The sequence below is a fragment of the Salmo trutta genome, chromosome 6 (assembly GCF_901001165.1).
Source record: "Salmo trutta chromosome 6, fSalTru1.1, whole genome shotgun sequence".
NCBI lineage: Eukaryota > Metazoa > Chordata > Actinopteri > Salmoniformes > Salmonidae > Salmo > Salmo trutta.
The window spans coordinates 50,948,614-51,051,716 of NC_042962.1; the positions used below are offsets into that span (position 1 = coordinate 50,948,614).

Here is a 103,103-nt window from a genome sequence, read left to right on the forward strand (position 1 = left end):
CTTAGTGGACTAACCAGATATGATGGCTGGTTACACAATGAAAAGACCTTAGTGGACTAACCCGATATGATGGCTGGTTACACAATGAAAAGTCATTAGTGGACTAACCTGATATGATGGCTGGTTACACAATGAAAAGTCTTTAGTGGACTAACCTGATATGATGGCTGGTTACACAATGAAAAGTCCTTAGTGGACTAACCCGATATGATGGCTGGTTACACAATGAAAAGTCCTTAGTGGACTAACCCGATATGATGGCTGGTTACACAATGAAAAGTCCTTAGTGTACTAACCCGATATGATGGCTGGTTACACAATGAAAAGTCCTTAGTGGACTAACCCGATATGATGGCTGGTTACACAATGAAAAGTCCTTAGTGGAATAATCCGATATGATGGCTGGTTACACAATGAAAAGTCCTTAGTGGACTAACCCAATATGATGGCTGGTTACACAATGAAAAGTCCTTTGTGGACTAACCCGATATGATGGCTGGTCACACAATGAAAAGTCCTTAATGGACTAACCTGATATGATGGCTGGTTACACAATGGAAAGTCCTTAGTGGACTAACCTGATATGATGGCTGGTCACACAATGAAAAGTCCTTAGTGGACTAACCCGATATGATGGCTGGTCACACAATGAAAAGTCCTTAGTGGACTAACCCGATATGATGGCTGGTTACACAATGAAAAGTCCTTAGTGGACTAACCCGATATGATGGCTGGTTACACAATGAAAAGTCCTTAGTGGACTAACCCGATATGATGGCTGGTTACACAATGAAAAGTCCTTAGTGGACTAACCCGATATGATGGCTGGTTACACAATGAAAAGTCCTTAGTGGACTAACCCGATATGATGGCTGGTTACACAATGAAAAGACCTTAGTGGACTAACCCGATATGATGGCTGGTTACACAATGAAAAGTCCTTAGTGGACTAACCCGATATGATGGCTGGTTACACAATGAAAAGTCCTAAGTGGACTAACCCGATATGATGGCTGGTTACACAATGAAAAGTCCTTAGTGGACTAACCCGATATGATGGCTGGTTACACAATGAAAAGTCCTTAGTGGACTAACCCGATATGATGGCTGGTTACACAATGAAAAGTCCTTAGTGGACTAACCCGATATGATGGCTGGTTACACAATGAAAAGACCTTAGTGGACTAACCTGATATGATGGCTGGTTACACAATGAAAAGTCATTAGTGGACTAACCCGATATGATGGCTGGTTACACAATGAAAAGTCCTTAGTGGACTAACCAGATATGATGGCTGGTTACACAATGAAAAGACCTTAGTGGACTAACCCGATATAATGGCTGGTTACACAATGAAAAGTCATTAGTGGACTAACCCGATATGATGGCTGGTTACACAATGAAAAGTCTTTAGTGGACTAACCTGATATGATGGCTGGTTACACAATGAAAAGTCCTTAGTGGACTAACCCGATATGATGGCTGGTTACACAATGAAAAGTCCTTAGTGGACTAACCCGATATGATGGCTGGTTACACAATGAAAAGTCCTTAGTGTACTAACCCGATATGATGGCTGGTTACACAATGAAAAGTCCTTAGTGGACTAACCCGATATGATGGCTGGTTACACAATGAAAAGTCCTTAGTGGACTAACCCGATATGATGGCTGGTTACACAATGAAAAGTCCTTAGTGGACTAACCCGATATGATGGCTGGTTACACAATGAAAAGTCCTTAGTGGACTAACCCGATATGATGGCTGGTTACACAATGAAACGTCCTTAGTGGACTAACCCGATATGATGGCTGGTTACACAATGAAAAGTCCTTAGTGGACTAACCCGATATGATGGCTGGTTACACAATGAAAAGTCCTTAGTGGACTAACCCGATATGATGGCTGGTTACACAATGAAAAGACCTTAGTGGACTAACCCGATATGATGGCTGGTTACACAATGAAAAGTCATTAGTGGACTAACCCGATATGATGGCTGGTTACACAATGAAAAGTCCTTAGTGGACTAACCCGATATGATGGCTGGTTACACAATGAAAAGTCCTTAGTGGACTAACCGGATATGATGGCTGGTTACACAATGAAAAGTCCTTAGTGGACTAACCCGATATGATGGCTGGTTACACAATGAAAAGTCCTTAGTGGACTAACCCGATATGATGGCTGGTTACACAATGAAAAGTCCTTAGTGGACTAACCCGATATGATGGCTGGTTACACAATGAGATGTCCTTAGTGGACTAACCCGATATGATGGCTGGTTACACAATGAAAAGTCCTTAGTGGACTAACCCGATATGATGGCTGGTTACACAATGAAAAGTCCTTAGTGGACTAACCCGATATGATGGCTGGTTACACAATGAAAAGTCCTTAGTGGACTAACCCGATATGATGGCTGGTTACACAATGAAAAGTCCTTAGTGGACTAACCCGATATGATGGCTGGTTACACAATGAAAAGTCCTTAGTGGACTAACCTGATATGATGGCTGGTTACACAAAGAAAAGTCCTTAGTGGACTAACCCGATATGATGGCTGGTTACACAATGAAAAGTCCTTAGTGGACTAACCTGATATGATGGCTGGTTACACAATGAAAAGTCCTTAGTGGACTAACCTGATATGATGGCTGGTTACACAATGAAAGGGGGTGGGGAACGAAAGAGCGGGAGAAGGAGAGACAAAGGAATTCAACTATCGTACATACAGTTGAATTATACGCTAATCGTAAATATGGATATTTAGCACCCTAACAACCGCTCATTCGGATTAGAAATGCAATGTGCATATTTAGGCTTGTATGTCTTTGTCGTCTCTCTCTGTTGAAATCACCCGGTCCATTTTCTGGGGAGCCAGTCAACAGAAAGTCTCTGGTTGTGTAACAGAGGTCACCATGTCCTTTGTAGTCGTAGCTTCTTGGTCTCGGAGTGTCTGTTAGAACGTATCTTCCAGAGCTGTACTACGCCGTGTTCAGCGGGCCTTGTCATCTATATTGGTGAGAGGAAATTGTTCTTTGTCTCTCGTCTTCAGTTGCGTTTCCTAGGCTAACAATGCATAAAGAGCTGCAGACTGAATGTTCCTGTGTAGTCTTCTTCGAGAGAGAGAGTTTCAAAGGGTCTTACCATTTTCTGTTATAGAAGTCTTTAAACCATTTAATAGCGTATTCAGCTTACGCTGCACATACAGTTGAAATCGGAAGTTTACATACACAATACCTTTAAACTCAGTTTTTCACAATTCCTGACATTTAGTCATAGTAAAAATTCCCTGTCTTAGGTCAGTTAGGATCACCACTTTATTTTAAGAATGTGAAATGTCAGAATAATAGTAGAGAGAATGATTTATTTCAGCTTTTATTTCTTTCATCACATTCCCAGCGGGTCAGAAGTTTACATACACTCAATTAGTATTCGGTGGCATTGCCTTTAAATTGTTTAACTTGGGTCAAACGTTTCGGGTAGCCTTCTACCTTGACTTTGTTGTCCTTAAGCCATTTTGCCACAACTTTGGAAGTATGCTCCATTTAAATAGAGACCAGACTCCGTGGAGCGGTGGCTACATGGCTGCGAAATGGTTTAAAACTAAAGACCAGTATGCAGTTGAAGCCGGAAGTTTACAAACACTTAGGTTGGAGTCATTAAAACTCGTTTTTCAACCACTCCATAAATTTCTTGTTCACAAACTATAGTTTTGGCAAGTCGGTTAGGACATCTACAACAATTGTTTACAGACAGATTATTTCACTTATAATTCACTGTATCACAATTCCAGTGGGTCAGAAGTTAACATACACTAAGTTGACTGTGCCTTTAAACAGCTTGGAAAATTCCCGAAAATTATGTCTAGGCTTTAGAAGCATCTGATAGGCTAACTGACATCATTTGAGTCAATTGGAGGTGTACCTGTGGATGTATTTGAAGGCCTACCTTCAAACTCAGTGCCTCTTTGCTTGACATCATGGGAAAATTTAAATAATTTAGCCAAGACCTCAGAAAAAAATTGTAGACCTCCACAAGTCTGGTTCATCCTTGGGAGCAATTTCCAAACACATGAAGGTACCACGTTCATCTGAACGAACAATAGTACGCAAGTATAAACACCATGGGACCACACAGCCGTCATACCGCTCAGGAAGGAGACATGTTGTCTCCTAGAGACGAACGTACTTTGGTGCGAAAAGTGCAAATCAATCCCAGAACAACAGCAAAGGACCTTGTGAAGATGCTGGAGGAAACAGGTACAAAAGTATCTATATCCACAGTAAAACGAGTCCTGTATCGACATAACCTGAAAGGCCGCTAAGCAAGGAAGAAGTCACTGCTCCAAAACCTCCATAAAAATGCCAGGCTACAGTTTGCAACTGCACATGGGGACAAAGATCGTACTTTTTGGAGAAATGTCCTCTGGTCTGATGAAACAAAAATCGAACTGTTTGGCCATAATGACCATTGTTATATTTGGAGGAAAAAGGGGGAGGCTTGCAAGTCGAAGAACACCATCCTAAACGTGAAGCACGGGAGTGGCAGCATCATGTTGTGGGGGTGCTTTGCTGCAGGAGGGACTGGTGCACTTCACAAAATAGATGGCATCATGAGGGTGGAAAATTAAGTGTATATATTCAAGCAACATCTCAAGACATCAGTCAGGAAGTTAAAGCTTGGTCGCAAATGTGTCTTCCAAATGGACAATGACCCCAAGCATACTTCCACAGTTGTGGCAAAATGGCTTAAAGACAACAAAGTCAAGGTATTGCAGTGTCCATCACAAAGCCCTGACTTCAATACCATAGAAAATTTGTGGGCAGAACTGAAAAAGCGTTTGCGAGCAAGGAGGCCTACAAACCTGACTCAGTTACACCAGCTCTGTCAGGAGGAATGGGCCAAAATTCACCCAACTTATTGTGGGAAGTTTGTGGAAGGCTACCTGAAATGTTTGAGCCAAGTTAAACAATTTAATGGCAATGCTACCAAATACTAATTGAGTGATGTAAACTTCTGACCCACTGGGAATGTGATGAAAGAAATAAAAGCTGAAATAAATCATTCTCTCTACTATTATTCTGACATTTCACATTCTTAAAATAAAGTGGTGATCCTAACTGACCTAAGACAGGGCATTTTTACTAGGATTAAATGTCAGGAATTGTGAAAGATTGCGACCCCCCACACCTTTGCCTCACAATGGTTTGATCCACTGCCAGTTCTTTAGTTGGCAAGGTAACAGAGGGGTCGTGTCTACTCTCTGAAAGGCACTCAATGAACGTAACTGACGTGAGGTTAATCCAGTCAATCATGCACACACACTAGCTGAATATGCAGAGCTAGCCCGCAAATATTAATTATTAAGCTAGCTAGTACCTATTCCATTTATGTGGCGTCGTCAAAGATGGAATCTTTGCTATCGTCAATTTATTCCAAGATCAGCATGCAGATGATGTAAGTTAGTGCTTCAAAGTCCCTGTGATAAGGTTAGCGATTGTCACGGTTGTCGTCGGTGAAGGTGGACCAAAACGCAGCAGGTACGTGTATGCTCATCTTGACGTTTATTTAATAACTTTCAAAAATGAACGTACAAAATAACAATAACAAAAACAAAAGAACGAACAAACAACTACAAACAGTCTGGCTAAGCATAAGGCTTACACACAGAACAATCACCCACAAAATCCAAACACAAACACACCCTACTATATGGGACTCTCAATCAAAGGCAGATAGACAACACCTGCCTTCAACTGAGAGTCCCAACCCCAATTAACCTAACATAGACATACACTCACTAGACTCCACATAGAAATACTTAAACATAAACCAAAACCCGGAATTACTAAATCAACCACCCTTTTAACAAAACACACCACCCTGAACCACATAAAACAAATACCCTCTGCCACGCCCTGACCAAACAACAAAACAATTAACCTTATACTGGCCAGGACGTGACAGCGATAAACTGAAGTCCAAACTGAACAGAACTACACTCTTCTACCATTGTCTTAAATATATTTAATGGTCTCGTTGCAAAAGCTAAATTGTCGCAAGGGAACTTTTATTTATTGATTTTATTTCACCTTTATTTAACCCGGGTAGCAAAGATTATAGCAAACACCACTGAAACGGAATTGGTGCTCGCTAGCTTTGCAAATGCAGCTATTGTTGGAAGCCAGCCAATATGAAACAAACTATTAAAATTACAAAAGGTTGCAGCATATGTTGTGTAAATGGTGAACTCATACAGCTGTCAAGTCTTGTCATTTCAATCCGTTTCACATTTGCTAGCTACCTTTTAAATCGAAGCCCAAATAGAATGATAGAAGATAAGATGATAGAAGCCCATCTCCTACTGTAAATAACCTACACACACATGTAGCCAGGCAGCCAGCCAGGTAGAAAAATGGCAGAAAAATAAAAGACGGACATCAGAGTATTTTTCAGTACACCAAAACGCAAAGTAAGAACCCTAGTAGCCTAATATCTCAAAGACTACTTGATAAAATGTTCATAAGAAAGAAATTAAATTCTAATGGAAATGTTTCACAATGATGTCATTAGGCAGAGCAGGCAACAGATGGCACACAGACAGCAGAGTTGGGGACAGATATGCAGGGACAGACTGGCAGAGACAGGGAGTTTCAGGGAAGTTTGTTGAGTCTTTGTTTGGCAACATTATGAAAGGTTCTCAATTTTTTTGACTTGTAAAATAGGAACATAATTGGAAAATGCCATGGATACCCCCACTCTCAACTTAAACTGGTGACTGAACTAAGATTTGTTAAAGGCAATGGTATTGCTGTTGTGATTAGTTGTGTTGTTTTGCGTACCGGTAGTTAGGAGTATGGCAAACACCTTATTTCTTTGGTTCCTCAATATACATTTACCATATACAATGTAGGCTATGTGTTACAGCACTACTTTTGGTGTCCCCCTCAGGAATTGCTCTTGAGAAAATTTCATGTAATTGTCCCCTCCAAAGTTGATATCAGATTTTTGCCCCTGGAATCAGCGATATGACGTAGAGGCACAAAGTAAACAGCATAGCGATTCAATGTCTGCAACAACTAAGAGCGTTCAAGTGTGGGGCTAAACTTCTCTGCAGGTTTGGTTCAGCATGAAGCAAATCCATTCACATGCGCAGTAGTCCTGCCTTCTCCAATGCTTTATCTATATTAGGCACCAGTTGTTTCTCGTAGTCCCAGATCCTCTTGTCTTCATGCAGCTCCTCCTTGGTCAGTCCTCCTCGTAGGGGAACTCTGACATGGATGATATGACACACGTTAGGAGGAACCTTCACTGTCTGCCCGAAGTTACGCAGCACAGAGTGGACCGACGTCTGCTCCACTGCCCTGGGGTCAGAGACACAGGAGGGTTGTTAGACAGAGTGGACCGATGTCTGCTCCATTGCCCTGGGGTCAGAGACACAGAAGGGTTGTTAGACAGAGTGGACTGATGTCTGCTCCATTGCCCTGGGGTCAGACACACAGAAGGGTTGTTAGAGTGGACTGATGTCTGCTCCACTGCCCTGGGGTTGTTAGACAGAGGTTGTATTCTATTCTAACCTGGCTTGTACATTCATCTTGTAGGGTTGGTAGATTCTAACCAGAGCCCTATACTACAAACTCTGAGCTCAACTCGAGATATTACTCACAAATGTGGCTCACCTTTTATCCAGGTACACTTCTATGGCAAAGTATCCTTAGGAACTAACCTGCTCCGAGGCAGGCTAACTCAGGGCTAACTCTACTTATCCTGAATGAAATGTCTGAGCCGGGTGTTCAGGACCAATGAGATCAGGTTCCCATCATCCCTTTGATTTGAAGAGGACCACTGATTAAATATTGTATTAACCAAATGCTTTTTTGTGTAAAAAAAAAAAAAATGGTAGTATTAAATAGCTATCACATTACACATTTAGTAATGACAGGATGCATTTGAAACATCACTCACAGTATGACTTTTGTATGACTTTATAAAATTATTTTATTTGTTGTAGGGGAAAAAAGGTGCTTGTGCATTGATAAACACACCAAAGACGGCATGAACGATACGTAATAAAAGAAAGTGTAACGGTCGTCGCAGTAAGTGGACCAAAGCGCAGCGGGTTGAGTGCTCATTATATATTTATTTTTGAACACTTAACTATGAAAACAAACCGTACAAACGAACAGGATTACAGGCTAAACACAGCTATGCAATCACAACTTCCCACAAAATCCAAACAAAACACACCCCTCTATATAGGACCTTCAATCAGAGGCAACGAGGAACAGCTGCCTCCAATTGAAGGCCAAATCAATAAACTAAACATAGAACTAAAAAGACTAGACTAGATCATAGAAATATACTAACATAGAACATAGCCCAAAAAACACTAACCAAACACCCCTCTACATAAACACACACCCCAAACCACATAAAACAAATACCCCCCTGCCACGTCCTGACCAAACTACAATAACAAACAACCCCTTTACTGGTCAGAACGTGACAGAAAGACGGCACTTCTAATAACCTTTTTCACTCCATAACCTGCAGAATTTGCAAGATAGCTTTAATTTCATGTTGATTTTGGAAAGAATTTAAATGTGGCACTGACTTGCCCATGGATTTATGTTTCAGCTTTGTCTCTGAAGAGTTCGGAGTTCGACTAGCCACGTGCGACATGCATGAGCAGTTATAAGTCTGCTAGAGTTAGCGGCAGGAGGACAAGCAATATCCACTGAAAATCCTGAGTATATCTAGTTAGCTTCTTAGTATACTACTCTGGGCCATAGTATCATCTTGGAGGGGTATTAGGTTCTAACCTGGGCTGTACTATCATCTTGGAGGGGTTGTAGATTCTAACCTGGGCCGTACTATCATCTTGGAGGGGTGGTACATTTTAACCTGGGCTGTACTATCATCTTGGAGGGGTGGTAGATTCTAACCTGGGCCGTACTATCATCTTGGAGGGGTGGTAGATGCGATAGTCTGGCTCCTCTCTGTAGATGTGCTCCATGATGTTGATCCCTGGAACATCCCGCCAGCGGGGTCGTTCAAACCTTCCACTGGGCTCAAACTGGGACTTAGGGAAGATGTGGTTCTCTATGAGGAACACTTCGGCCTGGGGAGATGGAGGGTGGAGTGAGAGAAGGCGAAAGAGAGAGAGAATTAATTCAGATTATTTTCCTTCATATGTGATCTATTTTTCTCACTGTCCACACTATTGTATTTTGACTCATATCAGACTTGCACAATCACACTGAAAAATGCTGTTTACAAATTGGGGAAAATATCACATTTCTTTCAGATGTGCCAAATAATTGAGGAAAAAAATCAGCATTGGGATGCCTGTGTAAACACAGCCTAACATATGCATACTACACACGTAATGATCTACACACATACACCGTACTTCCCTGAGTCCTCCCCCTACCTTTGGGTTTTGCCTCTGAAGTACATCCATCATCTGGGGCAGGGTTTGATGCTGGTATGGAGCTATAATCTCATCGATGTCGTTCAGCAGTACATAGCGTGACTGATACATATGTCTGTAGACACAGTCATTTAGAGTGGTCAACTGGCCGTAGTAGTGGATGTCCCCTCCATGTTCACTGGGCTGCCACCCACGGGACGGGTTCATGTGTTGGTCGATAGGCCAGGGCACCACCTGCATTCAATCAATCAGTTAATGAATCCTATCTATCCATCCATCCAATCAATTCATTCCTACCTCCACAAAGCCCTCCTGTGTGTAACTCTGTAGCAGTCTCTCCAGGTCTGGTCCACAGCTGGTGTTATACACCACAACATGCTGCACTCCCAACAACCTGCAACATAGCAATCAATCAATTAACCAATCAACCAATCAATTAACCAATCAAGCAATCCATCAATCAAGCAATCCATCAATCAATGAACCAATCACTCAATCAATACTCACTTGTACATCTCCAGAGTCTGGGTGACCTGAAGCACGTTGTTATAATCACCAAATAAATTGGACCAACAGACAGTGAAGTTGAACTGAAACTCCTCTTCCTCCCTTTTCACAAGGTTCTGGATGCGGAGGAAGGTTTGGTTCTGAGCGAGCTTGGCGTCAGCTTGTGTGGCGAGGGTCACGTGTGACGGGTTGCAGTCGGGAAGATTCGGACAAAGGACGTCGGTCGTCACGAAGCGGAAACCTTTATCCCAATATAGAACAGGGACATATAATTACTGTCTAGTGTAAACTAAATCAACAAACTAATCAGCGAAACACCAAGCCCCTTATTTCATTGATTGAGTTATTAATTCAAGTGTGTCAGTGCAGGGCTAAAACCAAATAGTAAATAGCAGGTACCAAAGTGATCAGAGTGCATCTGGACTTCAGCCTTCATTCCATTAGCCCAGTGACTCCCACAGTAGAACACACAGTACAGAGGCTGGACAGAGTCTCGTCTGAAGATACTGATGATGCGTACGAAGCTTCCCTCCAAACGATGTTCCTTGTAGGCCCCCACCATGAAGTGTTTGGTGTCGTTGACAGGCGTGATGGACTGGTCAGAGATGTGGTGCGGATAGAGGTGCTGGTGGTTGCCTGGCTGTGACCTGAGGAATCATGGACACATGTTGTATTTCTACAGCAGAAATGTGTATCCCAGACAATGTTTTGGCACTTTTATTACTGATCACACTTTTATTTATTGATTGTACGGCAGAGGCTTCACGGTACCTGGACAATGTGAAGATGAAGTAGACCATAACTGCCAGAGCAGAAACTATCAGTAAAGGGAACATACGCGTCTTCACCGTCATAAGCCAGATCTAGGAAGGTAGTTTATAGAAGGTGAAGATTGAGGTGACCTTTGAAGAGAAGTGAAAGTTAATAATGTAGTCGCACTTGCTCCCTGGCTGCGTTTACACAGGCAGCCCAATTCTGTTCTTTCTCATAAATTGGTCTTTTGACCAATCAGATCAGCTCTTTTGCACATAATTGGGCAAAAGATCAGAATTGGGCTGCCTGTTTAAACGCAGCCTCTGATCCTTAGAGTGAAATTAAGACATTCATGACATGCAAAATACTGTATCTAATGACACTCAATGGGCCTCAAGTTCAAGTTTCAACTTTCAGCATTATTTGTCCCAGAGAGGGCAATAGTGGCTTTGCAGCAGGGGAGCACGTATGACATGAAAAACATATCAAATCCACATGGACCAGAATGGAAACAACAGCAAGGGACACAATGGAAATAAGTTATTGACTTTGTTGTATTAGCTCTGTCTAGATTTGTACTATGTGTATGTATTTGTTAAACTGTCAAATAAAATAAATCAACCACTGCTATGAGGGATAAATATTTTTTTAAAGTCCGTTCTGGTCTGCTTAACGGGGTGGCTCTCGCATCGGCACCAATGCATTAGCAGCTGGGTCTGGTCTGCTTAGTTGACTGAATACGAACCAGAAAAAAATTAGGGAGTGGGATGTCTCGCTTCCTCTTCTGTCTCTGTGCTTACCACACACACACACACACACACAGTCGACACACAGCTAAATGCCATCATGCGCATCACCCACAATCTGCAGTTAGAATGACTGCCAAGGTAGGAAAGATTGATAAATGAGACTAAACTGTCTAAACTGCATAACCATGTCATTAACAGGTGAAATGAATCCAACCACTTACAGATTGGATTAGTTAAGATTCGTTTTATTTAGGATCTGGCACACTATGATCCACCAGCTTCCCTGGCTCCCTGTCCTGGCAAACATCCCCCCCACACCAAATATAAGCCTCCCATCAAGAAAGACGATTTGGAAAGACCCACCCAACACAAATATCACCTAGATGGTAACTGTAATCAGGTATGTTATTAGCAAAAATATTGTAATCAGATTACAGATACTTTTGAAAATCTAGATGATTACTTCTTGGATTACTTTTAAATTCAGAAAGGATGTTTGCGAACAAATACATGATGACACCTTTCAGTTTCTCATCAGGATCTTGGCAGTGCTGTTCTGGATGTAGTGGTGATGACAGTAGTTCTGACTGACAACTTTACCTGGAGGTGGACTTGCCGATGTCAAACTCTTTCCATGAACCTATTATATGCTCAATGACACGTTGTTTGCTTAGCTAGCTAGGTAGCTCATGCCAAATGAATAGGTTACTATCACATATGTATGAAAATACTTGATCAATTGATGTTTACTGATCATGAAAAGCATGCAGTTACTTGCTGTAAAACTCTGATGATAGAGCTAAATGTGGAATAATCAGAAATGTCTGCTTAGAAGCTGTACTGTAATTGGAAAAATACATTTCCACAATGGTGTGGGGAACATCTCATACGCGTGTTTCCTGCTCAATGTCACATCGCAAACGGGTGTATTTTGCAAAGAGGAAAGGCCTGTGTCACAGCGCACCCTTGCTGGTAGAACCAGTTTGGAGAGTTTGGGACTATAATAAAAAACAAACAGTTATACAATGTATTTAACAATGTCTTGGAAACGGCAAGTAGCCTAGTTATTCATGTTTTTTTAAGCGAATATCGTATATATTTCCGGCACCGACATCAATCAATTTCAAGAAAGATCTGAACATACCTGTGTGTAAGTCCAGGAAAAGGAGTGAATTATATCCACAAAAAGGTAGTGATGCGTAGATAAATTCACATCCAAGCACTGATATTTTTTCAAAGTTCAAATTGTTTAGTCGAATCCACCAAACGCAGCCAAACCATGGAAATGGTGTAGATATCACTGTCTACTATTTTATGCGGCAGTAGCCTCTCTCTCTCTGTCTCTGTCGCTCGCCCTCTTTTTTTCTCTGTCTCTCACTCGCCTGTGGGTCACACAATGTTGAGAAATACGTTTCATTTCCATAGGTAAACCTAGGTCATGACATCTCACATGGGTGTATGCCTGCATACTGGCGGGAAATCCGGTTTGTATGGTTTGGGATGATAAGGTTCTATCTGCATTTTGGTGAAAATGTAGCTATTGACATAGCCTTGTTCTGTTCAATGTTCTCTAACTATTTTAATACCACAATTAATTTTAAGTTCAAAATATACAAATTGCTGACACCATTCAAACCAATGACGGTTCGGAAACTTTAAAGCCAATTATCTCAGAATAATATTTTTGCAGATAGAACTTCCTATTCCCAAGCTCTTGTAATTGTCTGTCTTGTAGTGGCCTAGGCTAATGCTGTCTGTCTGCCTGTCAATTTGTCAGGTGAACTTTAGAGAGTAATGCCAGTTTCAATGCTCCCCACTGATAGACAGCACACTCGTGCGCACACACACACACACACACACACACACACACACACACACACACACACACACACACACACACACACACACACACACACACAAATATTCTCTACAGTTTGTTTTAATAGCTTTGGTACTATTTTCACAAGTATGTGGTACACATTCTCACAACTCTTAAGGGGGAGGACAATAGCTGCACTTGCAATGTCATCGTAAGGTAAGACTGATTCATCAGTGTGTGTGATAGCAGTAATAACTATTAAAACCTGAAATGTTAAATTGTAGATATGTTGCATGATGTATCTGATCAATTACATTTGTATCTAATAATATTTCCCTCTATGAAGAAACTCCTGAGCCAAGTAGAGGAGGTTCGTCTAGAAGAGTTGCATTGAGCAGAGGCACATGGAGAGGAGGCTCGGAAGAGTAAAGATGTACTGCCAATTGTCTCATTCATCCCCCCTCTTCTTTCCTGTAACTATTCCCCAGGTCGTTGCTGTGAATGAGAAAGTGTTCTCAGTCAACTTACATGGTAAAATAAGGGTAAATATACATGTTTTTTACAGTATGTGAAGCTGAGTATGTTAAGTGCAATATCACCAATCTGAAATGGTGGCAGCATCTCACGATGATGGGCAGAGTTAGGTTCCTCTCCCAGCCAGTGGGCAAAGGTTGAGGGTTGAGTGTTCTGATGTGTAGCTGCTGTGTCATGGCTATTAATCGAGTAATTACATACCACGTTCAATTATTACACAATTAAATTAAATGAATCATATAACAATGAATTAAGTAGTAATCTGGGGTACCACGGGAAAAGTTTATTTAACGAGTTACCGTTTCCCAACTTAACTCAAGAATATCAGAATATCTCGATATACTAGCCGTCGTCCATCAATCATTTGCTCCTATTTCAGTCTCATTCTGAACGTCGTAATATCCTATAAATCTACATGAACCCTAGTCTCCATGATGAATCAGCGATACACAAATTGGCCTAATTATTTATTTACAAACTAACTAAATAATCACACAGAATTACATAAACACACACACAGGATAGATTATAAACTGATTATTAACATGATGCAATGAAAAGTCCTTAGTGGACTAACCCGATATGATGGCTGGTTACACAATGAAAAGTCCTTAGTGGACTAACCCGATATGATGGCTGGTTACACAATGAAAAGTCCTAAGTGGACTAACCCCATATGATGGCTGGTTACACAATGAAAAGTCCTTAGTGGACTAACCTGATATGATGGCTGGTTACACAATGAAAAGTCATTAGTGGACTAACCCGATATGATGGCTGGTTACACAATGAAAAGTCCTTAGTGGACTAACCAGATATGATGGCTGGTTACACAATGAAAAGACCTTAGTGGACTAACCCGATATGATGGCTGGTTACACAATGAAAAGTCATTAGTGGACTAACCTGATATGATGGCTGGTTACACAATGAAAAGTCTTTAGTGGACTAACCTGATATGATGGCTGGTTACACAATGAAAAGTCCTTAGTGGACTAACCCGATATGATGGCTGGTTACACAATGAAAAGTCCTTAGTGGACTAACCCGATATGATGGCTGGTTACACAATGAAAAGTCCTTAGTGGACTAACCCGATATGATGGCTGGTTACACAATGAAAAGTCCTTAGTGGACTAACCCGATATGATGGCTGGTTACACAATGAAAAGTCCTTAGTGGACTAACCCGATATGATGGCTGGTTACACAATGAAAAGTCCTTAGTGGACTAACCCGATATGATGGCTGGTTACACAATGAAAAGTCCTTAGTGGACTAACCCGATATGATGGCTGGTTACACAATGAAAAGTCCTTAGTGGACTAACCCGATATGATGGCTGGTTACACAATGAAAAGTCCTTAGTGGACTAACCCGATATGATGGCTGGTTACACAATGAAAAGTCCTTAGTGGACTAACCTGATATGATGGCTGGTTACACAATGAAAAGTCCTTAGTGGACTAACCCGATATGATGGCTGGTTACACAATGAAAAGTCATTAGTGGACTAACCTGATATGATGGCTGGTTACACAATGAAAAGTCCTTAGTGGAATAATCCGATATGATGGCTGGTTACACAATGAAAAGTCCTTAGTGGACTAACCCAATATGATGGCTGGTTACACAATGAAAAGTCCTTTGTGGACTAACCCGATATGATGGCTGGTCACACAATGAAAAGTCTTTAATGGACTAACCTGATATGATGGCTGGTTACACAATGGAAAGTCCTTAGTGGACTAACCTGATATGATGGCTGGTCACACAATGAAAAGTCCTTAGTGGACTAACCCGATATGATGGCTGGTCACACAATGAAAAGTCCTTAGTGGACTAACCCGATATGATGGCTGGTTACACAATGAAAAGTCCTTAGTGGACTAACCCGATATGATGGCTGGTTACACAATGAAAAGTCCTTAGTGGTCTAACCTGATATGATGGCTGGTTACACAATGAAAAGACCTTAGTGGACTAACCCGATATGATGGCTGGTTACACAATGAAAAGTCCTTAGTGGACTAACCCGATATGATGGCTGGTTACACAATGAAAAGTCCTTAGTGGACTAACCCGATATGATGGCTGGTTACACAATGAAAAGTCCTTAGTGGACTAACCTGATATGATGGCTGGTTACACAATGAAAAGTCCTAAGTGGACTAACCCGATATGATGGCTGGTTACACAATGAAAAGTCCTTAGTGGACTAACCCGATATGATGGCTGGTTACACAATGAAAAGTCCTTAGTGGACTAACCCGATATGATGGCTGGTTACACAATGAAAAGTCCTTAGTGGACTAACCCGATATGATGGCTGGTTACACAATGAAAAGACCTTAGTGGACTAACCTGATATGATGGCTGGTTACACAATGAAAAGTCATTAGTGGACTAACCCGATATGATGGCTGGTTACACAATGAAAAGTCCTTAGTGGACTAACCAGATATGATGGCTGGTTACACAATGAAAAGACCTTAGTGGACTAACCCGATATGATGGCTGGTTACACAATGAAAAGTCATTAGTGGACTAACCTGATATGATGGCTGGTTACACAATGAAAAGTCTTTAGTGGACTAACCTGATATGATGGCTGGTTACACAATGAAAAGTCCTTAGTGGACTAACCCGATATGATGGCTGGTTACACAATGAAAAGTCCTTAGTGGACTAACCCGATATGATGGCTGGTTACACAATGAAAAGTCCTTAGTGTACTAACCCGATATGATGGCTGGTTACACAATGAAAAGTCCTTAGTGGACTAACCCGATATGATGGCTGGTTACACAATGAAAAGTCCTTAGTGGACTAACCCGATATGATGGCTGGTTACACAATGAAAAGTCCTTAGTGGACTAACCCGATATGATGGCTGGTTACACAATGAAAAGTCCTTAGTGGACTAACCCGATATGATGGCTGGTTACACAATGAAAAGTCCTTAGTGGACTAACCCGATATGATGGCTGGTTACACAATGAAAAGTCCTTAGTGGACTAACCCGATATGATGGCTGGTTACACAATGAAAGTCCTTAGTGGACTAACCCGATATGATGGCTGGTTACACAATGAAAAGACCTTAGTGGACTAACCCGATATGATGGCTGGTTACACAATGAAAAGTCATTAGTGGACTAACCCGATATGATGGCTGGAGACACAATGAAAAGTCCTTAGTGGACTAACCCGATATGATGGCTGGTTACACAATGAAAAGTCCTTAGTGGACTAACCCGATATGATGGCTGGTTACACAATGAAAAGTCCTTAGTGGACTAACCCGATATGATGGCTGGTTACACAATGAAAAGTCCTTAGTGGACTAACCCGATATGATGGCTGGTTACACAATGAAAAGTCCTTAGTGGACTAACCCGATATGATGGCTGGTTACACAATGAAAAGTCCTTAGTGGACTAACCCGATATGATGGCTGGTTACACAATGAAAAGTCCTTAGTGGACTAACCCGATATGATGGCTGGTTACACAATGAAAAGTCCTTAGTGGACTAACCCGATATGATGGCTGGTTACACAATGAAAAGTCCTTAGTGGACTAACCCGATATGATGGCTGGTTACACAATGAAAAGTCCTTAGTGGACTAACCCGATATGATGGCTGGTTACACAATGAAAAGTCCTTAGTGGACTAACCCGATATGATGGCTGGTTACACAATGAAAAGTCCTTAGTGGACTAACCTGATATGATGGCTGGTTACACAATGAAAAGTCCTTAGTGGACTAACCTGATATGATGGCTGGTTACACAATGAAAGGGGGTGGGGAATGAAAGAGCGGGAGAAGGAGAGACAAAGGAATTCAACTATCGTACATACAGTTGAATTATACGCTAATCGTAAATATGGATATTTAGCACCCTAACAACCGCTCATTCGGATTAGAAATGCAATGTGCATATTTAGGCTTGTATGTCTTTGTCGTCTCTCTCTGTTGAAATCACCCGGTCCATTTTCTGGGGAGCCAGTCAACAGAAAGTCTCTGGTTGTGTAACAGAGGTCACCATGTCCTTTGTAGTCGTAGCTTCTTGGTCTCGGAGTGTCTGTTAGAACGTATCTTCCAGAGCTGTACTACGCCGTGTTCAGCGGGCCTTGTCATCTATATTGGTGAGAGGAAATTGTTCTTTGTCTCTCGTCTTCAGTTGCGTTTCCTAGGCTAACAATGCATAAAGAGCTGCAGACTGAATGTTCCTGTGTAGTCTTCTTCGAGAGAGAGAGTTTCAAAGGGTCTTACCATTTTCTGTTATAGAAGTCTTTAAACCATTTAATAGCGTATTCAGCTCACGCTGCACATACAGTTGAAATCGGAAGTTTACATACACAATACCTTTAAACTTAGTTTTTCACAATTCCTGACATTTAGTCATAGTAAAAATTCCCTGTCTTAGGTCAGTTAGGATCACCACTTTATTTTAAGAATGTGAAATGTCAGAATAATAGTAGAGAGAATGATTTATTTCAGCTTTTATTTCTTTCATCACATTCCCAGCGGGTCAGAAGTTTACATACACTCAATTAGTATTCGGTGGCATTGCCTTTAAATTGTTTAACTTGGGTCAAACGTTTCGGGTAGCCTTCTACCTTGACTTTGTTGTCCTTAAGCCATTTTGCCACAACTTTGGAAGTATGCTCCATTTAAATAGAGACCAGACTCCGTGGAGCGGTGGCTACATGGCTGCGAAATGGTTTAAAACTAAAGACCAGTATGCAGTTGAAGCCGGAAGTTTACAAACACTTAGGTTGGAGTCATTAAAACTCGTTTTTCAACCACTCCATAAATTTCTTGTTCACAAACTATAGTTTTGGCAAGTCGGTTAGGACATCTACAACAATTGTTTACAGACAGATTATTTCACTTATAATTCACTGTATCACAATTCCAGTGGGTCAGAAGTTTACATACACTAAGTTGACTGTGCCTTTAAACAGCTTGGAAAATTCCCGAAAATTATGTCTAGGCTTTAGAAGCTTCTGATAGGCTAACTGACATCATTGGAGTCAATTGGAGGTGTACCTGTGGATGTATTTGAAGGCCTACCTTCAAACTCAGTGCCTCTTTGCTTGACATCATGGGAAAATTTAAATAATTTAGCCAAGACCTCAGAAAAAAATTGTAGACCTCCACAAGTCTGGTTCATCCTTGGGAGAAATTTCCAAACACATGAAGGTACCACGTTCATCTGAACGAACAATAGTACGCAAGTATAAACACCATGGGACCACACAGCCGTCATACCGCTCAGGAAGGAGACATGTTGTCTCCTAGAGACGAACGTACTTTGGTGCGAAAAGTGCAAATCAATCCCAGAACAACAGCAAAGGACCTTGTGAAGATGCTGGAGGAAACAGGTACAAAAGTATCTATATCCACAGTAAAACGAGTCCTGTATCGACATAACCTGAAAGGCCGCTAAGCAAGGAAGAAGTCACTGCTCCAAAACCTCCATAAAAATGCCAGGCTACAGTTTGCAACTGCACATGGGGACAAAGATCGTACTTTTTGGAGAAATGTCCTCTGGTCTGATGAAACAAAAATCGAACTGTTTGGCCATAATGACCATTGTTATATTTGGAGGAAAAAGGGGGAGGCTTGCAAGTCGAAGAACACCATCCTAAACGTGAAGCACGGGAGTGGCAGCATCATGTTGTGGGGGTGCTTTGCTGCAGGAGGGACTGGTGCACTTCACAAAATAGATGGCATCATGAGGGTGGAAAATTAAGTGTATATATTCAAGCAACATCTCAAGACATCAGTCAGGAAGTTAAAGCTTGGTCGCAAATGTGTCTTCCAAATGGACAATGACCCCAAGCATACTTCCACAGTTGTGGCAAAATGGCTTAAAGACAACAAAGTCAAGGTATTGCAGTGTCCATCACAAAGCCCTGACTTCAATACCATAGAAAATTTGTGGGCAGAACTGAAAAAGCGTTTGCGAGCAAGGAGGCCTACAAACCTGACTCAGTTACACCAGCTCTGTCAGGAGGAATGGGCCAAAATTCACCCAACTTATTGTGGGAAGTTTGTGGAAGGCTACCTGAAATGTTTGACCCAAGTTAAACAATTTAATGGCAATGCTACCAAATACTAATTGAGTGATGTAAACTTCTGACCCACTGGGAATGTGATGAAAGAAATAAAAGCTGAAATAAATCATTCTCTCTACTATTATTCTGACATTTCACATTCTTAAAATAAAGTGGTGATCCTAACTGACCTAAGACAGGGCATTTTTACTAGGATTAAATGTCAGGAATTGTGAAAGATTGCGACCCCCCACACCTTTGCCTCACAATGGTTTGATCCACTGCCAGTTCTTTAGTTGGCAAGGTAACAGAGGGGTCGTGTCTACTCTCTGAAAGGCACTCAATGAAGGTAACTGACGTGAGGTTAATCCAGTCAATCACGCACACACACTAGCTGAATATGCAGAGCTAGCCCGCAAATATTAATTATTAAGCTAGCTAGTACCTATTCCATTTATGTGGCGTCGTCAAAGATGGAATCTTTGCTATCGTCAATTTATTCCAAGATCAGCATGCAGATGATGTAAGTTAGTGCTTCAAAGTCCCTGTGATAAGGTTAGCGATTGTCACGGTTGTCGTCGGTGAAGGTGGACCAAAACGCAGCAGGTACGTGTATGCTCATCTTGACGTTTATTTAATAACTTTCAAAAATGAACGTACAAAATAACAATAACAAAAACAAAAGAACGAACAAACAACTACAAACAGTCTGGCTAAGCATAAGGCTTACACACAGAACAATCACCCACAAAATCCAAACACAAACACACCCTACTATATGGGACTCTCAATCAAAGGCAGATAGACAACACCTGCCTTCAACTGAGAGTCCCAACCCCAATTAACCTAACATAGACATACACTCACTAGACTCCACATAGAAATACTTAAACATAAACCAAAACCCGGAATTACTAAATCAACCACCCTTTTAACAAAACACACCACCCTGAACCACATAAAACAAATACCCTCTGCCACGCCCTGACCAAACAACAAAACAATTAACCTTATACTGGCCAGGACGTGACAGCGATAAACTGAAGTCCAAACTGAACAGAACTACACTCTTCTACCATTGTCTTAAATATATTTAATGGTCTCGTTGCAAAAGCTAAATTGTCGCAAGGGAACTTTTATTTATTGATTTTATTTCACCTTTATTTAACCCGGGTAGCAAAGATTATAGCAAACACCACTGAAACGGAATTGGTGCTCGCTAGCTTTGCAAATGCAGCTATTGTTGGAAGCCAGCCAATATGAAACAAACTATTAAAATTACAAAAGGTTGCAGCATATGTTGTGTAAATGGTGAAATCATACAGCTGTCAAGTCTTGTCATTTCAATCCGTTTCACATTTGCTAGCTACCTTTTAAATCGAAGCCCAAATAGAATGATAGAAGATAAGATGATAGAAGCCCATCTCCTACTGTAAATAACCTACACACACATGTAGCCAGGCAGCCAGCCAGGTAGAAAAATGGCAGAAAAATAAAAGACGGACATCAGAGTATTTTTCAGTACACCAAAACGCAAAGTAAGAACCCTAGTAGCCTAATATCTCAAAGACTACTTGATAAAATGTTCATAAGAAAGAAATTAAATTCTAATGGAAATGTTTCACAATGATGTCATTAGGCAGAGCAGGCAACAGATGGCACACAGACAGCAGAGTTGGGGACAGATATGCAGGGACAGACTGGCAGAGACAGGGAGTTTCAGGGAAGTTTGTTGAGTCTTTGTTTGGCAACATTATGAAAGGTTCTCAATTTTTTTGACTTGTAAAATAGGAACATAATTGGAAAATGCCATGGATACCCCCACTCTCAACTTAAACTGGTGACTGAACTAAGATTTGTTAAAGGCAATGGTATTGCTGTTGTGATTAGTTGTGTTGTTTTGCGTACCGGTAGTTAGGAGTATGGCAAACACCTTATTTCTTTGGTTCCTCAATATACATTTACCATATACAATGTAGGCTATGTGTTACAGCACTACTTTTGGTGTCCCCCTCAGGAATTGCTCTTGAGAAAATTTCATGTAATTGTCCCCTCCAAAGTTGATATCAGATTTTTGCCCCTGGAATCAGCGATATGACGTAGAGGCACAAAGTAAACAGCATAGCGATTCAATGTCTGCAACAACTAAGAGCGTTCAAGTGTGGGGCTAAACTTCTCTGCAGGTTTGGTTCAGCATGAAGCAAATCCATTCACATGCGCAGTAGTCCTGCCTTCTCCAATGCTTTATCTATATTAGGCACCAGTTGTTTCTCGTAGTCCCAGATCCTCTTGTCTTCATGCAGCTCCTCCTTGGTCAGTCCTCCTCGTAGGGGAACTCTGACATGGATGATATGACACACGTTAGGAGGAACCTTCACTGTCTGCCCGAAGTTACGCAGCACAGAGTGGACCGACGTCTGCTCCACTGCCCTGGGGTCAGAGACACAGGAGGGTTGTTAGACAGAGTGGACCGATGTCTGCTCCATTGCCCTGGGGTCAGAGACACAGAAGGGTTGTTAGACAGAGTGGACTGATGTCTGCTCCATTGCCCTGGGGTCAGACACACAGAAGGGTTGTTAGAGTGGACTGATGTCTGCTCCACTGCCCTGGGGTTGTTAGACAGAGGTTGTATTCTATTCTAACCTGGCTTGTACATTCATCTTGTAGGGTTGGTAGATTCTAACCAGAGCCCTATACTACAAACTCTGAGCTCAACTCGAGATATTACTCACAAATGTGGCTCACCTTTTATCCAGGTACACTTCTATGGCAAAGTATCCTTAGGAACTAACCTGCTCCGAGGCAGGCTAACTCAGGGCTAACTCTACTTATCCTGAATGAAATGTCTGAGCCGGGTGTTCAGGACCAATGAGATCAGGTTCCCATCATCCCTTTGATTTGAAGAGGACCACTGATTAAATATTGTATTAACCAAATGCTTTTTTGTGTAAAAAAAAAAAAAATGGTAGTATTAAATAGCTATCACATTACACATTTAGTAATGACAGGATGCATTTGAAACATCACTCACAGTATGACTTTTGTATGACTTTATAAAATTATTTTATTTGTTGTAGGGGAAAAAAGGTGCTTGTGCATTGATAAACACACCAAAGACGGCATGAACGATACGTAATTAAAGAAAGTGTAACGGTCGTCGCAGTAAGTGGACCAAAGCGCAGCGGGTTGAGTGCTCATTATATATTTATTTTTGAACACTTAACTATGAAAACAAACCGTACAAACGAACAGGATTACAGGCTAAACACAGCTATGCAATCACAACTTCCCACAAAATCCAAACAAAACACACCCCTCTATATAGGACCTTCAATCAGAGGCAACGAGGAACAGCTGCCTCCAATTGAAGGCCAAATCAATAAACTAAACATAGAACTAAAAAGACTAGACTAGATCATAGAAATATACTAACATAGAACATAGCCCAAAAAACACTAACCAAACACCCCTCTACATAAACACACACCCCAAACCACATAAAACAAATACCCCCCTGCCACGTCCTGACCAAACTACAATAACAAACAACCCCTTTACTGGTCAGAACGTGACAGAAAGACGGCACTTCTAATAACCTTTTTCACTCCATAACCTGCAGAATTTGCAAGATAGCTTTAATTTCATGTTGATTTTGGAAAGAATTTAAATGTGGCACTGACTTGCCCATGGATTTATGTTTCAGCTTTGTCTCTGAAGAGTTCGGAGTTCGACTAGCCACGTGCGACATGCATGAGCAGTTATAAGTCTGCTAGAGTTAGCGGCAGGAGGACAAGCAATATCCACTGAAAATCCTGAGTATATCTAGTTAGCTTCTTAGTATACTACTCTGGGCCATAGTATCATCTTGGAGGGGTATTAGGTTCTAACCTGGGCTGTACTATCATCTTGGAGGGGTTGTAGATTCTAACCTGGGCCGTACTATCATCTTGGAGGGGTGGTACATTTTAACCTGGGCTGTACTATCATCTTGGAGGGGTGGTAGATTCTAACCTGGGCCGTACTATCATCTTGGAGGGGTGGTAGATGCGATAGTCTGGCTCCTCTCTGTAGATGTGCTCCATGATGTTGATCCCTGGAACATCCCGCCAGCGGGGTCGTTCAAACCTTCCACTGGGCTCAAACTGGGACTTAGGGAAGATGTGGTTCTCTATGAGGAACACTTCGGCCTGGGGAGATGGAGGGTGGAGTGAGAGAAGGCGAAAGAGAGAGAGAATTAATTCAGATTATTTTCCTTCATATGTGATCTATTTTTCTCACTGTCCACACTATTGTATTTTGACTCATATCAGACTTGCACAATCACACTGAAAAATGCTGTTTACAAATTGGGGAAAATATCACATTTCTTTCAGATGTGCCAAATAATTGAGGAAAAAAATCAGCATTGGGATGCCTGTGTAAACACAGCCTAACATATGCATACTACACACGTAATGATCTACACACATACACCGTACTTCCCTGAGTCCTCCCCCTACCTTTGGGTTTTGCCTCTGAAGTACATCCATCATCTGGGGCAGGGTTTGATGCTGGTATGGAGCTATAATCTCATCGATGTCGTTCAGCAGTACATAGCGTGACTGATACATATGTCTGTAGACACAGTCATTTAGAGTGGTCAACTGGCCGTAGTAGTGGATGTCCCCTCCATGTTCACTGGGCTGCCACCCACGGGACGGGTTCATGTGTTGGTCGATAGGCCAGGGCACCACCTGCATTCAATCAATCAGTTAATGAATCCTATCTATCCATCCATCCAATCAATTCATTCCTACCTCCACAAAGCCCTCCTGTGTATAACTCTGTAGCAGTCTCTCCAGGTCTGGTCCACAGCTGGTGTTATACACCACAACATGCTGCACTCCCAACAACCTGCAACATAGCAATCAATCAATTAACCAATCAACCAATCAATTAACCAATCAAGCAATCCATCAATCAAGCAATCCATCAATCAATGAACCAATCACTCAATCAATACTCACTTGTACATCTCCAGAGTCTGGGTGACCTGAAGCACGTTGTTATAATCACCAAATAAATTGGACCAACAGACAGTGAAGTTGAACTGAAACTCCTCTTCCTCCCTTTTCACAAGGTTCTGGATGCGGAGGAAGGTTTGGTTCTGAGCGAGCTTGGCGTCAGCATGTGTGGCGAGGGTCACGTGTGACGGGTTGCAGTCGGGAAGATTCGGACATAGGACGTCGGTCGTCACGAAGCGGAAACCTTTATCCCAATATAGAACAGGGACATATAATTACTGTCTAGTGTAAACTAAATCAACAAACTAATCAGCGAAACACCAAGCCCCTTATTTCATTGATTGAGTTATTAATTCAGGTGTGTCAGTGCAGGGCTAAAACCAAATAGTAAATAGCAGGTACCAAAGTGATCAGAGTGCATCTGGACTTCAGCCTTCATTCCATTAGCCCAGTGACTCCCACAGTAGAACACACAGTACAGAGGCTGGACAGAGTCTCGTCTGAAGATACTGATGATGCGTACGAAGCTTCCCTCCAAACGATGTTCCTTGTAGGCCCCCACCATGAAGTGTTTGGTGTCGTTGACAGGCGTGATGGACTGGTCAGAGATGTGGTGCGGATAGAGGTGCTGGTGGTTGCCTGGCTGTGACCTGAGGAATCATGGACACATGTTGTATTTCTACAGCAGAAATGTGTGTCCCAGACAATGTTTTGGCACTTTTATTACTGATCACACTTTTATTTATTGATTGTACGGCAGAGGCTTCACGGTACCTGGACAATGTGAAGATGAAGTAGACCATAACTGCCAGAGCAGAAACTATCAGTAAAGGGAACATACGCGTCTTCACCGTCATAAGCCAGATCTAGGAAGGTAGTTTATAGAAGGTGAAGATTGAGGTGACCTTTGAAGAGAAGTGAAAGTTAATAATGTAGTCGCACTTGCTCCCTGGCTGCGTTTACACAGGCAGCCCAATTCTGTTCTTTCTCATAAATTGGTCTTTTGACCAATCAGATCAGCTCTTTTGCACATAATTGGGCAAAAGATCAGAATTGGGCTGCCTGTTTAAACGCAGCCTCTGATCCTTAGAGTGAAATTAAGACATTCATGACATGCAAAATACTGTATCTAATGACACTCAATGGGCCTCAAGTTCAAGTTTCAACTTTCAGCATTATTTGTCCCAGAGAGGGCAATAGTGGCTTTGCAGCAGGGGAGCACGTATGACATGAAAAACATATAAAATCCACATGGACCAGAATGGAAACAACAGCAAGGGACACAATGGAAATAAGTTATTGACTTTGTTGTATTAGCTCTGTCTAGATTTGTACTATGTGTATGTATTTGTTAAACTGTCAAATAAAATAAATCAACCACTGCTATGTGGGATAAATATTTTTTTAAAGTCCGTTCTGGTCTGCTTAACGGGGTGGCTCTCGCATCGGCACCAATGCATTAGCAGCTGGGTCTGGTCTGCTTAGTTGACTGAATACGAACCAGAAAAAAATTAGGGAGTGGGATGTCTCGCTTCCTCTTCTGTCTCTGTGCTTACCACACACACACACACACACAGTCGACACACAGCTAAATGCCATCATGCGCATCACCCACAATCTGCAGTTAGAATGACTGCCAAGGTAGGAAAGATTGATAAATGAGACTAAACTGTCTAAACTGCATAACCATGTCATTAACAGGTGAAATGAATCCAACCACTTACAGATTGGATTAGTTAAGATTCGTTTTATTTAGGATCTGGCACACTATGATCCACCCGCTTCCCTGGCTCCCTGTCCTGGCAAACATCCCCCCCACACCAAATATAAGCCTCCCATCAAGAAAGACGATTTGGAAAGACCCACCCAACACAAATATCACCTAGATGGTAACTGTAATCAGGTATGTTATTAGCAAAAATATTGTAATCAGATTACAGATACTTTTGAAAATCTAGATGATTACTTCTTGGATTACTTTTAAATTCAGAAAGGATGTTTGCGAACAAATACATGATGACACCTTTCAGTTTCTCATCAGGATCTTGGCAGCGCTGTTCTGGATGTAGTGGTGATGACAGTAGTTCTGACTGACAACTTTACCTGGAGGAGGACTTGCCGATGTCAAACTCTTTCCATGAACCTATTATATGCTAAATGACACGTTGTTTGCTTAGCTAGCTAGGTAGCTCATGCCAAATGAATAGGTTACTATCACATATGTATGAAAATACTTGATCAATTGATGTTTACTGATCATGAAAAGCATGCAGTTACTTGCTGTATAACTCTGATGATAGAGCTAAATGTGGAATAATCAGAAATGTCTGCTTAGAAGCTGTACTGTAATTGGAAAAATACATTTCCACAATGGTGTGGGGAACATCTCATACGCGTGTTTCCTGCTCAATGTCACATCGCAAACGGGTGTATTTTGCAAAGAGGAAAGGCCTGTGTCACAGCGCACCCTTGCTGGTAGAACCAGTTTGGAGAGTTTGGGACTATAATAAAAAACAAACAGTTATACAATGTATTTAACAATGTCTTGGAAACGGCAAGTAGCCTAGTTATTCATGTTTTTTAAAGCGAATATCGTATATATTTCCGGCACCGACATCAATCAATTTCAAGAAAGATCTGAATATACCTGTGTGTAAGTCCAGGAAAAGGAGTGAATTATATCCACAAAAAGGTAGTGATGCGTAGATAAATTCACATCCAAGCACTGATATTTTTTCAAAGTTCAAATTGTTTAGTCGAATCCACCAAACGCAGCCAAACCATGGAAATGGTGTGGATATCACTGTCTACTATTTTATGCGGCAGTAGCCTCTCTCTCTCTGTCTCTCTCGCTCGCCCTCTTTTTTTCTCTGTCTCTCACTCGCCTGTGGGTCACACAATGTTGAGAAATACGTTTCATTTCCATAGGTAAACCTAGGTCATGACATCTCACATGGGCGTATGCCTGCATACTGGCGGGAAATCCGGTTTGTATGGTTTGGGATGATAAGGTTCTATCTGCATTTTGGTGAAAATGTAGCTATTGACATAGCCTTGTTCTGTTCAATGTTCTCTAACTATTTTAATACCACAATTAATTTTAAGTTCAAAATATACAAATTGCTGACACCATTCAAACCAATGACGGTTCGGAAACTTTAAAGCCAATTATCTCAGAATAATATTTTTGCAGATAGAAATTCCTATTCCCAAGCTCTTGTAATTGTCTGTCTTGTAGTGGCCTAGGCTAATGCTGTCTGTCTGCCTGTCAATTTGTCAGGTGAACTTTAGAGTGTAATGCCAGTTTCAATGCTCTCCACTGATAGACAGCACACTCGTGCGCACACACACACACACAAACACACACACACACACACACAAATATTCTCTACAGTTTGTTTTAATAGCTTTGGTACTATTTTCACAAGTATGTGGTACACATTCTCACAACTCTTAAGGGGGAGGACAATAGCTGCGCTTGCAATGTCATCGTAAGGTAAGACTGATTCATCAGTGTGTGTGATAGCAGTAATAACTATTAAAACCTGAAATGTTAAATTGTAGATATGTTGCATGATGTATCTGATCAATTACATTTGTATCTAATAATATTTCCCTCTATGAAGAAACTCCTGAGCCAAGTAGAGGAGGTTCGTCTAGAAGAGTTGCATTGAGCAGAGGCACATGGAGAGGAGGCTCGGAAGAGTAAAGATGTACTGCCAATTGTCTCATTCATCCCCCCTCTTCTTTCCTGTAACTATTCCCCAGGTCGTTGCTGTGAATGAGAAAGTGTTCTGTCAACTTACATGGTAAAATAAGGGTAAATATACATGTTTTTTACAGTATGTGAAGCTGAGTATGTTAAGTGCAATATCACCAATCTGAAATGGTGGCAGCATCTCACGATGATGGGCAGAGTTAGGTTCCTCTCCCAGTCAGTGGGCAAAGGTTGAGGGTTGAGTGTTCTGATGTGTAGCTGCTGTGTCATGGCTATTAATCGAGTAATTACATACCACGTTCAATTATTACACAATTAAATTAAATGAATCATATAACAATGAATTAAGTAGTAATCTGGGGTACCACGGGAAAAGTTTATTTAACGAGTTACTGTTTCCCAACTTAACTCAAGAATATCAGAATATCTCGATATACTAGCCGTCATCCATCAATCATTTGCTCCTATTTCAGTCTCATTCTGAACGTCGTAATATCCTATAAATCTACATGAACCCTAGTCTCCATGATGAATCAGCGATACACAAATTGGCCTAATTATTTATTTACAAACTAACTAAATAATCACACAGAATTACATAAACACACACACAGGATAGATTATACACTGATTATTAACATGATGCAATGAAAAGTCCTTAGTGGACTAACCCGATATGATGGCTGGTTACACAATGAAAAGTCCTTAGTGGACTAACCCGATATGATGGCTGGTTACACAATGAAAAGTCCTTAGTGGACTAACTCGATATGATGGCTGGTTACACAATGAAAAGTCCTTAGTGGACTAACCCGATATGATGGCTGGTTGCACAATGAAAAGTCCTTAGTGGACTAACCCGATATGATGGCTGGTTACACAATGAAAAGTCCTTAGTGGACTAACCCGATATGATGGCTGGTTACACAATGAAAAGTCCTTAGTGGACTAACCCGATATGATGGCTGGTTACACAATGAAAAGTCATTAGTGGACTAACCTGATATGATGGCTGGTTACACAATGAAAAGTCCTTAGTGGACTAATCCGATATGATGGCTGGTTACACAATGAAAAGTCCTTAGTGGACTAACCCAATATGATGGCTGGTTACACAATGAAAAGTCCTTAGTGGACTAACCCGATATGATGGCTGGTCACACAATGAAAAGTCCTTAGTGGACTAACCTGATATGATGGCTGGTTACACAATGGAAAGTCCTTAGTGGACTAACCCGATATGATGGCTGGTCACACAATGAAAAGTCCTTAGTGGACTAACCCGATATGATGGCTGGTTACACAATGAAAAGTCCTTAGTGGACTAACCCGATGTGATGGCTGGTTACACAATGAAAAGTCCTTAGTGGACTAACCCGATATGATGGCTGGTTACACAATGAAAAGTCCTTAGTGGACTAACCCGATATGATGGCTGGTTACACAATGAAAAGTCCTTAGTGGACTAACCCGATATGATGGCTGGTTACACAATGAAAAGTCCTTAGTGGACTAACCCGATATGATGGCTGGTTACACAATGAAAAGTCATTAGTGGACTAACCCGATATGATGGCTGGTTACACAATGAAAAGTCCTTAGTGGACTAACCCGATATGATGGCTGGTTACACAATGAAAAGTCCTTAGTGGACTAACCCGATATGATGGCTGGTTACACAATGAAAAGTCCTTAGTGGACTAACCTTATATGATGGCTGGTTACACAATGAAAAGTCCTTAGTGGACTAACCCGATATGATGGCTGGTTACACAATGAAAAGTCCTTAGTGGACTAACCCGATATGATGGCTGGTTACACAATGAAAAGTCCTTAGTGGACTAACCCGATATGATGGCTGGTTACACAATGAAAAGTCCTTAGTGGACTAACCCGATATGATGGCTGGTTACACAATGAAAAGACCTTAGTGGACTAACCAGATATGATGGCTGGTTACACAATGAAAAGTCCTTAGTGGACTAACCCGATATGATGGCTGGTTACACAATGAAAAGTCCTTAGTGGACTAACCTGATTTGATGGCTGGTTACACAATGAAAAGTCCTTAGTGGACTAACCTGATATGATGGCTGGTTACACAATGAAAAGTCCTAAGTGGACTAACCCGATATGATGGCTGGTTACACAATGAAAAGTCCTTAGTGGACTAACCCGATATGATGGCTGGTTACACAATGAAAAGTCCTTAGTGGACTAACCCGATATGATGGCTGGTTACACAATGAAAAGTCCTTAGTGGACTAACCCGATATGATGGCTGGTTACACAATGAATAGTCCTTAGTGGACTAACCTGATATGATGGCTGGTTACACAATGAAAAGTCATTAGTGGACTAACCCGATATGATGGCTGGTTACACAATGAAAAGTCCTTAGTGGACTAACCTGATATGATGGCTGGTTACACAATGAAAAGACCTTAGTGGACTAACCCGATATGATGGCTGGTTACACAATGAAAAGTCATTAGTGGACTAACCTGATATGATGGCTGGTTACGCAATGAAAAGTCTTTAGTGGACTAACCTGATATGATGGCTGGTTACACAATGAAAAGTCCTTAGTGGACTAACCCGATATGATGGCTGGTTACACAATGAAAAGTCCTTAGTGGACTAACCTGATATGATGGCTGGTTACACAATGAAAAGTCCTTAGTGGACTAACCCGATATGATGGCTGGTTACACAATGAAAAGTCCTTAGTGGACTAACCTGATATGATGGCTGGTTACACAATGAAAAGTCCTTAGTGGACTAACCCGATATGATGGCTGGTTACACAATGAAAAGTCCTTAGTGGACTAACCCGATATGATGGCTGGTTACACAATGAAAAGTCCTTAGTGGACTAACCCGATATGATGGCTGGTTACACAATGAAAAGTCCTTAGTGGACTAACCTGATATGATGGCTGGTTACACAATGAAAAGACCTTAGTGGACTAACCCGATATGATGGCTGGTTACACAATGAAAAGTCATTAGTGGACTAACCTGATATGATGGCTGGTTACGCAATGAAAAGTCTTTAGTGGACTAACCTGATATGATGGCTGGTTACACAATGAAAAGTCCTTAGTGGACTAACCCGATATGATGGCTGGTTACACAATGAAAAGTCCTTAGTGGACTAACCCGATATGATGGCTGGTTACACAATGAAAAGTCCTTAGTGGACTAACCCGATATGATGGCTGGTTACACAATGAAAAGTCCTTAGTGGACTAACCCGATATGATGGCTGGTTACACAATGAAAAGTCCTTAGTGGACTAACCCGATATGATGGCTGGTTACACAATGAAAAGTCCTTAGTGGACTAACCCGATATGATGGCTGGTTACACAATGAAAAGTCCTTCGTGGACTAACCCGATATGATGGCTGGTTACACAATGAAAAGACCTTAGTGGACTAACCCGATATGATGGCTGGTTACACAATGAAAAGTCATTAGTGGACTAACCCGATATGATGGCTGGTTACACAATGAAAAGTCCTTAGTGGACTAACCCGATATGATGGCTGGTTACACAATGAAAAGTCCTTAGTGGACTAACCCGATATGATGGCTGGTTACACAATGAAAATTCCTTAGTGGACTATCCCGATATGATGGCTGGTTACACAATGAAAAGTCCTTAGTGGACTAACCCGATATGATGGCTGGTTACACAATGAAAAGTCCTTAGTGGACTAACCCGATATGATGGCTGGTTACACAATGAAAAGTCCTTAGTGGACTAACCCGATATGATGGCTGGTTACACAATGAAAAGTCCTTAGTGGACTAACCTGATATGATGGCTGGTTACACAATGAAAAGTCCTTAGTGGACTAACCCGATATGATGGCTGGTTACACAATGAAAAGTCCTTAGTGGACTTACCCGATATGATGGCTGGTTACACAATGAAAAGTCCTTAGTGGACTAACCCGATATGATGGCTGGTTACACAATGAAAAGTCCTTAGTGGACTAACCTGATATGATGGCTGGTTACACAATGAAAAGACCTTAGTGGACTAACCCGATATGATGGCTGGTTACACAATGAAAAGTCATTAGTGGACTAACCTGATATGATGGCTGGTTACGCAATGAAAAGTCTTTAGTGGACTAACCTGATATGATGGCTGGTTACACAATGAAAAGTCCTTAGTGGACTAACCCGATATGATGGCTGGTTACACAATGAAAAGTCCTTAGTGGACTAACCTGATATGATGGCTGGTTACACAATGAAAAGTCCTTAGTGGACTAACCCGATATGATGGCTGGTTACACAATGAAAAGTCCTTAGTGGACTAACCCGATATGATGGCTGGTTACACAATGAAAAGTCCTTAGTGGACTAACCCGATATGATGGCTGGTTACACAATGAAAAGTCCTTAGTGGACTAACCCGATATGATGGCTGGTTACACAATGAAAAGTCCTTCGTGGACTAACCCGATATGATGGCTGGTTACACAATGAAAAGACCTTAGTGGACTAACCCGATATGATGGCTGGTTACACAATGAAAAGTCATTAGTGGACTAACCCGATATGATGGCTGGTTACACAATGAAAAGTCCTTAGTGGACTAACCCGATATGATGGCTGGTTACACAATGAAAAGTCCTTAGTGGACTAACCCGATATGATGGCTGGTTACACAATGAAAATTCCTTAGTGGACTATCCCGATATGATGGCTGGTTACACAATGAAAAGTCCTTAGTGGACTAACCCGATATGATGGCTGGTTACACAATGAAAAGTCCTTAGTGGACTAACCCGATATGATGGCTGGTTACACAATGAAAAGTCCTTAGTGGACTAACCCGATATGATGGCTGGTTACACAATGAAAAGTCCTTAGTGGACTAACCCGATATGATGGCTGGTTACACAATGAAAAGTCCTTAGTGGACTAACCCGATATGATGGCTGGTTACACAATGAAAAGTCCTTAGTGGACTAACCCGATATGATGGCTGGTTACACAATGAAAAGTCCTTAGTGGACTAACCTGATATGATGGCTGGTTACACAATGAAAAGTCCTTAGTGGACTAACCTGATATGATGGCCGGTTACACAATGAAAAGTCCTTAGTGGACTAACCCGATATGATGGCCGGTTACACAATGAAAAGTCCTTAGTGGACTAACCTGATATGATGGCCGGTTACACAATGAAAAGTCCTTAGTGGACTAACCTGATATGATGGCTGGTTACACAATGAAAAGTCCTTAGTGGACTAACCTGATATGATGGCTGGTTACACAATGAAAGAGTGTGGGGAACGAAAGAGCGGGAGAAGGAGAGACAAAGGAATTCAACTATCGTACATACAGTTGAATTATACGCTAATCGTAAATATGGATATTTAGCACCCTAACAACCGCTCATTCGGATTAGAAATGCAATGTGCATATTTAGGCTTGTATGTCTTTGTCGTCTCTCTCTGTTGAAATCACCCGGTCCATTTTCTGGGGAGCCAGTCAACAGAAAGTCTCTGGTTGTGTAACAGAGGTCACCATGTCCTTTGTAGTCGTAGCTTCTTGGTCTCGGAGTGTCTGTTAGAACGTATCTTCCAGAGCTGTACTACGCCGTGTTCAGCGGGCCTTGTCATCTATATTGGTGAGTGGAAATTGTTCTTTGTCTCTCGTCTTCAGTTGCGTTTCCTAGGCTAACAATGCATAAAGAGCTGCAGACTGAATGTTCCTGTGTAGTCTTCTTCTTCGAGAGAGAGTTTCAAAGGGTCTTACCATTTTCTGTTATAGAAGTCTTTAAACCATTTAATAGCGTATTCAGCTCATGCTGCACATACAGTTGAAATCGGAAGTTTACATGCACAATACCTTTAAACTTAGTTTTTCACAATTCCTGACATTTAGTCATAGTAAAAATTCCCTGTCTTAGGTCAGTTAGGATCACCACTTTATTTTAAGAATGTGAAATGTCAGAATAATAGTAGAGAGAATGATTTATTTCAGCTTTTATTTCTTTCATCACATTCCCAGCGGGTCAGAAGTTTACATACACTCAATTAGTATTCGGTGGCATTGCCTTTAAATTGTTTAACTTGGGTCAAACGTTTCGGGTAGCCTTCTACCTTGACTTTGTTGTCCTTAAGCCATTTTGCCACAACTTTGGAAGTATGCTCCATTTAAATAGAGACCAGACTCCGTGGAGCGGTGGCTACATGGCTGCGAAATGGTTTAAAACTAAAGACCAGTATGCAGTTGAAGCCGGAAGTTTACAAACACTTAGGTTGGAGTCATTAAAACTCGTTTTTCAACCACTCCATAAATTTCTTGTTCACAAACTATAGTTTTGGCAAGTCGGTTAGGACATCTACAACAATTGTTTACAGACAGATTATTTCACTTATAATTCACTGTATCACAATTCCAGTGGGTCAGAAGTTTACATACACTAAGTTGACTGTGCCTTTAAACAGCTGAATGTATTTGGATGTATTTGAAGGCCTACCTTCAAACTCAGTGCCTCTTTGCTTGACATCATGGGAAAATGTAAATAATTTAGCCAAGACCTCAGAAAAAAATTGTAGACCTCCACAAGTCTGGTTCATCCTTGGGAGAAATTTCCAAACACATGAAGGTACCACGTTCATCTGAACGAACAATTGTACGCAAGTATAAACACCATGGGACCACACAGCCGTCATACCGCTCAGGAAGGAGACATGTTGTCTCCTAGAGATGAACGTACTTTGGTGCGAAAAGTGCAAATCAATCCCAGAACAACAGCAAAGGACCTTGTGAAGATGCTGGAGGAAACAGGTACAAAAGTATCTATATCCACAGTAAAACGAGTCCTGTATCGACATAACCTGAAAGGCCGCTCAGCAAGGAAGAAGTCACTGCTCCAAAACTTCCATAAAAATGCCAGGCTACAGTTTGCAACTGCACATCGGGACAAAGATCGTACTTTTTGGAGAAATGTCCTCTGGTCTGATGAAACAAAAATAGAACTGTTTGGCCATAATGACCATTGTTATATTTGGAGGAAAAAGGGGGAGGCTTGCAAGTCGAAGAACACCATCCTAAACGTGAAGCACGGAGTGGCAGCATCATGTTGTGGGGGTGCTTTGCTGCAGGAGGGACTGGTGCACTTCACAAAATAGATGGCATCATGAGGGTGGAAAATTAAGTGTATATATTCAAGCAACATCTCAAGACATCAGTCAGGAAGTTAAAGCTTGGTCGCAAATGTGTCTTCCAAATGGACAATGACCCCAAGCATACTTCCACAGTTGTGGCAAAATGGCTTAAAGACAACAAAGTCAAGGTATTGCAGTGTCCATCACAAAGCCCTGACTTCAATACCATAGAAAATTTGTGGGCAGAACTGAAAAAGCGTTTGCGAGCAAGGAGGCCTACAAACCTGACTCAGTTACACCAGCTCTGTCAGGAGGAATGGGCCCAAATTCACCCAACTTATTGTGGGAAGTTTGTGGAAGGCTACCTGAAATGTTTGACCCAAGTTAAACAATTTAATGGCAATGCTACCAAATACTAATTGAGTGATGTAAACTTCTGACCCACTGGGAATGTGATGAAAGAAATAAAAGCTGAAATAAATCATTCTCTCTACTATTATTCTGACATTTCACATTCTTAAAATAAAGTGGTGATCCTAACTGACCTAAGACAGGGCATTTGTACTAGGATTAAACGTCAGGAATTGTGAAAAACTGAGTTTAAATGTATTTAGCTAAGGTGTATGTAAACTTCCAACTTCAACTGTATGTATTCTAAGAATACTGAAGGACAACATTATAAGCTATGAATTTAAAGTACACTTTAAAAAGTACACAAAGCACAGTCAATCCTACTCATTGTAAAGGGGCTTTATTATAATTACTTTAAGTACAGATAAAATCAAATACATTTAAAAAATACTATTCATACTTTCATTACATTTGTAATACACTTAAAGATAGAATCAGCCAGAGGCGGAAATCCCGGGGGGGGGGGGGGGGGGACACGACCCCCCCATCCTGGGAATAATATGATTTGTCCCCCCCAATATATCACTGAAACATAACTATGTAATTTAAATAATATTAATAATACGCAATGAAAGCAATTGTGCTGATTATAGACACTTAATAGCGCGTTTTTAAGTTTCAAAAGATTGCGACCCCCCACACCTTTGCCTCACAATGGTTTGATCCACTGCCAGTTCTTTAGTTGGCAAGGTAACAGAGGGGTCGTGTCTACTGTCTGAAAGGCACTCAATGAACGTAACTGACGTGAGGTTAATCCAGTCAATCACGCACACACACTAGCTGAATATGCAGAGCTAGCCCGCAAATATTAATTATTAAGCTAGCTAGTACCTATTCCATTTATGTGGCGTCGTCAAAGATGGAATCTTTGCTATCGTCAATTTATTCCAAGATCAGCATGCAGATGATGTAAGTTAGTGCTTCAAAGTCCCTGTGATAAGGTTAGCGATTGTCACGGTTGTCGTCGGTGAAGGTGGGCCAAAACGCAGCAGGTACTTGTATGCTCATCTTGACGTTTATTTAATAACTTTCAAAAATGAACGTACAAAATAACAATAACAAAAACAAAAGAACGAACGAACAACTACAAACAGTCTGGCTAAGCATAAGGCTTACACACAGAACAATCACCCACAAAATCCAAACACAAACACACCCTACTATATGGGACTCTCAATCAAAGGCAGATAGACAACACCTGCCTTCAACTGAGAGTCCCAACCCCAATTAACCTAACATAGACATACACTCACTAGACTCCACATAGAAATACTTAAACATAAACCAAAACCCGGAATTACTAAATCAACCACCCTTTTAACAAAACACACCACCCTGAACCACATAAAACAAATACCCTCTGCCACGCCCTGACCAAACTACAAAAACAATTAACCTTATACTGGCCAGGACGTGACAGCGATAAACTGAATTCCAAACTGAACAGAACTACACTCTTCTACCATTGTCTTAAATATATTTAATGGTCTCGTTGCAAAAGCTAAATTGTCGCAAGGGAACTTTTATTTATTGATTTTATTTCACCTTTATTTAACCCGGGTAGCAAAGATTATAGCAAACACCACTGAAACGGAATTGGTGCTCGCTAGCTTTGCAAATGCAGCTATTGTTGGAAGCCAGCCAATATGAAACAAACTATTAAAATTACAAAAGGTTGCAGCATATGTTGTGTAAATGGTGAACTCATACAGCTGTCAAGTCTTGTCATTTCAATCCGTTTCACATTTGCTAGCTACCTTTTAAATCGAAGCCCAAATAGAATGATAGAAGATAAGATGATAGAAGCCCATCTCCTACTGTAAATAACCTACACACACATGTAGCCAGGCAGCCAGCCAGGTAGAAAAATGGCAGAAAAATAAAAGACGGACATCAGAGTATTTTTCAGTACACCAAAACGCAAAGTAAGAACCCTAGTAGCCTAATATCTCAAAGACTACTTGATAAAATGTTCATAAGAAAGAAATTAAATTCTAATGGAAATGTTTCACAATGATGTCATTAGGCAGAGCAGGCAACAGATGGCACACAGACAGCAGAGTTGGGGACAGATATGCAGGGACAGACTGGCAGAGACAGGGAGTTTCAGGGAAGTTTGTTGAGTCTTTGTTTGGCAACATTATGAAAGGTTCTCAATTTTTTTGACTTGTAAAATAGGAACATAATTGGAAAATGCCATGGATACCCCCACTCTCAACTTAAACTGGTGACTGAACTAAGATTTGTTAAAGGCAATGGTATTGCTGTTGTGATTAGTTGTGTTGTTTTGCGTACCGGTAGTTAGGAGTACGGCAAACACCTTATTTCTTTGGTTCCTCAATATACATTTACCATATTTCAATGTAGGCTATGTGTTACAGCACTACTTTTGGTGTCCCCCTCAGGAATTGCTCTTGAGAAAATTTCATGTAATTGTCCCCTCCAAAGTTGATATCAGATTTTTGCCCCTGGAATCAGCGATATGACGTAGAGGCACAAAGTACACAGCATAGCGATTCAATGTCTGCAACAACTAAGAGCGTTCAAGTGTGGGGCTAAACTTCTCTGCAGGTTTGGTTCAGCATGAAGCAAATCCATTCACATGCGCAGTAGTCCTGCCTTCTCCAATGCTTTATCTACATTAGGCACCAGTTGTTTCTCGTAGTCCCAGATCCTCTTGTCTTCATGCAGCTCCTCCTTGGTCAGTCCTCCTCGTAGGGGAACTCTGACATGGATGATATGACACACGTTAGGAGGAACCTTCACTGTCTGCCCGAAGTTACGCAGCACAGAGTGGACCGACGTCTGCTCCACTGCCCTGGGGTCAGAGACACAGGAGGGTTGTTAGACAGAGTGGACTGATGTCTGCTCCACTGCCCTGGGGTCAGAGACACAGAAGGGTTGTTAGACAGAGTGGACTGATGTCTAATCCACTGCCCTGGGGTCAGAGACACAGGAGGGTTGTTAGACAGAGTGGACTCATGTCTAATCCACTGCCCTGGGGTCAGAGACACAGAAGGGTTGTTAGACAGAGTGGACCGACGTCTGCTCCACTGCCCTGGGGTCAGAGACACAGAAGGGTTGTTAGACAGAGTGGACCGACGTCTGCTCCACTGCCCTGGGGTCAGAGACACAGAAGGGTTGTTAGACAGAGTGGACCGATGTCTGCTCCATTGCCCTGGGGTTGTTAGACAGAGGTTGTATTCTATTCTAACCTGGCTCGTACATTCATCTTGTTGGTTTGGTAGATTCTAACCAGAGCCCTATACTACAAACTCTGAGCTCAACTCGAGATATTACTCACAAATGTGGCTCACCTTTTATCCAGGTACACTTCTATGGCAAAGTATCCTTAGGAACTAACCTGCTTAACCAAATGCTTTTTTGTGTAAAAAAATGGTAGTATTAAAATAGCTATCACATTACACATTTAGTAATGACAGTATGCATTTGAAACATCACTCACAGTATGACTTTTGTATGACTTTATAAAATTATTTTATTTGTTGTAGGGGAAAAAAGGTGCTTGTGCATTGATAAACACACCAAAGACGGCATGAACGATACGTAATTAAAGAAAGTGTAACGGTCGTCGTAGTAAGTGGACCAAAGCGCAGCGGGTTGAGTGCTCATTATATATTTCTTTTTGAACACTTAACTATGAAAACAAACCGTACAAACGAACAGGATTACAGGCTAAACACAGCTATGCAATCACAACTTCCCACAAAATCCAAACAAAACACACCCCTCTATATAGGACCTTCAATCAGAGGCAACGAGGAACAGCTGCATCCAAATCAATAAACTAAACATAGAACTAAAAAGACTAGACGAAATCATAGAAATATACTAACACCCCTCTACATAAACACACACCCCAAACCACATAAAACAAATACCCCCCTGCCACGTCCTGACCAAACTACAATAACAAATAACCCCTTTACTGGTCAGAACGTGACAGAAAGACGGCACTTCTAATAACCTTTTTCACTCCATAACCTGCAGAATTTGCAAGATAGCTTTAATTTCATGTTGATTTTGGAAAGAATTTAAATGTGGCACTGACTTGCCCATGGATTTATGTTTCAGCTTTGTCTCTGAAGAGTTCGGAGTTCGACTAGCCACGTGCGACATGCATGAGCAGTTATAAGTCTGCAAGAGTGAGCGGCAGGAGGACAAGCAATATCCACTGAAAATTCTGAGTATATCTAGTTAGCTTCTTAGTATACTACTCTGGGCCATAGTATCATCTTGGAGGGGTATTAGGTTCTAACCTGGGCTGTACTATCATCTTGGAGGGGTGGTAAATTTTAACCTGGGCTGTACTATCATCTTGGAGGGGTGGTAGATTCTAACCTGGGCTGTACTATCATCTTGGAGGGGTGGTAGATTCTAACCTGGGCCGTACTATCATCTTGTAGTGGTGGTAAATTTTAACCTGCGCCGTACTATCATCTTGGAGGGATTGTAGATTCTAACCTGGGCTGTACTATCATCTTGGAGGGGTGGTAAATTTTAACCCGGGCTGTACTATCATCTTGGAGGGATTGTAGATTCTAACCTGGGCTGTACTATCATCTTGGAGGGGTGGTAAATTCTAACCTGGGCTGTACTATCATCTTGTAGGGATTGTAGATTTTAACCTGGGCGTACTATCATCTTGGAGGGGTGGTAGATTCTAACCTGGGCTGTACTATCATCTTGGAGGGGTGGTAGATTCTAACCTGGGCCGTACTATCATCTTGTAGGGATTGTAGGTTCTAACCTGGGCTGTATTATCATCTTGTAGGGTTGGTAAATTTTAACCTGCGCCGCACTATCATCTTGGAGGGATTTTAGATTCTAACCTGGGCTGTACTATCATCTTGGAGGGGTGGTAAATTTTAACCTGGGCCGTACTATCATCTTGGAGGGATTGTAGATTCTAACCTGGGCTGTACTATCATCTTGTAGGGGTGGTAAATTCTAACCTGGGCTGTATTATCATCTTGTAGGGGTTGTAGATTCTAACCTGGGCTGTACTATCATCTTGTAGGGATTGTAGATTCTAACCTGGGCTGTACTATCATCTTGTAGGGGTTGTAGATTCTAACCTGGGCTGTACTATCATCTTGGAGGGGTTGTAGATTCTAACCTTGGCTGTACTATCATCTTGGAGGGGTTGTAGATTCTAACCTGGGCCGTACTATCATCTTGGAGGGGTGGTAGATTCTAACCTGGGCTGTACTATCAACTTGGAGGGGTGGTAGATTCTAACCTGGGCCTTACTATCATCTTGGAGGGGTTGTAGATTCTAACCTGAGCTGTACTATCATCTTGGAAGGATTGTAGATTCTAACCTGGGCCGTACTATCATCTTGGAGGGGTGGTAGATTCTAACCTGGGCTGTACTATCATCTTGGAGGGGTTGTAGATTCTAACCTGGGCTGTACTATCATCTTGGAGGGGTGGTAGATTCTAACCTGGGCTGTACTATCATCTTGGAGGGGTGGTAGATTCTAACCTGGGCTGTACTATCATCTTGGAGGGGTGGTAGATTCTAACCTGGGCTGTACTATCATCTTGGAGGGGTGGTAAATTCTAACCTGGGCTGTACTATTCTTGGAGGGGTGGTAGATTCTAACCTGGGCTGTACTATCATCTTGTAGGGATTGTAGATTCTAACCTGGGCTGTACTATCATCTTGGAGGGGTGGTAGATTCTAACCTGGGCTGTACTATCATCTTGTAGGGATTGTAGATTCTAACCTGGGCTGTACTATCATCTTGTAGGGATTGTAGATTCTAACCTGGGCTGTACTATCATCTTGGAGGGGTGGTAAATTCTAACCTGGGCTGTACTATCATCTTGTAGGGATTGTAGATTTTAACCTGGGCTGTACTATCATCTTGTAGGGATTGTAGATTCTAACCTGGGCTGTACTATCATCTTGGAGGGGTGGTAAATTCTAACCTGGGCTGTACTATCATCTTGTAGGGATTGTAGATTTTAACTTGGGCTGTACTATCATCTTGGAGGGGTGGTAGATTCTAACCTGGGCAGTACTATCATCTTGTAGGGATTGTAGGTTCTAACCTGGGCTGTACTATCATCTTGTAGGGGTGGTAAATTTTAACCTGCGCCGCACTATCATCTTGGAGGGATTGTAGATTCTAACCTGGGCTGTACTATCATCTTGGAGGGGTGGTAAATTTTAACCTGGGCCGTACTATCATCTTGGAGGGATTGTAGATTCTAACCTGGGCTGTACTATCATCTTGTAGGGGTGGTAAATTCTAACCTGGGCTGTACTATCATCTTGTAGGGGTTGTAGATTCTAACCTGGGCTGTACTATCATCTTGTAGGGGTTGTAGATTCTAACCTGGGCTGTACTATCATCTTGGTGGGGTAGTAGATTCTAACCTTGGCTGTACAATCATCTTGGAGGGGTTGTAGATGCTAACCTGGGCCGTACTATCATCTTGGAGGGGTGGTAGATTCTAACCTGGGCTGTACTATCAACTTGGAGGGGTGGTAGATTCTAACCTGGGCCTTACTATCATCTTGGAGGGGTTGTAGATTCTAACCTGGGCTGTACTATCATCTTGGAGGGGTGGTAGATTCTAACCTGGGCTGTACTATCATCTTGTAGGGATTGTAGATTCTAACCTGGGTTGTACTATCATCTTGTAGGGATTGTAGATTCTAACCTGGGCTGTACTATCATCTTGGAGGGGTGGTAAATTCTAACCTGGGCTGTACTATCATCTTGTAGGGATTGTAGATTTTAACCTGGGCTGTACTATCATCTTGTAGGGATTGTAGAATCTAACCTGGGCTGTACTATCATCTTGGAGGGTTGGTAAATTCTAACCTGGGCTGTACTATCATCTTGTAGGGATTGTAGATTTTAACCTGGGCTGTACTATCATCTTGGAGGGGTGGTAGATTCTAACCTGGGCTGTACTATCATATTGGAGGGGTGGTAGATTCTAACCCGGGCCGTACTATCATCTTGTAGGGATTGTAGGTTCTAACCTGGGCTGTACTATCATCTTGTAGGGGTGGTAAATTTTAACCTGCGCCGCACTATCATCTTGGAGGGATTGTAGATTCTAACCTGGGCTGTACTATCATCTTGGAGGGGTGGTAAATTTTAACCTGGGCCGTACTATCATCTTGGAGGGATTGTAGATTCTAACCTGGGCTGTACTATCATCTTGTAGGGGTGGTAAATTCTAACCTGGGCTGTACTATCATCTTGTAGGGGTTGTAGATTCTAACCTGGGCTGTACTATCATCTTGTAGGGATTGTAGATTCTAACCTGGACTGTACTATCATCTTGTAGGGGTTGTAGATTCTAACCTGGGCTGTACTATCATCTTGGAGGGGTGGTAGATTCTAACCTGGGCTGTACTATCAACTTGGAGGGGTGGTAGATTCTAACCTGGGCCTTACTATCATCTTGGAGGGGTTGTAGATTCTAACCTGGGCTGTACTATCATCTTGGAGGGGTGGTAGATTCTAACCTGGGCTGTACTATCATCTTGTAGGGATTGTAGATTCTAACCTGGGCTGTACTATCATCTTGTAGGGATTGTAGATTCTAACCTGGGCTGTACTATCATCTTGGAGGGGTGGTAAATTCTAACCTGGGCTGTACTATCATCTTGTAGGGATTGTAGATTTTAACCTGGGCTGTACTATCATCTTGTAGGGATTGTAGATTCTAACCTGGGCTGTACTATCATCTTGGAGGGGTGGTAAATTCTAACCTGGGCTGTACTATCATCTTGTAGGGATTGTAGATTTTAACCTGGGCTGTACAATCATCTTGGAGGGGTAGTAGATTCTAACCTGGGCTGTACTATCATATTGGAGGGGTGGTAGATTCTAACCCGGGCCGTACTATCATCTTGTAAGGATTGTAGGTTCTAACCTGGGCTGTACTATCATCTTGTAGGGGTGGTAAATTTTAACCTGCGCCTCACTATCATCTTGGAGGGATTGTAGATTCTAACCTGGGCTGTACTATCATCTTGGAGGGGTGGTAAATTTTAACCTGGGCCGTACTATCATCTTGGAGGGATTGTAGATTCTAACCTGGGCTGTACTATCATCTTGTAGGGGTGGTAAATTCTAACCTGGGCTGTACTATCATCTTGTAGGGGTTGTAGATTCTAACCTGGGCTGTACTATCATCTTGTAGGGATTGTAGATTCTAACCTGGACTGTACTATCATCTTGTAGGGGTTGTAGATTCTAACCTGGGCTGTACTATCATCTTGGAGGGGTTGTAGATTCTAACCTTGGCTGTACTATCATCTTGGAGGGGTTGTAGATTCTAACCTGGGCTGTACTATCATCTTGGAGGGGTGGTAAATTCTAACCTGGGCTGTACTATCATCTTGTAGGGATTGTAGATTTTAACCTGGGCTGTACTATCATCTTGGAGGGGTTGTAGATTCTAACCTGGGCTGTAATATCATCTTGGAGGGGTGGTAGATTCTAACCTGGGCCGTACTATCATCTTGGAGGGGTTGTAGATTCTAACCTGGGCTGTACTATCATCTTGGAGGGGTGGTAGATTCTAACCTGGGCCGTACTATCATCTTGGAGGTGTTGTAGATTCTAACCTGGGCTGTACTATCATCTTGGAGGGATTGTAGATTCTAACCTGGGCTGTACTATCATCTTGTAGGGACTGTAGATTCTAACCTGGGCTGTACTATCATCTTGTAGGGGTTGTAGATTCTAACCTGGGCTGTACTATCATCTTGGAGGGATTGTAGATTCTAACCTGGGCTGTACTACCATCTTGTAGGGTTTGTAGATTCTAACCTGGGCCGTACTATCATCTTGGAGGGGTGGTAAATTCTAACCTGGGCTGTACTATCATCTTGTAGGGATTGTAGATTCTAACCTGGGCCGTACTATCATCTTGTAGGGGTGGTAGATTCTAACCTGGGCTGTACTATCATCTTGTAGGGATTGTAGATTCTAACCTGGGCTGTACTATCATCTTGGAGGGGTTGTAGATTCTAACCTGGGCTGTACTATCATCTTGGAGGGGTGGTAAATTCTAACCTGGGCTGTACTATCATCTTGTAGGGATTGTAGACTTTAACCTGGGCTGTACTATCATCTTGGAGGGGTGGTAGATTCTAAGCTGGGCTGTACTATCATCATGGAGGGGTGGTAAATTCTAACCTGGGCCGTACTATTATCTTGGAGGGGTGGTAAATTCTAACCTGGGCTGTACTATCATCTTGGAGGGGTGGTAGATTTTAACCTGGGCTGTACTATCATCTTGGAGGGGTTGTAGATTCTAACCTGGGCTGTACTATCATCTTGGAGGGGTGGTAGATTCTAACCTGGGCTGTACTATCATCTTGGAGGGGTGGTAGATTCTAACCTGGGCTGTACTATCATCTTGGAGGGGTGGTAAATTCTAACCTGGGCTGTACTATCATCTTGGAGGGGTGGTAGATTCTAACCTGGGCTGTACTATCATCTTGTAGGGATTGTAGATTCTAACCTGGGCTGTACTATCATCTTGGAGGGGTGGTAGATTCTAACCTGGGCTGTACTATCATCTTGTAGGGATTGTAGATTCTAACCTGGGCTGTACTATCATCTTGTAGGGATTGTAGATTCTAACCTGGGCTGTACTATCATCTTGGAGGGGTGGTAAATTCTAACCTGGGCTGTACTATCATCTTGTAGGGATTGTAGATTTTAACCTGGGCTGTACTATCATCTTGTAGGGATTGTAGATTCTAACCTGGGCTGTACTATCATCTTGGAGGGGTGGTAAATTCTAACCTGGGCTGTACTATCATCTTGTAGGGATTGTAGATTTTAACCTGGGCTGTACTATCATCTTGGAGGGGTGGTAGATTCTAACCTGGGCAGTACTATCATCTTGTAGGGATTGTAGGTTCTAACCTGGGCTGTACTATCATCTTGTAGGGGTGGTAAATTTTAACCTGCGCCGCACTATCATCTTGGAGGGATTGTAGATTCTAACCTGGGCTGTACTATCATCTTGTAGGGGTGGTAAATTCTAACCTGGGCTGTACTATCATCTTGTAGGGGTTGTAGATTCTAACCTGGGCTGTACTATCATCTTGTAGGGATTGTATATTCTAACCTGGGCTGTACTATCATCTTGTAGGGGTTGTAGATTCTAACCTGGGCTGTACTATCATCTTGGAGGGGTTGTAGATTCTAACCTTGGCTGTACTATCATCTTGGAGGGGTTGTAGATGCTAACCTGGGCCGTACTATCATCTTGGAGGGGTGGTAGATTCTAACCTGGGCTGTACTATCAACTTGGAGGGGTGGTAGATTCTAACCTGGGCCTTACTATCATCTTGGAGGGGTTGTAGATTCTAACCTGGGCTGTACTATCATCTTGGAGGGGTGGTAGATTCTAACCTGGGCTGTACTATCATCTTGTAGGGATTGTAGATTCTAACCTGGGCTGTACTATCATCTTGTAGGGATTGTAGATTCTAACCTGGGCTGTACTATCATCTTGGAGGGGTGGTAAATTCTAACCTGGGCTGTACTATCATCTTGTAGGGATTGTAGATTTTAACCTGGGCTGTACTATCATCTTGTAGGGATTGTAGATTCTAACCTGGGCTGTACTATCATCTTGGAGGGTTGGTAAATTCTAACCTGGGCTGTACTATCATCTTGTAGGGATTGTAGATTTTAACCTGGGCTGTACTATCATCTTGGAGGGGTGGTAGATTCTAACCTGGGCTGTACTATCATATTGGAGGGGTGGTAGATTCTAACCCGGGCCGTACTATCATCTTGTAGGGATTGTAGGTTCTAACCTGGGCTGTACTATCATCTTGTAGGGGTGGTAAATTTTAACCTGCGCCGCACTATCATCTTGGAGGGATTGTAGATTCTAACCTGGGCTGTACTATCATCTTGTAGTGGTGGTAAATTCTAACCTGGGCTGTACTATCATCTTGTAGGGGTTGTAGATTCTAACCTGGGCTGTACTATCATCTTGTAGGGATTGTAAATTCTAACCTGGACTGTACTATCATCTTGTAGGGGTTGTAGATTCTAACCTGGGCTGTACTATCATCTTGGAGGGGTGGTAGATTCTAACCTGGGCTGTACTATCAACTTGGAGGGGTGGTAGATTCTAACCTGGGCCTTACTATCATCTTGGAGGGGTTGTAGATTCTAACCTGGGCTGTACTATCATCTTGGAGGGGTGGTAGATTCTAACCTGGGCTGTACTATCATCTTGTAGGGATTGTAGATTCTAACCTGGGCTGTACTATCATCTTGTAGGGATTGTAGATTCTAACCTGGGCTGTACTATCATCTTGGAGGGGTGGTAAATTCTAACCTGGGCTGTACTATCATCTTGTAGGGATTGTAGATTTTAACCTGGGCTGTACTATCATCTTGTAGGAATTGTAGATTCTAACCTGGGCTGTACTATCATCTTGGAGGGGTGGTAAATTCTAACCTGGGCTGTACTATCATCTTGTAGGGATTGTAGATTTTAACCTGGGCTGTACAATCATCTTGGAGGGGTGGTAGATTCTAACCTGGGCTGTACTATCATATTGGAGGGGTGGTAGATTCTAACCCGGGCCGTACTATCATGTTGTAAGGATTGTAGGTTCTAACCTGGGCTGTACTATCATCTTGTAGGGGTGGTAAATTTTAACCTGCGCCTCACTATCATCTTGGAGGGATTGTAGATTCTAACCTGGGCTGTACTATCATCTTGGAGGGGTGGTAGATTCTAACCTGGGCTGTACTATCATCTTGGAGGGGTGGTAAATTCTAACCTGGGCTGTACTATCATCTTGGAGGGGTGGTAGATTCTAACCTGGGCTGTACTATCATCTTGTAGGGATTGTAGATTCTAACCTGGGCTGTACTATCATCTTGGAGGGGTGGTAGATTCTAACCTGGGCTGTACTATCATCTTGTAGGGATTGTAGATTCTAACCTGGGCTGTACTATCATCTTGTAGGGATTGTAGATTCTAACCTGGGCTGTACTATCATCTTGGACGGGTGGTAAATTCTAACCTGGGCTGTACTATCATCTTGTAGGGATTGTAGATTTTAACCTGGGCTGTACTATCATCTTGGAGGGGTTGTAGATTCTAACCTGGGCTGTACTATCATCTTGGAGGGGTGGTAGATTCTAACCTGGGCCGTACTATCATCTTGGAGGGGTTGTAGATTCTAACCTGGGCTGTACTATCATCTTGGAGGGGTGGTAGATTCTAACCTGGGCCGTACTATCATCTTGGAGGGGTTGTAGATTCTAACCTGGGCTGTACTATCATCTTGGAGGGATTGTAGATTCTAACCTGGGCTGTACTATCATCTTGTAGGGACTGTAGATTCTAACCTGGGCTGTACTATCATCTTGTAGGGGTTGTAGATTCTAACCTGGGCTGTACTATCATCTTGGAGGGATTGTAGATTCTAACCTGGGCTGTACTACCATCTTGTAGGGTTTGTAGATTCTAACCTGGGCCGTACTATCATCTTGGAGGGGTGGTAAATTCTAACCTGGACTGTACTATCATCTTGTAGGGATTGTAGATTCTAACCTGGGCCGTACTATCATCTTGTAGGGGTGGTAGATTCTAACCTGGGCTGTACTATCATCTTGTAGGGATTGTAGATTCTAACCTGGGCTGTACTATCATCTTGGAGGGGTGGTAGATTCTAACCTGGGCTGTACTATCATCTTGTAGGGATTGTAGATTCTAACCTGGGCTGTACTATCATCTTGGAGGGGTGGTAGATTCTAACCTGGGCTGTACTATCATCTTGTAGGGATTGTAGATTCTAACCTGGGCTGTACTATCATTTTGGAGGGGTGGTAGATTCTAACCTGGGCTGTACTATCATCTTGGAGGGGTTGTAGATTCTAACCTGGGCTGTACTATCATCTTGGAGGGGTGGTAAATTCTAACCTGGGCTGTACTATCATTTTGGAGGGTGGTAGATTTTAACCTGGGCTGTACTATCATCTTGGAGGGGTGGTAGATTCTAACCTGGGCTGTACTATCATCATGGAGGGGTGGTAAATTCTAACCTGGGCCGTACTATTATCTTGGAGGGGTGGTAAATTCTAACCTGGGCCGTACTATCATCTTGGAGGGGTGGTAAATTCTAACCTGGGCTTTACTATCATCTTGTAGGGATTGTAGATTCTAACCTGGGCTGTACTATCATCTTGGAGGGGTTGTAGATTCTAACCTGGGCTGTACTATCATCTTGTAGGGATTGTAGATTCTAACCTGGGCCGTACTATCATCTTGTAGGGATTGTAGATTCTAACCTGGGCCGTACTATCATCTTGGAGGGGTGGTAGATTCTAACCTGGGCTGTACTATCATCTTGGAGGGGTGGTAGATTTTAACCTGGGCTGTACTATCATCTTGGAGGGGTTGTAGATTCTAACCTGGGCTGTACTATCATCTTGGAGGGGTTGTAGATTCTAATCTGGGCTGTACTATCATCTTGTAGGGATTGTAGATTCTAACCTGGGCCGTACTATCATCTTGGAGGGGTTGTAGATTCTAACCTGGGCTGTACTATCATCTTGTAGGGATTGTAGATTCTAACCTGGGCCGTACTATCATCTTGTAGGGATTGTAGATTCTAACCTGGGCTGTACTATCATCTTGGAGGGGTGGTAGATTCTAACCTGGGCTGTACTATCATCTTGGAGGGGTTGTAGATTCTAACCTGGGCTGTACTATCATCTTGGAGGGGTGGTAGATTCTAACCTGGGCCGTACTATCATCTTGGAGGGGTGGTAGATGCGATAGTCTGGCTCCTCTCTGTAGATGTGCTCCATGATGTTGATCCCTGGAACATCCCGCCAGCGGGGTCGTTCAAACCTTCCACTGGGCTCAAACTGGGACTTAGGGAAGATGTGGTTTTCTATGAGGAACACTTCGGCCTTGGGAGATGGAGGGTGGAGTGAGAGGTGAAAGAGAGAGAGAATTAATTCAGATTATTTTCCTTCATATGTGATCTATTTTTCTCACTGTCCACACTATTGTATTTTGACTCATATCAGACTTGCACATTCACACTGAAAAATGCTGTTTACAAATTGGGGAAAATATCACATTTCTTTCAGATGTGCCAAATAATTGAGGAAAAAAAATCTGCATTTGGATGCCTGTGTAAACACAGCCTAACATATGCATACTACACATGTAATGATCTACACACATACACCGTACTTCCCTGAGTCCTCCCCCTACCTTTGGGTTTTGCCTCTGAAGTACATCCATCATCTGGGGCAGGGTTTGATGCTGGTATGGAGCTATAATCTCATCGATGTCGTTCAGCAGTACATAGCGTGACTGATACATATGTCTGTAGACACAGTCATTTAGAGTGGTCAACTGGCCGTAGTAGTGGATGTCCCCTCCATGTTCACTGGGCTGCCACCCACGGGATGGGTTCATGTGTTGGTCGATAGGCCAGGGCACCACCTGCATTCAATCAATCAGTTAATGAATCCTATCTATCCATCCATCCAATCAATTCATTCCTACCTCCACAAAGCCCTCCTGTGTGTAACTCTGTAGCAGTCTCTCCAGGTCTGGTCCACAGCTGGTGTTATACACCACAACATGCTGCACTCCCAACAACCTGCAACATAGCAATCAATCAATCAATTAACCAATCAATTAACCAATCAAGCAATCCATCAATCAAACAATCAAGCAATCCATCAATCAATGAACCAATCACTCAATCAATACTCACTTGTACATCTCCAGAGTCTGGGTGACCTGAAGCACGTTGTTATAATCACCAAATAAATTGGACCAACAGACAGTGAAGTTGAACTGAAACTCCTCTTCCTCCCTTTTCACAAGGTTCTGGATGCGGAGGAAGGTTTGGTTCTGAGCGAGCTTGGCGTCAGCTTGTGTGGCGAGGGTCACGTGTGACGGGTTGCAGTCGGGAAGATTCGGACAAAGGACGTCGGTCGTCACGAAGCGGAAACCTTTATCCCAATATAGAACAGGGACATATAATTACTGTATAGTGTAAACTAAATCAACAAACTAATCAGCGAAACACTAAGCCCCTTATTTCATTGATTCATTTGTTAATTCAGGTGTGTCAGTGCAGGGCTAAAACCAAATAGTAAATAGCAGGTACCAAAGTGATCAGAGTGCATCTGGACTTCAGCCTTCGTTCCATTAGCCCAGTGACTCCCACAGTAGAACACACAGTACAGAGGCTGGACAGAGTCTCGTCTGAAGATACTGATGATGCGTACGAAGCTTCCCTCCAAACGATGTTCCTTGTAGGCCCCCACCATGAAGTGTTTGGTGTCGTTGACAGGCGTGATGGACTGGTCAGAGATGTGGTGCGGATAGAGGTGCTGGTGGTTGCCTGGCTGTGACCTGAGGAATCATGGACAGATGTATTTCTACAGCAGAAATGTGTGTCCCAGACAATGCTTTGGCACTTTTATTACTGATCACACTTTTATTTCTTGATCGTACGGCAGAGGCTTCACGGTACCTGGACAATGTGAAAATGAAGTAGACCATGACTGCCAGAGCAGAAACTATCAGTAAAGGGAACATACGCGTCTTCACCGTCATAAGCCAGATCTAGGAAGGTAGTTTATAGAAGGTGAAGATTGAGGTGACCTTTGAAGAGAAGTGAAAGTTAATAATGTAGTAGCACTTGCTCCCTGGCTGCGTTTACACAAGCAGCCCAATTCTGTTCTTTCTCATAAATTGGTCTTTTGACCAATCAGATCAGCTCTTTTGCACATAATTGGGCAAAAGATCAGAATTGGGCTGCCTGTTTAAACGCAGCCTCTGATCCTTAGAGTGAAATTAAGACATTCATGACATGCAAAATACTGTATCTAATGACACTCAATGGGCCTCAAGTTCAACTTTCAACTTTCAGCATTATTTGTCCCAGAGAGGGCAATAGTGGCTTTGCAGCAGGGGAGCACGTATGACATGAAAAACATATCAAATCCACATGGACCAGAATGGAAACAACAGCAAGGGACACAATGGAAATAAGTAATTGACTTTGTTGTATTAGCTCTGTCTAGATTTGTACTATGTGTATGTATTTGTTTAACTGTCAAATAAAATAAATCAACCACTGCTATGAGGAAGTCCATTTTGGTCTGCTTCCTCTTCTGTCTCTGTGCTTACCACAAACACACACACACACACACACACACACACACACACACACACACACACACACACACACACACACACAGAGTCGACACACAGCTAAATGCCATCATGCGCCTCACCCACAATCTGCAGTTAGAATGACTGCCAAGGTAGGAAAGATTGATAAATGAGACTAAACTGTCTAAACTGCATAACCATGTCATTAACAGGTGAAATGAATCTAACCACTTACAGATTGGATCAGTTAAGATTAGTTTTATTTAGGATCTGGCACACTATGATCCATCCGCTTCCCTGGCTCCCTGTCCTGGCAAACATCACCCCCACACCAAATATAAGCCTCCCATCAAGAAAGACGATTTGGAAAGACCCACCCAACACAAATATCACCTAGATGGTAACTGTAATCAGTTATGTTATTAGCAAAAATATTGTAATCAGATTACAGATACTTTTGAAAATCTAGATGGTTACTTCTTGGATTACTTTTAAATTCAGAAAGGATGTTTGCGAACAAATACATGATGACACCTTTCAGTTTCTCATCAGGATCTTGGCAGCGCTGTTCTGGATGTAGTGGTGATGACAGTTGTTCTGACTGACAACTTTACCAGGAGGAGGACTTGCCGATGTCAAACTCTTTCCATGAACCTATTATATGCTAAATGACACGTTGTTTGCTTAGCTAGCTAGGTAGCTCATGCCAAATGAATAGGTTACTATCACATATGTATGAAAATACTTGATCAATTGATGTTTACTGATCATGAAAAGCATGCAGTTACTTGCTGTATAACTCTGATGATAGAGCTAAATGTGGAATAATCAGAAATGTCTGCTTAGAAGCTGTACTGTAATTGGAAAAATACATTTCCACAATGGTGTGGGGAACATCTCATACGCGTGTTTCCTGCTCAATGTCACATCGCAAACGGGTGTATTTTGTAAAGAGGAAAAGCCTGTGTCAAAGCGCGCCCTTGCTGGTAGAACCGGTTGGTAGTGTTTGGGACTATAATAAAAAACAAACAGTTATACAATGTATTTAACAATGTCTTGGAAACGGCAAGTAGCCTAGTTATTCATGTTTTTTAAAGCGAATATCGTATATATTTCAGGCACCGACATCAATCAATTTCAAGAAAGATCTGAATATACCTGTGTGTAAGTCCAGGAAAAGGAGTGAATTATATCCACAAAAAGGTAGTGATGCGTAGATAAATTCACATCCAAGCACTGATATTTTTTCAAAGTTCAAATTGTTTAGTCGAATCCACCAAACGTAGCCAAACCATGGAAATGGTGTGGATATCACTGTCTACTATTTTATGCGGCAGTAGCCTCTCTCTCTCTCTGTCTCTGTCGCTCGCCCTCTTTTTTTCTCTCTCTCACTCGCCTGTGGGTCACACAATGCCGAGAAATACGTTTCATTTCCATAGGTAAACCTAGGTCATGACATCTCACATGGGCGTATGCCTGCATCCTGGCTGGGAAATCCTGTTTGTATGGTTTGGGATGATAAGGTTCTATCTGCATTTTGGTGAAAATGTAGCTATTGACATAGCCTTGTTCTGTTCAATGTTCTCTAACTATTTTAATACCACAATTCATTTTAAGTTGAAAAGATACAAATTACTGACACCATTCAAACCAATGTTGGTTCGGAAACTTTAAAGCCAATTATCTCAGAATAATATTTTTGCAGATAGAACTTCCTATTCCCAAGCTCTTGTAATTGTCTGTCTTGTAGTGGCCTAGGCTAATGCTGTCTGTCTGCCTGTCAATTTGTCAGGTGAACTTTAGAGAGTAATGCCAGTTTCAATGCTCCCCACTGATAGACAGCACACTCGTGCGCACACGCACACACACACACACAAATATTCTCTACAGTTTGTTTTAATAGCTTTGGTACTATTTTCACAAGTATGTGGTACACATTCTCACAACTCTTAACCTCTACGGGCTTGGGGGCAGCATTGAGAATTTTGGAAAAAATATGTGCCCGTTTTTAACTGCCTCCTACACCAACTCAGAAGCTAGAATATGCATATTATTGTTCAGGTTTGGATAGAAAACACCCTAAAGTTTCTAAAACTGTTTGAATGGTGTCTCTGAGTATAACAGAACTCCTATGGCAGGCAAAAACCTGAGAAGGTTTCATGCAGGAAGTACCCTGTCTGACAAGGTGTTGTTGTTCTTGCTTCTGTTTATTGAAGAGTCAGGATCTTAGCTGTAACGTGACAATTCCTAGGGCTCCAATAGGCTCTCAGAACCCGGGAAAAACCTGAACGATGACGAGGCAGCCTCAAGCTGAAACACATTATCTCCTTTTCCAAGTGTCCCATCAGTGGACAATAGAATTAGGCGCGTGCGCGATTCGCCCCCGTGGAGTATTTTCATTCGGCTGTTTAGCTAATTGCAGATTCCCGGTCGGAATATTAGCGCTTTTCTACGAGATAAATTGCATAAAAATTGATTTTAAACAGCGGTTGACATGCTTCGAAGTACGGTAATGGAATATTTAGAAATTTTATGTCACGTTCTGCGGAATGCGGACGACCGTGATTTAGCATTCTGATAGTGTCTAGAACGCACGAACAAAACGCCGCTGTTTGGATATAACGATGGATTATTTGGGACCAAACCTACATTTGTTATTGAAGTAGAAGTCCTGGGAGTGCCTTCTGACGAAGAACAGGAAAGGTAAGACCATTTTTCTTATAGGAAATATGATTTTGATGAAGGCTAAACTTGCCGGGTGTCTAAATAGCTAGCCCGTGATGGCTGGGCTATGTACTTAGAATATTGCAAAATGTGCTTCATCCGAAAAGCTATTTTAAAATCGGACATATCGAGTGCATAGAGGAGTAATGTATCTATAATTCTTAAAATAATTGTTATGCTTTTTGTGAACGTTTATCGTGAGTAATTTAGCAAATTGTTAGTAAATTCCCTGGAAGTTTGCGGGGGTATGCTTTTTCTGAACGTCACATGCTAATGTAAAAAGCTGGTTTTTGATATAAATATGAACTTGATTGAACAGACATGCATGTATTGTATAACATAATGTCCTAGGTGTGTCATCTGATGAAGATCATAAAAGGTTAGTGCTGCATTTAGCTGTGGTTTAGGTTTTTGTGACATTATATGCTAGCTTGAAAAATGGGTGTCTGATTATTTCTGGCTGGGTACTCTGCTGACATAATCTAATGTTTTGCTTTCGTTGTAAAGCCTTTTTGAAATCGGACAATGTGGTTAGATTAACGAGAGTCTTGTCTTTAAATAGCTGTAAAATAGTCATATGTTTGAGAAATTGAAGTAATAGCATTTCAAACGTTTTAAAAATCGCGCCACAGGATTACACTAGCTGTTACGTAGGTGGGACGAATTCGTCCCGCCGGTCCCATAGAGGTTAATCACCACATCCTCATCGGCAGACTCAGTAGCCTTGGTTTCTCAAACGATTGCGTCGCCTGGTTCACCAACTACTTCTCTGATAGAGTTCAGTGTGTCAAATCGGAGGGCCTGCTGTCCGGACCTCTGGCAGTCTCTATGGGGGTACCACAGGGTTCAATTCTTGGGCCAACTCTTTTCTCTGTATACATCAATGATGTCGCTCTTGCTGCTGGTGAATGTCTGATCCACCTCTACGCAGACGACACCATTCTGTATACTTCTGGCCCTTCTTTGGACACTGTGTTAACAACCGTCCAGACGAGCTTCAATGCCATACAACTCTCCTTCCATGGTCTCCAACTGCTCCTAAATACAAGTAAAACTAAATGTATGCTCTTCAACCGATCGCTGCCTGCACCTGCCCGCCTGTCCAGCATCACTTCTCTGGACGGTTCTGACTTAGAATTTGTGGACAACTACAAATACCTAGGTGTCTGGTTAGACTGTAAACTCTCCTTCCAGACTCACATCAATCATCTCCAATCCAAAGTTAAATCTAGAATTGGCTTCCTATTTCGCAACAAAGCATCCTTCACTCATGCTGCCAAACTTGCCCTCGTAAAACTGACCATCCTACCAATCCTCGACTTCGGCGATGTCATTTACAAAATAGCCTCCAAAACCTTACTCAACAAGCTGGATGCAGTCTATCACAGTGCCATCCGTTTTGTCACCAAAGCCCATATACTACCCACCACTGCGACCTGTACGCTCTCGTTGGCTGGCCTTCGCTTCATAATTGTTGCCAAATACATTGGCTCCAGGTCAGCCTTCCCTGTAGCTCACTTGGTAGAGCATGGTGTTTGCAACGCCAGGGTTGTGGGTTCGTTTCCCACGGGGGGCCAGGCCAGAAAAAAAATGTATGAAATGTAAGTCGCTCTGGATAAGAGCGTCTGCTAAATGACTAAAATGTAAATGTAATCTACAAGACACTGCTAGGTAAAGTCCCCCCTTATCTCTGCTCACTGGTCACCATAGCAGCACCCACCTGTAGCACGCACTCCAGCAGGTATATCTCTCTGGTCACCCCTAAAGCCAACTCCTCCTTTGGTCATCTCTCCTTCCAGTTCTCTGCTGCCAATGACTGGAACGAACTACAAAAATCTCTGAAACTGGAAACACTTATCTCCCTCACTAGCTTTAAGCACCAGCTATCAGAGCAGCTCCCAGACCACTGCACCTGTACATAGCCCATCTATAATTTAGCCCAAACTACTACCTCTTCCCCTACTTTATTTATTTATTTTATTTATTTTGCTCCTTTGCACCATATTATTTATATTTTAACTTTGAACTTTCTTCAAATAACAAATCTACCATTCCAGTGTTTTACTTGCTATACTTTATTTACTCTGCCACCATGGCCTTTTTTGCCTTTACCTCCCTTATCTCACATCATTTGCTCACATTGTATATAGTCTTATTTTTTTCTACTGTATCATTGATTGTATGTTGTTTTACTCCATGTGTAACTCTGTGTTCTTCTATGTTGTCGAACTGCTTTGCTTTATCTTGGCCAGGTCGCAATTGTAAATGAGAACTTGTTCTCAACTTGCCTACCTGGTTAAATAAAGGTGAAATAAATTAAAAAAAATTTAAAAATATCACTGTCTGTCTATATCACTCTGTCATCTCTATATCACTGTCTGTCTATATCACTGTCTGTCTGTCACATCCTGACCAGCAGAGGGAGCAATTGGATTAGTTTTGGTCAGGATGTGACAGGGTTTTTGTGTGTGTGTGAATGGTTGTTGGTGATTAGGACTCCCAATTGAAGGCAGGTGTGTTGAGTTGCCTTTGATTGGGAGTCCTATATAGGAGTGTGTGTTTTTCTTTGGGGTTGTGGGTAATTGTTTCTGTTCAGTGTGATATGCTGTCAGTACTGTTTAGCTGTCGGTATTTTCTTGTTTTTGTAGTGTTCCAGTGATCTTTTTTTGAATTAAATGATGCTGAACATTAACTCTGCTGCATTTTGGTCCCTTTCTGAAGACAGCTGTGACAGAATTACCCACCAAACCAGGACCAAGCAGCAGAGGAACGAGGAGGAAGGATGGCCGTGGGCAGAGCTAAGGAGGAGCGTTTCCAGGGCGATGGAAGAGTTTAGGAAACTCGAGAGGCAGCCCCAATATTTTTTTTGGGGGGGGCACAAGGGCAGTTTTGCGGGGCAAGAATGGAGCCCCAGGCCAGCTCCCCGCACTAGCATGGAGGTGCGTGTCTCCAGGCTGGCACGTCCAGTACCAGCCCCACGCATCAGGCGTCTAGTGTGTCAGCCCAGCCTCGCCAGTCAGGAGTCGCCAGAGCTGCCTGCCAGTCAGGAGTCGCCAGAGCTGCCTGCCAGTCAGGAGTCGCCAGAGCTGCCTGCCAGTCAGGAGTCGCCAGAGCTGCCTGCCAGTCAGGAGTCGCCAGAGCTGCCTGCCAGTCAGGAGTCGCCAGAGCTGCCTGCCAGTCAGGAGTCGCCAGAGCTGCCTGCCAGTCAGGAGTCGCCAGAGCTGCCTGCCAGTCAGGAGTCGCCAGAGCTGCCTGCCAGTCAGGAGTCGCCAGAGCTGCCTGCCAGTCAGGAGTCGCCAGAGCTGCCTGCCAGTCAGGAGTCGCCAGAGCTGCCTGCCAGTCAGGAGTCGCCAGAGCTGCCTGCCTGCCAGTCAGGAGTCGCCAGAGCTGCCTGCCTGCCAGTCAGGAGTCGCCAGAGCTGCCTGCCTGCCAGTCAGGAGTCGCCAGAGCTGCCTGCCTGCCAGCAGGAGTCGCCAGAGCTGCCTGCCTGCCAGCAGGAGTCGCCAGAGCTGCCTGCCTGCCAGCAGGAGTCGCCAGAGCTGCCTGCCTGCCAGCAGGAGTCGCCAGAGCTGCCTGCCTGCCAGCAGGAGTCGCCAGAGCTGCCTGCCTGCCAGCAGGAGTCGCCAGAGCTGCCTGCCTGCCAGCAGGAGTCGCCAGAGCTGCCTGCCTGCCAGCAGGAGTCGCCAGAGCTGCCTGCCTGCCAGCAGGAGTCGCCAGAGCTGCCTGCCTGCCAGCAGGAGTCGCCAGAGCTGCCTGCCTGCCAGCAGGAGTCGCCAGAGCTGCCTGCCTGCCAGCAGGAGTCGCCAGAGCTGCCTGCCTGCCAGCAGGAGTCGCCAGAGCTGCCTGCCTGCCAGCAGGAGTCGCCAGAGCTGCCTGCCAGCCCGGAGATGCCAGAGCGGCCCGACTGCCCGGAGATGCCAGAGCGGCCCGACTGCCCGGAGATGCCAGAGCGGCCCGACTGCCCGGAGATGCCAGAGCGGCCCGACTGCCCGGAGATGCCAGAGCGGCCCGACTGCCCGGAGATGCCAGAGCGGCCCGACTGCCCGGAGATGCCAGAGCGGCCCGACTGCCCGGAGATGCCAGAGCGGCCCGACTGCCCCGGGTCTGCCAGAGCGGCCCGACTGCCCTCCGGGTCTGCCAGAGCGGCCCGACTGCCCTCCGGGTCTGCCAGAGCGGCCCGACTGCCCTCCGGGTCTGCCAGAGCGGCCCGACTGCCCTCCGGGGCTGCCAGAGCGGCCCGACTGCCCCCCGGGTCCGCCAGAGCGGCCCGACTGCCCTCCGGGTCTGCCAGAGCGGCCCGACTGCCCTCCGGGTCTGCCAGAGTGGCCCGGGTCTGCCAGAGTGGCCCGACTGCCCTCCGGGTCTGCCAGAGTGGCCCGACTGCCCTCCGGGTCTGCCAGAGTGGCCCGACTGCCCTCCGGGTCTGCCAGAGTGGCCCGACTGCCCTCCGGGTCTGCCAGAGTGGCCCGCCTGTCCTCCGGCCCAGCCCGAGTGGCCCGCCTGTCCTCCGGCCCAGCCCGAGTGGTCCGTCTGCCAGGGTCAGCTCGAGTGGCCCATCTGCCCGGCGCAGCTATCGGCGCCACCAAAGTGGACGATGCCGAAGGTGGAGCAAGGTTTATGTCCCGCACCTGAGCCACCTCCAGGATAGGTGGGTTGGGGAGGGAGGGTGTAGCACAGTGCCTTCGTTGACGGCAGCCACCCTCCCTTCCCTCCCTTATTGTTTAGGGGTTATTGTTTATTGGTTTTGTTGGGGTATTGGGGATTTTTTGTTTTCTTTTTGTAAGGTGCATTACGGGGTCTGCACCTTGAGAGGGGGGGGTACTGTCACATCCTGACCAGCAGAGGGAGCAATTGGATTAGTTTTGGTCAGGATGTGACAGGGTTTTTGTGTGTGTGTGAATGGTTGTTGGTGATTAGGACTCCCAATTGAAGGCAGGTGTGTTGAGTTGCCATTGATTGGGAGTCCTATATAGGAGTGTGTGTTTTTCTTTGGGGTTGTGGGTAATTGTTTCTGTTCAGTGTGATATGCTGTCAGTACTGTTTAGCTGTCGGTATTTTCTTGTTTTTGTAGTGTTCCAGTGATCTTTTTTTGAATTAAATGATACTGAACATTAACTCTGCTGCATTTTGGTCCCTTTCTGAAGACAGCTGTGACACTGTCTATATCACTGTCTGTCTGTCTATATCACTCTGTCCATCTCTATATCACTGTCTGTCTATCACTCTGTCTGTCTCTATATCACTGGCTGTCTATATCACTGTCTGTCTGTCTATATCACTCTGTCCATCTCTCTATATCACTCTGTCACTCTCTATATCAATATGCCCATCTACATATCACTCTGTCTATCACTCTGTCCATCTCTATATCAGTCTATCTGTCGATATCCTGACCAAACTACAATAACAAATAACCCCTTTACTGGTCAGAACGTGACAGAAAGACGGCACTTCTAATAACCTTTTTCACTCCATAACCTGCAGAATTTGCAAGATTTAATGTTGATTTTGGAAAGAATTTAAATGTGGCACTGACTTGCCCATGGATTTATGTTTCAGCTTTGTCTCTGAAGAGTTCGGAGTTCGACTAGCCACGTGCGACATGCATGAGCAGTTATAAGTCTGCTAGAGTGAGCGGCAGGAGGACAAGCAATATCCACTGAAAATTCTGAGTATATCTAGTTAGCTTCTTAGTATACTACTCTGGGCCATAGTATCATCTTGGAGGGGTATTAGGTTCTAACCTGGGCTGTACTATCATCTTGGAGGGGTGGTAAATTTTAACCTGGGCTGTACTATCATCTTGGAGGGGTGGTAGATTCTAACCTGGGCTGTACTATCATCTTGGAGGGGTGGTAGATTCTAACCTGGGCCGTACTATCATCTTGTAGGGATTGTAGGTTCTAACCTGGGCTGTACTATCATCTTGGAGGGATTGTAGATTCTAACCTGGACTGTACTATCATCTTGGAGGGGTGGTAAATTTTAACCTGGGCTGTACTATCATCTTGGAGGGGTGGTCAATTCTAACCTGGGCTGTACTATCATCTTGGAGGGGTTGTAGATTCTAACCTGGGCTGTACTATCATCTTGGAGGGGTTGTAGATTCTAACCTGGGCTTTACTATCATCTTGTAGGGGTTGTAGATTCTAACCTGGGCTGTACTATCATCTTGTAGGGGTTGTAGATTCTAACCTGGGCTGTACTATCATCTTGTAGGGGATTGTAGATTCTAACCTGGGCTGTACTATCATCTTGGAGGGGTGGTAAATTCTAACCTGGGCTGTACAATCATCTTGGAGGGGTTGTAGATTTTAACCTGGGCTGTACTATCATCTTGGAGGGGTGATAGATTCTAACCTGGGCTGTACTATCATCTTGGAGGGGTTGTAGATTCTAACCTGGGCCGTACTATCATCTTGGAGGGGTGGTAGATTCTAACCTGGGCTGTACTATCATCTTGGAGGGGTGGTAGATTCTAACCTGGGCCGTACTATCATCTTGGAGGGGTGGTAGATTCTAACCTGGGCTGTACTATCATCTTGGAGGGGTGGTAGATTCTAACCTGGGCCGTACTATCATCTTGGAGGGGTGGTAGATTCTAACCTGGGCTGTACTATCATCTTGGAGGGGTGGTAGATTCTAACCTGGGCCGTACTATCATCTTGGAGGGGTGGTAGATGCGATAGTCTGGCTCCTCTCTGTAGATGTGCTCCATGATGTTGATCCCTGGAACATCCCGCCAGCGGGGTCGTTCAAACCTTCCACTGGGCTCAAACTGGGACTTAGGGAAGATGTGGTTCTCTATGAGGAACACTTCGGCCTGGGGAGATGGAGGGTGGAGTGAGAGAAGGCGAAAGAGAGAGAGAATTAATTCAGATTATTTTCCTTCATATGTGATCTATTTTTCTCACTGTCCACACTATTGTATTTTGACTCATATCAGACTTGCACATTCACACTGAAAAATGCTGTTTACAAATTGGGGAAAATATCACATTTCTTTCAGATGTGCCAAATAATTGAGGAAAAAAATCTGCATTGGGATGCCTGTGTAAACACAGCCTAACATATGCATACTACACACGTAATGATCTACACACATACACCGTACTTCCCTGAGTCCTCCCCCTACCTTTGAGTTTTGCCTCTGAAGTACATCCATCATCTGGGGCAGGGTTTGATGCTGGTATGGAGCTATAATCTCATCGATGTCGTTCAGCAGTACATAGCGTGACTGATACATATGTCTGTAGACACAGTCATTTAGAGTGGTCAACTGGCCGTAGTAGTGGATGTCCCCTCCATGTTCACTGGGCTGCCACCCACGGGACGGGTTCATGTGTTGGTCGATAGGCCAGGGCACCACCTGCATTCAATCAATCAGTTAATGAATCCTATCTATCCATCCATTCAATCAATTCATTCCTACCTCCACAAAGCCCTCCTGTGTGTAACTCTGTAGCAGTCTCTCCAGGTCTGGTCCACAGCTGGTGTTATACACCACAACATGCTGCACTCCCAACAACCTGCAACATAGCAATCAATCAATCAATTAACCAATCAATTAACCAATCAAGCAATCCATCAATCAAACAATCAAGCAATCCATCAATCAATGAACCAATCACTCAATCAATACTCACTTGTACATCTCCAGAGTCTGGGTGACCTGAAGCACGTTGTTATAATCACCAAATAAATTGGACCAACAGACAGTGAAGTTGAACTGAAACTCCTCTTCCTCCCTTTTCACAAGGTTCTGGATGCGGAGGAAGGTTTGGTTCTGAGCGAGCTTGGCGTCAGCTTGTGTGGCGAGGGTCACGTGTGACGGGTTGCAGTCGGGAAGATTCAGACAAAGGACGTCGGTCGTCACGAAGCGGAAACCTTTATCCCAATATAGAACAGGGACATATAATTACTGTATAGTGTAAACTAAATCAACAAACTAATCAGCGAAACACCAAGCCCCTTATTTCATTGATTCAGTTGTTAATTCAGGTGTGTCAGTGCAGGGCTAAAACCAAATAGTAAATAGCAGGTACCAAAGTGATCAGAGTGCATCTGGACTTCAGCCTTCATTCCATTAGCCCAGTGACTCCCACAGTAGAACACACAGTACAGAGGCTTGACAGAGTCTCGTCTGAAGATACTGATGATGCGTACGAAGCTTCCCTCCAAACGATGTTCCTTGTAGGCCCCCACCATGAAGTGTTTGGTGTCGTTGACAGGCGTGATGGACTGGTCAGAGATGTGGTGCGGCTAGAGGTGCTGGTGGTTGCCTGGCTGTGACCTGAGGAATCATGGACACATGTTGTATTTCTACAGCAGAAATGTGTGTCCCAGACAATGTTTTGGCACTTTTATTACTGATCACACTTTTATTTATTGATTGTACGGCAGAGGCTTCACGGTACCTGGACAATGTGAAGATGAAGTAGACCATAACTGCCAGAGCAGAAACTATCAGTAAAGGGAACATACGCGTCTTCACCATCATGAGCCAGATCTAGGAAGGTAGTTTATAGAAGGTGAAGATTGAGGTGACCTTTGAAGAGAAGTGAAAGTTAATAATGTAGTCGCACTTGCTCCCTGGCTGCGTTTACACAGGCAGCCCAATTCTGTTCTTTCTCATAAATTGGTCTTTTGACCAATCAGATCAGCTCTTTTGCACATAATTGGGCAAAAGATCAGAATTGGGCTGCCTGTTTAAACGCAGCCTCTGATCCTTAGAGTGAAATTAAGACATTCATGACATGCAAAATACTGTATCTAATGACACTCAATGGGCCTCAAGTTCAACTTTCAACTTTCAGCATTATTTGTCCCAGAGAGGGCAATAGTGGCTTTGCAGCAGGGGAGCACGTATGACATGAAAAACATATCAAATCCACATGGACCAGAATGAAAACAACAGCAAGGGACACAATGGAAATAAGTAATTGACTTTGTTGTATTAGCTCTGTCTAGATTTGTACTATGTGTATGTATTTGTTAAACTGTCAAATAAAATAAATCAACCACTGCTATGAGGAAGTCCATTTTGGTCTGCTTCCTCTTCTGTCTCTGTGCTTACCACAAACACACACACACACACACACACACACACACACACACACACACACACAGAGTCGACACACAGCTAAATGCCATCATGCGCCTCACCCACAATCTGCAGTTAGAATGACTGCCAAGGTAGGAAAGATTGATAAATGAGACTAAACTGTCTAAACTGCATAACCATGTCATTAACAGGTGAAATGAATCTAACCACTTACAGATTGGATCAGTTAAGATTAGTTTTATTTAGGATCTGGCACACTATGATCCATCCGCTTCCCTGGCTCCCTGTCCTGGCAAACATCACCCCCACACCAAATATAAGCCTCCCATCAAGAAAGACGATTTGGAAAGACCCACCCAACACAAATATCACCTAGATGGTAACTGTAATCAGTTATGTTATTAGCAAAAATATTGTAATCAGATTACAGATACTTTTGAAAATCTAGATGGTTACTTCTTGGATTACTTTTAAATTCAGAAAGGATGTTTGCGAACAAATACATGATGACACCTTTCAGTTTCTCATCAGGATCCTGGCAGCGCTGTTCTGGATGTAGTGGTGATGACAGTAGTTCTGACTGACAACTTTACCAGGAGGAGGACTTGCCGATGTCAAACTCTTTCCATGAACCTATTATATGCTAAATGACACGTTGTTTGCTTAGCTAGCTAGGTAGCTCATGCCAAATGAATAGGTTACTATCACATATGTATGAAAATACTTGATCAATTGATGTTTACTGATCATGAAAAGCATGCAGTTACTTGCTGTATAACTCTGATGATAGAGCTAAATGTGGAATAATCAGAAATGTCTGCTTAGAAGCTGTACTGTAATTGGAAAAATACATTTCCACAATGGTGTGGGGAACATCTCATACGCGTGTTTCCTGCTCAATGTCACATCGCAAACGGGTGTATTTTGCAAAGAGGAAAGGCCTGTGTCACAGCGCACCCTTGCTGGTAGAACCGGTTTGTAGTGTTTGGGACTATAATAAAAAACAAACAGTTATACAATGTATTTAACAATGTCTTGGAAACGGCAAGTAGCCTAGTTATTCATGTTTTTTTAAGCGAATATCGTATATATTTCCGGCACCGACATCAATCAATTTCAAGAAAGATCTGAATATACCTGTGTGTAAGTCCAGGAAAAGGAGTGAATTATATCCACAAAAAGGTAGTGATGCGTAGATAAATTCACATCCAAGCACTGATATTTTTTCAAAGTTCAAATTGTTTAGTCGAATCCACCAAACGCAGCCAAACCATGGAAATGGTGTGGATATCACTGTCTACTATTTTATGCGGCAGTAGCCTCTCTCTGTCTCTGTCGCTCGCCCTCTTTTTTTCTCTGTCTCTCACTCGCCTGTGGGTCACACAATGCCGAGAAATACGTTTCATTTCCATAGGTAAACCTAGGTCATGACATGCCCAGAAACTAGAATATGCATATCATTATTTTATTTGGATAGAAAACACCCTAAAGTTTCTAAAACTGTTTGAATGGTGTCTGTGAGTATAACAGAACTCATATGGCAGGCCAAAACCTGAGAAGGTTCCATACAGGAAGGGCCCTCTCTGACCATTTCTTGGCCTTCTATAGCCTCTTTATGGAAAATAGAGGATCTCTGCTGTAACGTGACATTTTCTAAGGCTCCCATAGGCTCTCAGAAGGTGCCAGAACGGGGAATGATGACTCTGCAGTCCCTGGGCGGAAAACAGTAGGGGATTTGGAAAGTGGTCGATCTGAGAACAATGACACGGGTTTTAAACAGCGTTTGACATGCTTCGAAGTACGGTAATGGAATATTTTGAATTTTTTTGTCACGATATGCGCCGGCGCGTCACCCTTCGGATAGTGTCTTGAACGCAAGAACAAACGCAGCTATTTGGATATAACTATGGATTATTTTGAACCAAAACAACATTGGGTGTTGAAGTAGAAGTCCTGGGAGTGCATTCTGATGAAGAACAGCAAAGGTAATCCAATTTTTCTTATAGTAAATCTGAGTTTGGTGAGTGCCAAACTTGATGGGTGTCAAAATAGCTAGCCTGTGATGGCCGGGCTATCTACTCAGAATATTGCAAAATGTGCTTTCACCGAAAAGCTATTTTAAAATCGGACACCGCGATTGCATAAAGGAGTTCTGTATCTATAATTCTTAAAATAATTATGTTTTTTGTGAACGTTTATCGTGAGTAATTTAGTAAATTCACAGGAAGTTTTCGGTGGGTATGCTAGTTCTGAACTTCACATGCTAATGTAAAAATCTGGTTTTTGATATAAATATGAACTTGATTGAACAAAACATGCATGTATTGTATAGCATAATGTCCTAGGAGTGTCATCTGATGAAGATCATCAAAGGTTAGTGCTGCATTTAGCTGTGGTTTTGGTTTTTGTGACATTATATGCTAGCTTGAAAAATGGGTGTGAGATTATTTCTGGCTGGGTACTCTCCTGACATAATCTAATGTTTTGCTTTCAATGTAAAGCCTTTTTGAAATCGGACAATGTGGTTAGATAAAGGAGAGTCTTGTCTTTAAAATGGTGTAAAATAGTCATATGTTTGAAAAATGGAAGTTTTTGGATTTTTGAGGAGTTTGTAATTCGCGCCACGCTCTATCATTGGATATTGGCGAGGCGTTCCGCTAGCGGAACATCTAGATGTAAGAGGTTTTAATGGCACAGGCAGGGAGTCCCGCCAACAGCGAGTTGTAGTAATCCAGACGGGAGATGACAAGTGCCTGGATTAGGACCTGCGCCGCTTCCTGTGTGAGGCAGGGTCGTACTCTGCGAATGTTGTAGAGCATGTACCTACAGGATTGGGTCACCGCCTTGATGTTAGCGGAGAACGACAGGGTGTTGTCCAGGGTCACGCCAAGGCTCTTAGCACTCTGGGAGGAGGACACAATGGAGATGTCAACCGTGATGGCGAGATCATGGAACGGGCAGTCCTTCCCCGGGAGGAAGAGCAGCTCCGTCTTGCCGAGGTTTAGCTTGAGGTGGTGATCCCTCATCCACACTGATATGTCTGCCAGACATGCAGAGATGCGATTTGCCACATGGTTATCAGAAGGGGGAAAGGAGAAGATTAATTGTGTGTCATCTGCGTAGCAATGATAGGAGAGACCATGTGAGGATATGACAGAGCCAAGTGACTTGATGTATAGCGAGAATAGGAGAGGGCCTAGAACTGAGCCCTGGGGGACACCAGTGGTGAGAGCACGTGGTGCGGAGACGGATTCTCGCCACGCCACCTGGTAGGAGCGACCTGTCAGCTAGGACGCAATCCAAGAGTGAGCCGCGCCGGAGATGCCCAACTCGGAGAGGGTGGAGAGGAGGATCTGACAATTCACAGTATCAAAGGCAGCAGATAGGTCTAGAAGGATGAGAGCAGAGGAGAGAGAGTTAGCTTTAGCAGTGCGGAGAGCCTCCGTGACACACAGAAGAGCAGTCTCAGTTGAATGACCAGTCTTGAAACCTGACTGATTTGGATCAAGAAGGTCATTCTGAGAGAGATAGCAAGAGAGCTGGCCAAGGACGGCACGCTCAATAGTTTTGGAGAGAAAAGAAAGAAGGGATACTGGTCTGTAGTTGTTGACATCGGAGGGATCGAGTGTAGGTTTTTTGAGAAGGGGTGCAACTCTCGCTCTCTTGAAGACGGAAGGGACATAGCCAGCGGTCAAGGATGAGTTGATGAGCGAGGTGAGGTAAGGGAGAAGGTCTCCGGAAATGGTCTGGAGAAGAGAGGAGGGGATAGGGTCAAGCGGGCAGGTTTTTGGTCGGCCGGCCGTCACAAGTCGCAAGATTTAATCTGGAGAGAGAGGGGAAAAAGAGGTCAAAGCATAGGGTAGGGCAATGTGAGCAGGACCAGCGGTGCCGTTTGACTTAACGAACGAGGATCGGATGTCGTCAACCTTCTTTTCAAAATGGTTGACAAAGTCATCCGCAGAGAGGGAGGAGGGGGGAGGGGGAGGAGGATTCAGGAGGGGGGAGAAGGTGGCAAAGAGCTTCCTAGGGTTAGAGGCAGATGCTTGGAATTTAGAGTGGTAGAAAGTGGCTTTAGCAGCAGAAACAGAGGAAGAAAATGTGGAGAGGAGGGAGTGAAAAGATGCCAGGTCCGCAGGGAGGCTAGTTTTCCTCCATTTCCGCTCGGCTGCCCGGAGCCCTGTTCTGTGAGCTCGCAATGAGTCGTCAAGCCACAAAGCAGGAGGGGAGGACCGAGCCGGCCGGGAGGATAGGGGACATAGAGAGTCAAAGGATGCAGAAAGGGAGGAGAGGAGGGTTGAGGAGGCAGAATCAGGAGATTGGTTGGAGAAGGATTGAGCAGAGGGAAGAGATGATAGGATGGAAGAGGAGAGAGTAGCAGGAGAGAGAGAGCGAAGGTTGCGACGGCGCAATACCATCTGAGTAGGGGCAGAGTGAGTAGTGTTGGAGGAGAGCGAGAGGGAAAAGGATACAAGGTAGTGGTCGGAGACTTGGAGGGGAGTTGCAGTGAGATTAGTAGAAGAACAGCATCTAGTAAAGATGAGGTAAAGCGTATTGCCTGCCTTGTGAGTAGGGGGGACGGTGAGACGGTGAGGTCAAAAGAGGAGAGGAGTGGAAAGATGGAGGCAGAGAGAAATTAGTCAAAGGTAGACTAGGTAGGGAGGTTAAAGTCACCCAGAATTGTGAGGGGTGAGCCATCCTCAGGAAAGGAACTTATCAAGGCGTCAAGCTCATTGATGAACTCTCCAAGGGAACTTGGAGGGCGATAAATGATAAGGATGTTAAGCTTGAATGGGCTAGTGACTGTGACAGCATGGAATTCAAAGGAGGAGATAGACAGATGGGTCAGGGGAGAAAGAGAGAATGTCCACTTGGGAGAGATGAGGATTCCAGTGCCACCACCCCGCTGACCAGATGCTCTCGGGGTACGCGAGAACACGTGGTCAGACGAGGAGAAAGCGGTTGGAGTAGCAGTATTTTCTGTGGTAATCCATGTTTCCGTCAGCGCCAAGAAGTCGAGGGACTGGTGGGTAGCATAGGCAATATATCACTCCGTCTGTCTCTCTATATCAATCTGTCTGTCTATATCACTCTGTCCATCTCTCTATATCACTCTGTCCATCTCTCTATATCACTCCGTCTGTCTCTATATCAATCTGTCTGTCTATATCAATCTGTCCATCTCTCTATATCACTCTGTCTGTCTCTCGACATCAATGTCTGTCTACATAACTCTGTCTGTCTCTCTAGATCACTCTGTTTGTCTCTCTATATCAATCTGTCTGTGTCTCTATATCAATCTGTCTGTCTATATCACTCTGTCCATCTCTCTATATCACTGTCTGTCTACATCATTCTGTCTGTCTCTCTAGATCAATCTGTCTGTCTATATAACTCTGTCTGTCTCTCTATATCACTGTCTGTCTACATCAATCTGTCTGTCTCTCTATATCAATCTGTCTGTCTATATCAATCTGTCCATCTCTCTATATCACTGTCTGTCTCTCGACATCAATGTCTGTCTACATAACTCTGTCTGTCTCTCTAGATCACTCTGTCTGTCTCTCTATATCAATCTGTCTGTCTCTATACCAATCTGTCTGTCTATATCACTCTGTCCATCTCTCTACATCACTGTCTGTCTACAACATTCTGTCTGTCTCTCTAGATCAATTTGTCTGTCTATATAACTCTGTCTGTCTCTCTATATCCCTGTCTGTCTACATCACTCTGTCTGTCTCTCTATATCACTGTCTTTCTATGTCACTCTGTCTGTCTCTCTATATCACTGTCTGTCTATATCACTCTGTCCATCTCTCCATATCACTGTCTGTTTATATCACTCTGTCTGTCTCTCTATATCAATCTGTCTGTCTCTCTATATCAATCTCTCTGTATGACTCTGTCTGTATCACTCTGTCTGTCTATCACTCTGTCCATCTCTCTATATCACTCTGACTGTCTCTATATCAATCTGTCTGTCTATATCACTCTGTCTGTCTACATCACTCTGTCTGTCTCTATATCACTGTCTGTCTATATCACTCTGTCTGTCTATATCACCGTCTGTCTACATCACTCTGTCTGTCTCTATATCACTGTCTGACTATATCACTCTGTCCATCTGTATATCACCGTCTGTCTATATCACTCTGTCTGTCTATATCACCGTCTGTCTACATCACTCTGTCTGTCTCTATATCACCGTCTGTCTATATCACTCTGTCTGTCTATATATCACTGTCTGTCTATATCAATCTGTCAGTCTATCACTCTGTCCATCTCTCTATATCACTGTCCATCTCTCTATTTCACTGTCTGTCTCTCTATATCACTCTGTCTGTCTCTCCATAACAATCTGTCTGTCTCTCTATATCAATCTGTCCATCTCTCTATATCACTCTGTCTGTCTATATCACTCTGTCCATCTCTCTATATCACTGTCTGTCTATCTATGTCAATCTGTCTGTCTCTCTATATCACTCTGTCCATCTCTCTATATCACTCTGTCCATTTCTCTATATCACTCTGTCCGTCTCTCTATATCACTGTCTGTCTATATCACTCTGTCTGTCTATATCACTCTGTCCATCTCTCTATATCACTGTCTGTCTATCTATGTCAATCTGTCTGTCTCTCTATATCACTCTGTCCATCTCTCTATATCACTCTGTCCATTTCTCTATATCACTCTGTCCGTCTCTCTATATCACTGTCTCTCTATATCAATCTGTCTGTCTCTATCACTCTGTCCATCTCTCTATATCAATCTGTCTATCTCTCTATATCACTCTGTCTGTCTCTCTATATCAATCTGTCTGTCTATATCAATCTGTCTGTCTCTCTATATCAATCTGTCAGTCTATATCAATATGTCTGTCTCTCTATATCAATCTGTCTGTCTGTCTATATCAATCTGTCTGTCTCTCTATATCAATCTGACTTTCTCTCTATATCAATCTGTCTGTCTCTCTATATCAATCTGTCTCTCTATATAAATCTGTCTGTCTCTCTATATCAATCTGTCTGTCTATATCAATCTGTCTATCTCTCTATATCACTCTGTCTGTCTCTCTATATCACTGTCTGTCTATATCACTCTGTCCATGTCTCTATATCACTGTCTGTCTCTCTATATCACTGTCTGTCTCTCTATATCACTGTCTGTCTCTCTATATCACTCTGTCTGTCTCTATCAGTCTGTCTGTCTATATCACTCTGTCCATCTCTCTATATCACTCTGTCTGTCTCTCTATATCACTCTGTCTGTCTCTCTATATCAATCTGTCTGTCTACATCATTCTGTCTGTCTCTCTAGATCAATCTGTCTGTCTATATAACTCTGTCTGTCTCTCCATTTCACTGTCTGTCTATATCACTCTGTCTGTCTATATAACTCTGTCTGTCCCTCTATTTCACTGTCTGTCTATATAACTCTGTCTGTCTCTCTATTTCACTGTCTGTCTATATCACTGTCTGTCTCTATATCACTGTCTGTCTATATCACTGTCTGTCTGTCTATATCACTCTGTCTGTCTCTATATCACTGTCTGTCTATATCACTGTCTGTCTATATCACTGTCTGTCTCTATATCACTGTCTTTCTATAACACTCTGTCTCTCTCTATATCAATCTGTCTGTCTTTCACTCTATCTGTCTCTATATCACTGTCTCTCTATATCACTCTGTCCCTCTCTCTATATCACTGTCTGTCTCTCTATATCACTGTCTGTCTATCTATATCAATCTGTCTGTCTCTCTATATAACTGTCTGTCTCTCTATATCAATATGTCTGTCTCTTTATATCACTCTGTCTGTCTCTCTATATCAATCTGTCTGTCTCTATCACTCTGTCCATCTCTCTATATCACTGTCTATCTATATCAATCTGTCTGTCTCTCTATATAACTGTCTGTCTCTCTCTATCAATCTGTCTGTCTCTTTATATCACTCTGTCTGTCTCTCTATATCAATCTGTCTGTCTCTATCACTCTGTCCATCTCTCTATATCACTGTCTATCTATATCAATCTGTCTGTCTCTCTATATAACTGTCTGTCTCTCTATATCAATCTGTCTGTCTCTCTATATAAATCTGTCTGTCTATATCAATATGTCTGTCTCTCTATATCACTGTCTGTCTATCTATATCAATCTGTCTGTCTCTCTATATAACTGTCTGTCTCTCTATATCAATCTGTCTGTCTCTCTATATAACTGTCTGTCTCTCTATATCAATCTGTCTGTCTCTCTATATCACTGTCTGTCTATCTATATCAATCTGTCTGTCTCTCTATATAACTGTCTGTCTCTCTATATCAATCTGTCTGTCTCTCTTTTTCACTCTGTCCATTTCTCTATTTCACTGTCTGTCTATATCAATCTGTCTGTCTATATCACTGTCTGTCCATCTCTCTATATCACTTTCTGTCTATATCACTCTGTCTGTCTCTCTATATCACTGTCTGTCTCTCTATATCACTGTCTGTCTATATCACTCTGCCCATCTCTCTATATCACTGTCTATCTTTCTATATCACTCTTTCTGTCTCTCTATATCAATCTGTCTGTCTCTCTATATCACTGTCTGTCTATATCACTCTGTCATCTCTCTATATCACTGTATCTCTCTATATCACTCTGTCTGTCTCTCTATATCAATCTGTCTGTCTACATCATTATTTCTGTCTCTCTAGATCAATCTGTCTGTCTCTCTATATCACTCTGTCTGTCTCTCTATATCAATCTGTCTGTCTCTATGTCAATTTGTCTGTCTATATCATTCTGTCTGTCTCTCCATATCACTGTCTGTCTACATCACTCTGTCTGTCTCTCTATATCACTGCCTTTCTATGTCACTCTGTCTGTCTCTCTATATCACTGTCTGTCTATATCACTCTGTCCATCTCTCCATATCACTGTCTCGGATTGGATTTGCAAAAAGTCATCAACGCAAAGGCATTTTGTCTTTTTTTCACCCAACTTTTCACCTAAATCCAATGATATGGGGACATGTTTTGTTGATTTCACATGATGTAAATCAAAAGTAGACGTTGAACTGACGCCTGTGGCCGGTGGGTTGTTTGTATGTGTGTGCAGAGAGAATGAAGGAGAGGAAGACAGGCTCATAGGCTGAAATGGACTCAATGGAAAGGTATGAACCCATCCTTCGATATCTCCTCCCACCAACCACCTTAGACTTGCGTGGATGTGCGTTTGTGTTGCGATACCTCTAACTGTGGCTCTAACAGCAGATTGTTGGTCTCCCTCCTGTGGCAGCCAGACGAACAGCAGGCAGCAGAGACCTCAAAGACCAAATGAATTCACCACATGGCACCTCCCTACACTCACTGCCCCTAGGCTCCCCAGTCGAAGATGTTCTCCTCACAAATAGATTGTATTGATTTCCTACCATTAATACGGTAGATTTCACGCTATTAGAGACTATCTATATCCTTCAATGTTTCACGTCCTAAGGCCTCTCTCTTTCTAGTCTCTGTTCCGCTTTTTTATTCTCTCGCTCTATCTCCCTTTTTGTTTGTAAGGGTTTAACACTGCTTATAGACTTCATACCTCAAAATACTGCCTTCATGCATCATTAGAGGACAGCGGAGCATGTGTGTGTATTTGTGTGTGAGTGTGTGAGTGTGTGTGTGACATACCACATCAAACAGCAATGAAAGAGCCTGCTCGAAATGTACTACTCTGGGCCTGTGTGTGTGTGTGTGTGTGTGTGTGTGTGTGTGTGTGTGTGCGCGTGCGTGCGTGCGTGTGTGTGTGTGTGTGTGAGGTACAGTGTAATTCAGGCCATGGTTTTAGAGTAGCACCCTTTATTGTATATATTATGTGGTCAGTGTAGAGAGGGCTAAACCAGATGCAGAATTGTCCTGGCCAAACTTCCTCCCGCAGAGATACCCTCTCAACAAGCTGCGTAACATGAGTGTTTATGTTGGGCTGGAGCAAAAGCCTGCACCTACAGTAGGGCTATTACTAGCTTCCACAGCCACAGCCACTAGCTTCCACAAGTCATAATTATGGTTAAACTCTGCCTTTTTCAACAATGTCTCTTCTTAAAATTTGATTTTAAACCTAACAATAATCTTAATCCTAACAAGAACCACACTGTTAACCTTATGCCTTACCCTAACCAAAAAGCCAACAAAAAATCCCATATATTTTTTATATGCGGCCAATCTTGACTTTGTGGCTGTGGTAACCAGTGGAAACCACCCTGTATCTCTCCAGGAGGAGGACTGGCCATCTCTGCTATACACTGATATAATATGATCCCATACAGTAGCAAAGCTCCAACACACAAGAAACTAAGAATAAATATATTCACAATTTCCTCTAATATTTGTAGGAGATAAAAGCATAAAAGGTACCTCCTTTAAAAGATAATAATCGATATTTAATAGAAGTGTCTTTCCCATGTCGAAACGCTTTGTCCTGGTTTTCTGTTCTTTTCCCTACTTTAAATCCAATGAAGTGACTTGACTGCCGTTGTCCGATGAAAGTAATTAAGTCAGGATCCCCTTTAGGAGTTTATAGCTGTGTCTCATGGTTCTCTCGCATCCCAAAGGTCCTTATATTCCACCTGAGAACCTATTCAGGAAATGTCCTATTCAGGAAATGCAAATATACAAACACAAATAAACTCTTACGAATGCAAATATACTCCTCTGTCTCTTCACATGAGGAAGGCTACTTTTGACTATAATCCGGGAAATACTGTTTCTGCTTTTGATTGAATAGGGCCCTCAATTTCCCAGAGCAGCTCTGAGTCCCAGCCATTAGTGTTCAAACCTCTGTTTAGATAAATAGATCTGTGTTCATAGAAAAATAAGACTTGACCACTTGACCACCGGTCAAATACGTGTGTCAAATACATTCAAATACTGTACTTGAGCTGCCCTTGAGTTAGTTTGCCCAGTACAACTGTGGCACCAACGGAATAGCCCCATAAGTGTGTAAGCTAAATCCAAACTCATCTCAAGCACTTTTTTGAACGTATCGGACATGTGTATTAGACCCAGGTCTGGCTGCTAGTTACTAAGGCACTTGACTGTGTCATATCTCTCTCTCCCTCTTTCCACACCACAGGAGGCTGGTGAGAGGAGGACGGCTCATAATAATGGCTGGGACGGCGTGAATGGAATGGTACCCAACACGTTTGATACCATTCCATTATTCTGTTCCAGCCATTACAATGAGCCCGTCCTCCTCAATGAAGGTACCGCCAGCCGCCTGGGATCCACAGTAACACTCAGACACAGCGACACTAATACCAGGGATGTAGTGTCCAGGGTAAACACACTTCATCACCTCTTCCACATTATTTTCATATGGAAAGTGTTCCTGCTACATTAGACGACTACCAGACTGGGACTCTGCGTTTACACCCCTCCTCTCTTTACCACTTCATTCCTGACTCCTCCCTGTGTCTCAGTCTCTCTTTCACTCTCACTGTGTTTCATGGTGTAATTGGAGATGCAGAGCAACTGAGTGTCTCATCAGCAGGTCTTTAGAGAGCGAACATAAACACACACACACCCACTATATTGTCTAACATGAACACACACACACACACACACACACACACACACACACACACACACACACACACACACACACACACACACACACACACACACACACACACACACACACACACTATATTGTCTAACATGAACACACATACACCCACCCACCACATTGTTTAACATGAACACACACACACACACACACACACACACACACACACATTATATTGTCTAACATGAACACACATACACCCACCCACCACATTGTTTAACATGAACACACACACACACACACACACACACCACATTGTCTTGCTTTGTGATGCTGGGAATAAAAAAAGCCTGATACTTAGTATTTAGTCAACGGTAGAAAAAAGAATTGCTAGTCTGAGGCACTGATCTAGGATCAGCTTATCCTTTCCAAAGCCTCATCTAAGGGTAACTTCCTCCTAGTCCTAACAGCTCTCGCCACACACAGGTTTACCTCTGCATATCAACATGTTCAAGACATGACATATTACAGGAGTCATTTATTGTCATCGCCAGCGGTTCCATAGTAACATTAGAACATCTGTTAGAACTGATAAGATCTGTCCAGGACTTCCATGTAATCCGGCTTGGTACTGAGTCTCATTCTCAACTCTCGCGGAAACTCTGAGTTCTGGCTCTGATTACTACTACTTGGCCCCGCGCACGCTGTCATTGTAGTAACCACGAGTGATTGGCTGGCTCTAGTTTCCTCTTTGGGTTCGGGGGGCTGAGGGGGTTGTGGAGGGTGGGGATACCGGGGTGGTGGGGGACGTGTATGCCTGTCCGGCAGGTCTCGGAACTGTGGGACGGCGGCGGACATTCCAGAGATCCCAAACAGGCAGTCAACCAATCCCACCTTGGGGGTGGGGCCCTGGCTGTCTATGACCGTTGGGCAGAGGGTCCCGTTTCCGCGGAGATCTGAAAGAGGGGGTCCCACTGCCCCGGGAATGGTACTGATGGGGGGGGAGGACACCTCCATGTTCCACTCTCTCTCTCTCTCTGCCACCAAACGATAGTGTCCTTCGCTCTCTCTCTCCCCCGCCGAGTGGTATCTTCCCACGTTCCCTTTCTCTTTAGAAGCAGAGAACTGCTGCTGTTGTTGCCATTGCTGCTTCACCACTGAATCATCCTCATTCTTATAGACTAGGCTACTGCACATGTGTGTTGAGGGACTGAGGTTAGGGTTAGGGCCAGGGTCGGCAGGGAGGATGCTATCGTAGACGAGGCTATGCTGCAAGGCAGACAGAGGAGGAGGAGGGGTATTCAGTACTGGTAACCTGTGGTGCTGCTGCTCGGTGAATATCCCACATTCCATCTGGATCCCGGCCAGATCCACCTCTCCCTGCCGCCGGAACGGCAGCTTGTCCCGCCTCCTCAGGGCATAGGCGATCAGCGCCGCTGCCGCAAAGAACGCCGACACGAACAGCACCAGCAGGCTGAGCACCAACACCGACAGAGGGATGGAAGTCTTAGGGAGGGGACCCAGGGGGCCATGGCCTGGCACGGGGTAGCCCAGAGAGAAATCCCCGTCTGGGGCTGTGGAGCTGTTCCACTCCCCCTGGTTCTCCACCGTGGCCTGGTGGGTGTCCAGGTCTGGACAGAGGAGGTCCAGGGAAAGAGAGCGAAGGTCTGTACCTACAACAAAGATACACAATGAAAAGAAAGGCCCTTTCTGTAAGTCACTGAAGTACAACAAACCAAACAAATATAGGAACAACAGTGGAAGAGCCCCATGCATTCACCTACACTGCACACCTGTGTAGAGGAGCGGCAACTTCACACATCCATGCCAGACAGATACGCAAAGACCTCCCTTCACGGGCCACGTTCACAGCAAATTCCCATATATATATATATATGTATATATATATATATATATATATATATATATATATATAAGTATTTTAGAATATCTAATGATGGAAAATACATTTGAATTGATTAAAAGTTCATTTTGTGCATTTGTATAGCTGAAAATGTCCCTGTCCCACTATTCAAACACCATTCAAGGAAAGTGGGACAGTACTATAAATCTGATTTCATAAAATATAATAACGGTTTACATGAGTAGTTATATTTTAAAACACCACCAATAACTATTCATTTTAACACCAAAAGGTAGATTGTTGAACAATAAAAACACATTCAGCAACAACCCAAAAGCATTAGTTGTGATTGGGTTGCAAAATGACCATAGTACAGTACCGTCCAACACACATGTACCACTACACCTGATGTCCCACTAATGTGGACATCTCCCTAAGCCGGTCTAGAAACTAGATTTGACTTAGTCATGCATTTTGATTTAGACACTTATTTATATAATAATTATAGGAGCCACCTCCCATATCTTATAGTCCCAGGATTCTGTAGTTCCATGGTGTGGTTATGTTTGTTATAGCTAGAGGACTTGTAAATACTGTAGCTATTGAAAAATCTGTTACATGATATCAAATCAAATGTGTCATGTGCCTAATACAACCTTACCGTGAAAAGCCCTTAACCAAAAATGGAGTTTTAAGAAAGTAGTAATACATTTGGTCATAGTAACACAATAAAATAACGAGGCTCTATACAGGGGGTACCGAGTCAATGTGCGGGGGTACAGGTTAGTTGAGGTAATTTGTACATGTAGGTAGGGGTAAAGTGACTATGCATAGATACTAAACAGTGAGTAGCAGCAGTGTAAAAAGGGGGGGGGGGGGGTTAATGCAAATAGTCCGGGTGGCTATTTGATTAGTTGTTCAGCAATCGTATGACTTGGGGGTAGAAGCTGTTATGGAGCCTTTTGGACCTGGACTTGGTGCTCTGGTATCGCTTGCCATGCAGTAGCAGAGAGAACAGTCTATGACTTGGGTGACTGGAGTCTTTGACAATTGTTTGGGCCTTCCTCTGACACCGCCTAGTATATAGGTCCTGGATGGCAGGAAGCTTGGCCCCAGTGATGTACTGGGCCGTACGCACTACCCTCTGTAGCGCTTTATGGTCAGATGACGAGCAGTTGCCATACCAGGCGGTGATGCAACCAGTAAGGATGCTCTCGATGGTGCAGATGTAGAACCTTTTGAGGATTTGGGGACCCATGCCAAATCTTTTCAGTCTTCTAAGGGGGAAAAGGAGTTGTCGCACCCTCTTCAAGACTGCCTTATACAGCTCGTTGAGTGTGGTCTTCGGGTCAGCATTGGTTTGTGGTGGTAAATAGATGGCTACGAAAAATATAGATGAAAACTCTCTTGGTAGATACTGTGGTCTACAGCTTATCATGAGGTACTCTACCTCAGGCAAGCAATACCTCGAGACTTCTGTAATATTAGACATCGCGCACCAGCTGTTTTTGACAAATAGACACACACCACCACCCCTCGTCTTACCAGACGTAGCTGATCTGTCCTGCCGATGCGCAGAAAAACCAGCCAACTGTGTCATTTCCGTGTCGTCGTTCAGCCACGACCCTGTGAGACATAAGGTATTACAGTTTTTAACGTCCCGTTGGTAGGATAGTCTCAAACGGAGCTCATCCAGTTTATTCTCCAGTGATTGCACGTTGGCCAATAGAACGGATGGTAGAGGCGGGTTACCCACCTGCCGATGAATTCTCACAAGGCACCCGGATCTGTGCCCCCTGTATCTCCGTCTTTTCTTCATGCGAATGATGGGGATTTGGACCTGGTCCAGGAGCAAGAGTATATCCTTCGCATCAGACTCAATAAAGAAAAAATCTTTGTCCAGTTCGAGGTGAGTAATCGCTGTTCTGATATCCAGAAGCTTTTTTCGCTCAGTAACTTTCAACGTGGCACTGTCATAGGATGCCACCTTTCCAACAAGTCAGCCCCGCTAGAGCTGCCCCGGTCAACTGTAAGTGCTGTTATTGTGAAGTGGTTACGTCTAGGAGCAACAATGGCTCAGCCGCAAAGTGCTAGGCCACACAAGCTCAGAGAACGGGACTGCTGAGTGCACGTAAAAATCATCTGTCCTCGTTTGCAACACTCACTCCCGAGTTCAACTGCCTCTGGAAGCAAAGTCAGCACAATAACTGTTAGTCGGGAGGGTCATGAAATGGGTTTTCATGGCCAAGTAGCCACACACAAGCCTAAGATCATCATGTGCAATGCCAAGCTTCAGATGGAGTGATGTAAAGCTTGCCTCCATTGGACTCTGGAGCAGTGGAAACGCATTCTCTGGAGTGATGAATCACGCTTCATCATCTGGACGAATCTGGTATTGGCGGAAGCCAGGAGAACGCTACCAGCCCGAATACATAGTGCCAACTGTTAAGTTTGGTGGAGGAGGAATAATGGTCTGGGGCTATTTTTCATTGTTTGGTGGAAGAGGAATAATGGTCTGGGGCTGTTTTTCATTGTTTGGTGGAAGAGGAATAATGGTCTGGGGCTGTTTTTCATTGTTTGGTGGAGGAGGAATAATGGTCTGGGGCTGTTTTTCATTGTTTGGGCTAGGCCCCTTATTTCTAGTGAAGGGATATCTTAACGCTACAGCATACAATGACATTCTAGACAATTCTGTGCTTCTAACTATGTGGCAACAGTTTGGGCCCTGTGCACGAAGCGAGGTCCATGCAGAAATGGTTTGTCGAGATCGGTGTAGAAGAACTTGACTGACCTACACAGAGCCTTGAACTCAACCCCATCCAACACTTTTGGGATGAATTGGAACGCCAACTGTGAGCCAGGCCTAAACGCCCAACATCAGTGCCCGACCTTACTAATGCTCTTGTTGCTGAATGGAAGCAGCAGCAATGTCCACCCTAGTGGAAAGCCTTCCCAGATGAGTGGAGGCTGTTATAGCAGCAAAGGGGGGACAGACTCCATATTAATGCCCATGATTTTGGAATTTGACATTCGACGAGCAGGTGTCCACATACTTTTGGCCATATTGTGTATGTGACTGAAAATGTTGCTGTATTGTGTTGTATGGTGCAAGAAACCACAATGCAATGCATTATTATTCCCACACCATTATCACTACAGAGAGTCAGACAAGCCTATTGGCTTCTTAGCTTACGTTTAGCTTATTCAAGCCGGTCTCAAAATGCAACACTGCCCCTTTAAGATATAAAAAAGCTCTTTACTTGACTCGCTTTTCAACGTTGGCTAGATATGTACATGTTTTGTAGTCTTGTAGGAAGCAATCACTCCCCCATTGCTGACAAGAAATTAGCTAATAGCTCAGAAACGTGCATAGAATATGAACAAATGTGCACACGCGGCTACATGCATTGATCTCAAAACGAACACATCTTCTCGTGAACGCTCGTGTCTGTCAATGCAATAGAATCCTCCTACGGTGCGCTCTATTTAAAACAAAATCACAATCACCAGCTCGATCTCATCTTCCCAGATTTGAATGTGAGCATGCAATCTGCGTTTGTTACTTTTGTGTCTGTTATTATTGGCTGTCTTTCCCCTGAAAATTCCAGTCTCTATTCATATAGTATTTTTTTTCCATTTAATCAAATACTATGGAAATACCCCACACCTTTTCCCTTCCTTTCATTTAGCATTATGCCAAAATCTTTATTATTCATTCATCCTTTACATTCAGCACATTATCCTGGTTATTTCCTAATAAATCTGTTGTTTATAAAGTATCTACTCTTCTCCATGAATGCATTGCCTTGTCATTTAACAGTACTCAATTGCCTTCAGATAGAATTATGTGATAAGTTGTATTTATCCCTTGTTGCTAAATGATAGTTTCTTGCTGACTCAGAACACACAAGTGGTGCCCGATTAATGAATTCACATAGACACTCCTTTACACCTAGGAAGTGTGTGAAGCGTCAAGGGGAGAGGCATGGTGAATGGTATGGTAATGTTAACTGTGCTAGAAAAATAAATAAAGAGTCGCACACTCTATATATACAGTATATAAACTCCCAGTCATTTATTGGGTAAAACACCAATGTTTCGGCAGACGTTCGGTAGCCTTCAGATGTTGCTGTTTTACCCAATAAATGACTGTGAGTTTCTATGTATATAGAGAGTGTGCCCCTCTCTTTATTTATTTTCATAGCTTACAGTTTATTCGCCGTTAGTCAGCACCTCTACACAAAACTGTGCTGCCATGAGCCTTAGCCCCCGGTACCTGTGGTCTCTTCTGGTGAGTGACAGACCACCTCCCCCACCACCACCACCGCACTCAGGCCCTCCAGCCAGCGCTTCAGAGGGGCCACATCACACCTGCACTCCCATGGGTTCTGCTGCAGGTCCACCTGGGAGGAGATGATGAGAAAAGCTTTATTTCCGTCTGTTTCCATAGAAATGTGATTGGTGCCGTACAAAATGAGGAACATCTGGACTAGTCCAGTTAGATGCTCTAGATTCCCCTTCACAGACAGACTGACAGACACACCTGTGCCCATACAGGTTACACACACCTATACCAATACTACACACACTCTGTCTGCACACACACCTAACCCACTACAAACACCCCTCCCTTCCTCCTCATACCTGCACCAGTCCAGTGAGGTGCTCTAACACCCCCTCTACAGGCAGGCTGAGGAAGTGGTTGTTGCGGAGGTTGAGGCGAGAGAGGGAGATGCCCTGGAACACTCCGACAGGAAGTGACCTCAGCAGGTTGGCGTTGAGGAAGAGCAGCTGGAGAGACGGCATGGGGCTGAACGCTCCCGCATCCACCACACCGATCTCATTGAACTCGAAATACAGGTACCTACAAGGAGACATGATCATACAGGACCCAGGAATGTGTGTGAGTGAGTGTGTGTGGCAGTCAGTCCTACCTGAGGTTAAGTAGACCCAGGAACATGTGTGGGCTAAGCCTCTGCAGGTTGTTGCCGTTCAGGTAGAGACTCCTCAGGGTCGGCAGGCTGGAGAACGCTCCCTCCTGGGGAACCAGACAGAGAGAGAGGGGAGAGAGAGAGACAGAGAAAGAGAGATAGACAGACAGAAAGAGAGAGACAGAAAGAGAGATAGACAAGGACAGAGAAATAGAAAGAGAGCGAGAGAGAAAGAGAAGGTAAATACAGGAGCTTCGTGTCCATATAGGCCTAATGTTTTGGTTTTTACGAATAATTAAATCATAGATATCAAACTTGGCCATCAGTGCTCCCCGTGTATGACACCTCAGGCTAAAGACAATCTGAACCCTAGGAGATCCTCCGCCTAAACCCAAATAAAGGAGATCCTCTCTGGCTAACGACAACCTAAATAAAGGAGATCCTCTGGCTAATGACAACCTGAATAAAGGAGATCCCCTCTGGCTAATGACAACCTGAATAAAGGAGATCCTCTGGCTAATGACAACCTGAATAAAGGAGATCCTCTGGCTAATGACAACCTGAATAAAGGAGATCCTCTGGCTAACGACAACCTAAATAAAGGAGATCCTCTGGCTAATGACAACCTGAATAAAGGAGATCCTCTGGCTAACGCCAACCTGAATAAAGGAGATCCCCTCTGGCTAATGACAACCTGAATAAAGGAGATCCTCTGGCTAATGACAACCTGAATAAAGGAGATCCTCTGGCTAATGACAACCTAAATAAAGGAGATCCTCTGGCTAACGACAACCTGAATAAAGGAGATCCTCTGGCTAATGACTACCTGAATAAAGGAGATCCTCTGGCTAACGACAACCTAAATAAAGGAGATCCCCTCTGGCTAATGACAACCTGAATAAAGGAGATCCTCTGGCTAATGACAACCTGAATAAAGGAGATCCTCTGGCTAACGACAACCTGAATAAAGGAGATCCTCTGGCTAACGACAACCTGAATAAAGGAGATCCTCTGGCTAATGACAACCTGAATAAAGGAGATCCTCTGGCTAATGACAACCTGAATAAAGGAGATCCTCTGGCTAATGACAACCTGAATAAAGGAGATCCTCTCTGGCTAACGCCAACCTGAATAAAGGAGATCCTCTCTGGCTAACGACAACCTGAATAAAGGAGATCCTCTGGCTAACGACAACCTGAATAAAGGAGATCCTCTCTGGCTAACGACAACCTGAATAAAGGAGACCCTCTGGCTAACGACAACCTGAATAAAGGAGATCCTCTCTGGCTAACGACAACCTGAATAAAGGAGATCCTCTCTGGCTAACGACAACCTGAATAAAGGAGATCCTCTCTGGCTAACGCCAACCTGAATAAAGGAGATCCTCTCTGGCTAACGACAACCTGAATAAAGGAGACCCTCTGGCTAACGACAACCTGAATAAAGGAGATCCTCTGGCTAACGACAACCTGAATAAAGGAGACCCTCTGGCTAACGACAACCTGAATAATGGAGATCCTCTCTGGCTAACGACAACCTGAATAAAGGAGATCCTCTGGCTAACGACAACCTGAATAAAGGAGACGCTCTGGCTAACGCCAACCTGAATAAAGAAGATCCTCTGGCTAACGACAACCTGAATAAAGGAGACCCTCTGGCTAACGACAACCTGAATAAAGGAGACCCTCTGGCTAACGACAACCTGAATAAAGGAGATCCTCTCTGGCTAACGACAACCTGAAAAAAGGAGACCCTCTGGCTAACGACAACCTGAATAAAGGAGACCCTCTGGCTAACGACAACCTGAATAAAGAAGATCCTCTGGCTAACGACAACCTGAATAAAGGAGACCCTCTGGCTAACGACAACCTGAATAAAGGAGATCCTCTCTGGCTAACGACAACCTGAATAAAGGAGACCCTCTGGCTAACGACAACCTGAATAAAGGAGACCCTCTAACTAGTGAAAACCTGAATAAAGGAGATCCGGTTGTTTCCCAGGTGAAGTAGATCCAGACTGGAAAAATTCCAGAAATCTGACTTATAGATCCGCTGGATGAGGTTGCCGCTGAGGTACAGCTTCCGGCCGTTGAGGGGGCGTGGCGTGAGCTGGGACACGTTGTGGAAGCCGCTCTCCTTACAGTTGACTGTCAACCCTAGGTCTGGAACAATTATACTGAATCAACTTTATTTGTACAGCTCTTTTCATACATTTCAGCCCAAAGTGTTTTACATTGAGCACATATGCAAAGCTAGTCTCAGCAGTATGACATCATCAGACAATGGGGCGACTTCCTGTTTACAGACAACAACATAATTCAGATTTGTCACTGGTGCATAGTGCAATGATTGTCCCTGTTAGTTTGTGTCCCTTGTGTCTTGCCCACATTGTGAAGAGCACAATAGTAGAAGTCTTGGCAAATTCAAATATTGTTGTTGTTTATATCTGTTAGCAGGAAGTGCCCCTGCTGTGTGTGATGATGTCATACTGCTGAGCCAAAGAAGTCCCATCCAAACTGTACCTGAGATGTGGAGGTTACAGGTGCACCCCAGAGGACATATGATGGGGATGGGGGGGCGAGTCTGGTACCCTGCGATGGGAGGGGGCTGGTTGGGGAGGAGGCTACGCTGGGTGGGGGGCGTCCTGGAGGGCCGGGGACGCTTAGTGGGCCGAGGGGACCTCTCTTTCCCCCTCCGCTCCACCGATGATGAAGTCGATGAAGATAAGGTATGTGTGTTCTGATGGTGAACCATGGAGGACGGCTTGGTGGGTCTGGGCCTCCTAGGGTTGGGGTTTGCTTTTGGGTTAGAGGGCGGATGCTGAGGAGGCTGTACCCCTCCATGCTTCTCCCTCTCCCCCTCCTTCTCCCCTTCTCCCTCCACCTCTCCGGCACACAGTTCTTTGCGTGGTATCTCCCTCAGGTCTTTCCCGTGCAGGTGGAAGGGGTATTCGCAGGTGATGTCCCCCACCACTGCGGTGTAGGGGATGTGTCCCAGCCAGGTCTGCAGCTGGACAGCCTCACAGCCACAGATCCAGGGGTTCTCCTCCAGCTGGAGCTCCATCAGGCTGCGGCCCACGTACTCCAGGGTCCCGGCGTAGGCCAGGCTCTTCAGACGGTTCCCCCGCAGGTCCAGGTGGGTCAGAGACACAGATCTGGGGGTGGAAGGGATCATTACGGCTGGGGTCAATTCCATTTCAATTCAGGAATGAAACTGAAATTCCAATTTCCACATTGCGAAAAATTGGAATTGGAATTGGTGATCATGTTGTTGAAGAATAAGGAACATGATTGACACATGTTATAAATGTGATTCAAAGCAACTTTTTCAGACGGTTACCTTGGTCAGAGTGAGAAACAGACCCCTGATGTGGACATAGTGCAGGGTTATTAAGCAGCTAGATACCTGAAGAGGTGAGGAGGCAGAGTAGGGATCAGGTTGTCGTTGAGGATGAGCACTCGTAATTTATGCAGGTAGCGTAGCGCCCCGCTGTCGATGCGTTTGATGACATTGTAGTCGGCCTGTAGGTAGAGGGGATAGAGGTAAAGTCAAAGTGTTAAAATGTGCCATTTTAACACAAACAGGAACTCATCAGGCTCAGGAGATCACGCATAGCTTATTGATTATCGCTGTCACAGTAAGTATGGATGAGGACTAATCCCAGTGATTATTGATGAGGATAGACCACAGTGTTTATTGATGGTTCTGATGGGTAGTAATGATGTCAGGCCTACCTGCAGGTACTCCAGTGCCTCCAGGCCAGAGAAGGTGTCGTTGCGGAACACCTCCAGCTTGTTCTCGTGGAGGTAGAGGCGTCTCAGTGTCCCCAGACCATGAAACGCCCCGGGACGGATGTCCTGCAGCGCGTTGTTGCCTAGGTTTATCGCCACGGCATTGCTATGGTGCAGGAAGCCGTTGCTATAGAGACGCCTCAAGGAGTTCCTCTGCAGGTTGAGCTTGAAGGGGCGAAGCCAGGACTGGGACACCTGATTGGTTGATTGATTGATTGGTTGGTTGACTTTATTTAATCATATACAAATACACATATGCCAAAACAGAAACAGTACATTTAGTGCAGTAATGCAGTACAGTGCAAAACAGGGCTGTTTATTAATATACTACTGCAGTATGTATATTATAATATGAAGTACATTAGATGAAGGTAATGCAGTGCAGTCACCTGGCTGGCGTTAGTGAAGCCCCGCCCATCACAGTGCACGTGCAACACGCCCTCTTTGACCTCGCACGTGCACGGCTCGAAGCACGGTTCGTCCACCTCCTCCTCCGAGCTGTCCACCATAGGGGTGTGTGTGGAGGTGGGCGTCGGGGTGCGTGTGTGAGTGTGTGTCTGGGTCGGGGTCACACAACCCAGGGCCACCACAGACAGCAGGGAGAGCCACAGCATCCTGCCTCCTCTGCCTTCAGCCCAGCCCAGGGCAGCGGCACACACCCACCCCTCACCGCACTGCATCCAGAAACACACACATGGCTACTGTTAAATGGGATCCTCTCAGACCCAGCAGGGTGATGCTTATGCATGTTAACGTTACTGTTCCTGGTAGTACTCTGGTTTCACATCCTGGAACCAACACTTGGACTGGTACCAGAATAAACATGGTTTTCACATGAGTGAAAATATCATTTTATATCGTTTTATCATATAGATATATGAGTTATAGTGCTATATTTAAGCACTAAGGCGCGAGGGGGTGTGGTATATGGCCAATATAACACGGCTAAGGACTGTTCTTAGGCACAACGCAACGCCGAGTAAATATTGTTATAAACTGGGTGGTTCGAGCCCTGAATGCTGATTGGCTGACAGCCGTGGTATATCAGACCATATACCAAAGGTATGACAAAACATTTATTTTTACTGCTCTAATTACGTTGGTAACCAGTTTATAATAGCAATAAAGCACCTCAGGGATTTGTGATATATGGCCAATATACCACGACTAAAGGCTGTATCTAGGCACCCCGCGTTGCGTCATGCTTAAGAACAGCCCTTAGCTGGTATATTGGCATATACCACACCCCCTCTGACCTTATTGCTTAATTATAATATAATTCAAGTTTATAGTATATATTTATATAGGAGTTATAGCACGGTTCAGGATACATAACACTTTAGGTTCCATACCAGACAGTGATGTGGAAAACACCCATTACATTCATCAACAAGGAACTGACAACAGCAATCCAAGGCCATTATAATACATTAGGTTGATTACCATGATAATACAGCAGATAGCATGAGAGAGGATCTGAAGACCTCTTCGGGACATAAGAGGCTGCTTTAAAATCATAATGACAGTCAGAGTGATGCTGATGATGACAATAAAATAATATATTATAAACACAGGGCCGGATGGATGAGAGGAGAAGACTGCACTAGAAAACAAGAGATGCAATATGCTGTCTTTAACCAGGAAAATGACATCAGGAGAAGGAGAAATCAGGAGTCTCTCTCTTGCCTGATTCATGTAACTTGGAGGCCACCATGCAGAAGGTAATGGGCTACTAATCAAAAAACAATAACAATCAAAAGCTACTAGCTAGTTCAATTGCTCCTGCATTTAGACAGACAGAGAGTCGTCCTCAGGCTCAATTGCTCCTGCATATAGATAGACAGAGAGCCGGCTGGCTGCTGGACGAGATTAGTTTAGAAGCAGCTAGCACACACTGAAGAAGGCCATGATAATGAAGGTAAAAAAAAAAAAAAGATAATGCAATGATAACAATAACAGCAATTACAACAATGATAATGCAACAATAAGGATAATGTAATAAATGCAACGACAATGTTACAATAAGGATAATGCAAGAAAGTGAAGTGGTAATGTAACAACAATGACCACGCAATAAAATGTAACGATAATGTAACAATAAGGATAATGTAATAAAAGGTCATGATAAGGTAATGATTTGAATCAGTGGCTGGGAAAATACTGCAGTACGATAAACAGACAACCTGAGATGAGATGTCAGGGAGAGGTGATTATGGAATGAGAGGAAGAGGACAAGGGGAGAGGGAAAGAAAGGGGAGAGGGGAGGATGATAGATATGAAAAGAAGAGTGGAGAGCAGGGAAGATAAGACGAGAGAAGGGGGAAGAGAAGAAAATAGAAGATTGGAGTGAGGGGGAAATGAGCAGAGGAAGAGAGGGAGCAGAAGAGAGAGAAAATAAGAGGAGAAAGGAAAAGAGAGGACTGAGGGTCTTATGAAAAGAGGAGAGGAGGAGCAGAATGTTGTGCTGAAGAGAGAGGATTGATTGCGTAACCATGAGAAACCGTGAGTCAGTCAGTCAAGGCTATATCGTGTCTCTCTTTCTCTCTCGCTCTCTCTCACACACAGACACGCACACACAGACACACACAGGAGAGCTCCAAGTGAAACAGCTCAAATCTATTGATATTGATTGTATCAAAAGCCTTCCTTTTCCCTGCACACAGTGTTCCCTGGCTGGAGAGAAATAGAAGGAGAGAGAGAGAGAGTATGTATGTGTGTGTCTGTGTGTGTGAGAGAGAGAGAGGTTTGTAGATTCAGTGGATAAATACATGCAGGTTTGTATTCAGTGGATAAATACATGCAGGTTTGTATTGAGTGGATAAATACATGCAGGTTTGTATTCAGTGGATACATATATGCAGGTTTGTATTCAGTGGATAAATACATGCAGGTTTGTATTCAGTGGATAAATACATGCAGGTTTGTATTCAGTGGATAAATACATGCAGGTTTGTATTGAGTGGATAAATACATGCAGGTTTGTATTCAGTGGATAAATACATGCAGGTTTGTATTGAGTGGATACATACATGCAGGTTTGTATTCAGTGGATAAATACATGCAGGTTTGTATTCAGTGGATACATATATGCAGGTTTGTATTCAGTGGATAAATACATGCAGGTTTGTATTCAGTGGATAAATACATGCAGGTTTGTATTGAGTGGATAAATACATGCAGGTTTGTATTCAGTGGATAAATACATGCAGGTTTGTATTGAGTGGATAAATACATGCAGGTTTGTATTCTGTGGATAAATACATGCAGGTTTGTATTGAGTGGATAAATACATGCAGGTTTGTATTGAGTGGATAAATACATGCAGGTTTGTATTGAGTGGATAAATACATGCAGGTTTGTATTGAGTGGATAAATACATGCAGGTTGTATGCAGGTTGTATTCTGTGGATAAATACATGCAGGTTTGTATTGAGTGGATAAATACATGCAGGTTTGTATTGAGTGGATAAATACATGCAGGTTTGTATTGAGTGGATAAATACATGCAGGTTTGTATTGAGTGGATAAATACATGCAGGTTTGTATTGAGTGGATAAATACATGCAGGTTTGTATTGAGTGGATAAATACATGCAGGTTTGTATTGAGTGGATAAATACATGCAGGTTTGTATTGAGTGGATAAATACATGCAGGTTTGTATTGAGTGGATAAATACATGCAGGTTTGTATTGAGTGGATAAATACATGCAGGTTTGTATTCAGTGGATAAATACTTGCAGGTTTGTATTCAGTGGATAAATACATGCAGGTTTGTATTCAGTGGATAAATACATGCAGGTTTGTATTGAGTGGATAAATACATGCAGGTTTGTATTCAGTGGATAAATACATGCAGGTTTGTATTCAGTGGATAAATACATGCAGGTTTGTATTGAGTGGATAAATACATGCAGGTTTGTATTGAGTGGATAAATACATGCAGGTTTGTATTGAGTGGATAAATACATGCAGGTTTGTATTGAGTGGATAAATACATGCAGGTTTGTATTGAGTGGATAAATACATGCAGGTTTGTATTCAGTGGATAAATACATGCAAGTTTGTATTGAGTGGATAAATACATGCAGGTTTGTATTCAGTGGATAAATACATGCAGGTTTGTATTCAGTGGATAAATACATGCAGGTTTGTATTCAGTGGATAAATACATGCAGGTTTGTATTCAGTGGATAAATACATGCAGGTTTGTATTCAGTGGACTCTAGTATCCTTTTCACACTATAATTATGACGTTAAACATATTGTGCTGGATCAATATTTAAATAGACACTACTGAAGTATTGCAATTTGGTCCTTATTGGATAATGACTGTCTGACCTACAAGACAACACTGTTTACTTGCTCTAGCCACTTGATTGGCTAATAACTCAGGCCCCTCTCTCTCTCCTGTCACCCTCTCTCATTTTTCATCTCTCTCTCACAGAAATCTATCCATCCATCCATCCACTCATCTATCCATTCATCTATGCATCCAGAACAGGTGTGGTTAGACCTACTTTGCTTTTCTTTCGTGACTCTTCCTTCCTTGTTTCCTTCCTTCCTACCTTCCTCCTCCTGTTCTCCATCCCCTGCACCCCCGGGCGCAAACCAACGAGCAATGACCGCGGCAGCTGCTTATTACAACACATATTCATGTCACATAATCCCAGCGTCTACCTTTCCTCACGAACCCACTGTCCAACCAGGGCCGATACAGAGCTTTCCCTGCCCGCGCAACCCGGCCACTCTTCCCTAGAAACACAACGCACCATCCAAAACCAAGACTATGGAAATAGCTATATCCACACAGGAATGTCAATTAGTAACATTACTGGGCACAATTGAAATTATAGAATTAGTGCGTGTCCAAATAGTCATTAATATAACCTATTAAGGCACTAAATCCTTGGCACTAACGCAAACCATTTATATTCGCCTTTGTCTGCCACCCCCTTCCCCTCCCACTAGCGCTAAGAACCATACAGCGGCAGTGGATCTGCAGAGACGAGGTCTTTACTCACTCTGGTCCCGCGAAGAAATCCACGAACAGCCGATGGGAGACTTTATGCGTTGGCTGTCGACATGTCTGTTTGCTTTTCAGCTGCACTCTTCCTTCCCTCTCTCCTTTCCTCTCCTGGAGCGGTTGAGGCGGATGGGGGGAGCAGAGGGAACGTGACAGGACTGCAATGTGGATGAGAGAGAGAGTGTGAGAGAGAGAGAGAGAGAGCGAGAGAGAGAGAGAGAGAGAGAGAGAGAGAGAGAGAGAGAACCGTAGAAAAAGCGCACCGCTTTAGAATGCAGGTCTGTTCCGCTCTCCAGCGCTCAACAGTGCTGCCCGCGGGAACTCAGCTGCGGCGCGGGACTGCCACCGAACACGCGCATGATGCTGTGCGGATTGTATTAAGGATGACTTGTCTCTCCATCTTTGATAACCGGGTAGACTAATTCAAGTAAAGAAAATGAAGTAGCCAAAAGGACAATAAAAGAAAGGTGGAATGAGTGGAGTGAAGTGGGAAACTGGGGAAGTATTCGAAGAAGAAGCTAGTTTGGATTTAGTGCCATGCTTAATTCTATTTGACCGGGCGCGCGCATTTGGCGCTCTAATCAAGTCAACTGATTTGCCATATCTGTTTGTTATTACACAGGCCTAAAGGAAACCAGAGTAGGCCTGTAGGGCTACAGGGTAGGTTCCTTCGCTAAGAAACAGTTTAGTACTAGAGCGGTGGATCCTGCATTCAATGTAAATGTAATCGATGTCCATTGGGCTATTTGTAAATAAGGGTTTATACGTAAAAACGGGTAGGTCTGTAAAAGTGACCAAATATTCTTCGTTTTGAATTATTCCTCAATCGAGGGCTATTGACAGATGACACCACGCAGATGTTAGGTTACCTAACCTGTAGGCCTAGTGGGCTATCAACTGTATCTTCACATGCACAGATGTAAAGTACCCTACCCTGGCCTTCCGCTTTACCGACAATAATTCATCATCTCATTACTTTATTCATCTCTGCTCATGCCCTTAAGCACCGACAACGGATTTCTAGAGAACCGGTGTTTTAGTTACCATGGCGACCCGCGCCAGCCGGCATCCTTGCAGCATCCTTGCACACCTCGGTAGACTGACTTATCTTCTGCTGTTCTACTGTACTGTATACACAAAATCTACTGTATAGACCGGTTATACACACACACACACACACACACAGACACACACACACACACACACTAGTTCATAATAAAAAGTGGAATTGGGCTCGAACAATAATGTGCAGGAATACATGGAGAAAGATTGGCCATAATAGCCAACATAGATCAATGCTACCCCATGGTAGGCTGAGGCCTGAATGCGCTCTTTTCCGGAGCGATCCCCTGGAGGAGAGCCACCACCCTGCGCTTAAAGGGGTTGCCATGATTTTCACAGTAACTTCAAAGCAGCTCATTGGCAAGTAAGTTACTGTTTTTCATATAGCAGTACACCTACTGTAATCTAAATACAGAATCAAAGCAAGAACTGTTGAATGACACAGTACAATACCGTAGAATTGACTGTATTATACAGTAACAAAGTAAATGCTACTGTAACCGTAATGAATGAGTGAATTAATTAAATTCATTGAGGGGAGATGGGGTTTCTAATTCACAGTATTTTATTGTAATTACATGTAATTGGCGCAAGCAGGTTACAGCATGTCAATGAATATATGGTGATTTTTATTACTTACACTTCTAGAGGCCTTATTAACAAAGGCTTCCAACTAAAAGTCTAAACAGACCAACATGACATGGCAGAATGCTCAACCATGAGTGGTTTAAGACTTGCTGCCACTCCAATCTGTCCCCAATACATTTTAAATTGATAGGGCACTACTACCGCATACCAATTCAATTGGTACAGCACTCTCACTAACAGGTGCAACAAACATAGCCTCTGACAAGGCACGCCTCAAAATATGTTATTGAGCCAGAACAAAAATACCATGCACCCACTAGTGTTCCCAAAAAAATGTGCGCTCCAAAAATATGGAAATACAGCAATTCTTTCCCTGGCCACAACATTTTCCCACTATGAACCATCATTTAGAGTTTGCTGCAGATTAATGTTTCACAGTATTGTACTGTTGATAATGCCCAAAATGACCATATAAATGACTGTTTTATTTTACAGTGTGGGTCTAACAGCACATCACAACATATACATGCAGGCCTGGCCTACATACCATTATAACCATTTACAGTTCAATTTCACATTGATCTCTGCTTACATTAATGTGAATTACCTACGGGTAATGGAGTAGTACTTACATCTATCTATCTCTCTCGCTCTCTCTCTCTATATATATATATCTATATATATATCTATATATCTATATATGTCTCTCTCAATCTCTCTCTCTCACTCTCTCACTATGTCTCTCTCTCTCAATCTCTCTCTCCTGACAGAGATAAAAAAGGGGAATCTTTTCTCGTAGATGTTTATCAGAGAGAGAGAGGGAGAGACTGAGGCACTTCCAGTAATGTCAATGTGTGTGTTTGTTTGTGTGTGTGTGTGTTTGTTTGTGTGTGTGTGTTAGATGATGGCTATAGATTTCAGAGCTCTCAGGTGCATTAGTGTATGATAACAGTTTTCCCACAAAGCTATAATGCACAAACAATGGAAACACACACACGTACATTCACGCACACACACACACACACACACACGTGTACGCATACACATGGTATAGGACCAGATACAGTGCATTCGGAAAATATTCAGACCCCTTGACTTTTTCCACATGTTGTTACATTACAGCCTTTTTCTGAAATTGATGAAATACTTTTTTCCCCTTGTCAATCTACACACAATACCCCATAATAACAAAGCAAAAACAGGTTTTTAGAAATATGTTATTTGCACAAGTGTTCAGACCCTTTGCTATGAGACTCGAAATTGAGCTCAGGTGCATCCTGTTTCCATTGATCGTCCTTGAGGTGTTTCTACAACTTGATTGGAGTCCACCTTTGGCAAATTCAATTGATTGGGCGTGATTTGGAAAGGCACACACCTGTCTGTATAAGGTCCCATGGTTGACATTGCATGTCAGAGCAAAAATCAAGCCATGAGGTTAAAATAATTGTCCGTAGAGCTCCAAGACAGGATTGTGTTGAGGCAGAGATCTGGGGAAGGGTACCAAAACATTTCTACAGCATTGAAGGTCCCCAACAACACAGTGGCCTCCATCATTCTTAAATGGAAAAAGTTTGGAACCACCAAGACTCTTCCTAGAGCTGGCTGCCCGGCCAAACTGAGCAATCGGGGGAGAAGGGCCTTGGTCAGGGAGGTGACCAAGTACCTGATGTTCACTCTGACAGAGCTCCAGAGTGTAGATGGGAGAACCTTCCAGGAGGACAACCATCTCTGCAGCACTCCACCAATCAGGCCTTTATGGTAGAGTGGCCAGACGGAAGCCAATCCTCAGTAAAAGGCACATGACAGCCCATTTGGAGTTTGCCAAAAGGCACCTAAAGGAGGATCAGACCATGAGAAACAAGATTTTCTGGTCTGATGAAACCTAGATTGAACTCTTTGGCCTGAATGCCAAGCGTCACATCTGGAAGAAACCTGGCACCATCCCTACGGTGAAGCATGGTGGTGGCAGCATCATGCTGTGGGGATGTTTTTCAGTGGCAGGGGCTGGGAGACTGGTCAGGGTTGAGGGAAATATGAACGGACCAAAGTACAGAGAGATCCTTGATGAAAACCTGCACCTTCCAACAGGTGAACCTAATTACACAGCCAAGACAACACAGGAGGGGCTTCGGGACAGGTCTCTGAATGTCCTTGAGTGGCCCAGCCAGAGCTCGGACTTGAACCCGATCGAACATCTCAGGAGAGACCAGAAAATAGCTGTGCAGCGACACTCCCCATCCAACCTGATAGAGCTTGAGAGGATCTGCAGAGAAGAATGGGAGAAACTCCCCAAATGCAGCTGTGCCAAGCTCGTAGCGTCATACCCAAGAAGACTCGAGGCTGTAATTGCTGCCAAAGGTGCGTCAACAAAGTACTGAGTAAAGGGTCTGAATACTTATGTAAATGTTATCTTTCATATTTTTTTTATACATTTGCAAAAATTTCACAAAAACTGTTTTTTAATCATCATTATTGGCTATTGTGTGTAGAAGATTGATTAGGAAAAAACACAATATAATACATTTTAGAATAAGGCTGTGACGTATAAACATTTTGGGGAAAGTCAAGAGGTCTGAATACTTTCCGAATGCACTGTATGTATTTATCCCCCTGGTGGTTAAGATTACGATTGGAGTACACAGTAATCAGGTCCTAAAATCTGTGGTTAGGGGCACATTGTAAGACAGAATCCATTAAAAAAACACTCAGTGTCCTAAAAACTGTAATCCACGGAGGACCCCCAAATTAAGAACAAAGTGCCCTTTACTGGTTTTAACAGCCGATCAGTCACCCTGCTGCCGGCTCTTAGCAAACTTTTGGGAAAAAATGTGTTTGACCAGATACAATGCTATTTCTCTGTGAGCAATTTAACAACAGACTTTCAGCATGCTTATTTTTATTTGTATTTATTATTGATCCCCATTAGCTGATACCAAGGCAGCAGCTACTCTTCCTGGGGTCCAGAAAAAATTAAGGCAGTAGTATACATTTGTAAGGAACAGATGCTGGGAGACGAGAAGCAGGTACAGGGAGTGAACATTTAATAAATCATGGACATGAAACAAACCAGGACAGCGTCTGGACAGGGGAAAACAAAACGACAATACGACAATAATGCTGACAAAAGGAACAAACTAAGGAACAGACAGATGTAGAGGGGGCAATCAACAAAGTGAAGCAGTCCAGGTGAGTCCAATGAGCGCTGATGCACGTAATGATGTGCAGCCTGGTGCCCTCAAGTGCCAGGGCAGGCGTGACAACATTATAATAACATTTTTAAATATTAAAATACATTTTACAATGGATTTCACAATACTCTGGCCACTACTCTACTACGTCACAGAGCACTCAACATGAGAAGGGCACTCAACATGTACTGCACTGACACAAATGACTGATGATTGGCTTAAATAAATTGTCATGGCTTTACATCTACCATTTCATGGGTTGAGAGCTATCTATCCAATAGAACACAGAGGTGCTTCTTTAATGGAAGCTTCTCTAATGTAAAATATGTAAAGTGTGGTATTCCGCAAGGCAGCTGTCTTGTTCCTTTACTGTTTTCTATTTTTACTAATGACCTACCATTGGCATTAAACAAAACCTGTGGGTTTTTATATGCTGATGATTCAACATTATATTGTCTGGAACCACAGCTAGTGAAATCACTGCAACCCTTAACAAAGAGTTAGACTATAATTTGTCATGGTCAAGGCATATTGATTCAATTGTTGTAAAGATGTTGAGAGGTATGTCTGTGATAAAGAGATGATCAGCATTTTTAACACCACAGCCAACCATAAGTTCTGCAGGCCCTCGTTTCATCTAATTTTCACTATTGCCCGGTGAGATGGTCAAATGCTGCAAAGAAGGACCTAGAAAAGCTGCAGCTGGCCAAGAACAGAGCAGCACGTTATGCCCTTCAATGTGAACAATATCCACGTCGGTCTCTTTTGGCTCAAAGCAGAGGAGAGATTTACTGCATCAATTATTTTTTGTCATAGAGGTCAACTGAACAGCAAACCTGATTTTAAAAAACAAATAAAGCAACTCCTCACAGCACAATACCTCTCCCCCATGTGACCTAATTTCTATGTGTATGTACTGACATGTATGTGTAACTGATAGACACACACACAGACACACACACACACTTTAGTTGTAGTTTTTAAAATATTTGTTTATAAATAAGTCTGTAATGTCTATGTTAATTTTTTTAATGTATGTCAATTCTGAAGTATTTTTGTATGTAATGTCTTTTTTGTTATGTGTCAGACCCCAGGAAGACTAGCTGTCACCATTGGCGTCGCCTGTTGGGGATCCTAATAAAAATCATAAAGTGAAACAACAGAGATGCTAATCAGATACCTCCGTCTATTCTCTGGGGGTAGAGCTTTGCACTGTGTGTGTGAGTGTACTTTATAGACTGTTGAAGGAGCCTCTAAAATAGGTAATCTATTTATACTCTGGTGTTAAGAGCTGTCCAGCGCTGAAATTGACTGCATTACTTTCTTTCTTTCTTTCTTTCTTTCTTTCTTTCTTTCTTTCTTTCTTTCTTTCTTTCTTTCTTTCTTTCTTTCTTTCTTTCTTTCTTTCTTTCTTTCTTTCTTTCTAACCCTACTCTCCTCTTCCGTGGACTCTACCCAGCCAGAGACAAGACACTCTGCTCTGGCTTCTACTCAACTCTAGTCTCTTGCATTTGGTTCTGGAACACACACGCACACACACACACACACACACACACACACACACACACACACACACACACACACACACACACACACACACACACACACACACACACACACACACACACACACACACACACACACCAGCTAATTAATTAAACCTCCTGCTTTAATTAGGGTTTTAATCAGTTGCCATGGGAACCTTGGCCCTTTAAAATCTAAAGTCAGACTAAGTACACACAGACAGACAGACAGACAGACAGACAGACAGACAGACAGACAGACAGACAGACAGACAGACAGACAGACAGACAGACAGACAGACAGACAGACAGACAGACAGACAGACAGACAGACAGACAGACAGAGTTTACAAATATAATATAAATAAATAGCAGAGTAGACTGTATTTTTGTAAGTATTGTTGAATCTTCCCTGGCCTGGTCCTGCATTAAACAGACTGAAGTCTGTGGTTTCATTAGTCATTATCAGGATATCCAGAACATTATCATTAGTCCTCAGTCTGTTCAGGAGAATGAGAGTCTAATTTGTGTCTCTGCAAACGGCCCAAAAGCAAGGTCATGTCTTAAGCAGTCGCACGTTACCGAGGTAAAGACAGTTTCAAGTTGGATATTCGACGGATATTCACGCTTTCAAACCTCAGTAGCTTTCAAACCACTTGAGCCACAGACTCCAAATAAGTGTCATGATGTTGGAAAAATTGCGCACAACATTGCACAGGTCTTATTTTCACGATTTGGACATTAATTCGCTTTCCAAAGCTAATAAGCATGTGGAAATGTGAGCAGCATTTTGTATTCTAAGTTGAATTAGTTGGGGAGCGTAAACGAAGTACAAACTTTTTTTACATTCAAATTTCAATAGCTCCTTGGTCATGTGACCTACTGACTTCAAACAAGGTTCAGAATGTCCACTGACCACACTTCTATATTGCACACCCTTCAGTTTGTCCATTTTCATCTCACAAGATTTTACATGAATTTTTCCAAATGTAAAATTTCAATAGCTCCTTGGTCGTGTGACCTAGTGACTTCAAACAAGGTTCAGAATGTCCACTGAGTGGGCCTACACATTGCACACCCTTTAGTTTGTCCATTTTCATCTTACACGTTTTTACATGAATTTTTCCAAATGTAGAATTTCAATAGCTCCTTGGTCATGTAACCTACTGACCTCAAACAAGGTTCAGAATGTCCACTGACTATACCTTCATATCGCTCACTCTGATGTTTGTCTACTTTCATCTCATGCTATTGGACTTAAATCTTTAAGCTTTGCAGGACTTCATTTTACATGCGTGTTAAAAAAGTTTTTTAAGTCAACAAATGTTCCATCCTCGCAATAACTATCTTTCACATGGACACCGAATTGATTCGCAAATGGCTGTATGTGGGATGTATCAAGGACAGGAGAGGTGTTCAAACAGAGATGCTTAAAGGAAGGTGCACAGGTAGGCCTCATGAAAAACAATGTTTCATATGCTCTTTTTAATCACAGTAATAGGCAGTGATTTGTCAGTCACAGTGAGCTTGATAACGTGAAATAATCCTTTTCATAGCATCTGTCATGACGTTGGCCTCTTTGGGTACAGGAAGGACAGTTGACCCCCTCCCCTTTGTACCATCACCCAACCTACCTTCCCCCCAACCCAGGGTTGTAAAAATTCCAAGAGGAGAATCTACTACAACATGTTTCATAGAGAGACAAAGGAAATTCTTCCAACTCATAGAATTGGAGAACCGAGCGACATGTGTGTTCTGGAGAGGATATGGAAGATTGATGAGGACTCCAGCTACGAACTGGTCCGCTTGGTACCATTTTGTGATACTCAGAAGAGACAATATAGCCATATTACCATAAAACTGTTTATATAATAGCTCAGCGATGAGACTGGCATCATAATGGTTGTATAAAATGTATTAATAAGGATAAAGCTATTTGTAATACATTGAGATGCTATGTACTGATGTTAATGTGATAGAATTGTATTTCTGTAACCAAGTCTAACTCAGTCATAGGCACGCCCCCAGGGACACATACAGGACCAGGCGTCATTTGACAAGCCTGTTCTATGGGCACTATAAAACACCCCCTGATTTACATTTCTACAGACCAGGCCTACACTCCATTGCGAGTTGGCTCATTAGGTTTTATCATCCAAGTACTCTACTGAAAGTGAACCATACCACGTGGTTAACTTTTAGACTATCGATATCGACAGAATAAGAACAAGTCTTTGATATTAATTATTAGTCTGCAGCTAAGTAAATTATATCGTCGAACGCGAAGACCAACAACATCCATTCTATGACGACATTAATGAATGTCGCTCTGAAAGATCCATTCTAACCGAGAGATAGAGAGAGAGAACGCGGACAGAACTCCCCATCAGAACAAAACTCTCCAACAAGAATCCCGACGACACATGAGCGTAAATATATATTGATTGCAATTGTTCCCGAATGAGTGAGCCTTCAATTGTCAATTGTTAATATTAATGAACTCTGTGTAACTTCTCAGCTTACCGTTTATGACCCATTGTCTAACAGACCAGCCATGCTTGTTAGCCATTAGGGCACATTACAAAACAAATCCTTTGTGACGATAATTACTGTTTGTATGTTTTCTGTTAATTACTTAGTGTAGTAAATAAATGATTTTAAGACAATTGATGTATGGATGATTTTAGTAAAGACTGGGTTCGTGCAGATACAACAATTTACGACGTTTGGGAATGAGACTGGACGCGAGGTAAAATACACCATTCAAACCAGAAGATAATCGGCCTATATTATAATATAGGAAAGTTATATTAGGAAAATTATAACTTTGTAATCTGAATATTTTTCTTGGTGCCCCGATCTCCTAGTTAATTACAATTAAACGATTAATCAGTTTAATCGCGTGATAATAATTACAGGGAGTTAATTGATAAACCTATCTTCAGTTTAATGGTACCCAAAGACACGACACATCACTTTCATATACTGTACATTAAGACAAATCCTTCTACGTTGAGTATTAGAACGCAGTTTACATAACCTGATAATGACTTGATATTTGAGTGCATTCACAAAAGCCACCTGCAGACAACTTACAAAATACAATATTGCATTTGAGGGTTAATTTTTCTGATGAAAATAGTTATTTGATGCATGGCCTACTATTTCTAACTGGAAAAATAAATTCCTACGTCTTTTGTGAGTAAAATCATTTTTCCAAAATTGATTTAGGTACATTTTTGTCACTTTCAGACAAGCGCAGAGCAGACTGTGCACCACAGGGGTTCTCTGTAAAGAGAGAGTAATCCAACAGGCACAGACACACCCCTTGACTTTCAATTGGCAACGTTGACCTGTATGTATTCTCTCCTGATTGGCTCTGTGGTGCACAGTCTGACTAAAGTGCCAGAGGTATGAGGAGAGACAGCCTCCTTTGTATTTATGGGAACAAATATTTCCTAACACTTTGGATCCTATTCTTGGACAGTTAGAAGACACAATGCGTCAATGCAAAAATATATATATACTAATTACTGTCCATGAGTAACCTCAACCTTGTGGGTCTGTGGGTGTTTGGGTCAATAAAGTGCCAACTCAATTCTACCACTGACTAGTCTCTCATGCCCCTATGAACGGGGACACAGGGCAATAGTTTTTAATCTAAACCAGCCCTTTTTTACTGGAGTACACTAACCCCTAATTCGGGCTCTTTTCTTGACACATACTAGCAGTTTACCAGACAAGAAGTCAAGAAGATCAAAAAGTAGATTGTTGTAAGGGTGTATTACGTCCTGTGCTGGCCACATTGTCATATCCACTCTGGATTCTGAGTGGTAAAATCATAGCTGAAAAATGCCTCTATGTATGTGTTTACATTCTCCCCAAGACAGAACTGCCAAAGGGGGTGGAGTTGCAATCTACTGCAGAGACAGCCTGCAGAGTTCTGTCATGCTATCCAGGTCTGTGCCCAAACAGTTCAAGCTTCTACTTTTAAAAATCCACCTTTCCAGAAATAAGTCTCTCACTGTTTCCGCTTGTTACAGACCCCCCTCAGCCCCCAGCTGTGCCCTGGACACCATATGTGAATTAATTGCCCACCATTTATCTTCAGAGTTTGTACTGTTAGGTGACCTAAACTGGGATATGCTTAACACCCCGGCCGTCCTACAATCTCACCCACATTATCATGGAACCTACCAGGTACAACCCCAAATCCGTAAACTCGGACACCCTCATAGATATCATCCTGACCAACCTGTCCTCTAAATACACCTCTGCTGTCTTCAACCAGGATCTCAGCGATCACTGCCTCATTGCCTGCGTCAGTAATGGGTCCACGGTCAAATTACCACCCCTCATCACAGTCAAACGCTCCCTAAAACACTTCAGCGAGCAGGCCTTTCTAATCGACCTGGCCCGGGTATCCTGGAAAGATATTGACCTCATTCTATCAGTAGAGGATGCCTGGTTATTCTTTAAAAGTGCTTTCCTCACCATCTTAAATAAACATGCCCCATTCAAAAAAATGTAGAACCAGGAACAGATATAGCCCCTTGGTTCACCCAGACTTGACTGCCCTTGACCAACACAAAAACATCCTGTGGTGTACTGCATTAGCATCAAAAAGCCCCCACGATATGCACATTTTCAGGGAAGTCAGGAACCAATATACACAGGCAGTTAGGAAAGCAAAGGATAGCTTTTTCAAGCAGAAATTTACATCCTGTAGCACAAACTCCAAAAAGTTCTGGGCCACTGTAAAGTCCATGGAGAAAAAGAGCACCTCCTCCCAGCTGCCCACTGCACTGAGGCTAGGAAACACTGTCACCACCGATAAATCCACGATTATCGAGAATTTCAATAAGCATTTTTCTACGGCTGGCCATGCTTTCCACCTGGCTACCCCTACCCCGGTCAACAGCTCTGCACCCCCCACAGCAACTTGCCCAAGCCTCCCCCATTTCTCCTTCACCCAAACACAGATAGCTGATGTTCTGAAAGAGCTGCAAAATCTGGACCCCTACAAATTAGCTGGGCTAGACAATCTGGACCCTCTCTTTCTAAAGTTATCCGCCGCAATTGTTGCAACCCCTATTACTATCCTGTTCAACCTCTCTTTCGTATCGTCTGAGATCCGCAAAGATTGGAAAGCTGCCACAGTCATCTCCCTCTTCAAAGGGGGAGACACTCTAGACCCAAACTGTTACAGACCTATATCTATCCTACCCTGCCTTTCTAAGGTCTTCGAAAGCTAAGTTAACAAACAGATCACCGACCATTTGGAATCCCACCGTACCTTCTCCGCTATGCAATCTGGTTTCCGAGCTGGTCATGGGTGCACCTCAGCCACGCTCAAGGTCCTAAACGATATCATAATCGCCATCGACAAAAGACAATACTGTGCACCCATATTCATCGACTTGGCCAAGGCTTTCGACTCTGTCAATCACCACATTCTTATCGGCAGACTCAA

At 43.2% G+C, this 103,103-nt stretch overlaps 4 protein-coding genes across 7 annotated transcripts; all 4 read right to left on the reverse strand.

Annotated features, from left to right (window-relative positions):
* Nucleotides 1-7,020: 7,020 nt before the first annotated feature.
* LOC115196166 (uncharacterized) lies at nucleotides 7,021-12,867 on the reverse strand. 2 transcript variants are annotated; one of them, XM_029756788.1, is made up of 8 exons: nucleotides 12,594-12,867; nucleotides 10,719-10,810; nucleotides 10,347-10,594; nucleotides 9,948-10,188; nucleotides 9,738-9,834; nucleotides 9,441-9,674; nucleotides 8,953-9,128; nucleotides 7,021-7,371 (listed from the first exon to the last, which is right to left on the reverse strand). In XM_029756788.1, the coding sequence occupies exons 2-8, from the start codon at nucleotides 10,799-10,801 to the stop codon at nucleotides 7,152-7,154; spliced, it is 1,299 nt and encodes a 432-aa protein (XP_029612648.1). In that variant the 5' UTR covers nucleotides 10,802-10,810; nucleotides 12,594-12,867; the 3' UTR covers nucleotides 7,021-7,151. The 2 variants fall into 2 exon arrangements, with proteins under 2 accessions (XP_029612648.1, XP_029612647.1); XM_029756787.1 differs by having other exon boundaries at nucleotides 10,719-10,849.
* A 9,081-nt stretch (nucleotides 12,868-21,948) lies between these two features.
* LOC115196167 (uncharacterized) lies at nucleotides 21,949-27,922 on the reverse strand. Of its 2 annotated transcripts, none has more exons than XM_029756790.1 (8): nucleotides 27,520-27,922; nucleotides 25,647-25,738; nucleotides 25,275-25,522; nucleotides 24,876-25,116; nucleotides 24,666-24,762; nucleotides 24,369-24,602; nucleotides 23,881-24,056; nucleotides 21,949-22,299 (listed from the first exon to the last, which is right to left on the reverse strand). In XM_029756790.1, the coding sequence occupies exons 2-8, from the start codon at nucleotides 25,727-25,729 to the stop codon at nucleotides 22,080-22,082; spliced, it is 1,299 nt and encodes a 432-aa protein (XP_029612650.1). In that variant the 5' UTR covers nucleotides 25,730-25,738; nucleotides 27,520-27,922; the 3' UTR covers nucleotides 21,949-22,079. The 2 variants fall into 2 exon arrangements, with proteins under 2 accessions (XP_029612650.1, XP_029612649.1); XM_029756789.1 differs by having other exon boundaries at nucleotides 25,647-25,777.
* A 10,668-nt stretch (nucleotides 27,923-38,590) lies between these two features.
* LOC115196171 (uncharacterized) lies at nucleotides 38,591-65,449 on the reverse strand. Of its 2 annotated transcripts, none has more exons than XM_029756796.1 (8): nucleotides 65,265-65,449; nucleotides 63,481-63,572; nucleotides 51,327-51,574; nucleotides 50,928-51,168; nucleotides 50,714-50,810; nucleotides 50,417-50,650; nucleotides 49,931-50,106; nucleotides 38,591-38,960 (listed from the first exon to the last, which is right to left on the reverse strand). In XM_029756796.1, exons 2-8 carry the CDS (start codon nucleotides 63,561-63,563, stop codon nucleotides 38,741-38,743), a joined length of 1,299 nt encoding a protein of 432 aa, XP_029612656.1. In that variant the 5' UTR covers nucleotides 63,564-63,572; nucleotides 65,265-65,449; the 3' UTR covers nucleotides 38,591-38,740. The 2 variants fall into 2 exon arrangements, with proteins under 2 accessions (XP_029612656.1, XP_029612655.1); XM_029756795.1 differs by having other exon boundaries at nucleotides 63,481-63,611.
* A 10,732-nt stretch (nucleotides 65,450-76,181) lies between these two features.
* Nucleotides 76,182-91,558, reverse strand: LOC115196154 (SLIT and NTRK-like protein 3). Its single transcript, XM_029756771.1, has 11 exons — nucleotides 91,533-91,558; nucleotides 91,268-91,427; nucleotides 86,635-86,919; nucleotides 86,189-86,440; nucleotides 85,860-85,975; nucleotides 84,977-85,608; nucleotides 84,426-84,616; nucleotides 82,459-82,562; nucleotides 82,169-82,388; nucleotides 81,801-81,927; nucleotides 76,182-77,333 (listed from the first exon to the last, which is right to left on the reverse strand). The coding sequence occupies exons 3-11, from the start codon at nucleotides 86,857-86,859 to the stop codon at nucleotides 76,243-76,245; spliced, it is 2,958 nt and encodes a 985-aa protein (XP_029612631.1). The 5' UTR covers nucleotides 86,860-86,919; nucleotides 91,268-91,427; nucleotides 91,533-91,558; the 3' UTR covers nucleotides 76,182-76,242.
* Between the last annotated feature and the right edge of the window lie 11,545 nt (nucleotides 91,559-103,103).

Excerpts from the sequence above, each read along its gene's own strand:
- LOC115196166 (XM_029756788.1), bottom strand. The coding sequence starts at position 10,801 with ATGACGGTGAAGACGCGTATGTTCCCTTTACTGATAGTTTCTGCTCTG. Across the intron at positions 9,835-9,947 it reads CAGACTCTGGAGATGTACAA|GTTGTTGGGAGTGCAGCATG; the intron begins GTGAGTATTGAT and ends GCTATGTTGCAG. Across the intron at positions 7,372-8,952 it reads AAGATGATAGTACGGCCCAG|GGCAGTGGAGCAGACGTCGG; the intron begins GTTAGAATCTAC and ends CTCTGACCCCAG.
- LOC115196167 (XM_029756790.1), bottom strand. The coding sequence starts at position 25,729 with ATGACGGTGAAGACGCGTATGTTCCCTTTACTGATAGTTTCTGCTCTG. Across the intron at positions 25,117-25,274 it reads GATGCACTCTGATCACTTTG|GTTTCCGCTTCGTGACGACC; the intron begins GTACCTGCTATT and ends ATTGGGATAAAG. Across the intron at positions 24,603-24,665 it reads CACAGGAGGGCTTTGTGGAG|GTGGTGCCCTGGCCTATCGA; the intron begins GTAGGAATGAAT and ends GATTGAATGCAG.
- LOC115196171 (XM_029756796.1), bottom strand. The coding sequence starts at position 63,563 with ATGATGGTGAAGACGCGTATGTTCCCTTTACTGATAGTTTCTGCTCTG. Across the intron at positions 51,575-63,480 it reads TTCATCTTCACATTGTCCAG|GTCACAGCCAGGCAACCACC; the intron begins GTACCGTGAAGC and ends ATGATTCCTCAG. Across the intron at positions 50,811-50,927 it reads CAGACTCTGGAGATGTACAA|GTTGTTGGGAGTGCAGCATG; the intron begins GTGAGTATTGAT and ends GCTATGTTGCAG.
- LOC115196154 (XM_029756771.1), bottom strand. The coding sequence starts at position 86,859 with ATGCTGTGGCTCTCCCTGCTGTCTGTGGTGGCCCTGGGTTGTGTGACC. Across the intron at positions 86,441-86,634 it reads GCTTCACTAACGCCAGCCAG|GTGTCCCAGTCCTGGCTTCG; the intron begins GTGACTGCACTG and ends TCAACCAATCAG. Across the intron at positions 82,563-84,425 it reads ACCGGATCTCCTTTATTCAG|GAGGGAGCGTTCTCCAGCCT; the intron begins GTTTTCACTAGT and ends CTGGTTCCCCAG.